The following is a 104,434-nucleotide window of genomic DNA, read 5'->3' on the forward strand; positions in this document are numbered from 1 at the left end:
CAAAAGAGAGAGAGAGGGGGAACAGAGAAAATGGTTTGATAACCAGGCACAGACCTGTGCAAATTCCTGTTAACAAAATGAAGCATTGTGGGAACCATTTCATTCTGTTAACTCATCCCCCTTGCTGTAATCAGCCGATACATGACCTCTGGGGAGTTGGAATTACAATATTTCTAAATAAATTTGAGTAAATGTTATATTTGACAACTTAGGTATCTAAAAATGTGTGATCTATGACATTTGCGCAGACTATGTGGAAATGCATTGACTCCCTATGGTAAAATTCCCAGAGGAGTCATGCCTCTCACTGTAATTCACCCACAGAAGAAATGGGTGTGTGAGACAGTCAGTTATTAAGCCAGGCAGCAATTAGGCCTACACGAGAGAAGGCAATGTGGACAGCTTGTCGATCCTTTGGTCTCTGACCAAGGGGAAGTCAAGATAATAACATAATGCGTTCCCAGCCATGAGACGAAATCAAGCCAACTGTAGAAAGTCATTTTGGTTTCTTTAGTTCCAATTACAATTTTAAAGGACATTTTGGTAAAACTGCAATAAAATCCATCTTGGTCATCAATTAAAATGCTTGTGTGTCATACATGACATTTCAAATTGCTTAGTGGTTACTGTAAGTTACTGTACATTTCAAAGTAGCACCCTGCTATGCACAAACATGAAAAAACTATATGATGGCCGCACAAGCTAAAACACTTGCAAACATCCCAACAAGCAAAAATGTGAGTCAGATCTCCACCTCCTCATACTAAAACAGTCATGAAATACTGTAGGTATATATATATATATATATATATATATATATTTACACACACACACATTATTCATACATATTTATATACCATCTTTCTTAAAAAAGTTACAAACTGCTTCACAATGTGAAAAAAAGAGAAAGTCTCCCTCGAGCGCACACTGCAGCAGGTTGTCATTATCACACACTTAATCTTCAACTACCATCCTCTTAAAACCTGCAGAACATTTGGTTTAATTCAAATAGTGAGGCCAATCAGTTCACACCAGCATCTCAAAGAGAAACCACTCGTTATTTGTGATGATCAAAAGGCTCTTTTACTGACTGGGTTGAAACAAAACACATATTCTTTGCCACTGGCAAAACGCGTAGACCAGTGCAGAAAAGCCTCCATGACTGGAAGACGAGTCAGCATGAAATGTGGAGTGGAGATTTTTAACTGTGTAGTGCATGGGTGCAATATATGTGGCTGTTATGGTATAGCTATACGTAAGCAATGACATCTCTGAGGGCAACAGATGTATGATTGCACTTAACACTGTATCGTTTATGGATATTCAACATCTGGATAGTGGTCATGTATGATGACTACTGTGGTCTTCTTGCGATACTAGAAGATAAAGACTGTGCTTGGACTTACTACTGTATATATGGGTATATACAGTACACAAAGAGAAGAGGCTTACACATTCAGTTCAAAGTCATCAGGCAGGAAGGCACACTGCTGGTTTTGTATTTCCCTGAAATATATTCCCTCAGTTTCAAACAGCCTGCCCACTGCTTTACTTCCTTATGTGTACCACCCCCAGCAGAAACAACGGTACTGCCCACTGTGAGCGAAAGCAGCAACGGGTAATGGAGTCTGACACAAGTGGCTCAATAAAACCAATTGCATATTTGAGTTTGAAAACACATGTGTATAAAAGTTGTTTATTGCTCTACTGCTCATAAGTCAGTGCAATTTAACGGAATCACAAAATGTGGTTGATTCACAGTGTAATACACAAAAACGGAAGCAGACACCAGTTGTCCCAGTATGTTTTAAGGGTGAGTTAAGTGTCAGCATTACTCAATATGGAGTATGTGATGAGAGGATTCAGCAAAATAAATTTGTCATCTTCAGTTTTCAAACAGCACTTGTGTCAGGCCAAGTTGTTTCAGACATTACAGTGTAAGGCGGTGAGCAGTGAGAGCACAGCACAGCCCAACAACTGACAAAGACCACTCTGTCTCACTGCAGCGCTGTGCAGCGGGAAAGCAGGAAGGCTCCTGTCATTTCCCTGGATGATGGGAATCCTACAGGTGCACGTAAGTGAATGACGATGATAAGCGAATGACTAAATGTTTAATTTCGGGCCGGCACAGCCATCATCGCTCTCTCACAAACAGTGTTGACCCTTTCTGCTGCATGAGCTGGTGTATAGAGCCTATTGATCTAAGACTGCCCTTGCCAGAAGGCCATGAGGTTGTCACTTCATGGTTTTATTCCAAAATGCTTCCAAATGCGAAGCTGTGGTCGATACACTGGGTTTATGGATGAATTTTCCTTTAGTTATGGTGTTTACCACTGTCGCTTCAACATTTCCTTGTTGCTGTAAATCCATGCAGGTTAGTGCTCTGAAATCTAATGCTCTCAAATTATAAAGACATATTCCAGATACAGCAGTCCACGTGTACCACGTTGCCAGGTATCATATTTCAATTTTCTCAAATAGCTCATGCAATATCATCCAGGCGTTGTTTTCTTGACAAACAGGTTTACCTTTATCTTCTTTGCTGTCAGTAAACTAATTCATAGTATGAAAAGCTTCAAATATTACATTCTCAATAGAAAGGCTGGCTGGCAACTTCATCTCAATATTTAAGTTTTTACACTGTCATTTACAAAACGTCCTCCTGGTGTTGATTTACAAACTCAAATATGTGCAATTCAACAATTTGCTATAAAATCCTTCTGTACCTCCCATTGATGTCTTGCACTGACCCTGCAACACAGAAACATGTCAAATGTAAAATCAACAGCCCATCACAGCTTTCAGGTAAATTTATCTGATTAACCTAATTTGCAGAAAGACAGTCCTCATCGCTGTTAAGTTGTTTGCATCTTGGACAGTGAAATATGATTTAGAAAATGCCAGGAGGCAAAAACATTGTAATTTAAAATGTTTATTTAAGTCAGGCTGACAATAAGATGCCTTATCTCCACAGAGATTTGAAAAATATTTACAATATTTCACACAAAATATTACCATCTCAAACATGTATTTTTACATACATACATTTCCAGGAAACATTTGTTATATTTAAAATCAAATGAAAAATATTTATTCTTGCAACAACATGTTGAAAACATTTACAATGTCTTTAAAATAGACAAAAGCAATCTTCAGGGTTTATTCAAAATAAGGAAACAACATCCATTTCCTTATTTTAATGTTGTATTTTAGAATAATCTGCATTAACATGCTATCAGGATTATTTTCTGAATGAAACTATTGACTGAAATATTCAGCGTAGTCTCCAGATCACGTTGTCATGCACTCATCTGTAAATTATCCCCAATACCCGATATGGACTTCCCTGTATAAAAAGCCTTATTGACGGGTTGTGCAGAGGAGAGAGTGTGACATTCCTGTGGGGATTACTAAACCAGCAAGCGCGTGTTGTGGGATTATCCTGGCTGCCACCCGTGGTCTTCAGCAGACAATATAGGTATCATCCAAATTATAAAAGACGGCAGGAGGGTCCAGAAGTCAAAGGTAGAATGGTCAGATAAAGAGTAGATCTCCCTAGCTTCATTACTGTCAGTGTGAAGACACACTGTGATGACCTCAGGACCTAAAGCTGGTAGCAGAGGTAAAGGAAGAGGTGAGGAGGTGAAGACAACATAACCCTATTAACCCTCTGCATAACACCCCTCAGGTAGTTTGGGCCACAGAACATCTCCAGAATAAAAGAGGAGATGTAAACAAGAAAAAACGGGGAGGTCAAATTATCTTTGGGAAAATGCTAGTTTAGAAAGTGGAAATGAAAGAGATGGTGTATAGTTTATTTTCATAATGAAAAGAAGGAGGAAAACATCAGCGAGACATGATGAATAAGCAGCTACAAAGCAGCTTCGGTTCCTTAGTGGAGACACCCTGTTTTCTGGGTGTAGCCTGTTGTCCCTCAGTAGTCGTTACTCTTTCAGTCTCACACGGAGCCAAGGCCGAGGGGCTTGGCAGCCAAAATCGAGCTCAGGGCGAAGTCAAGCTCTTGAGAAATTACTTCCATACTGGTCCACATTATCTGCCATACTCTCCGCGTCATTAGCAACAATGCCATCAGTTCCTGAGGAAACACCGGAGGGCGTTAAGTGCTTGCTATCACATGACCACTAACGCATCTTTACAGCAGCGCCGAGCGGAGAACAGAATGGGGTAAAGATGGCGTCATTAATTCTTCATCTTCTGATTTACTGAAAATGAGAGACAAGCAGCGAGCGTCCCATGAGAGCTGTGGCAGGTAATTGTCACAGTTAAAGCAAACCAGATGGCAGCAACATGCTCCTGCTTTGGGAAAATTGCTTTAACAATCTGGGACTTAATCTGGCATCAAATCTGGGGACACCTCCAGGACACTGTTGCCTGGTTGTCATTGTTTTTGGTTGTGTTCATCAGGGTACGGGTTGACTAGCTTGCCACATAGCTGGACAGGGATCAAGAAAACCTGTTCATCACAAAAGCCTTAGATTTAGGGCTGTAATCATGTTGATGAGTCCTGGATATCATCTGGTCATTGAAGAGGGTGTTGGAGACAAGATGGGGAGAAAGAGAGGCAAAGACAGAAGGGAATAGAGAGTAAACAGAGGGAAAAAGTTAGAGGTAATATGTAATTTGCTCTGATAAAACAAACATCACATTTTAAATTTAATATTTTTTCCTTCATAAAAAAAAATGGGAAACACAGTTCAATATATTGATATAAGCTAAGAGTGAATTACATTATCACGCATTCTGTCCAAGAAGCTCATGTTGGAAAAAAAAGAAAAATGTGGGTAACAAATGAAATCTGATAGAAAATACAAAGGCGAGGGTGCAAATGAGCGAAGAAGTGCATGTTTTCACTGGAACTCAAAAGCTGTTGCTGTCATTGCTTAGCTGGACCGAGCGACACAACACACTGCAGTAATTTCCAGTGTTGTTTATTTGCCAGCCAACACCCAAATGTAAGCTGTGGGAGGATGTTATGAGGTTGTCGGATTTAAGATTTTTAAGAAGTGTCAGTGCGACAAATGTAGAAGAGGTTATCAAACTCATATGTACCACGGTGACAACATCATAGCAAAGCGAAAGCTGCTATTACTATTCCAACACAGCACACATCACCACCACATCTGGAGATGTAAATTTGTGTTGTGATGGAAATACTTATTTGTTGCTTTTCAGACTTATTTATTTATTTTATTTATTAAAATAAGATGCAATGTTAGTCTGAGCTCCTTTGTGGCCCTAAAAGGCAACAGTCCAAGAACCTCTGGTCATTCTATTGCAGTGTGTCAGTATGAGAAAACATGCAGCTGTTGAATAAGGAAAAGACCTCACAACACTGTATGTTTGAGCCGGATATTCAGGAGACACCTCTGTAAATCCAAACATTACCAGAAGCTGATTAATCTCTGGGACTTTGTCAGACCCACCAGTGAGTCCATCTTTATAAAGTCATGTGGTTCATACACATACACACATAGAAATGTATTATAAATTGTACTCAAATGAAAATTTGTAGAGTTTAAGAAGTTAAATGCCATAGGTAGAATATGAAAAGTCACCGTTTGTTGTTTTGTTTTTGTTTTTTTTCCGAAGTGCCTTTTAAAAAAACAAAAGAACAAATATGTCTTTCACATTTAACCAATCCTATTTATTAGGAGGAAACTGCGAATATTCTTTAGCACCAGCTCCACGTCTAAGGACAGTGCTGTGGTCAGAGAGAAGCAGTTCTATATGAACCCCAATAAGCAATGCAATCCATACTGTAAGATGTAAGATGAAGAAAACCTGTGAAATAATTATGCAAGAACACGCCTGTGCCTAAGCTGACTTTGTTCGATGCTGGGAAAGCGCGCATGTTTGGGTTTTGTCTGTAACACCAATGATGACGACAAAACAATGATTCAGCCTTCTTTAATGGGAGATGTGGAAGGAATGGGGGACAAAGATTCAGTAGGGCACCACACATCTGTTACTGTGATGATTTTTCAGAGGTTTGTGTGAGTGCCCAAACTGAAAAAAAAAACGTCATGAATGAAATTTGAGGGAAAAGAATGTCTCATAGACCCATAAAAGTCAAAGCTTGGAATAATTTTCTTGCATCGTTGTTAAACTCTGGTTTGAGGCCACATGGAAAAGCTTATTCTTTAACTAAAAGAAGACTTGAGAGATTGTGTGTCATGTTGACACTATCTTAATATGAGCTACTTGAAAATCTGCAACATATAATCTCCATTTTCCCATCTAAACTCCCCCAGAGATGTGCTTTGTTTTTGTAATGCTACTGTATGTGAGGAGAGGCTCCACAAAATGACAAAATGGAAGTAAAAAATGTAAGTAATCTAGGGGAAGCAGTGATAAGAACAACTATGATACCAAATATGGTGATACACTGGATGCATCAGCACTATGACTAACCTGTGATTTTATTCCTGCTCACAAGGTTCTGGGCTCAGAGTGTGAAGCAGCCTGCGCTTCCGCCTCGGTTGTTCGTCTTCATCGTCAGAAAACGTCTGGTCCACAGAGATGCCATGGCACTCAAGATTACGACCTGCATACAATATATGCGGTACACACATCAGAGGCATACACAAACAAACATCATTACTTTGCTGTTGCTACTTTGAGCAAGCGCATCTTTAATCAATGATGTCATTAAGACACCTGAACCTTCAGGGCAGTTCATTTGAAAAATCAATCCTGTCTGCAGTAAATCAAAAGGTAGTACATGCTAACAACATTTCTTCACAATGACTTCTGGTGTGCAAGTTCCTCGGATGCCTCTAAAAGCCTGCATGCCAAATTTTTGGGATTACTTGAGTGGTTTCATCACTGAAGCCCAAACTCTCCATCTTCATCGCTTAAAGTGATTCTCCATCAGTGTCATTTGTGGCGTATTGCCTCAGTTAACCTATGTTAACCCTGGAAATCTCCACACCTGAAGTCCTGTGACCTTTATCGGGAATAGAGATCTGGCATTCCACACAAGCCCAGTCACACTCGGATAAAATCATTTATATACAGACATTCAAACACACCTGTTTGCCCTTTAACACTGCTGCTAGCCTGTTAGGATGCAAAGATCGACAGATTGAGCAGTTGTGTGAGATAAAAAGAAAAACTTTGAAGACGTGAGCTGAACTGATTCAGAGATAAAAACTAATATGTATAAAATAATAGTACTAAATAATAGTACTGTAGATATTCACAGTAAATGAATGAAGAGTGTATTGAGTCTGGTGGTACTACTGACTGAACTCTTGACTTTATCCCTTCAGCAAAGACTGCCTCTCTCCTCTCCTTTCATTCTCCTTCCTCCATCTCTGTCTCTTTTATCTTTAGTCACTCCACTGTGAGTGATCTGCTTCCTATGTTGTCACTATCAGATGCTAAACCTGGAGGGAGCAGGTCAGAGAGAGAGTTTTTTTTTTTCTCTCTTTTGTCTCCAAGTCTACTCTGTCATTACTCTCTCTTATCAGGCCTCAGCAATATGAAAACACAGCCCGAGGCACGAGGGTTAACTGGGGCCACACATGTCAAAGGGGTGATGTGTAGCCCACTATGTTGGTAAAGTTTGGGTAGATTTCTAAATGCAAAGAAAACATCAATCTGCTTTTGTGCAAACAGTTTCTGATCTGGGTCAAACTCTGCGAGAGCCAAATGGGTGGGGAATCAAAACGCAACAAAGGTCAGTGAGGTCTCAGATTCACCAAAGTTTACTTCATTTACTTACGTGTTTACTTCATTTTTAAACAAAAGGTTGCTGCAGCTCATAATTTATGTTTCATGCCCTCAGATTATTCTGAATGTAGCTGTGAATTAATTGGTTGCTGAGGTTACCAGACAGAGGCTGCACAATATAAACAAGGACTAACAACGCATTAGGCCCCCATTAGCATATTTGTACAGCCATTGACATGAATATATGGCTTATTTCCACCACAGTGCTTATGGCCAAGAGAGCAACGCCTAGAGACTGATTTGTTGGACAGCTGAATAAGTATAAATACTGCAACACACACATACTCACACACACAAGCTGGGACACACACCCATAACATTTTAAAAAGTAGAGGATATCAGAATGCTTGGACAAATTCGACTGGGCACTGAGATGAGAGTGAAGTGCCGGGTGATTTTCGCGGACAAGCTGAAAACACAAGAAAGCATTGTAAATGTTTCTGGACTGCAAACAACAAAGTGTGTGAGCCAAGACCCATACTGCGCAATCTACAACCTCCATCCATCTTCACCGAAAGCCAGGATCGGAGCGAAGGGCATGGAGGGGAGAGTGTGTGTACGCGCGCATGTGTGTGTGTGTGTGTGTACGCATGTGTGTTTGTGTGAGTGAGACAAAGTGCAGAGAATGAGTGCCAAGCCACGAGAACCTGCTGAAGTCACTACAACATCCATGTGTTTTGCAAAACTATTATCCTCTTGGGGTGGCTTGACTTTGGCTGTGAGCACAAACACGGCCATTGAGAGAGCGATCGGCGGGTTATCCCAGCAGACTGCAGCACTGTGGCAGAGGGGGGTATGACTCAGTAGATGTGACATCACAGCTTCTCTGTATGATGCAGGACGGGGAAGACCACCTCACAGTCCGCCGTGTTGAAGCAATCAAGGCAGACTCCGCTGGCTGACTCACTGACAAGTGTTTCCCAGAACCCAGCTACCCGAGGGTATATTCGCTGCTTGTGTGTGCTTTTAAGTTAACATTCAAGCCCCCTGTCTACATGATCAATTACATTCAACTGTCAAGTTTATTGGACAGTAAAATCAGTTCGAGGAAAGCCAAAACTTGAGAGTTTACCTTTGAGTCTGCATCATTACTGAGTCATATATGTGACCTATGACATCACGGGGAGGACTGGGAATGGGTAAAAAATTGCCATGTTAAATACTCACACACCCTGTTCCATCAAGACATGGTGCATGCGTAAGTAAAAAGCGCCCTATGAGTCCAAAATGAGTTAAATCAATTTTTTTTTTTTTTTTTTAAAGGAGCTCTTTGTAAGTTTTGCTGTTGCTACATAGCCAACATAAGCATTAACTGGTTTACCTACCATTCTTACAGATAGCTTCAGCCACCGTTGCATTTACAGTACAAGAGGTTATAATACGTGAACAAAAGGCAATCGCAATCCAGACTGTTCTCGTCTGTGGTTCCCCGATGGTGGAACAAGCTACCAAATGCTATCAGAGCAGGGGCATCCCTCTCTATCTTCAAGAATCTCTTGAGGACTCATCTCTTCCGAAAGCACCTCTTCTCTTAACACCTAGAACACCCTAACATGCCGAACTAGCGCTTACATTGAAAAACAAGTAGGCTGGTTTCCATCACTGGAGACAGCTCTTGGCAAGTAAAGGAATGAAGTTTAATGCTGAACAGTAAAACTTACAAATAACTCCTTTAAATTATGTTTAAATGATGCTCTGAAACATAACACAGTGTTCAGCATTTATCTGATTCAGCCCCCCTACCTGAATGATACATGCATTATGCATCTGGTAGCTTTGTGTTTACCCTTTAATATACAGCATTACAATTATAACACTGTCACCTAAACCCTGATTATATTTTGATCAAACTCACCCTTTGTGCACATTAACTCACAAACATGTATCTAACGGCCAGGTTTTATTTTGTTGTATGCTGCATTGTTAAGGTCATTGTTACCCCCTGAAAGCCTTGTTATTTTGCTCTGATTAATTAGAGGGCGAGGAGATGTTTGAATCTGGTTATTATCATGAGTATTAGTGTTGCAATATATGACGCAGACAAAGTTGAAAAGACTCTCACTTTTAGTACCCGATTATTCATCCTGAATTGGCATATAATGGTTTATTTATTATGGTTCAAGGGCCTTAGGGGCAGATTTTCTTGTGGTGACATTCACCACACACACACACACACACACACACACACACACACACACACACACACACACACACACACACACACACACACACACACACACACACGCACACGCGCACACACACACACACACACACACACACACACACACACACACACACACACACACACACACACACACACACACACATATACAGACAGACACATACCTGTGATGAGAATAGTTGACTCCTGAGACGGATGGATGCTCTGAACTGTCTCCTCTCTTCTGTCCTGACTGCCATCTTCACCCTGAGTTGCTTCAGTGTCACTGGAGAAAATTACACAAGTTTGACAGGAGTGTTTAATGTAGATATATCAGTGTGAGGGACAGTGTGGAAAACTAAAGACAAAAATTGAGTTACATGGGTGACTATGCTTTAGAAAATACAGCATCTCATTTTACTGTGTTGGCAAATGCTTTGGGTAATCATCTGTCAATATTTAATATTACTGACCGCAAGGGATAGTGGCAAAGCCAAACATATGAGCTGCAATTATGAGTAAAATCTTCCATCCAAACTCTGTGGCAATGACGGAAGGTATAACACAGGCTTGTAAAAAACAAAAAAACAAAAAAAAAAAAAAAAAACAAATTAGCCATTGTCAGTGTTCTGCAGAAGCCAGAGGTGTAGCAAACCAGATCTGACAGCACTGTGCTGACCTGCTTGGAAACAAAACTTGGGACTAAAGCACTGACTTGTCAATATGATCATTTATTCTACATTAAACGCTAAATTAACTGTCACACAATAAAGTGCATCTCATGAAATGTTAATCCCTCAGTTTCACCCACTGGTGCTGTGACGCATGAAGCCTGTGAAAGTCAAATACCATTTTTAACTGTTACTGTGCAACAAGTAGTCTAACATGTACCTAAGGCTAAAGATGCAGCAATAAGTTGGTCAACAGAAAGTTAATCAGCAGCTATTCTGATCAATCCTTTACATCAGTTTTCAAACAAAAATAGCAAACACTGGATCATTCCAGCTGCTGACATGTGAGAATTTGCAGATTTTCCTTGTCTGAATGTTTTTGGGTTTTAGGCTACAGGTCCGATGAAAAGAAGACATCTGATGACACCACCTTAGGCTCTATGAATGTATAATAGGCATTTTCACAGTCCTGATGTTCTATAGACCAACTAAAAACCCCATTAACTGCAAAAATATTCATCTGTTATAATATATAATGTATCATGTTATATATTATACTATATAATGTTCAGATTAATTGATGGTGATAATAACAGAAGAAAATTGTTCTCTGAGATGCCTCAAAAATCAAAAATCATGTAGGTTGAAACATAAATTAGTCAAATACACTCATACATCAGTACTGTATGTTAATACATCATAGTATCAACTGGTCACTGCCATTTCATCACACAGAATTTTTTTTTTTTTTTCTTTTTTAATGACCACATACATTAATAGGTAAACCCTGTGTATATTTCACTGGGTCCTGTATTTTAAAGTAGCAAAGCTAGCCAGGTTTGCCAGAGCATCAGAGGAAGCCATGTAACACCAGTCTGCTGACCTCTGTCTCCTCTCCTCATCTCTCTGCCGGTCAGCGGTCTCTTGGAGCTGGCGGACAGCGTCCTGCAGGCCTCTGATCTTTGCCTTCTTCTCGTTCAGCACCATGCCAAAACGTGAGTAAAGCTTCCTCTCCAACATCTCCTTATCCTGAACCTGCTGCTCCAGCCTGGTGAGAAAACACACAGACACTGATGTATGTGCAAAAAGTTAACATACATGCAGAGACTGACTGACAGACCGACATGTTTTAAAAGCTGAGAATTAGTGTTTGTCTGCCTCCTGAGAGCAATTTGCAAAGAAGAATGATGCTGATGCCTCCACCCTGTGCACACATAACTCACCCTGAACCTCCATCTCTGGCAACGATTCATTCATTGGCCAATGACTGATCAAGGAGATAAACAATCACACCAAAAATATTATTTGAAAAGAAGTCAAGTGCCAGGGATATATGACATGAAAGACATACCGTATATTTCATCATTAGAATCATTTGAAGTTAGTTCCCAGAAATCATAAGCCCAGTTCACTGGGTGTAACCCTCAATACTCCTACATGGGCGAATGGTGATGATGTCACGGATGATTGTTGTGGATATAAACAGCTGGCAGCGTGACTTAAAAAGCAAAGGGAGTTTGCATGCAAACAACACAATCAACAAAGAAATACCAGCAGCTAAAATCTAAAGAAAATAATTAGATTCTGTCGGGATGTTTTCCATTTGAACTTGCCATTTGCTGTCCATCACACATTTTTTTCATGAACATTTTAATCCACCACCAGAGCTTCTTTCCTCTTTATTCTTACTCTGTGAGTATTCGCTGGTGCTGCTGTTTCAGTCTATGGTTCTCCTCCAGCAGCTGGTAGTTTTCTGACTCCAGATCTGTGCTGCGCTTTAGGGACTGGCCAATCATCTCCCGGTTCAGCTCTAGAGAGTCTGGAGCTGGCTGGAGCTCCACAGAGCCCAAGTGCACCTGAAGGACGGAGGGAAAGAAGAGTAGAAAAGAAAAGATAAATAAAGTTCTGTCTTCAGGTTGGCTGGCTTCATCATTCATCAACAGTTGAGGAGCTCAGCAATGTGGGAGGACCTCACTGCACTGACAGGTGACAGTTAAGGTAGTTCATGGCACATGGTAACCTCTGGGTGCTTCCCTTTGAGCATGCCAGACTGGGAGGAGACAGCACCAAAGATTTAAGGCTACATCTCCCAGCTGCCCCGGGACTACCTGGGGATCCTCTAGGAAACGCTGGAGGAAGGTACCCCTGGAAAAAGCACATCTAGCACCGTAATCCTGACATGAGCAACAGGCCAGATGTAAGGCAAGAACCTAACGGTCTCATCTAAAGCAGCTTCCAAAATCTACGTACAGTGAAAAATGAGCAGGCACTTGCACCTCACTGTTATCCCAAGAAGCTGTGCAATATAGAAGTGCAACAAACCATTACATCACATTTTCTTTGAAGTGGGAGACTTTTTAAGATGATGATGTGTTTGCTTCTGTCTGTGAGAAATACAGGATGAATTGACTAGTCAGCAGTAAACTATCCAAGTGAGCACACAGTTTCCTCTCTGTTGATTTTTGTCAGTGGCTCTTTGGAATCACAGGCAGGCTTCAGAAGTAATAAAACATTCCTCATTTGGTTTGTATTTTGGCGCTCAGTCACAAAGCAGGGCCGGGGAATTTCAGCATTTTCTAACATTTAGTTGATGCGTAAAATTTTCTAAATTATCGACAAAATAGGAATCAATTTATAGCAAATGGCAATAATCAAATACGGAAAACCAGAAGCAGTGTTCAACCCGGAGGGAGTTTGCTCATAAAGCTGCCTCACGAAACATTTATTTTTCAAATAGCAGCACAATCTTTGTTTGCTTGTTGCCTTGGAGATTCTCACATTCGCAAACACACACGCATACACACTGATGCACACACAGACGGAAAGGTACTGCTCGTGATGTACTGGGAAACCAGAAGGTGATGAGGTGCTAAATCTTCACTGGGCTGCGTCGAGGTTGCAGACCCACTATAATAAAGCCTCCATCTTCAAAAGCTCTCATAAAATACTTGTCATTTTTGTCCCAGGTTGATGCTGTCCTGGCAGGTCACACAGCTGTTTTCCCCTCCGCTGGTGAACCTGAACATGTTTCAGTGAGCGGACATTCGCTTCATGCCGCTCCCACAGCTTCACAGCCTTAGCGTACCTGTCTGTCTCTGTTAATCTTCTGTTCTGTGGCAGTCTCTTTCTCTTAATGCCAAATTCTGTTCTCTCTCGTCCTCCTCCTATGTTTTCTCCCCCTCCCTCTCGCTCTAAAATTAATACAGACTCACAGTTAATTCTGAAAAAAAAAATATATATATTTGCACAAGTTTTCTAAAAAATCCCAGCTCTTTTGCAACTGCAAAGGCTATTCGGTGCAAATGCTGTCAATACCTACCCTGATCACAACAATGAAATCAGCGATTTAACAAAACTCATCTTGGAGGATGGGGACACAGTGGAGACCACCTAGGATCTTAAGGAGGATGATGTTCCCAGGAAGTCATAAAAATGTAGGGCAACATTAGGATGTCACAGTGATCCAGTGCAGGCTCCTCTCTGGGATTAAGAGGGAGTTTGTATGACACTCAGCTTTCTTTGTAAGTCATCCACATGTCGACATGTCTGTGATTCAGTGTTTGCGCCAGATGGTCCACCATCAATATGAAACGCTGAGACTAGTGTAGGTAGAGGCTCAGTAAGAATGGGTGATGTTTGGCTGTTTGAATAGTGTGCAAGTGATCATGTCGCACATTACTATCTGTATGCTCACAATGCAATGAGCAATAAATCAGCCATGTGAGAGGGGATAATGTTAAGGCTTTGGACACTGACATGGTGACTACACTAATATTTCCAAACTTTAAAGAATGCCATAATGTCCTACATTTACTCTGCGAGTCTCACTCCATAATAATGACTGGGACTTTGTCAAACTTTGTCATCAAAGTTTTACACACTGACACAGTTAAAGACCATAAATCTTTCTGACCTGCATGTTAACAAAGTATTACCAGTTTAAGACACCAGATACAGAGATCTAAACTGCAGGAATCACAACCCTCATTTACTGAATTAACACTGAAAATAACACTCAGCTGCTGTTTATTTCGTCTTCTCCTTCCTTTAAATACCAAAAGGTTGTGTGTTTCACTGTCTTTACTTTCAGGGTTTCTCAGAACTACTGCAGTAAACATGCAAATTCCACATCACCAGAAGTTTACCTTAAGCTTACTGCATTGCATGGAAAGAGGAAGGATGCACTAAACAAGATGTAAATCTGAAAATGTAGGCACGCAGCATACTAATTTCTACATATCAGATAAGCAGTGATGAATGCTTGTTTTTATTGGTTAAAGTTCCTTGTTGAAAGACAGAAAAAGCCTAAAAAGCTCTCTTTATTTTCTTGAGCTTTAGTTTCTCTCCTGAGAGACAGAGATAAAGTTAAAGGTCAGTCTGCACACTGCTGCCAACTTCTGCCAAGGTGTGGGAGGTCAGACTGTTCGTCTGTGATGCACAACCCACTGCCACATTTTTCTACTGTGTTTTCTCAACTGAAATAACACGAAAATACGCAAATAGTTCTTTGAGGTTGTTTCAGCCTCTAGCAGCAAAAGACTTTATGAATCTTAAGACACACGGTGGGCTAGTTTTTGACCATCAAAGACATTGAGGCCAAGTTCTTGACCTTGCATACCCTGAAAAATCCACTGTATATAACATTGTCGACACCCACATTCAGGAAAATATGTGGATATAAAATCCTCTTCTCAGGATGAATTTGTCCTACATTATAATGTGGTCAAGTGTGTGTGTGTGTGTGTGTGTATGTGTGTGTGTGTGTGTGTGTGTGTGTGTGGTCCACTGTTTGTTTGCGTGTGCGTCTCCAGACAGCTAGCCAGACCATAAGGTCAAACCCGTAGAGAAGGGGGGATGTAGGTGTGAAAGACAAAGCCAAAAGAACACAATCCCAGTGAAAACGATAGCATAACACACTGTGGGCACAGTGGACACAAAGCTTTCTCTATCACACCGTCCAACACACAGCTGGAGACCTAACCCACCCTTTATTCCCAAGGATCAGAGTACAATAACCCCCTTTAATCAATAATCAGTAATCAATGAAACTGATATAATTGTATCAAAGAATGAAAAAAGCCAGATACATTTAGCTCATTTGCCAACAAAAACTCCAGCTCTTTTTAAATTGCACAATATCATATAAGACCAGCAATGCCCGTATGCCTTATAATTTGAAACATCATAGTGAACTTGTCATTGATCAAACCCCTTTTTTCTTTCCGTCTATCTATCTGAAAATAGTTATTAGGGAACAGGGAAGTGAGTGGGTGAGCACTGTGTGTATGGTGACAAAGAGACAGTGTTCAAGGGTGGGCACGGGTGCTCAGTATGGGAAGAGTGGGCATCGAGCAGAGATCAGCCTGTCCCATCAACTCCCTCATCCGCCGTGCAGAGGCGTCAGGCCAGATAAAGAGCAGGAAGTGGGGGGCGACAGCAGTCCATCACTGATAACACAAATATTCTCATAAACAACGGCCATGGAGAGCAGAGAGTGGGGGAAAATACTTAAAATGCTTCATTTCACTTAGATATCGGCCTAGAATATTGGGTTCAGAGATGTTTGTATGATGCAGGAACACATTGTCAAGGTTAGATAAACTACAAGTCCGTGAAAAATAGTGCGAGGTGGAACTTGCTGGTGGAAACAGCAGGAGAGATGCATCGGTGGATCAGACTCTTCAATGTGGTCAGTATTTAAATCCGGGTTCAACAATTTCCCAGACACTAAAAGCAAAACATGTATCCAATGTGTCCTCATTTTTGCCCTCGGTGTTTGGAGGATTGCTGATTTTAGTTTTTTTCTGAAACCACTATAAAAGCATTTTGCCCACTTCAAGGAATTGAAAATTTGCATCATCAACAATGAATTTGGTGGGTATTCCTGTTCTGATCCATCCAAATTGTTAACAGTATCTAATGTCATTAAAAAGGCCAGTCTCCACATGTAGGCAGACGGTGCTCTTTGGTTTAAGTAAACAGATGACACAGTGAAAAATGACATGTTATATCGGGTTTGTTAAGACTATGAGTCATGCTAGTAGGACTGAAACCATTAGTGCATTAATAAATTAGTTGACTGAAAAAAAATGTTTTATCTACAACTATTTGATAATTGAGGCTGATTAAGTAATTTCTCAAGCCAAAAAAGCCAGCTTCATATTTTTTTTTTTTTTTTTATCATTGTAAAATGATTATGTATATTTTGGTTTTGGATTGGACAAAGAAAATTGGAACATATAACTTTGAGTTATCGGAAATTACTTATCTTTCACTGTTTCATGACATTTTATACATTTAATAATCCATCCAAAAAATGAGTCACAGATTAATAATAAAAACGTGCATGCAGGACACAAAACTAAAGACAGGAAAATTCAAATACAACGAGATCAGCCACCAAGCACAGAGCCACCAAGACACAAAACAGATAAGGAACATTAACAAATAATAACTCAAACTAAGAAAAAAATCTGCTCACATGAAGAAAGGAAGACAAAAGCAAGCCAAAGAGACACCAAAGTAGTTCGGTGGCTCGTAAAGAAATAGGTCACCTAGTAATGTATTGTCCCTTTATCTGTAAAGTTTTCACTTTTGGACCATTAGTTATATTCATATATTAGTTCCAGTTATACTCATGATCTGGTCTAATTGAATTTCATTTGCATTCCCAAACACTCTACAGATTGGAAATGATCACGCACATGGTTTATATTTGTAAATAATGTTGACAAACTCAGGCTGAGAGTGTACAAACACACTCGTAAATACATATCATTTCACACTTCAGATTTTAGGATGATTGAACCAGAATGAGAAAACATTGCCTTCTCCAGTCAAATTTCTGGCTGGCTCACACTGCACAGCTGGAATCCCCAGTGAACAATAACACAGGATCTATTTGACAAACATAAAACATGGAAAAATCAGTGTCACATTTCATCCACACAGACTCATCCAGAATCCCGGGGCTTCGATTACCACAGCTGTCAGAATCCCAATCTCTCCGGATCAAATCTGGTCTGAAGTAAGAACTAAGCTGTAAGTGACACTCGAACACAGAGTGATAAAATTTAATAAAATGACGGGACGCCCCTGAATAACCGATCAAATTGCTGCTCGTCACAGCACTACATCATGCATTTCAAAAGATTCTGTACTTTTTTATCAAACAAAACCAGATGCAATAACTGACTGATGTAAAATAAAGTAAGCCATGTTAAAGAGTTAAGTACCGTAGCGCCTACAAAAAAACACTAAACTAAAAGGAAAAAAAAGTTTTTTGGTCTCATATTTGGGAGCCAAATCGGGGTAATTTTAACCAGATGTACAGGATCTGTTAGTTCCACTTACTTGCTCCAAAATCTTTAATCCGCAAGAATATTAAGTTTCTGTGTTGCCAAGTGTCAGTACGTGATTTTTTTTTTTTCCACCAGTGACAGATTGGTACTTAAACAGACATTAAGGAGGAGATAATGTCTGACTTAGCCATCCAAAACACCTGCTTAGTAGTAGTTTAACAGCAAACACCCAAATTACATTCATCATTACAACTTCTGGGGTCATATTCATAAAATATTAATGTCAGGTTAAGTTCACCACCTGGTTTGCGTCTGCCCTCCTTTCTTCTATTCCCAAAGGAAACTTGCCTCATTTTTGGTCATTTCTGCACCCTCAAATTATCTGGCTGGGAAAATATGTTCCACTTTTTAACCTCTGACGTGTTCAAAAAAGAAAAAAAAGGCAAACGAGGGAGAGAAAGAAAAAAAAAAAAGAAAAGAAGCAGGTGTTAGACAAGAGTGGTAGTTTGCACTTAATGCAAATAGTCCCCCAGGATTCTTAGATTTGTGTCTACCACACACATACCACACACAGTGATGATTACTGTCAGCAACAATGTGAGCATGGATTCGATTTTTAAAAAAGCACACTTGGGGCTGGACACATTTGTCAATCATTTTGTGTGGTCTAGTTGCTCCTTTTGGCAACAACTTTTGACTGAGCAAAAAACACAAAAAACACAAAACACACCACACCTACACAGATAAGAGAGCTCATTTATGTCATGTCAAAACCAGTGGAATTGTTAAATTAGGGAATACAAATCTTGAATTATTTGTTTGTCTCTCTGTAACAAAGCCATCAACCAAATCATCCAGGCATCAGAAATGCATTGTGAATTATTGTCAATATCAATAATATATTATTCCATTTTTTAAAAAAGCCTTGAATAATTAATAGTAGCATTAAGGTTGTCCCAGTAGTATCCCGAGTCGTGGGGATTCAAGAGTCTCAAAGAGCCAACATCCACAAAAACAAAACATAATTTCTTGATATCTTGTATATATATGTAAATAAATATGGGATGTACTAGTTACACGAGATACAGTCACATACAACTGATTAGTCAAGTATGACACTGAAAGGCTGATATCCTGGCAGCCGAATCTAAAACCTACAGAATGTCTGCACATGTCTGGACATGGACACATTCACACATAGGCACACTTGTATACGCGGCCCACACTCATAGAGACAAAGAAAGACAGGGGAGGTTGGAGAAAGAAAAGAAAAAGGCTCTAATCAACCGTTGTTTAACATTGTCAGATGGGGACAGCCCCTGTCCATAAATCAGGGTTTTACGGTCTCAACAGTGATGCTAACCCCCCTGGCCTTCTCCCTCTGGTCTCCTCTGCCTTCACAGCAGTCCCAGGACCCCAAGTGAAATGTTCCCTGGAGGCAACAGCATCCTCTCACAGTTTGGAAGAATAACACTTCAAATCCACTGAAAGCATCATGACCTGTACTCCATCAAACCTGTCAGTCTCTGTGGAAGAACCACCTTAGCACAGTATACAATACAGGACTCTGAACATTTTCAGTTTCTGTCAGTGCATAAAGTTAACAAGAGATGTGCTTTCATGTGGGGAAGTGATTGTTTACATTGAAGCAAGCCAACTCCACCTGACCATTTAACCATTTTCAATCAACAAACCTTTTTCTCTTAACATTTACAAACTGAAGCCACCCACCTCATTCTGTTGCTATCGGATGACTGTGAACAAACTGAATGATTCCTATCTGTGGCTTTTTCCCCAAGGGCCCTGAAGGCAACCAAGCCTTTCTAATTCTCCTATAATGTTGGAAGACTATAAACCTTATCTTTTTTTACAGCCCCCTGTAAAAAATAAGACTTCCTTTCTATTTTGTTGTATGTCGTTAGATGCATTTATCCCCGGGGAACAGTAACAAAAGGTAAGTACACGATGTTGTGGAATTCAAGGGTGAACCACACAGATTCCTCAACACTTGGCTTTCAAACTACCCACTTCATCTAATGGGTCTGCTCTACATCTGTTAGAGGGTTTATCACTTGATGTATGATGTGCCCCTGAATAAAAGCACTCTGTGCCAGTGAAGAAAAGCATCCAAAACCAGTTCCAGCAGATATCATCCAACTGCAGAGCCACAGTGCCAACAGCTTTAGCTCCAGTCCAGCTTTATGTTGGCGAGAGGTAAGCTGTTTAAAACTGCAGACGTATCGATGTGCTCCATCTACAGGCAAGGTAAGTACTAACTGCTGCAATTTTGACACTTGTGCCACCTACAGTCAATGTTAGTGGTGTTGGTGGAGGCATGCTGTTTCAGGTACTGGCAAGACAATAAAATATTACATTCTGAGAAATAAATTCATGAGTCTGAAGGTTTGTTACCAAAACGTTATCACACTGACATTACATGTATCTTTTATCACAGCGATCATTAGGTAAACAGTAGAAAATACAGCATTAATATTGTAAAGTTATCTGCAAGACATGTGCACTTGCATGTATTTGATTGGACAACATGCCAGGTGATGTCACATTGTGTTGTGATGCAGCCAAAGCTGAGCCAGGATCAACTTTTTTTTAACACAACCCTGAATTTTGAATGCCCTCTGCGTTGGCATTGTTGCCGTGCCAATGCAGCAGTCCCTGTGAAATAAATGAAGGGGCTGCATTTTTTTTATGCAGTGCCATTGTCTGTCTGATCACAGTCTTAAAGCTACTGCTTGTGCCACTTAGTTTAAAGTTTATTACATGAACTTTAACACCTAAAAATGTAAAGGTTTTGTTCGCTAGACAACTCTGTCTGTCCTTCTTAATACTGGTAACAAAAAAAGATTTCACAACAGTCACTGATAATAAAAATCTACTCAAAGCTTTTGCTCACCGAGACGTCATTAGAGATCTTCTGATATGAGAGATGACAGTGATCTGGAGTAAGGTGGAAAGAATACACCTCCTTGTTGCCTCCTCCTCCTCCTTCCTCACTTCTTGTTAGTGCTTGAAGAAGATCCTCAACATATCTTTCCCTTGTGACTCCCAATTCAATGGCTTCCTTTGTCATTTCATCTTCTGAAACTGAACACAAAAGGTTTTGATTAAACATTTTTCTAATTTATGCGTCATGTTAAAGTCATGCAACTGAGAGTAACCGGACAGAGGGCAAAGCAAAACTATAAACATAAATTACGTAGTAATGCATGGATGCATGTGAAAGCCGATTTGAAGAGAGGCATGCAGAGAAACTGAGGGGAATGTCATCAGCTGTTGCACAGCTGCTCACACGGGGTTGAGGGTCCCAATTAACACATCAAACACAGAAACGCTGACGACCCAGAACCCCGCACATAGCTGTCACAACCCCATCTCTGCCTGTCAACTCCGCAGATGGACAGCAATAGAAAACTAGGGAGCAGTTATGTTCCAGGTGTCCTTCCACAGCATACGTACTCATGTGCATATGTAACCACAGACACACACACACACACACAAACACACACAGAGACACACACACACACACACACACACACACACTGAACACTGGCTTGCACATACAAAGACAAGCCTTGTAGAGTTTAATCTATTTTATACACCTGTAAGCTGCAGAACAGGAGTGAAGAGGGATGATGAAACAAGGTCATTGCTGTCACTCTGGTTAAAGGATTAACAATTACAATATTATGAGATGGGGTTCAGCCAGGTGCCTACACGGTTAGGACAGCCAGATGAATGGTAGACCTGGTGACAACCCAGTCCAGTCAATGTTCAGAATATGCAAGTCTCTGTAGTACATGTTAGCTCAAATTTGTGGCTAAAATCACGACAAACGAGGCATAAAAATGTTGTGTTTTAAATACTTTGACTGGTCCTCAATTCTTGATGCGTTTCTGAAATGTACCTTCTCCGATCCACGCTGAGCTGCCATCAGTGAGAGCTAGTGTGAACCCGGCACCCAGGTCTACTGCCCAGTCCACTCGCAGGAAGTAGGGGGTACCTGGATCAGTAACTACTGTGATCTGGCGGACTGTACCAATCATGTCTCTCGTGTGGCCTTCAGACCTGCAGAAAATCAAAGATAGGCATTTAGAAACTCTTGATAAGATACCATTATGATTCTTTTCTTGTTGTTTTTTGTAGTCAGGAGATTTCATGAGCTTAATCTTCAATGACTCCATTTTGGTGTTGTAACGTGTTTATCCTCCAGCTGCATCAATGCATCTCATTGTTTCACTGCTTGGATGTGGCAATAAAAGTCTCCATGTGTGTCTTCAATGGGGGTCTCTCTGAGTCATTGGAACCACATGGAGATTAACAGGTTTTGGAAGGTTTGCATGTGGTATGTGGAAAGCCTAATTAAGCTCTCAAAACTAGCAACATTACTTACTAATGCCATTAAAACTACTTCACATTTAGATTACTTTGCAGTACACATCAGATAAAAACTACAATTTCTTTATTTTTCACCTCATATTTCCAGAAGAGCTATCATTTTAGAAAATAGGAAGCAAAGACCGAATCACATGCAAGGGATTTCACTGATGTGAGTGAAGGAGAGAGCTGTCAATCATCTGTTGCAACAACCTAACACATCTCAAGCTAATTTTCCATGGCAACACCAGACCGCAATGAGCAAAGCAAAACCTGTGGGATCCACACTCTCAGAATTACTGTACAAGAGGAAACAAAATCAATATTTGCCAATACCACTCTGTTTAATGTGTATATACTGAGCAAACCTGTTTGGTAATGTAACCTTACCCTGAGGCTCATGTCTTGACAAACTGACTGACAAACAGCAGTTACATTTCTGCCAGAAACAGCCTACGTTCAGCAGAAGATCTAAGGATTACAGTATGATCCCTGTGACTGCTCTTGGCCTTTTGGTTCACTATACATCGTTTTTCTTCTTCTCAAAAGGCTTGAGAAACTTTTACTTGATTGCTGGTGGATGTCCAGCCCAGAACATGTGATTACTGCTTCCACGTGAAGTGAGAGGTGAGTTGGACATCTTTCCTGCTTAAATACAGGGCAAAGTGTGTGGAGATGGAGGGAAAAGGACAGCTAAATTGGCAGTTAGCCAAGCTGGACATGTTTGAAAAAATGAAAATGAGCGCCTTCTGACACTGTGCTATAAGTTATGATGTGACAGCCCTTTTTTTTTGTATTCTTTCTTTATATCCCCCATCATGCAGCTGACAGAGCAGTTGGTCAAGGTTATTCAAAATGAGACACACACATGTGCCCACTCTACACACATACACACACACACACACAACACTGCATGTATATGTGCACATACACACAGAACCGTGCAACAGATTAAAGTTGACCCTTTGTGCTTCAAGAAGGGGTGTGGCTGGATGGAGGGGCTGAACAAGATGAGGGGGCTGAAGGGTTCAACTTTAACCCCATGAAGTGAGCTCAGCTACTCATTAGTTACTGTAACATCTGTTTTGCAGGAACGATGACCCTGTGGTAATGACAGAAGGACACTTCAATTAAATAAACAGCGCTGTCTGTTAGGAATGGAGAGCCGCGCAAAGCCTTCAAAGTCAATCCTGAAGTCTTCCTGTTAGCATCTGTTCAGTCACTTGATCAGCAGACACAATCACTGAAATGCTTAAATCATCAACCAAAGCTGCCCTGCATTTTTGACACAGCCTTCATCCTCTTTTCTTACAGCCTCTCTGTAATTTTTTTTCCTCAACCTTTTCATTGTCATTTCTTCTGCACTGCTGCGTATGAAAACTGCAAGACATAACTCTGTGTGCAGGAAGTAGTAGGCAAATGAGTCACAAAGACAGCCTCTAATTATGCATCTTGTGTCTTAAATGAGGGATTCTGTCGAGCAGAAAAAAAGCCTGGCCAGTTAACTGTCTCTTTAATGGGTCCTGACGATCAGGCCAGTCCTCTCGCTTTCCTTTCACTGGACTTTCACCTCATGCTTTCTCCAATTTCTAGTCCTAGTCCTGTTATCATTGTCAGTCAGGGATTAAAGCAGTGCTGCTCTAACCAGCAGCAGGCTGTGCCATAGCCTTTTAGTTTCTATTCTCTCCAGCTATTGGCTATCTAAAGCCACTTGACGAATACAAACATAATTAGCAAATACAACATGCACTACAATAAAGCAAGGCCTAAGGGCTACAACATGTATCTAAAAATGTGACTGACCTGATTCATACCATGATCATGTCAGAGGCAGAAATAGGGATGTGTCACTATAGCATGACTGATGAATGCTTAAACATAAAAAACAGGTTTGAAAAACTAAACTGTAATTTAACAGTGGACATTTTGAGTAGCTACTTATATTCTTAGTGCCAGAGGAGACGTAGTGATGTAGTGGTGATGGGTCAGGGTCATACTCTCGTGATGTATGACAAGAAGTGCCTTCTCTTGTATGCAGAAACTACATTTTATGAACTCTTAGCAAAAGCATTTGAGAATGTGACAAGTTTCAGAACTACAGTGTATCTAGTATCAGTGGAAAAGTGTAATCTTGGTGGATTGTGTGGTCACTGCAGTATGCACAGCCTGCCACAATCTATTTTTTTTTCTTGCAACTGCTTGGAGTGAACATGCTCCCTTGACATCATCTGGAATAATAATTGTAACTCTACTGCAAGCTGCATTAATACTTTTAAAATACTGGGTGAAAAATAAAAGCGAGAATGGAAGCTGAAAAACCTAAGCACAACTGCTGTCTGCATAATTTCGCTGAAGATGTTATACAGTCTTGCAAGCTGCCCTCCTCTAATGAAGTCCTTGATCACAAAAAATGTATGCTAGATAGTGTAGGGCGATAATAATGCATTTCCATTATTTTAATTCCACTGAAATCACACAAGGTATAAATATTACTTCAGTCAATAATATATTTCACAATAGAAACTGTAGCACTTATTGAATGCAAAGGAAAGGTAATCTGCAGCCTACTGGGGCAAACAGGAGTGAGCAAAAGCCAAATAGCTATCACAACACATCACATGATTTGAATCATTGGATAAATTCATCCAGAGGGCAATAGTTTTAGACAAACAGCTGCACAATGACAGCTCATTGTCATATCTCCAATATTCACACAGAAATGAGTTACCGTTGTGAAAACCTAAGCCTTGCTCAGTCACAAATGTATGGCAATTCTCAGTTAAGATTATGGCTGTGTTAATGTGTAAAGACAATACAGCCTGTGAACGCACAACATTGTTTGTTTAATTAGCCTAACTTCCATTAGCATCACGCTCTGCAGCTTGCAGGAGTCATTTGTTTGAGGGTCATAACTGCATACAAAACATGTGACCATTATCACTGCAGTCACCTCCAGTATCACTTTCTCGAAAATCAAAACTCTACATGAATATTTACCACTACTTGAATAAGGTTTTAAACTGACAAATGTTATAATATAGAGTTTGACCGGATATCCTCTCTCATACCAACAGCTAAAGATTGCACATAACCCAGCATACATGTGCTGTACTGAAGCCAAAATTGATCAGTGCACTGCAAACTTACACTTGATCACATTAAGAGGAATGTGATTCTGTTTAAAGTTTACACTTGTTCCTTTGCTCTTAGAAACCAGACACTCCTTTTGACGACAATTTAGTCTCCTTTTTTCACCAAGTTTTCATCCAAATTCCTCTAGTAAAATATGCAAAACATCATTTATGTGTGGTTTAGAATCTGACAGATTTCTTACATGAAGAGCTCTCTAGGAGTGTCTCCATATAAGTGTCTAGGCGGGGAATACAAAACATGTTTTAAATGCAATCAAGATGTGTGGCTGGTTGAAGGAAAGGGACTTCATTGTGAAAACTTTGAGAGAAAAGTGGATCACAAACGTGTCAAAAGTCTTGCATCATCAAGAAAGAATAGAATTTGTTAGGCTATCAACCAGCCGAAATTTACTTTAAGATTACGTAACAATAATTTCAAATTTATAGTAATATAACTTTGAAGTCTACAAAATGTCGAAAATAAAGAGAAATTCCATCTAAAGTCACTGATGTTTACATTAAACCTTAACCCTCAACAATTCGTTTCCTGGTGATTGAGATTTCAAGTAGTCTTTGAGCACCACATGACACAAATGTTCACTTGCCTCTCTTTCCCATAATACCTCATATTTTATTATTATTGACATCCTAATATAATATCATAACAACTTCCTTGGTACTGCTAGTGTCTAACTAGGCATACCTTCACCAGAGCACTGTTTAATCATCGGTGCAGGTGATACTCCTTTAATGACAGGGCGCGGACATTTAACGTGCCGCTTGAACAGTACAGTAGTTTTCGATAAGTCGGGCTAAATTCATTAAATTTTTACGTGGGATAAAACCTTTCCCTATTAATTTTTCTCATTAGACTTACGGTGTTGTGTTGCTAACTACTGCGATGTCCAAACGAAGTCATTTTTGTGTGAAACTGAAGTCACTGCTGCAGGCTCCGTTGAGAGTTTATGATAGAAGTTTCAACTTTCAACTTGTTTTCTCAGCCAATCGGCAAACGCGGTTTTGCGGCGTAGTGCGTAATTACGTTACGTAAACTTCTTTGGTTACGCTACGTATTTTCCAGAGATCAGGAAGTGTGATGTGGCTTTGACTCCCAGCAAAAATGGTAAGTTTGTTTTTATTAAACGACTGCTTTTCCACTTTCGCAGATTCCTTTAAGCATCGCCTATCACATACATTCAACGTCTAAACTGTGTCGGCAATACACTGTGACAACAACTAATGCATCCTTTCGATGGAAAGCAGGAGGACGTATAGGGAATGCTAAACTACCTAGCTAGCGGCTAACAGTTTAGCCAATCTAGCAATTCCATTATGTTTCTGTTCTTAAATATCATTACATTTGAGATGTATTTCACCACATAAGCTGTGGTCATGTGTCAACGCGAGTTGTTTGATAAGAAAGGCTAACAGTATCACAAATGAATGATTACAATGCATGCGAGCGTCGTAATGTTTTGAAGTGTTTGCCACGTAGCTACCCACAGTTCAAGGAGCATGCATACAGTATGTGCGTGCGTGTGTGTTGTTGATTGTTACTACGGGGTTGGTCATAGGCATGCAATAACGCAAATATTTGAAACAAAAGCTTATTAGAAAGTAGCGTAATTATTCCCTAAAGACCGTGTTAAACTGAGATCTTAAGGACAAGTAGACAATTTATCGATAGATTAATTTCCATCTTCAACAAAACATGCAGCATCAACAAACACACACAGGTAATGGTCAATGACATAAATCCCAATGTGCTCAATAATTATACAAAAGTACGTACATTTAAATTAATCATGGATATGATGTATTGATTTCGCCAACAATAAGCTCATGGAAACATTTATAGTGCTGATTTTTCGTGGCAGGAGTGTAATTATTGCCATGTTGGAACAAAACTAAAAAAATGACAATACTTTTTTTTTTTTTTTTTTTAAGCATGATAATGTCAAAGTAATGCAGACGGAAGGTGCGGCAGTGATCAAATATTTCAAAGGAAAATTTGGGATTTTAATAGCCAGGGGCACATATGAGATCATTCAATGATACAACATGCATGGAGACTCTGTCTCTTTATACTGATGCACATTTACCTGTAGACAGAAACAGATGGTTCCAGAAGGAGTTGCATTAAAACACCTTGATGCAAAGACACAAACCTCCCAATCAGTTTGGTGTGTTATGAAAAATTGTCTGTGATGAAGTGGGGTCCCACAGTTTTTTATAGGTTATAAATAAGCTACATAACGTAAAGGCAGAGCAGTCTTGGGTCTCTATTTCAGTCAGTATGTGCTATGGATTCTTTTTTTTTTAAGCCACAATACTTTTCAGGCATGTGGTCGATCTTATAAATTGGCAGACATAATAATTTATACTCACATACACACACTGTAAGAGGATAATTCTGAGTGGCAGTCTATGCTGTCTGGCAGTGAGTCTTTGACAGTCACGTTACTCTAACTGGGTCGATAAAACCAGCCCACTTATTTGTCACACTGCCAGAATGAACAGCTGGTACAACAACATTCCTCGCTACAATTAGCATAACATCAGTGTTAAAGAAGATAAACTACAGTCAATTCAGAGGTTCTAACTTTTATGACTTATTGCTGGTAAACTGCACTGGATCATGTCTGCGCTAAATGTATCATTCTCTTTCAACTTGCAGTCAGCCATTTTCAACTTCCAGTCGCTGCTAACAGTGATTCTCCTCCTCATCTGTACCTGTGCCTACATCAGAGCGATGGCTCCCAGCTTGCTAGACAAGAACAAGACCGGGTATGTTCAGATACTACATGAGACAAAATGCGTAACAATGAACCTGTGCATATTCTCATTTGTCCAGGTCATAGTATCCTAAAGGAGTTTTAAATCGAAAAAACAACTGGACAAATAATCAAGTCCAGTTGTTTTTTCGATTTAAAACTCCTTTAGGCGTAACAATGAAGCTTCCATTGTCATATTTGTTTATATAATGTATGTAAAGTGTATTATTGTTATTTGATGTACAGTTTTCTTGAATGAATGAATGAGCAAAGGCAGGGTTTAACAGTGTGTTTTGGCATTTAGTTTAATGTTACCACTTCCACTATAGAATGAAGAAACAAAATCCTGATATACACAGAAGTAGTTAAAATGAATGTACAGCCTTTGAATAAAGCACTAAGTCTAAGACATTGAAAAAAGGTCATGTTCTAATGTCATACCCTCAGTGCTTGCCACTTTGTCATGGTACAGCAATCACTAACAATGCAAAGGGAATTACAATTCTGTCCCATCCCTCAGGAGTCTGTCACCATTAACTTTTTCAATTTTAACAGTTGATTCTAAGTAGTTCACTTATTTCAACTGAAATTAGAGCAGTTTGTTTTCTGTCTGTGGTTGACAGCCTCATAATTACCAACAAAAAATAGTCTGTGATAAAGCTGACTCTTCTCCATGTAATAGTAGTGTATATGCATTTAATTCCTACATTTTAAAATTATTCTTCCATCTCTGTAACTCATTGTCGCTATGAAGGACACTTCTTTATTTTTTCAACTAATAAGTAAGCTCCTCTTTGAGGCGAGTAAAGTAGCAGAAAGCCTTAATTTTTCATCATTACTGGATCATTATTATTCCTGGACATACAAACTCTATGATTCACCTCTAATGAGTCTGGCACAGACCAGGAAACAGCCACACACACACACACACACACACACACACACACACACACACACACACACACACACACACACACCATTGAAGCAGGGAGGGACATCGTCTCCAGACAAACACACAAAACCAAGAGTGGCAGATGGGATGATTTAATAGTTTTGCCTCTTGATTGATTTGTTGACTAAGGCATGAGCCATTATTTGTATTGATTTGGTGCCACACATTATGGCCTAAAATCTGGCGGGAATAATATCTCCAGGCAAATTTTAAGGATTTGTGTTTTGCACAGAAAAACATGTAAATTATAAAAAAAGAAAAAGCCTAGTCGAAAGTAGAAAATGTAACATTTACACCAGATCTGTTCCAAGTCAGTTAAAGAAAATTTTACAATGGGATGCTGACACCGTCTGGTCATTATGGAAGTAATGAAAGTTGGCCTTTAAACACGCACAGAGAGAGACACACACGCGATGTGGAATGCCACATTTGCCTCAGCTGTCACTAGAGATAAAAAAGACTTGCCTGCTGTCCCGTTCTCTTCCACTGTGCACACTCCTTACATGGAAATGGACATTTGATGGTTGCCTGGGTTTTGTAGGAAGGCAAGCACAGTCCTCTTGTAAAGGCTTAGGTGTGAGGTCTGTCTAGCAGTTCCTCCATCTACTACCTTTATATCAACTCGGCACCTAGCCTCTTTTTTTTTAGCTTTTGATATCACAACAATCATTTCTGCCTTCATGTGAATTAATTAATTCATTATGGTAATTAAGATAGACACACCAGTAAAATAAAATAAATGGAGGCCAAAAACATTCCTGCTTATAGTTTTTGTTATTTTATCTTTTAGGCTTCTAGGAATTTTCTGGAAGTGTGCCAGAATAGGTAAGCCTGTGATTGCCCTATATTTTCTTTTACATAAAGTCATATTTCTTCTCTTAATATCAATGAAATACTGCCTAATGATGTAGCCTTGAACTTAAAATTATTTCTTTTCTCCAGGTGAGCGGAAGAGCCCCTGGGTGGCCTGTTGCTGTGTCATCATGGCTTTTAGTATACTGTTTCTACAGTAGCAGTCCAAAGAAAACCACAAATGGAAACATTGGGGAGATGAACAGACAGACAGACAGAAGACATGGACAATACGATCCTAGAAGCACAACAGGACCTCCAGTGGTTGTCACTTAGATAATGTAAAAACGGAGACCCGTCACCACTCACCGTAGCCACGCAGAGAGAAAATATGTCTGTGTAGGAGGAAGGGTGAGCTGATAGCCCCAGAGTGTGTCTTGATCCCTCCAGACTTCCAGGTCTGTCCTTGTGTTTGCTTATGTGGAACATTTTCTCTGGATGTGCGCACGCGCTCGTGTGTGTGTGTGTGTGTGTGTGTGTGTGTGTGTGTGTTGGGGCGGCAGTGCTTTCTCTTACCTGCCATTTAGCGTAAAGGAAAAAAAAAACAATGTGCGACCAAATGATGCATTGTTTGTCCTAACATTTCAAACAGATTTTTTTTTTTTGCTTCGGGTTTGACACAATTGCATCAACCTGTTTGAAATTAACCGCAATACTCTCCCTACATAAATGTTCATAACTGTTAAGCGATTCACAAGGAAACTTTTGTTTGTTGTATCTAAACATGGAGATCATATTCCACAACAAACAAAATGATATTATTGCTCTCCAGATGTCAAATTGTCCTACATATTTGTCACAGAGAGCTACTGATGTTTTTAAAGTCAGTCAGTTTGTCGCTATTTATTAAAGAACCTTTTTGGAAATCTGGTTTGAGAAGGCTGATTTTTTTTTTTTTGGTGATTTAAATTCAACCACTTTGATGCGTGTTTGCTGTTGACATCTGCTTATGTCTTGTAACAATGCCACACTGTAAGGTGAGGTATCATTTAATGACTGCAAACATGTGAAAATATACATGTTGATGTCAACCTGTAAATCTTTTGTCAATCTTCTCTCTGTAAGAACTCAGATTACACATACTGTACATGTCAGAATGAAGCAGCTGAATAGTTAGTTTATTGAGTAGTTTTTGTGTTGGGAACTATGACTTAGAATTGCTGCATTAGAGCAGTGATGTGAAGTGCATCTGAAGTCTAGCGCTCGGGATTCTGCTCGGAGTGAGATGGACAGTGAAGAGTTTGCGATAACCTCTTCTGTAACCTTGCAGTCAACACTCATCTCCACAGGGTTTACTGCAAAGAGTTGTCATCTGATTGTACCACACAACATGACATTGCCAGATATCTGTCTAGTATTTGCTTCCAGATATTGGGCACTGAGCTGAATTAGAATAGAAAGCAGAGTTTCATCAAGAAAACCTTAAAAGTACAGCCTTGATCCAGAATGTTTTTGGAAAAGCTACGACAATGTGTAACTGCTCATTTAGATGACAAATCCTCTTAATTTCATCTTTGAAGTGCAGACAGCTTTGGCCGCACAAAAGCATAACATAATATCACAATATTATTCCAGATACTGTGTGTGACAAGCTTAAATTATATGATTCCTATAAAAGAGTTGTGGCAAGTTATTGCTTCAGAACATGGCGCCTGACTTAATTTATACTGTCAGCCCTAAAATGTGACCTATTTATCAAACCCTCAAATTGTTTTTAATCGCATCATGGCTTTTTTCATGAAAATTTAAAAGAAAGGGATAAATCAAAATCATTGAGGTAAACACTAAGTTTAGTGAATAAAACCAATCCCACACACATTTCTTCTCTCCTGTGTGGCACAGAGGATTAAAATAAAGGAGGAGACTTGTTGACACACTCACCTTTGATAGTCTGATCACTGATGAGTGTCTGGATCCCAACACCCCCACAAACAGTCCCTTGTTAGGGAACATGGATACCCATATTGGTGCGCATCCGTTTTGGCACTTCCCAGTTGAGATAAAGCATCAAGTGAAGCCTGCCGGTAAAGTCGTGATTATCAGCCGGTGACGCAGATACAGGAGCCACAGAGGAGCAGGAAGCTCTCAGTCATCTGCTTCTATCTTGGGGAGCAGAGATACGGGTGGGCTGGAGAGACATCACTGGGTCAATGAGCCAAGCTAATGTCTTAGGTGATGATGAAAGGAAAATGATATGGAAGACCTGAAGTCACTTAACTCTACTATCAAAGGTCCCATTACATGCAGAGAGACTGATTGTTACGCAGGATACACAGAATATTGTGACAGTAAACAAACGGTTGCAGCCTGCCTTCGGGGGCATTTAGGGATAAAAATCAAACGTAAAAGTATTTGTTTTTCACTTTTTGGGTCAAAGTGATTACTGTTAAACTCCTCTAAATGGTGGGCACAGTTTCTAAACAATAACAGTGAAGAATATCTGGCAGCAACTCAGTGACTGGATGCCTAAAACAACATTTGGACAGTTCCTGCTGTTTCTAAAGGGGCTTAATGCATGTCCTGATTTGTGTGTTTGAGTTGGCTAATCAAAATTTACTCAAGTGGATGCCATATGGCTAAGGGCACAAGAAAATAGACCTTTTTTTTTCCTCATCAGTGTGTCAGAATTCGTTTTTACATGTCATCTGTTGAGCATCACTCCTGCAACCCCAGGGGCAAGGCTGCCTACAAAACCGCCTGAAATCCACAGGCTGTTGGTTTGTCTTCATGGAGAAGTAAAGTAATAAAAAGGAAAGTATTTGACACTTGATGTTACTGCAGCCAACACCGTCCTTAAAGAGGGCTACGATCGCCCAAACAATTGAACTGCAATGCATTGCTTCATCACGTCAAGTACTGATTTCCCCCAGCAATTGATATATTAGCACGTACAGACCCCATAGGTTTTGAAATGTTCTTTTTAAATGAAAAACCAGGGCAAATTAATTCAAAGTGTGATGTATACTTGGATGTCAAGTATGTCTTTATTCTTGCTATTGTTTAATTTGTGAATATTTTGTGTTCTACAATTAAAACAGGACACTTTTTGATATTCCATAGGCTATATGAATCTCTTTTTTCTTTTACTTAATATATTTACATTTGACTACTTTCACACCAACACATCAGTATCCACCCACCAGTTTTAATCCTTTAAAACAGCATTTAGATCTCCATTTAGGAAAATAAAATTGGAATTTACAGAAAGGCATAATTAAACAGTTAATGGAATAAATAAAATATGAAAAGTGATTTTATCTTTTTGGCTTTTGTTTAAAAAATTCTGGACACATGGCCCTGTCATTTTCTTATCCATATCCTATGCATAATTTTACAATTTTTGATAAATGAGGCCCATTTGACTCTGATCAGAGTGAACCCTCTTACCCTTTGTTTCATAGGGATTAGAGGAGCAGCCAATAATGTGACAGCATGAGGCGGCATGAAATTTAGACATCTAATCCAAAACACCACATGTAATACAGTGTGGTGTTTCATGCATCATTAATTTACATGGATAGCTATAGCAAATGTCAGCTGTGTCATTATAAACCAGAGTCATTCCCTTTCTGCAAAGAGGTGCATATAATTGATGCTGATAGGAGCCATGTCGACCTCACTGATTGGAACAACACTGCGCTCATTCAGTTTATTTCTAGATCATTATTATTATTATTTTTAACTTTATTTTTTTCCCCCAGTGGTTGTGGAAATTATTCTCAGATGAGCAATGAGGACATTTATATTGAGGCTAAATCAAACACCCCTGAATATTTCATTGCATTCGCTTGATTTTCCTCAGCAGATAAGTGGAAGATTTGTAATGTTCCCGGTGCAACTCTACACTGTTAGATATGATAATATCCACAGTAACTCCAAAACCTTAATACATCATCATCCATAAAGCTCCAGCAGAAAAATATTCAAACCATATTACTCTAATTTCCTTGTCTCTTTACTCCTTTGATCATATAGGAGAGTTTCTCGCTGTCATTTTGAGGACTTCAAAGGCAATCAGGCTAATAAAGTCTCTTCCATCTCCTGCTGAGTGAACCAGAAGTGTCCAAACAGACCCTGACCCTTTAAATTTTCTGTGGAGCCTGTTTGAATCACTGCACTGACTCTGCTTGTGGAGAGAACGAAAGATGAACAGAAAGGAAAGAACACCGCAAAAGAGAAGCCTGGATAGTGAGAAGGTAAGAGAGATAATGACAGGGACACGTAGATGTAGAAGAGGAGGGAAGCATGTACATGAGTAGATTAGTCCTTATTATACCACTGATGTATCTCAGTGATCAACCTCCCAATGACCCCATATTTTCCTTTCTGGTTAGTTATTAATTTGAAAGCTCGTGGCGTCTTGGTTTACTGATACCTGGGAGGGCAAGTTCTCTCTTGTGGCTGCCTGCGGTTTCAGCCACAAACCCAAACTCCTCTTTATACGTAGAGGATTACAAAGGCTTCAGTATGATAGATTAAAAATGCTTGAAATTACACTCATACTGTAAAGCCTTTGTTCTGTCCTCACTTCCTCATTAGGAACGTGCAACCTTTGTTTTCTGCCCCTGAAGGAGCAAACGACAAGAATAATGTTGCCAGCTGAAAGACACCAATATCCTCCATGTAGGGCGAGTCTGGGTCGGTGGCAAGCTTGATGACATTGTGTGTGAATGACCCATTAATGGACACTGGATAGCACTGTACATTGGCTTGTGTCGTATCATCCCCGGACCCAGGCCTTTTAGGTCACTCTAACTTCTTCCACATGTAATCTTTTACCAGAAATTTTACGATAACAAGAGAAAATTTTAAACTCAGTCCTGTTAGACAGCTCCCTGTGGCCACAGAAACTGGGGCGCTGCATGTCTCCTTTGAAGGTGGCATTCGCAGTGTGTTCAGAGGACATCCCACTCCGTGCTCATTAGCCCGAGGCAGGAGTTGTCTCCGCGTAACAAGGCAGTTCCACAAAGCTGGAGAGCCCGGGGTCAGCGCCAGTGAAGATTTGTCAGTGGTAGAAAAAGATTTGTAGTTAATAATGACACTGAGTAAGAATGTAGACACTGAAATTTGACTTCATAATTAAACAAATGAGACAATGAGGAGGTCAAAGCTGTATAGTCCTGATGTCACAAGTTGTGTCCACATTTTCTGATGAAAGTGCTCAGACTGCAGTTATCAGTAGAGACGTGCAGGTCGGTCACTAAATAGAAACAGACTCAGAGCCAGGGGCCCTGATATTGTGCATGCTGCCTCATTTCCATGATTTACTGACTGATCATTGATATATTGTGGTATTTGTTCTTCTGTTCTTACTATGACTGAAATGCTGCAGAGCGCTGTAGGTGTCTTTTCAAGGCAACGATTGAGAACATGTCAGTTCAGGGTAGAGTTAATACCTTGTAATTTTCTTTTTATTTATTCATTATCCCAGTGAAATAATTTGGTGTAAGAAGACAGGTAAGAAAACATACACACCAGAAGTTACAAATGTATTTGTGTATTTTGTCTTTCTATGAAGCTTTAACCTTTTTTTATACACAACTCTCAAAATATAAAACAATACACCAGCATGCCTGATGTATGTAGACCATCAATAAAATGCAAAATCCAACTGTGTCTCTAGCGTTTAGAAAAACACTTCCTCATTTGTCATTCCAGCCTCAAAAATAGACTCTCGAATCCTCTGGGAAAATTCCCATACGATATAAAAGCTGTTATGGCCCTCAGGGTTTAGACTTGTTCTGCCTATTAAATGCTATCAGTAATTATTGCCTTTAAAATTGCATTGAGTTTGTACAGGTTTTGTACTTGTCTTTGAACACACCTGAATTTGGCACAGTAACCCATGTGAAAGCAGCAACCTAAGAAAGGTTTAGTCATTGTCATCTTAACAAATGATGATGATGTGTATGATTTCACAATGACATAATGACGTGTATTCAAAACCTCAAAACCGGTTTTGGCTATTGAGCCACACAGGTATCAAAGCTACCTGTTTTTTATGGTTTCCAGTCATCTCACTCTCACTCTACCTGACCTATATTCAGGCTTACTGAAAGTGGAAGACAGAACACATGACACCGCATATAACACAGGAATGTCCTTATACTATGTGTTCAGACGGAAAGCAAAGCTGTTTGTGTCTGCAGCAGCTGCAAATGTTTACGCTTGAGTGAAAAATTTGCATAATACCAAGATTTATGGACACACAGAGAAAATGAATATGATGCTAGCTAGCTACATCTAATGTCTGTCATGTCAGTGTTTCTGGAGAACAAACAAAGACTGCCTGTTGGTGAGGAATGAACACAGATTGCAAAAGCACTCCAGTGGTAAAATTTGTGTGAATAAATCAAGATAAAAATCGTTTTTTATTTCAATCTGAACACTCCTTAATGTGACTCAAAAACTCAGAGAGATGATTCACAAAACTATTCTAAATTTTTTTCCATGTAAGGATTCTACATTTCAGTCCATTTAGTGTGGCGTGTATCTGACTACCAGAGTGTTAAGGTCCTCTATCACTTCCAGGAAGACCAAGGACTGTTTCCATTTTGGCAGTTGAGATGCTCACCCGAGTCCAGCAGGCAGGTTTCCAGACATGAACTGGGACATGTGCTCCTCTACTTCATCTCTCAGAGCTGCTATAGGAACCGTGCAGTTGATGGAACAACACACGTACTGTAACAGCTCGCGATCGTACAGCTGAGTGAAGCCTGCTGATGAAGAACAGTAATATCAGACATCAGCAGTGCGGAAACAGGCACTGGACAAATGTTGGAGCTCTTACACGATTCACACACACACTGCATGTTCTCATGTACAGGTATGTGGCCAACATATACATCCAGACTCCCATTTACAAACCCACACAAGCAAACATGCACACAGATTGGTTCGTTATGCCCACAGTCTGGGTTTTCACCTCAGGGAAACCAACAATCCTCCTTTTTCCAAAGCACAAATGGAGACTACACCTTCTTTATAAGGTGAAATCATATAAGCCACCATTCTCTTTCAGATATTAATAGGGAGAGGTCTGTTTTGAAAAGCAAAGGCTCATTCAGGGGATGTGATGTGAGCCTGTCAAACGTTAACTGGTCAAGTAACAATGGAGTCTTAAACACCCTATTATTTTTGCTGGCTTTCTCCCCCCGGTTTTGGCTAAAGAATGTTTTTTCAAACAATTTTTTTCTTATTTACAGGATTTTGCCATGTCACAGTCCTGTTATATAATTTGTCCACATTAAGCAGCTTCTGTTAATCACTATTAAATTGCTTTACATTCATATTCTAACAGCTGTATAACATCGAGTAGCAATCCAGGCCTGTGTTAAGTGGAAATTTGATTATGATCATTTAATAATCACCATTTTCAAGACACTTAATAAATCCTGGCCCGTGCATCACAGAAATCCTCAACCATCACGAAATGGACTCTATTCTCACAGTCAGTAAGTATTAAAGATTAGGGATTGCACAATGCAATGTGGAAGGCAATTAGCCTTTCCCTTGTTCCACAAAAAGACTTAGTAAACATCTTTGATTTATCATGACTCTCCCACATATCAATGACTGACTTTATTGGTTTCTAATCCTCTTCTCAGGTTCACATTTCTCTCAGTCTACTACTGATTTTGAGTGACTTGTAGAGTTTCATCTATTTTACCGGTCACCATAAAAACAGAGGTAGCATAAGCATATTGTAGTTGGTGCTTGACTGCTGTTCTATACTAACACTGGAGTAAAGCATAGCGCAGTTGTAGACTGATCACATCAGGCGCATCCTGGCACAGTAACACACATGATGGCAGTACTACTCACAGAGCTGTGGTGAGGCACATCTGTCCAATGTCAACATGCCAACTAGCTTGAAATCCTTAGTTTGAAAAATTCTGTCAGATGCCCATCTCAGTCACACTCATTGGTGTAACCTCAAATTGAGAAATAATGAGATGAATAATGTCTTATACCAGAGACTGTACACAATGCAGTGGGTCTGTGAGGATTTAGAGCATAAACTTAAACAGAAAAGAAATGTTTTCAATTAGTCTACAAGTGTATCATTTGTTTTTATTCATTGTCCCGCAACACTAGTTCAATTTACAGTAAATGTTCTCCGGCTGAATGATGTAAACTGGAGCAATGCAACAACACAGTGACGTTGTACTGGGCCACAAACATCACCATTTTCACACTCAGCTGACCACAGGATTTGGTGCTGTGCAATGAAAATAACACTCCTCTCTGTTGGGAAACAGCCGTCGTGCTTTGTGGAGGCTGTTTGTTTTCTGTAGAAGAATTGTGTAATAAGGTTTCAGTAACAAGCAGTGGATGATAGAGGATACTATCTCCATACTCAATACTTGGTGGCCCCCCTCAATGGCTCCTGTGATCTCACCCATGTCCAGGGTGTTGCTCAAACATGACTCTGGGTTTTGATAGCTCCACCAATACTCGCTCCTCTTGAAGGCAATAATGGAGAGATAATGAAGCCGTGGTCCCTCTAACCTCCATCACATCTGCGAGGTGCAAGAGTCGACATTGTAGCAGAATAAGGCAGCTTTCTAAAACCCCTCTCTTCACCTGGGCTGCAATGCTGCAGAAGCAGAAACAGTTCAACTGAGGAGAATAAATGACGAAGGTTAGGTCGGGGGAGGCAGGCGATGAGTCGACTCACTGACTCTCACCGCTTGCGAGTCATTGGCTGGGCCTGCGAGGAGATGAAAATGAAACGTTGCAAGCTGTCAAAATTGTGTTTCTCTGCCCAGATTAACATGTTTCATGAATTAGTGAAATGAAAGGAGAGCTCCAGGTTCAAGTAATTCAATTATGTGGCAAAAACCGCGGGAGTATTGTGTCACATTGGTGATGAAGTGCTGCGAATAACACAGAGCACAGATTCTGCTGTCACTTATTGGCTGTGATTTTCTTTCTTTTTTTTTTTTGACACATGAAATATTCCAGAAAAGAAAAGGCAGTGTGCCACATGGACACCGCTTGTCTGCCTTCATCTTTTCTTTGCTCTCATTGTCTCAGAATTAAAATGAGTTACTCTTAAATATTGTTGTCTCAAAACTTTTGATCCTACAATTGTTAAAAACTATATATCTATGTACAATGATTCTTCAATGGCAAGAATCTGTCACATTTTGGGAATCATGGTAATCTATCATTAATATAGAAATATATAGCTTTTAACCTCCTACTCACAATGTAACTGAGCATCATTCCTAGTCAGAACATTACAATACTGCATATCTATAAGTAAACGTTCAATATACACAATACACTAGGAAATCTAGTGTTGGGATTCCATGCACAGAAAGAAGCTTCCAAATATCACTGACACCCTGACAGCTTTAGTTCCTCACAATGTTTATCTACACAGAAAAAAATTACCCACTGAATGATTCTCCTCCACGGGACCTTTCAACATGCGGCAGTCAGATCACACAAGCAAGAGGATGAGTAATCCTCTTGTAAATGTAAACTGTATTTGTTTTTTATTTATTTATTTTCTCAACATAATCGTCCGGCACATACCATGCAGACTGACCTCTCTTCACACTGAAACGTGTTCATACGGTGGAAAAGCTGCAGGGAGAAAACTGAGGTGATATACACAGAAGATATTGGCGTGTCCTATGTATTCAGAGGCAGTTAATAGTGTTAAAGCCATACAATATCTTTTGAGGCGTAAGAATAAGAATGATGAATAAATAAGGATTACTCAGGATGATAGGCCTGTTTGTACATTACTCATCCGGGAACTGATACTTTCACTACAAATTAAAAGAGACTGAGTGATGTGCGCGGGTCACAGGTCAGACTGTGTGTTTCATCATCTTAAGCAACACTAACAGTGAACAGTTTGTGTGGGAAATATTATAATGACTCCCTCTTATGTTATGATCCAACACATCTTCAGTCCCTCTGATGGTGTACTTGGTCTAAATTATTCAGTTCCACATTGTTAACAACATTGTTTTTGTCTTTTATTCCGGTTGCTCCGTCGAATTTCCCAACCGCCACTATGTTTTTCTCTGTCCATGGGTGCGACGGGTATGTGATGTAATGACAAAAAAAAAAAAAAGAGGTTCAAATTGCTGAGTGAGGAGGAAAATCATCAGCAAAACAACTAATCACAACATGTCACAGCTGTCTTTCAGATATATGTTGTTTGACTCTACAAGTTGAAAACTCACATATTCTCAGTGTTTTGTCATTTTTAAATTCTTAATTTTGTCGGTGGACAGACGACCCTTCACTGTTTTTGTCTATGAGTATCATTCGGCTAAAACTGCACATGCTTCAAGTGAAGAGACAAAATATTCCTACCCAGATGAGACAAGACTTTTAGATGTGGGAACTGAGAGTGCTACAAAGGCTCCTCTGTCCCTTCCTAGTCTTTCAGACATGACTCAGGCTGAGAGAGGGCGATGATGTCTTGTAGTAACAGGCCTCCCTGCTCTTGGCTTTGACTCCGCAGCAGCAACAGTAAGAGAAAAAATATCTGTATATACATTGAAAGAGTAGCAATGCCTCTCATCTGATTGGGTCTTGTTGTAGTTACCAATTACAGCAAGAGGTGAGCCTCTTCCGCTCTTTGAAGTCATGTTGTAGAAAAATATACTCACAAACTCACACTTTCTAGAGGTGGACCTGAAAAGCCAAGGTTGAGAAGCGAAATGAAATACACGCCATATTGTCATTTGTCTCTTATGGAAGTGTTGCTTGACAGTTTGAAACAAACACATGTCACATGCAGATGTATTATTCACTCTCTTAACTGCTCCCACTCCCACTGATAACTGCTGAAAATAATCAGCTATGGCTTACAGAGAGCTCGGGGAATAGTTTGTGTTCAGTCCAAACACTTGCAGAGAGATGTTAGTTTTCCTCACTTTGGAATACTTTCCTTTTTTCTTTCTTTTTTTTTTCCTTTTGTTCGCTGAAGTCATGAGAATGTTTAGGCTCAGATTAAAAAATCTGTTCATTAGTCATTTCCTTTTAAGAAAGTGGTCTTTATCTTAAGGCACCTCTTTTTAAAAGAGTGGCTGAATACAGACATGTTTCTTTCAAGTCACTGTGTGTCTCTCACAGTCTACCCTTCCATCCAGTGTAGGCTGCATGAACAACACTAGTATAAAACAATTTAAAAAAAAGATTAATACAAATGGATCTTTTTTTGTGAACATCAAATATAACAGCTGTGGCCACATTAGGTACTTACCAATAGGAAGTACCAATTACAGTGGTAAGTACCTAGAGATATGACTTCAGAGGAGAGGTAGTGGTTGTGCACCAGGATTACAGACATTTGTAGCGTGTCCCTCTCTCACACACACATGCATCACCCCACACACTCCCTTGTTCTGTGACCTGAAGTGTGCATCAAGGGACAGTAACAAGATCCATATGTGGTCACTTCCTTCCTTTACTTCACCTAACGTGAGGGGGTAGTATTAACAGGACTGCAGAATCTATTGATTTACTCTGCAGAGGAAGAAGAAAGACACAAAGAGAGCAAAAGAGACTTACAATCCTCCTTGAGTAATAACTTTCTTTGACATCAGGATGTGCATGAAGCAGCAGTTCTGGGAGCGTTTTACTTCCCATCACAGATCAACTGGTCATTGGCATTTGGTGAGGCCGATCTCAAATTAAGTCTGTAAATCTTACAGAGCAAAGCAAAGATACCCAGTGCTGATGCAGCTGTGATTGTAATGGTTTTCAAGAGAAAGGACAATTAGACAATGTGATAACAGAAAGAAAGAAAAAAAAACCCTGCTTTAGGATCCCCTGACTTTTTCAAAATGTTGAATTTATAGTCATTTGCATAATGGATCATCTCCCTTGTGACAGTACGTGCTTGTTGCCGAATGATATCTGAGTGCAGTCAAGCCCCAACAAGTCAGACTTTGGCTGCAGGTAGCATTTCAAATATCAAATTAATGAATACTTCTTACAAAAGAATCGAACCAAAGGCTCACAAAGGATATTGATTGTGTCATGTGGGCCGTTGGCAAAAAAATGAATTTGTCATCAGGATTAATGTGCTGCTTTTGAAGTTCAAGGGAAATTCGTTTTCCCAAATGACTCAGATTTCGTTTTATCAGTAAGATTCAAATGATTACTCACTGGTACTGCATCTGTCTATACATGATGCTTATAAAAGAAACAGAAAAACCTTAACCTTTGGAGTTTAGGCGTGAGAAAAATACTCTTACAATGACCCTTTAAAGAAACAGGCAGTTGCCATTACCAGACACTTGTGCTATAGTCTTGACTTTGTGCTGTTGGTTAATAACTGCTGTGAATGATCCTTGGATGGCAAGTTGGTACAAAACACTGTGGATCTTCCATGTGAGACAGTCATCTGCCAGTGAAATGAAATGCATTGTTTTTTACATCATTTATTTAACTGATAAATGATTGTGTACCAACACCCAAAACGCATTTGTTGATATTTTTCCCAACCAGGCCATTTGGATCCAATTAAAAGCAACATGTAAACAGTTCCTGTAATCTAGCAGACTCCGATGCAAACAGATGATTTATTGTTAATAATAAAATCACAGCAGAATATTGAAATGGAGGGGATACCACAATGATCAACACTATGCACCAACTCTCACCCATGCAGAGCATTAATTACATTTCAAACCAAAAGCAATGCTCAGTTTCCCATGGACAAATACAAATTACTGACATATGTTAGAGGATTAGTGACACATTCTTCAAAACAATTGTTGTGTTTGTTTATTCCTGTCTGGAAAAAAAAAAGGGGTTCCGGTCCTTCTCTGTGTGTAACAGACAAATCACTCCTGCAAAATCCCCAAATGTGCCATATTTTGTGGTCTTTGATGCGTCATTGTGGGAATTTGTCGTTCAGTGTTGTGTCACATGACAACAAAAACAACATTCATCTTCTTTGCCAGAGGTAGATCGCAAAGTGGGGTTCCTCAAATATGACAGCACTGCATGTTTCCTGCATGGGGGGACATTTCACAACGGACAGTAATTCAAACCAATAATTATCCGCTGGAGAGGTCAATTTGAACAATTTCCCTCACTGGGGTCTGAAGACTCCTAATTTTCTGTCCAATTGATAAGTAGCCTATGTGTCGTAGAACAGTGATTATTATATATCCACGTTAATACTACTAGTCTTTGAGGACAAAGACAAACATAAAAACTGTCTTTTTTTCTATCAAAATACCACCCTGCAAATCAGTTCAGTAACAGAAAGCAACATCAATTAATGCAAACTTGTGAGTATGAGCAGTTTAAACAATATCTGTGAACAAAAATAATGAGTGGACATCTAAACTTGTAGACCTACTGTGAGTGTAGGAAAGAAACAACCTGGAGCCACAAGAGTTTGAATGCTTTTCTGCTTCTCTTAAGCACCTAAAATCTGTCTCATTCATTGTCTCTCTCTCAGCAGCAGCTGTTCGTGGTTTCATTTTTCTGCAGGGGATATAAAAAGGATGAGTGGTTTCCTCCAAGGTGGTCTATAGCCATCTGAATCCAACAGAGGTGTGCTAACACATAATGATAATAGCAATTTAATTGTACATCCATCCAGGGGTGGACTCACAAAACAAATTTTAGGCATGGTGACAAAGAACAGATTGTGCCGAAACAAGCAGAAACTGGGTTTCATATTCAACAGAGATATATTCAACTTTCTTGTATACTTGCATTTTTCACAATAATGAACTCACCTAACCTAACTCACTTTTTCCTAGAACAGACAATTTCCACTTAGTGCCTTAAAATGGCAGCCAATATAACCTTATAATGAATAGAAAAAGATTTGTGATGTTCAGGAAACGTCACATATTGAATTTGGCTTTGAATAGGACCAGCAGAGGCCCCGAGAAAGAGCCAAGACCAGAGCCAAAGCCTCACTGACCAGGTCTGTTAGTCCTGGTCCAGCACAACAGGCGTAATGAGGAACACATGGTCTGACAACCCAGAGCCAAGTCAGATCTTGGGTCTGTATGTGAGACACAGCGACACAGAAATATACTCTAATTAAAACTTTTAAATGCACTGCTCTGGTAACAGAACTTTGTACACACTCAAAGCATAAGCATCGGTATAATTGAGACTCTTGCCTCTGTATTCTGTCTTCTACTGCCATCTAGTGGTTACCTTTAAATAAAGATTTATTTGCTCTGTAGCATAACCTGTTGACCATCACAAAGTATATCTTCACCTGTCATACAGAGAGTAGATAGCTTTTGTTATATATGTTTGTGTGTGTATGTGTGTATGATTTAATAAATGTTGATTGTCATTATGTTTCATTCTGAGCTATTTGTATATTCAGCATTGGCAAACAAGAACACTGGTGAGTTGATTCTTGGCTTCTGTGTATAGGCTACTAGATATTTACAACATGTATTTTACAGCAAAATATGGCACCTCTGCTTAATGGCATAGATGATCTCAACCATGTTACCAAAGGATATACTAGGGTATAAGGCTTATCATCTGATAATGAATATGAAACACACATAACGAAACACTATCCTTACACTAACTTCTCTCCAGCTACCACCAGAGGGCAGTGTACCCCTGTTGCCTAAAAGGAGGGGGCAACCAGGTGAGTGTTTCTCAAGGTCAGTATTACACATCACACACATAATAGGGTTGTCGAGATGTACAGCAAGATGGAGTAGAAGGCAACACTTCAGCAGAGGAGATGACAGAGAGGTTATGGAAAAGTCTGAAGAGGTGTGATACTGCAGTTCAAGAACGAGAAGAATGCATGCTAGTTTACTTCAAGTCGGTTTTACCAACTGTGTGAAGGACTGTGATTTCTCTTCTGTTTTAAGTGAGTTACTCACTAACACATCCACCATACTGCTTACTTATAATTTGCCTTCCCAATTCCAATCACATCAGCTGAGACTGAGGATGCCGTTGGCGGTGGAAGAAAACATCACTATTAATAAGCCCCTCACCAGGCACACACACACACTCACACACACACATACTCTCTCACACACACACACAGCATACACTGTGTCAGGGAATGACAGAGAGAAGGGTTGGTCTGTCTTTAGCAGAGGCTGCAGTGGTTGCACCATTTGCTCACATGCTGGCAGATACACGCACACACACACACACAGAGAGAGAGAGAGAGAAACCATCTCTGAACTCATCCACGAGAGAAGGATCTGAGCTGTGGAGGAGCTGAGTTAGCCGCACAGACACACATACACAGATAACCACACACACACACTGAACGCCTGAGCCCCCATTGGTCGGCGTCTCTCCACCCCACCGCGGGAGTCTCTGAGGGGTCTGCTGCAGTACTCTGCTCCAGGGGCCTGGAAACGCTGGAGTGAGCCATTTTTTTCCTTACTTCTATTTTTGGGCTGGATATTGGAGGTCCACAGCCTCCCTCATTTTCCACTGTTTCTTAACATACTGGTTCCCAGTGTAGGCTGTTTGCACAGCTTCAGTTCCTTCTCTGCAGACAGAAACAGCAGTAAGGCCTGTAGCTCAGACAGGCAATATGATACCACTGAGAATCTGTGCAATAAGCTAGTGAGGAAGGACGCATAAATCGTGCCTCCGCTGCAGGGCCCAGGGGCAGCAACCCAGTGCTCAGCCAGCCATGTAGACTCAGGCCACAGCTAAAAGAATTTGGAAAGGACCCTTCCTGCAGCCCATCCCCCCATACAAGAAGACATGATTTTACTAGTCTCCTCCCAAGCCAGCAAGGAATCCATGAGCACAGTTTTGTTGTTTTTAAGTCAAACACAATGGTCTTGTTTTACATTTCCTGCCTTTTGCTGTAGTGAAACTGATAGAAAGTGCTAATGTGTTGTCAATAACACTGTATCAAACAACAGATACAATTTTATTTGCATTACAGTGATGGTGAGAAAATGTAAAAAAAAAAAAAAAAAATCCTGGATTTTGACTCAGTATTTTAAGAGGACAATCCACTGAAATTTGTCTCACATCACACATCACAAAGGCTATTTAGAGCTCCCTCTGCACATCACAGGGGTGTTACACCTGAGGGATAAAACTGCAAAATAAGGCAGGGGATGTTGTGGGTTGTTTATTCTTCCATTAATTATTAAACACAGGTATGACTGCAGGTCATAAGCAGAGCTAAACAATGACATTGAAATGCGCATGGTGGAGTTGATGATGATAAACACAGCTACAGTAGTAGTACAGATTTTACAGGATTGGTGCTTGAAGGTACCTGGCAATGGCATGCACTTTTCAGTTAGGCCTAATATTTAGACAGACCATCAAAATTAAAAACAGGCTGTAATACAGAAAAGGGGAGCATGTTGTAGGTATGCAGGCAGTACCTGCAGCGGATCAATCAATCTCATCAGGGAGAGCTCTTCAACCCCAGTTCTGGAGTAAAACACAAGAGTATCTGCCCACATTCATAAAATAGAGGGAGGTCCCTAATTCCACAATAGCCTATAGGGCTTCAGATTCATGTAGGAACCTGTCAGAGGGAAGTAGCATGTTTATGAATGAACAAGCTGCTTCTCTGCCCGAGTTCAGTGTGTAGTCTGTTTAGCAAACGGGTGAATAGGGATTCCTGTGTGATGTGGAAACAGCCATCATTGCATTTTAATCACACTGTGTGCGTTTTTACGCATTTCCCACTTTTTTTTTTTTAAGGTGCATTTATAAAAGTCTTAATAAACTTTAAAACAAAAGGTACTTCTGTGTAAGGAGGGCATTTACAGTTTGTGAGCTGTGTACAATGGCTATAAGAAAGTTTTCGTATTCCTCAACTATTAGGTGACACCGTTGATTGACAGTATATGGTTTTTGATGTTTGGATTTTACGCAGTGGTTTCTGTATCTCCGCGGCCTCAGAGATGGGTATCCGGCATATTGATAGTGGTGAATGCCAGCGGGCATTAGAACAGCAAGCGGCCATCTGCCAGCCTAGCGAACTAGCAACCCCACCAGCTGCAGTCGCAAAACGCCCTACAAAGCAGGACATGCATGCAGCTTCTGACGTCTGCGGCCACACTGCGCTACAAAGCCCAGAAAAACCAGGAGCGGAAACAATGAGAATCAAGCTTATAGACGCCGCATAGGTCCACGACCAGCAAGTTTTTGAGAAGAGGCTGCCGTTAAGTGCACATCAGTTCATTTCGGATGACCGGTTTGTGCGATTATTTTTCCACAGTGAAAAAATATACATAAAAAGACTCATGCAGGGGCACTTTAATACCCCGACATGGCGACGGCAAGAAAAGGGAGAGAGCTTTTTACTATTTTGGAAACTAGCGCGGACACAGAAAGTAGCACCGTGTGCGACAGTCAAGACTCTCCGCTTAATCTTTCAGCCGATGTGAAGTGGTTTGAAATACCGTACAGAAAGCCAGACTCGGACGAGGAAGACGAAGTGCGGGAGGAGGAGGAGGAGGACGGCGAGGGCGAGAATGGATTCACGAGCACAGCAGCAGCCGCGGCGGAGACTGCAGACGCGGCCAGCTTCATCGCAGGAGGAGGCTGCAACATAATTTTGGTCACTGGTAGTAATGGGATCAAGCACGACGAGGAGGAGTACGCAGAGGACTGTTATTATTCTACCTCCACTCACTGCTCTGATACCACCTCAAACGATTCGGATATTGATTTCTCCGATTTGGAGGAGGAGGAGCGCAGGAGTTTTTTCAGCTTTGAAGATGACTTGGACGAGGACTGCACTTCTCCAGACTTCTGGGGTGAACCTGACCAGGTAATTTCAATCGAACCATTCTCCGCTGTCAGCGGCCCGCAGCACTCGCTGGGGGATGATGCTGACACCCGTGACTATTTCCGGATACTCTTCCCAGATTCTCTTTTTGAACACATGGTAGAACAAACAAACAATTACGCCCTCTATCGGCAAAGGAGGAGTGGAAAATCAGACCCCCACTGGCACCCCACTGATGTCAGAGAGATGAAAGCTTATGTAGGTCTGAACATTCTTATGGGCATCAATCAGCTTCCAGACACCGGCATGTACTGGGCAAGTGACATTTTCATAGGCAATGCAGGCTTTAAAAAAACAATGACAGCCAGGCGCTTTGAAAAACTCACCCAGTATCTCCAGCTGTGTGACCGTGAGTCTGAGCCCGTGCGGGGGGAGCGTGGATACGATGGTCTCTTCAAAATCAGGCCTCTACTTGATGTGGTGGAGAACACCATGTGGGATGCATACATGCCCAACCGCTGTTTGACCATAGACAAGTGTGCCATTGTCATGAAAGGACGTTTCTCCCCCACCCAGTACATGCCCTCCAAGCCCCTGAGGAAGGGGCTGACAGTGTGGATGCTGTGTGACTCACGCTCAGGCTACTGCCACCGGGCCAAGATCTGCGTAGGCAAGCCCAGTGAAGACGAGGCAGTGGCCTCCCTGGGCTACAGGGTGGTGACCTCCCTGGTGCGTGGCCTGGAGGGTCAGTACCACCATCTCTTCATGGACAGCCTCTTCACCTCAGTGTCCCTCCTCCAGAGGCTGCTGAGGGATGGACTGTACGCCTGCGGGCCCACGCAGCCGGGGCGCAAAGGTTACCCAGAGGTCCTCCGCCCCCGAAACGTTGGAAAGCTGTCCCAGGGTGAATTCTACCAGTGTCAGCGTGGCAACCTGGTTGCTACAGTGACACGGGATGTCAAAATGGTTAGCTGCCTCTCTACCAATTCTGCTCCAGGGATTGTGGGTATCAATCCAGGCCGGCAGCAGCGTGAGACAGATGGAGAGGGGGAGAGCGACAGCATGGACAGCTCAGGTTTGTCTTTCGGTGTACCCCGACCTCTGCCCCTGCTGTTGTACCAGGAGAACATGAGGGGAGTGAACCTGTGTGACCAGCTGAGGGAGTGCTACCAGGTTGGCAGGCCGTGTAAGAAGTGGTGGCGCTACTTCCTGTGGTTCTACGTGAATCTGTGCATCGTCAACGCCTACATCATCCTGAGGGAGAGCCGAGGGGGCACCCCGCCGGCGGGCTTCAACGGCAAGCAGTTCACCCAGCGCCACTTCCGCGTGCGACTGGCACAGCAGCTGATCGGAGACTACCAAGGGGCAAGGGGCATGGAGAGGGCAGCGCGCAAGAGACACGCCGATTCACCCATAGAGTACGGACACCGCCTGGAGCGCATGTCAGAACGCTCTCGTCGCTGCAGGAACTGCACCAACAAGGGACTGCGACACGAAAGTGTGTTCGGCTGCAAGATATGCAATGTCCACCTATGCAGAGGAGGTTGCTTCTCTGAGTTTCATAAATAAAATTTAAGTGTTTTTTTTGTTTGTTTGTTTGTTTTTATATCCTTTGTGTAATCAAACAACTTGTGTCAAGGGATTTTTACAGTAAAACAATTTGTAATTCCAAAGGTTACCACTACAAGTGCACAATATAGTCACACACTTTATGTAGAGCTAGTTTTAGGATAGAAGTATTACTGCACGTACATTAGAGAAAATAAACTGAGAAACTGTAGATTATTTGAATAAGTATAGAATGTTTTGGCAACTTGCCTTCTGTAACACTGACGGAACTGCCTTGTGTCACTTTTTTATACGTTTAAAATATGTTAAGGATTTTATATGAAAAAGAAGAAATCAAACTTTTCTGCACTTACAATAGATCAGAAAATGTTTACTATGGGAAGTTTATCTCTCTCCTTTTCCAAAATAAAAACTTCATTATGATGAACTTAACCGAATCACCTCTTTCTTTTTATGTGGTATTAAAACAACATCAACATGGTTAATATTTAACAGGAAAAACAACGTTAACGCATTAACTGAATTTACACTGGTTTAAAGTAGGTTCAGCTTTGGTTTCTCCTTTTCCTCCACACACATGAAAATCTGTGTTTCTGGGCCTTCAAAGGGACACAGCTTGGAGCAATTAGAGAGTAGAAAAAGCCCCTCAGTACTCTCCAGCCAACGGACCCAGTGATGCCATTTCTTTCTCCAACCGCACTACAGACACAGAGCCATCTGTGGCCCTATTACACAGAGTCCAAACCTAAAAAGTGGTACTTGTCACTGACATGATTGGAAAATGGAAGGAAGATGACAGAAACACACTTTTTGGTAGAAGAATCTTTGTGACTGATGGGTTAGAGTAAGCTCAAAGGGTGAGGATGTTTATTTGAGGGTGTGCTGATCCTGCTATCCCAAGAGAGGAGGACAATTTGAATGAAGAAATATTTGTGACTATTGTGAAACATACTGTTCCCATCAAAGCTTTTCTGTCCACTCTGCTTTCAGACTGGCAAGCTAAAGTCTGTATGTGGGCAGAGATAGGCGGCTTCAGCAGGTCAGACTAGCCGTCTCCTGTGTCTCCTTCTGAGGTCTCTCGCCTTCCTCTCTCTCCCTCTCTTTTAGCATACTGTCTGTCTATCTCCCTCTCTCCCTCTCTCCCTCTCTCTCTCTCCTCAGGCTCTGCTGTGCCATCCTACACATTCACACACACACACAGACACACACACACACACACACACACGCACCCTCCCTTCCCCTTCACTCCACTCCCTCACTCTCCCTCAGCCGTTCCCCAGCTGGGAGAGGGTTAGTCAACTGGACGCCCATCCCGCTGATCTGCGGGAGCCCCGTGGGGAGTTACCATGGCAACCGTGGCCGATGAAGACAGGGAGTCGCCAGCAGGCCCGCATGGTTGTCATGGTACTGGCTCTGGCTATGGAGGTGGGGGGTGCCAGAGGCCACACCTCCCTACTCCAAAACCAGGCAAGGCTGTGGTGTGTGTGTGTGTGTAGGGAGCTGGCTGGCTGACAGCCTGCACACTGTACACGGAGCCAGACTGGTTACCAGGCAGGCTCTGCTACGGCACAGCCAAGGCCATGACAGCAGCCAAGAATGAACCAAACTGCTGCTCTGGAGACGTCTTCATGCAGGTGTAGGATTCAGGGATTAAAGGAATCTGTCACACCGTGTTCTGCATCATACCAAACCACACTCAACATTTCTATTCTGTTCTATTAAAGACATGAGACACACTGCTGCTTTGCAGATATCTTCATGCAGATGTAGAGGCATGGATTAGCTAAATCTGTACTGGGTACTGCGCTACATAAAACCACACTGCAAATTTATTTTCCGTTCTGTTCAATCACATAACATTCAGACAAGTATTTTCCATGTGTCCAACATTTTCTGAGTTGTGTCAGGAGCTGTCAGTCCTCTTTTACCCAAACAGTGATCATACTGCCAAAGTTATTGCAGTTACTTACAGTAATTTATATATTAAAAGCTGTTCAAGTCATTTTTGACATGTTATTTCAATTACATTTGATGTTTCCACTTAAATATTGATACATTCTCTAATAGACTTAAATGATACATGATGACAAGTCAATTGTGAGCTGAAATATGACTTTAATTTTCAATTCCCAGAATATCAGTGCAGGGGCCTTGTACAGCAGGCCAGTGGAATCTGAAGCCTTTGTTGGTCACTCTTGTGCTTTTGTATTATTAATGGTGAGAGTAGAACATTGCTGGTTTTCTTCTCTGTTTTGTGGGATGAACATGAAATCATCAGGATCTGTTTGTGCTGAGTCAGAACCAAACACTGTTCTCTCTCTCTCTCTCTCTCTCTTTCTCTCTCTCTCTCTCTCTCTCTGGATAGGTGGGTGTGCTGTATGTGGTGTCACAATAGCCAAATCTAATGTTTCCAGGATGGATCCTGACCATAAAATGCTCAGCTCTCAACATGTTTCCCCTCCTGGGCAGGGAAAGATCTCTGAGTCTGTCAAGAACATGGGCCTGGTTTCACTTAGGAACCGCTGGTTGGGCAACACATGTACTGTTCGAACCATGAATGTGCCTTTGTTCAATACTTTTCTCTGTTGCAAAATGAGTCCATGGACAAGGACGTTTCCGTAACGCTTAATTCTCAGCTCTCGCTGATTCATTGTTTGTCTCTCGGCTGTAGTGTGTGAATGTTCATTCTCGACAGTCATGATTGTGAGGAGACAATGAATGACTTCTCAAATGTTAACTGTTCATACCTGTTCACATCAACTATTGTCTCATAGAGAAGCAACCTTCCCTCACCTTAACAAGTTTATCTTATATTCATTTTATACAGCTTTTTATGGAGAGTAAATTTACTCAAATAACCAGTTTCCCAGTTTATGCTAGTTTGTTCACAACAGTTCACAAGGAAATATTGTGCTTTTACTCCACTACATTTGTCAGGTGTAGTTACTAAGTTTCAGATAAAGATTTTACATACAAACATAAAACATATTGTAAACTTATAAAAGAGAATTCATGGTCAAAGACTAACTAGCTTTTTGGATTGTGAACCTTTTCCAGAAAAACACACAAAAGCAACGTTGAGATGGGGCCTCTTGTCACGTTTAGATGACAGAAAGTTGTAAGCAGTTCCACAAAAGAGACATTTCCCCATGAAACTTCTCACATGGTTTCGTTTAAATAAGAGCCTTAGGCTCAAGGGTCTAAAATTTTCCAATATCTTACTAAAGAAGCAAAGATTAGAGAATATTCCAGAAAATTAAAACAGATTTGTGTTGCAGAACTTTGTTTTTTTCTTCTTTCCCACATCATTAATCATCTCATGAGTCTTTGGAGGACTAAACTACCTAACTGTATATAAAGAACTTAAAACAAGCTCCCCCTCAAGATGCAACAGTAAAATGTATGCATTGATGCATAAGTATTAACAATCTAATGATGTAATATATATGATGATATGTCAATAACAGTATGTCAATAACAATATTTTCAGGAATTTGTACCTCTACTTGTGATACTTTAATTACCCTGTACTTTGATTTTAAAGGCAGGACTTTTACTTGTAATGGAGTAGTTTTACATTGTAGTATTAGTACTTTTACTTAAGTAAAGAATCTGAGTACTTGGATTTAAGTCCTTTCAAATGAACCTGACAGGCAACTAAGTGACATACATCTCCATCTAGTGGACACGAGAACAAACAGTGAGCAAATTCTCAAGAGCTTCAGTCAGTTTGAACTTCCCCAAGAAAACATCTGCTTAGTTAAATGCAGCTACACTGAACGGACGGATTTACTCTGAGTTGTTATTTTGAGTGCTGTCATACAGCATGTGCATCGCTGTCTCTTGGTCTAATGCATCCTTTTATCCAGGGAGCTTTCTAAACCAGATGGATCTCTTTGGTTTTTGCTGATGTGGTTTTGGTGAGCCCAACAGAATGACGAGAGGAAGTTTGATCTCTGAGTCTCTTGCCAGCGGGACATCAAGGGTGACCTGTAAACAAAAAAACAAAGCTTTTAATACTGTTTTTAGCTTATGCATGCCAAATACAGGGGAAATATGCAAATATACTTAACTTTATATAAATTCCATAATAATTCAGTAAAAAATCATACAAATACTTCATTTTTAAATGAAAGAAAATCTCATTGAAATCAAAAGTTTAATTACTTTTGATTTCTGTCCCTCAGTCACTACACCAGTGTTTACTGAAAGCATTGATTTTGAGCTGGTGGCAGTTATAGTAATATGACACTTTTCACTAAATGTCTCCACATAAAGTGTGTGGACAAGCCATAACGACTCTCCTCCTCCCTCTCTGTCTCCCTCTGTCTCACTGCGTCATACAGCCAGTGTGTGGTGCTATTGTCACAAAAAGTCTTCCACAGAAATGTTTTGTAACACACTCTATCCCCAAGCCAAGTGTATTTTTCATGGCATCAATGACATCTTAGAAAAAGGATTTTCTCTTTTGGCATCAATACTCATTGGTAGAACACTAAAATCAGGGGGTGCTACCATTTGCATTGTCTCACACAGTATTTAATCAAGATATGATTAAATAATGGAGTCGGGTGTGGACAAAACTGTGATAATAATCCCATTATACTGTATATGTGATCACAGCATTAGTACCTTGAGTCTGTACTCCAGCTTCATCATGCAGCAGTTGAAGAAGGTAGGGGGGGTCTGTGGAGGGATACTCATCACTTTGGTTATCGTTTGACTGGTCCCAGCTGGAACAGAGTCTCCCGTTCCAAACAGGATGTCATTTGAGTGCACTGTCCTCTTTGACTGAGCAACAAAGGTCTGCTTCTCACACAGGTAGAATCTGGGTGTTAATGTGCGCGTCGAGTCATTGAGAACTTCTACAGAGACTCCTATTGCCTCACCTGTTTTTAGGAGGAAAATAACATTCACGTTTCAGATAAGGCCACTTCACAGATATCAGTTCATTCTTTTTGAAAGCTGTTTACCTTGCTTCACTCCCATTCTTTCTGAGGTAACATTCATAGTCACTTTTCCAGAGCCAAAAAATGAAATCCTGGTCGCACATTGTTGCTCCTAAAGATATAATCTGTCAGTAAGCCAAGTCTCTGTACACCAGTTTGAACTGGCATCAGGTGGATAGTTGATTATTACAGTATTCTATTACAGTATTTTATAGCTCGTCATTAAAGTGCCATTACAAATTTAACTGGACACAAGTGGAAAACAGAAAGTAAAAGAAAAAACTCATTCAAGTTTAACAGAAGATCACTTCCGTACCTTAAGTCCAATTATTATCATTTCTGATTTGGAGGCAAAGGGGAACTCAGCCTTGGTCAGGAAAGGGAACTCAGTCTTGGTTTTGTGGACAAGCCAGATTGACTGAGTCAACTGTGCTCGCAAACTGTATGTAATCTTGCCCCATTTCCCCTCATAAGATGAGGGCATAACTCTGTAAGGAAATGATCCAAATAAATAAGAGAAATTATTTCAGTTCAGCAGCTGGTAAGGAGGTGTTTATGTTCAATATAAATTTCCTATATAGGGTGAGGTTATTAGCACACGCACATATTGGGAATCTTAAAGGTGAATGGATACACATTTCTCCCAGGGCCGATGATTTCTGAACCTTTGAAAAAGAAACTTTTGTGTTAGTACATTTGTCATCATATCAGAAGCTTTGAGCCATTTTTTGGCACAAGAGAGAGAGACCATACTAACCATCTCCTTTGTTTTTATCCTGAAGAATAATATGTTCAAAATAAAAGTATTCCTTCTTGTCGCTGTGAACCACTGTGGTTAGTCCTTCTTGTTCATGCCATGTCACCTCGGCTTTTCCTTTGGCTCTGACCAGAAAACACTGCACTTTGGTTTCCTTGTTGGTCACCGCTATCACTCTCCCAGTGATAATATCCCCAGGTGAGAAGGTGCCTCGTTCATTGACCTTGTTGTACTCCACCGAGAGATGCTTTACAGTCATGATAAGATTTACATCAAATAACCTTCCCAAAGCTTGTGGAGTGACAGCCGCCTTTAGTGCAAAAAATTAACTGGAAGCCATTTTTAATGGATCCACAGTGGGACCTTAAGTTGATGAACAAGGATGCTGGCAAGGCTTGCCTATGCACTGTAGCAGAACCTGTATCTGTGTCACACATGATCACGTGATTAAGAGCTGCAGGTGTCACTTTCACACAGGTAACTCTAGCCAGCAGCCTTGTAGGCTTAACTAGGCTAAATAAATTGAGATTGACAATGTGCACTGACTGGCCTATATGTGTGAAAATTAATTGGTATTCCTCAGTGAAGACAATTGAAAACTGTCAAAACCACAGTAGCCTACAGCACTGCATAATCAACATATCAATGACATTATATTTACAAAATCATAGCATTCCTTCTATCTTTGTCCACAGACAGTATTATATGTCGGTTACACAACATGCATTATAAAACAGAGTAGAAACATGAGATTTCTTCTGACTCAGATACTGTACAGTTAAAGAGGCTTTTGTAAGTTTTCACTACTGCCAGAGCATATGGTGGTGACTGTCAACAAGAGCCTCAGCCATCATTGTCTTGATAATACCAGAGGTTATAATACATCCTCTGAGCAGCGCTGTGCCTTCAGTGGATATTGGAGGCCGCAGTGAGTCACTATCGGAAAGTGACGTGATTCTCGGGGGGTTAGCTGGTCAGCTTGCTAACTTAAGTAAAAGAAAAGATGTAATACAGACAAGAGTTAACATTATTGTTGCTTTCAACCCCTTAAGACAGCTCTTGGTGAGTAAAGGAATGAAGTTTGATGCTAAACTCACAACATTTGTTCTAGACAGGTGAGTAAACAGCTGTTAATGCTAATGCTTAATGCTAACGCTGGCTATGTAGCAATAGCAAAACTTACAAGACGTTCCTTTAAAGTAAATTAGGAGAATGATATAGAACTTTCAAGTGGCAGGAATACAGTATTGATGATTCAGGCAAGCATCGAGCATCCTTGATGAGTAAACATTAAAGACACATACAGAAGCATTCAGAGCAAGTTTCCTTCCAGTACTGCTGTCCTGCACTATAGAGAATGCATTAAAGAATCACATCAGCTAGTTTTACTTCAGGAGTGGCAACTTCAAGAAAAGATGAAAGTCCAATGAATTACATTTTTCTTTAAGGGTGGCCTAGTGCTTAACAGACTCCGGGTCAGTACCCATTCCACAACCTTTTTGACCAGCCTTCTCAGATTTACTCAAATACATTATTAGTGCCAAAATAGAGATTACATAATGACAAATTAGATACATAAGAAGACAGTTTTGTCATATAGCACACTTCATTACAATCATTACAAACACATTACTGTAGTTTTCATTCAAATGGATACAAGCACATGTGACACATATAGTTTTTTTCATGTGTGAGATGGGATTAGAGTTATCTGAGTTAATTTAAATTGAAAATTTCAGTCGATTCTATGTGGGCTTAATGTCAAGCTATCTTATCTTGCCTTTTGGAGGTTTGTTGTTACGTCTGTGGATATTTTAACTTTTGAATTCACGAGAGTCAAAAAAAATCCCATAATTTGTCTGCACAAGCAGCTTATTATGACCCATAGTTACATTTCATTGTGAAGTGACCTCTAGTGGTTGTAGTAATGATGATGGGAGCAAAGGAGAAAGTTAGGGGATGAGGAGGGGAGGGGTGAACTTTAACACACAGGAGACCACTGTCCTTTCTCTTGTGAAACTTTGTCTCTTTTATCCATGACCATTCCACAACCTTAACCATGTGCTTATCTGTCATGGTATGCCATGGCAGACATTTTATGTTTGATTTTGTTTTGGATTTTGTCGCTTCCTGTTTTATATTGTAGTTGGTTTCCTTGTGTGTCTCAATGTTTTTACTTCCTGTCTTGGTCCTGTTTCTGTTTGGTGATTGTCTGCCCCGCCCTAATGTGTTTCACTTGTGTTCAATCACCCTTACCTCCGTTGTGTCTATATAGTCTCTGTGCTCCCCTTTGTCTGTGTCGGTTTGTCTGTTCATGTCTGGTTTGTCCTTGGTCTGTTCATGTTGGCTGTTATGTTTCCTGTGAGTTACCCGTTAAGTCCTTGTGATCCCCTGTGGTTCATCAGTTTTGTAAGTTCTCCTGTTAATAAAGATTTTTTGCACTTCATTCCCATGTGTTGGCTCCATTTGGGTCCAGCCTTACCCGCACTGTGACACTTACTGTTACCATGGTCTGGTTTGCCTGCCTCCAGTGCGCTTCTATGGGTAATATCCAAGGATTAGAAACAAGCGACCTCTATTGTCGTTCATGTTGGAGAATAATGTGTTGAATACATATATGACAAATGTTTTGCATTATTACTGTTTCCCTTCAGTGTGTTCTATTCCCTATGCAATGAAATGAAGTAAGCAAGGGTGTTTACAGTCAGGATGTGAAGGAGCAGCTGACTGACATGTGCTCAAGTTCATCTCAGAGACATTTGCTAAGAACATCCTACAAAAACATCCATCAAGGTTATGGACATTACAATAAAGAGCCCCTTGTCCTCTGAGCATCTGACATAATTCTTAGACCACAGCATGAAGCATATCGTGAAGTTTCCTTAGCCAGGACGTCACCGTGAAGAGCCCCATGTCCTTGGAGCATCTCACTGAGCATTGGTGTCACTGAGAACAACATCCAGAGAAATTTGGAAGGCTCCATCAGTTTGGCTCTCGGGTAATGTTATTGGACACAACTGGAAGGATTTTGCCTGAATTCATTGAAGCCATATCAAGAGAAGTCATTAATGACCACCTCCAACACTGTTCTGGAAGCAGGCCTGCGTCCACTCTGTGTAGTCAACCATCTTCAGCAAAGGATACCAGACGACCCCAGAAACATTATCCCATCTGTTTCAACCTGCCTCTGAGAGTCACAGGAGCAGTCTGGATTTTATGTGCTTAAATTTTGACCTTGTAAATTGTTCATGTGGAAATTTGAATTAATGAAACCACATTAAAAGGGTACAAGACTAGATAAGACCAGATCTAATAAGTAAGTTGTCCGATGTTCAGTTGCATAGAATAGACAGTTACAGACACTATGAAGGCTTCATAATACATCGTCTTCGTCAGAAGTCAAAGGCAGCTGGACTTGTTTAATCTTTAAGACGTTTCATCACCCTTCGAGGAAGGAGCATGAGAATCCCTGTATTTCCAATGTTGTGCTTCATGAGTTGTGAGGTGAAGAAGCCTCTTCTGGATCAAACAAGTCATAGCTGTCCTTGATTTTAAGAGGTCACCTGATGCCAGTGAACTGTAGACTTTTATAATGACATCTGTGCTTTTTTTTTTTTTTAAACTCCAAAAAGGATAAAGAGGGAGGAGAAGAGGGCTTGAGCTGAGGAATGGACCAAGCACCATCCTCTGTGGATACAGCTGTTACGCTGCAACTGTTGCCTTGACAACTAAAGATCGGGACCAGCTCCAGCAGCTGGCCTAGTAAAATCTCTCTCTCCTCTCTTCCCTTTCTTTAACCTCACACCCCACTTTCTTTCCCCCCTCTGCCCACCAACCCGCAACCCTTTTTTTTTCTCCCAGTCGCTTTTATTTCTCTGTGCTTGAACTGAATATTTGAATATTATATGGTTCTAATGGTTTTGTTGGACACCTACATGATGAGCATGAACTGGACTTTTCTCGGAAAATGTTATAGTATTACAGTATTTATTTTTTTATTTTACAATTTGATTCATTTATATATTTTACACAATTTATCATTTGCAATTCATTTTTCTAATTATCTCTCAACACTTTGTGCTCCATAAGGAGTGCATACAGTATCCAACTACTATAACTACAATATACTTTATGTACTATTTTTCATTGACATTTAAAAAATACAATACTAATACAAAGGTTTGAATTCTAAGTAGTTAAGCTCAGCCTTGCAGGATGAAGCTGTGATGTAGTGCCAGGTGTACAATGCTAATTTGGGGACATACTCTTAAGGCAGGTATTTACCATGCAGTGTTATTTTTTTCAGAATCAGTAAAGGAGGGATACAGTGCATGTGCTCCATAGGGAGGTGGGAGATCCACAGGTTGGGCTCCTGCTTGCTGTGGCATGGTGCTCCAGGTCGGTTGGTTTGGGTTCCCAAATGCTTCAAATGCAAAGCCAGCAGGAGCAGGTAGTTGTTTCAAAACAGGAACCTCAGGCAGGACAACTATAGGGAGTTTGATCTGAGGGTCAATAGCACATTTGATATCCAGCTGGATCTGTGAAAAAGAATGGTGTTAAAGTTTTTATTTATTTTTTAAAAAATCTTCCCCCCTCTGGTTTACTGTAGCATTCCTTTTTCATGAGCTTGTTGAGTTTATTACTGCTTGCAGTTTCCTCGAGAAGAGTCTGGCTGCTGCCTGTAGCACCTTTAGCCACACCCACCTCATGGAACACCCTGACCCTGACCCAGCGGCCAACACAGCCTCTTTGGATAAGGGGCCATTCTATGTAGTGGGTGTTCCATGAGGGGCTACAGGCCGAAGCTAGACCTTATTAGGGTTTCCTTTGGTGATTCTGTTGATGTATGATCTGCATTTTTATAAGTTATTTTAATTTCTTTGACTATTAGCCCAGTCATTGTATGAACTCACAAAAAGGAAAATCTTTACTTTGCCCTTTTCAATATGTTACCATTATTATGGTATAGCAAAAGTACTAAGGATATCCCTAAAAGGGATTTGTTTATATCCGTTTTTTAGTTTTATATCATTGCTAACTGAAAAAGGAGGAAGACTGAACAGGAAGACATACAAAATGATAAGCATGAACAGAGTGGCCCAGAATGAGGAACTGCAGGATTACCTCCCACAGTCTAATGACCATAATGCAGTTTACCTTCAGCCTGTACTCCAGCTTGATGATGGAGCAGTTCAAGATGGAGGGAGCTAGTTCTCTGGGGATGGAGATCACCTTGGTCACAGTCTCTTTGCTAGAGGATGCAACAGCCTCAATCTTCTCCTTAAGGATCTCGTTTGTGCAAACTCTCCTGCGACCCTGGGCAAAGAAACTCCTTTTCTCATACAGCATGAACTTGGGCTTCACTGTACGGCTTGAGCGATTGCTGATTTCAACTATGACTTGAAATACCTCACCTGTAATATGAAGAAAGGAAAGTTAGTCATTTTCTGAATCATAGAATCACGTCTTGATAGTTGTTACTATTCTGTATTAGGTTTTTTCATTTAACAGGGGAGCTTTACCAGTGATCCCGTAAACCTAAAATGTGACTTGTGATAGTCAATACAGGCACAATCCCTCACTGCTGTTACACACAGTGTGGCGTGAGTTCCTTTAAGGTCCAGCTTAATCAACATTAGCTGTGCCTTCAAGTTCCCAGCAAGTCCAGTGTACACTGATAATTTGTTGGCAGGCTGGGCAGATGAATGCACCCACTCAGGGTGCTACTAATCATTCACATCATGACTTCAATCACTATCAGTTTCAAACAGGTTTGACCAGGTCTGGCATCTCTGAACAGATTTCTGACACGTCCTGCTGGTTGCCTCTATTTGCCTTAAGTACTCAGGGCCTCTATGACAGGAACTAAAGAGAAAGATTTCAGCAGCTGGAGGGACAACGGTTGTTACAATGTCATCTTCTTATCATGACTTACATACAGCTCATTCATTAATCAGCAGTGTTAAGATGGAGATGAGGAAAGACCACAGGAAAAATTTGCATCTTTCTTGAAGTATGAAGCTTCTGCACTAACAAAGAACAAGGTTCTCTTCTATGAGCATCAAATCATTCTCATGACGCAGTCCAGAGAGTGGTCTCTGGTAGAGCAGAAGCATTTCCACATGGCCCTCAGTGGATTAGTTACACAGGTTTCCTGTCCTTATGTAGGTTAGATAGCAGTGACGTGTAAGGGAGAAGAAGTGTTACTAAAGAAGAGCTTGCAATTGATGTGTCACAGTTCTGCATCTCAGGTCACCTGCATCACTTCAGCATTCCCTTTTATCCAGCTCCCATTCAGTAATTTTCCTTTCACCCTGTTCTCCCGAACCTCCCTGCATTAGCCACTGCCATCTCGTCAAGCCAACTCCATTCACTTGGTCACACAGCTGTTCCTGTTGTACCAGGAAGATTTCTACGTTTTTTTTGTTTTTTTTCTCGATTAACCTGCCTGCTCCAGTTTCTGCCTTGGTAAATAAAAGGTGTCTACAAACTGCTTTTGTTGTACTGTGTGCTGCATTTGTGTCCTACACACGCCCATTAGTGTCTTTGATGGAACATGTATGTAGTAGTAATAGTAAACACTGTTCACTCAGCCAAACTTAATATACCTGCTCTTCAAAATAAGTGAGACAGATCTGTCCAGTAACTGAACAAGGAAAGACAGTGAATCAAAATCCTCCAGGTGAAGTATTGCCTCTACAGACTAGATTATTACCTTGCTTGTATCCCATCCGCTTGGTGTGAACATCCATTGAAACATTTCCTGAGCCAAAAAGTTTGACAGATTTGTCCTTGCTGCCATACTGAGGCTCCTGAAACAACAGATCCCCACACTAGGTTAATGCAGGTAGATAATTGTCTCCTCTGCTTAGACAACATTTATTATATGAAAAAAATGGTTGTATTTTGAAAGTTAAATGATTTCTTACCATAAGCCCAGGAATATCCATATCTGCTTTGGAGACAAATGTGAAGTGGACTTTGGCTGTTTTTGTCAGCTTCATTGATTGTTTAAGCTCTGCCCTCAACTTGTGAACAATTTTGCCTATGGAGGCTTTGAAGGATGATGGGATTTTTCTGTAAAGTATAATAATAGAAAATGTAAATGACCCAAATACAAATAAGACATCAATTTAAAAGAAAGATTAAGTTAAGAGTAGGCACCTGTCAGGAATCTTGAAGGAAAAGGGAAATACGTGTCTTCCTTTACCAATGACTTCAGTGCCTGGAAAAGAATAACTTACTATAAGTTTTGGTATAAGTTTTAAACAGTGTGGGCATAATGGCTTATCTAAAAGTCATTACATTTGGTACACTGTATCGTACATGAATTATTGTATTAATTTAATACGTTACCATCTTGTCTCGCTTCCCTCAAGATATGATGTTTGACTTCATAATATTTCTCATCAGACCAGTAAACATGATGTTGATGTTGTCCGTAATGTTCATGCCAGCAAACCCGAGCTTTTCCTTTTGCCACAAAAATAAGTGATTGGATTTTAGTTTCTTTAGAAACCTCCACAATGATTCTTCCATTGATGGTATCTCCATTTGTGAAGGTGTTCTCGCTGTTGATGGCATCGTATTCAATTAAGAGGTTTTTCATCCTCCAAAGAGAAATACACCGTGGAAAATAAAATTCTCCTGTAAAACCAAGAAGAAAACCAAGCCTACTAAAACCCTGGATGGTGCTGCTCGACACTGTTTATATGTGGTCTCAAGCATGCAACTCTTGCTAAACCTGTTTTTCTTGTAGCATTCCTGCTCCAACAGACACACAGCCACACACGGTTACAGGAAGAAGCATTCATCGCTACACACCGCTGTTACTCAAAGACATGAAATGCAGTAGCTTGGATGCAACTGGATGGTAACAATCAAAGTAATGCACACACTGTTGTCAAGAATGAGTATGCTGTCCTGACAACCACCCCAGTGGGCGGAGGGTAACACCTGTCTTTAATCTAGGTTTGCGACTGTCACATGCTGTGGCTTACTCAGTGCATCATGTGACATATTTTCCGATCATGACGTCAAGTAAATTTCCATTTACTGCACATACTGTATGACATAATGGGATTTTAGTCCAGAGAAAGTTACAGTAGAATTAAACTTTGCAATTGTGACAGCTAAGAATATTCACAGTATGGAAATAATATAGAAGAAAGGTTTCACTAGGTGATTTGTTTCATGACTCAACTGTACATAAACAATGTTACTCTGGATGATCCGCAGGCTTCAATGTAAACTTTATTCATTCTGAATTTTTGTGTAAATAAAAATACTATAATGGTCCGTGGTGTCCATTATTTAACACACCCATGAAATTTCTGGAAAGACAATGCTGCCGTTTTGTTCAAAAATATTTAATATTTTGAGCACCACAAATTAAATTCCATCACTCATATTTTGGTGGCAACATATAGACATGTGACAAATTAAAAGAAAAAAACAAAATGTATATAGGTTGCTATAGACCATATTAGCAGATAATGCTGGTGTCTAACAAACAGTTTCACTCTGATCAGAAAGTTTTGAAAGAAAAATACAATTTTAGGAAACAAACTCAAACAAGATAGTGATGAAATGTAACTTTTCTATCCTTTTAATTCATTTCTCTGAAATGTTGCCAAAATCTGTCAAAGGAGGATACAGCCCATGAGCTTCATAGGGAGGAGGGGGGTCAAAAGGCTGGGGTGCTGCTGGTGGGTTTGTCTTCCCGAATGGTTCCAATCCAGAGTCAGAAGAGGCGGCAGCAGCAGCAGCGGCGGCAGTAGTAGCAGCAGGTGGTGGTACCACAGCAGGAACCTGAGAGGCTGGCATGATGATTATGGGAAATTTGATCTCTGGGTCTAAAGCATATTTGACATCAAGGTAGACCTGTGGAAAACACAGCTGATGTAACATTGTTGGATTTTATTTGTTCTGCCTTATATCTCCAAAAAAAAAAAAACACATACAGTATTTTATACATGCATCATGTGTCTGCGAACACACAATGCTTGATTTGATATCTTTTCAGTTTCCCTGACGACTGACCAATTTATATTTCCAGCATCAGGTTATGCTGTATATTGACTGAGGATGTCATCTAACCAAACAATTATCACATGTCCTAGATTTATCACTAATGTCAGTCTTAGGCTTTGTGTTCACATTATGTTTTAATTAAGTGGTTTAATAACTCTTGGTAAATGTGATGTCTTTGCTCTACAAGATTAAATTATGAATTCACATGTTTTGCTATTGTCACAATTATTTGCATGCTGTGTGCACAACTGACCCCAAACACACTTCAAAAGGATCCGGCAGCTGAAGGATTTTAGTGTGTAAAGGCACAACACAGGCACTGCATTCAATACTGTGCTGTTAAGCATGCCTTTCAGAAAGCAGAAAGTTAGGAAACACCCATCTCCATAAAACATAACAGGAGCCAATATCCCTTCGGTTTTTATTTCCAATTTTGCTGCTACATAATTCAGAGATTAAATGCTTCACACACAATTCTATTAGGAGCTCAGATACCTAAAATTGTCAATAATTTTTCAGGAGACATTTTTTGTGCACAGTCACGTAAGACAGGCACACACACCTGTGTTGCCAGTTTCCTGGTCACAGAGCTGCTTACCCTGAGTCTGTACTCTACTTTGATGATGTTGCAGTTGAGGATGGAGGGCTCCATATCATGGGGGATGGTGATGACCCTTGTGACCTTTTTCGAAGCAGAAGGAGTGATGGCTGTTCCCACCTCTTTCAAGATATCTTTAGTTTCAAGTCTTCTTTCCCCATTTGCGAAGAAGCTGTGCTTTCTGTACACACAGTACTTGGGCTTGATTTCACGAGAGGACTTGTTGATAATGCGGACAACAACCTTTAATCCTTCTCCTGAGAGAGAAAAAGACCGGAAATGTCAAAACAATCCTTGACATGAGACTGGTAAGTGTCAATATCACTGAGGACTCTCACCTTGAAAGAATACTGTTTTTTCAATGTCTGCAGTCATGGTTACTGCGCCTGAGGTGAAAAGGTTAAATTTCTTCTCCATAATTTTGTGCTGATGTGTCTGAAAGACAAAATTGATTAATGCAATACTGACAGAGAGAAAACACTTTAGCCTTTAGTCTGGTGCCTAAAATCTCTATATATCCAGCACATGCTGGAGTCAATTCAACAGGTCTAGTGTTAGAATAAAATAACCATTAGATAATCACTAACAAGTACACATAACAAACATTTCAACTTCATTGTATGGCCAAAGTGATTTTGCCAGTAAGACTGAGCATGTTGTGTGCATTTTTAAAGGTTGGGTTTGCTGAATGCCAATATTCAGTCCTGAGGCCTGACCTACAAAGCACGATTCTTTTGGTTAGCAAGATAACTTTAGGTTCAGTTCTATGACGGTGGTTCACTTCTTACCAGGTAAGTTACCCTGGTAACTGATGCTAAACTCCTGTCCTACTCTGACACCAGTTAACTTCAGAGGATCAAATGAAAACCTGTGACTACTTGCAACCTAGATGGTTGCTATTTATTGTACTATGAGTTTCCACAGATCTGGACAGCCTTGGACATGGAATAATTTGTAGAAAGATGAACTTATATCCATTGACAACTTTAGGGGTATCATAAAGTAGTTAATGAGACATATACATCAAGCTCAAACTCTCGTGTCGTAATTGTGGTATTTTATGTTTTATTTTAAGATGTGGTATGTTTGCATGGCCACTATCCTGGCCAGATCTCTCAAAGGTTTTTTTTTTTTTTTTTTTTTTAAATCGCAATGGGACTTCCTGGTAAAAGAAAATGGGAAAAAAATAAATAAATAAATAAATAAAGAGCAGCAGACAAAACAATCGGTTTGCTGTTCCAGACCTTGCATGTGCCCGTATGGTTTTAAAAGCTTAACAGCCTCTAACAAATGCAGGAGGAGGTTCACACTAAATAAATTAATAACTATTATAGCTTCGTTTTACCTGAACAAAGATTCTTTAAACCTGACAGGTTTTCTGACAGTGTTAACACTTTTACTCTCTTCATCACTGCAGCTCAGAGTAAATTGAGGAAACTGACCGTAACTGGAAATAAAAACTAAAGACTGATGTCTTTTATTAGAAAAATTATCCACACACACTTAAATATTTCTCATGATTAGAAATGAACATTTCAGTCATATTGGCCTTATCAGACATGAACTACTTCTTGTTCTGGCATCAAACAGTCTGACATTGACTTTTTTTCCACCTGCATCATATGTTCATAACCAGCTTCTTAGTACAGGTTATCAGGATGGCCAATGTCAAGTTAAATTAAGAGATTACAAAAAGTTATCCAGCTGAACTTACTTCATAGTATAGATTGCTCAACACACCTCCATGCAGGTAGTAAACCAGGGCTGGCCATCACCAACCCTAGCAGATTTTTTTGTCTGTTTTGGAATGACAGGAATGAAGATGTAATTAAGCACATACCTTTATCCCAGGGACACTGACATGGTCCGCTTTGGACACAAAGTTGATCTTAGTCGAATCTTTACTGGTAAACCATGTTGATCTGCTCACCTTGGCTTCCAGCAAGTACACAATCTAACCATTGGAACCAGTGAAGGAGCAGGGCACATCCCTAATACACAAGAGAAGCAGGCCAGAGGAACATGGGAAATTGACTGCAATCAATCAAATGAATATAGGCTACAGGAAGTCTATGATATAATTGTGGGTTTTTAAAATCATTCAATCAAATCTACCAAAAATAAACTACAGCTGCAAAGAGGTTACACCATTAAGATGTTTTTCAGAAGATAATATGCAAGTACCGTATTTTCATGTCTGGAGAGGATAAGGGCCTGTCTGCTCTAATTCATCATGGAACCATTAAAAAAAAAAAAGATAACTTACTGTAAAGGGATCTGAAATTTGAATGGGTAGACATGGCGTCCTGGGACAAAACCACAGCTGTCTGAAAAAGGAAAGGCAAAAGAAGATAATGTGCTGACATGTTTGGGGTTGGGGGCACGATGCACTTGTCACGGTGCGAGTAAGGCTGGACCCAAATGCAGCCAACAAATGGGGATGAAGTGCAAAATTGTTTATTAATGGAAGACTTACGAAACTGGGCAACCAACAGAACAGGGGCCAGTGGACAGGAGGGAAAGCAACCGGGAAAGAGACTGGGACAACAGGGGCAGAGCAGAGCATCCACCGATGCTAAGGGGCAAAACAGGGCGACCCAGGGAGACAAGGGGGGAAAAATGTCTACCAAAGATAAAAAACAAACTTTCAAAAATCCTCGGCAAAGTAGCCAACCCATGCCAAACTCTTTAACACATAAAATCACATTTAAACTCTATACATTACAGCTTCCATTCAAATATGAAATCCCTCCTACCTGTGAGAGTTTTATCTCGGATGAAGTAATGTTTCAGGCTGAAGTACTTCTGCTTGGAGTGGTAAACAACAGTACCATAGCCTTGCCTCTCTGTCCAGTTCATCTCAGCTTTCCCTTTGAACTTTATGAACAGGTGGTTTATCTGGCAGTCTTTGGCCACCTCCAGAGTGACCTGACCAGTAACCCAGTCGCCATTGGTAAAAATGTCTTTCCCATTAATGGAGTTATAGGTGACTTTGAAGTTCTTCACAGTAAACACAGCACATGGCACTAAGAAATATTGAAAGAATTGAAGATCGACCACCTCTGACTTCCTCGACAGGTGTGTATGAAATTTAAGGGGGAATCAGGTTTATTTCCATGATATTGCCTCCTCCCCTCATTATTCATTCATTCAGCAATCTGCATAAAATCAGCATGTCTGCTGCGTATTACTAAAACAAAACCTGAACATTATCAGCTTCATAACAATAGTAGTATTGTGGAATCCAGTGGGTGTGGCTGAAACTGGCCACAACCATGATTATCAAAATCCCTGATAATAGTGTATAGAGGTTTAAATCATTGATATTTTCAAAAGGTAAAGGATGTTTTTATACTTTAGAGAAACTACATTACAGGTTACAGCAGTAAATTAAGTCACACCATAAGTACTGATATTTGCAAAGGGAGTAATTTGTTTAACAAGTAAACATAATGCCTGAGCTGCTAGTCAGACTGATATGACTGACTGAAATAGATATGGAACAAATGGAAAATACATGTCTCTGTGTGGTACTATGTGATCTTTAGAATAAGAGATTTGATTATAGAGCTATATATAATGCTTATTCATATTTATTGCATAACCAAACATATACATTTCATGACAAGATTTCAGTATTCCTCATTAAGCACAACCTGTTCACCCTGTTCTCCTGCACCTCCCTGCATTAGCCACTGCCATCTCGTCAAGCCAACTCCATTCACCTGGTCACACAGCTGCTCCTGATTACACTCACCCACTATACAAACCCCAGACTTACAGTTATTCTTTGCCAGATTGTTCTTCACTTTTCTCCATGCAAGACTCGCCAGCATTTCTTGGAATTGAGCTGATTCCCCATTGTTGAACCTGTTCGTCCCTGACTAGCCTTTCTTGTATGAACCACGATAAACACTTCAACTTCCTGGGGGCGCCCTGGTGGTTCACCTGGTAGAGAGCGAACCACGAAGGCTTGGTCCTAACCGCAGCAGCAATTTGTAGCACGTCACCCCCCCTCTCCTTTCACCTTCTGTCTCTCATTGCAACTGTTGGATTAAAGGCAGAAAATATTTTTTTAAAAAACAATACAATCTCCTGTGTCTGACCACAAGAACTGCTTTTGTGACTTTGGACTTAGTCTGCATGTTCCTGTGTTTAGGAAGATTTAAGTTGTTTTGGATTAACCTGCCTGCTCCAGTTTCTGCCTTGGTAAATAAAAGGTCTCTACAAACTGCTTTTGTTGTACTGTGTGCTGCATTTGTGTCCTACACACGCCCGTTAGTGTCTTTGATGGAACATGTATGTAGTAGTAATAGTAAACACTGTTCACTCAGCCACACTTAATATACCTGCTCTTCAAAATAAGTGAGACAGATCTGTCCAGTAACTGAACAAGGAAAGACAGTGAATCAAAATCCTCCAGGTGAAGTATTGCCTCTATAGACTAGATTATTACCTTACTCGTATCCCATCCGCTTGATGTGAACATCCATTGAAACATTTCCTGAGACAAAAAGTTTAACAGATTTGTTTTTGCTGCCATACCGAGGCTCCTGAAACAACAGATCTCCACCCTAGATTAATGTAGGTATGTCTCCTCTGCTTAGACAATTATATGATTACATGAAAACCCAACAACAATCTCAAGCCTTGTAAAAACCCTGCACAGTGCTGCTCAACACTGTTTATATCTGATTTCAAGCATGCAAATGTTGTTAAACCTGTTTTTGTTGCATCATACCTGCGCAGACAGACACACAGCCACACACGGTGTGAAAGTGTTCACCGCTACACAACACTTTAACTTAAATAAATGAATTGCAGTAGCTTAAAATGCAACTGGATAGTAACAGTCAAAGTAATGCACACTGTTGGTAAGAATGAGCATGCCGTCCTGACAACCACCCCAGTGGGCGGAGAGTAACACCTGTCTTTAGTGCACACATTGTATTTGCTGTTTGACATAATGGGATTTTAGTCCAAAGGAAGTTACAGCTGAATTATTATTACTATCTGCATGGCCAGATTTTTCTTACAGACCCTTCAAACTATTTGTTTTTGTTGTTTTGTTGTTGTGTTTTTGATTGTCTGATAAAATTAGTGATTTCCAACTTCAAAACCAAATAACAGTCTGCAAGTTTATTTCCAAAGTATTTAATTGCTTTTAGTACCTGCTGTTTACAATCTTGAAATATGCAGAATTCATATATAACAACTGTGAAAAGATATTATATAAATGACTATGTGAGGACATTTTCATGCAACTTAATTCACAATGTTTAATAAATTCCTTTCCAGTAACAGATCAAACAGAAAAAACACAACAGGAGAGCTATTAGATTCTAAGTTTATTAAATATATCTATCAGTTTTCCAACAATCTTAACAGTCCAGAGTTCATTCATGGAGAGCCTCATAGACTCTTAGAGAGGATAAAACCTGAGGTATATGAAACTGTAGAAGGACCACTTTTCTTTTCTACTATTTGTTTTACAGGTTATTTAGGAAATAATGCAACACATTTTATCACTACTGCATAATACACATAATACCTAACAGTTTCACTCTTATCAGAAAATCTTTTTATAGAAAACAAACACCTTCAACCACAAGATAATGATGAAATGTAACTTTTTATCAATTTATTTAATTTCTTTGAAATGTCCAAGTATCGTCACAGTCTTCACAGTTACTGATATTTGTTGCCAAAATCTGTCAAAGGAGGATACATCCCATGTGCTGCATAGGGAGGAGGGGGGTCAAAAGGCTGGGGTGCCGCTGGTGGTTGTGGTGGAGCAATGCCCCAGGCTGGTGGGTTTGTGTTCCCGAACGGTTCAAATCCAAAGTCAGAAAAGGCAGCAGCAGCAGGTGGTGGCGCCACAGCAGGAACCTGAGAGGCCGGCAGGATGATTATGGGAAATTTGATCTCTGGGTCTGAAGCATATTTGACATCGAGGTAGACCTGTGGAAAACACAGCTGATGTTACGTTGTTGGATTTTATTTGTTTTGTTTCATATCGACAGAAAATTTGGGACACACAGTGTCATCATGTGTCTGAGAACACACAGCTAATTCTTGATTTGATTTTTTCAGTTCTCTTATGACAGATCAACTTATCTTTCCAGCATCAAAATACTTTTTCAGGAGACATGATATTTTTTGTGCACAGTCACGTTATAGAACAGGCACACACACCTGTGTTGCCAGTCTCGTGGTCACAGAGCTGCTTACCCTGAGTCTGTACTCTACTTTGATGATGTTGCAGTTGAGGATGGAGGGCTCCATATCATGGGGGATGGTGATGACCCTTGTGACATTTGTGTTGGCAGAAGGAGGGATGGGTTCTCCCACCTCTTTAAGGAGGTCTTTAGTGTATACTTTTCTCCTCCCTCTTGCAAAGAAGCTGTGCTTTCTGTACACGCAGTATTTGGGCTTGATTTCACGAGAGGAATTGTTCTGAATGCAGGCAAGAACCTTCAATCCTTCTCCTGACAAAAAAGACAAGATTGTCAAAACAATCCTTGGCATGAGACTGGTTAGTGTCAGTATTGCTATGAGGGCTCTCACCTTGGAAGAATCCTGTTTTTTCAATGTCTACATCCATGGATACTGCTCCTGAGGTGAAAATTTTCAATTTCTTATCCTTGGACTCGTGCTGTGGTGTCTGCAAGACCAGATTCATTAAAACAATACTTTTAAAAAACAGAGAGAAAAAACTTGTGCTTCAAATCTCTCTATATGTCCAGCAAATGCCTGAGTAAATTCAACAGGTCTACTGTTAAAATAAAATAACCATTAGATAATATCTCTGACACGTACACAATAATAATAATAAAAAAAAAATAAAAAAAAAACACTTAAATTTCACTATATGGCCAAAGAGTGTAGTTTTGCCAGTGAGACTGAGCACGCTGTGTGAATTTGTAAACCACGTGTTTACAGGTTGGGTTTGCTGAATGCAAATACTCAGCAAATAACCCTGTCCTGATTTAACATTGCTCAACTCACCTCCATGCAGGTAGTAAACACGGCTGGATTTTAGTTACTCAACTGCCATCACCAACCCCAGCAAATTTTATTTTCCTTTTTGGAATGACAGCAATGTGACTAAGCACATACCAATATCCCAGGGACACTGGCGGGGTCTGCATTTGACATAAAGTTGATCTTAGTCGAATCTGTAGTGGCAATCCTCATTGATCTGCTCAGCTTGGCTTCCAGCAAGTACACAATCTTACCGACGCAACCAGTGAAGGAGCAGGGCATATCCCTAAAGCAGAGGAACATGAGAAATTGATTGCAAGCAAAGGAATATACAGTAGGTCTATAAAATAAAAGTACCTTTTTGAAATAACTTTATCAAATCTATTCTATCAAAATAAACTACAGCTGCAAAACCTGGGGTTACTCCATTAAGGTGTTGTTGGGACTCAGTCATTCAATAGACCAAATGTTTCTTTGCTCCACTGGACAAAGGAATTCACACCCCACAGTTCCTCACGGTTCACACCTGGGGATGACCCTTCCCCCCCATGGACCCCACTGGCCAGCCAGTGTGGGCCAGCGTGTGACATGTGACCCCCTAAGGTGTCACAAACAAAACCAGTCTTCTAGACCCCTTCTCTCTCTCTTCCCTTCTTGGCTTGCTCTGGAGAGCAGCTCCAGCCCTCTCCTCTCGGTTCTTCAAAGGGCAACAAGGCCCCAGCCCAGGTCAGCTCTGCTACCTGAGAAACTAGCTCTCTCGCCGGCCTGCAACCAGCAGCCTGCAAACACTCTTCTCCTCCACAACAGCGACCTGCTTCGGATTAACTGTGAGTGAACCAAATCCTCTTCAGAATCAGCGGCTACAACACAAGGCCAGCTGATTTTCCAAGCAACAGGAGTCGTAGCAGAGTTAGCATGGAACAGCTAACTCTGTGAGGAGAACAAAGGAGATACCAGCAAGCAACACAGCCAGACAGGACTTTATTCCACCAGGAAACCCCCCAAACTCACTGGACTTTACAAGACACTGGAAAGGACCTCTTTGCTTGTTCCAAGGATTGGGTAACGTTAACGGACTGGGCCTTACCTCTCCCAGCACAGCATAGCACAGCATAGCTAATCAGCAGAAGCCTTAACTTGTTAATGTACTTGTTGATTGATGTCTTGTTGTTGTAATGTTTGCTTAGGTTGTGGTCAGTCATACAGTTAATCGAGTACTCGTATGTTCACACACATAGCAGTACGTCTCAGTCCTAGAACCTGCATGAAGCTAACCTTCCCCCTCTAACCTGGTACCTTTAGATTACATGAGCTAGGCTAACAAAGAAACTCACACCCTCCCTCTCACACACACTAGGTGGTCTCAGCGGCCATTTTAGTAGTTTCTTTGTTTACCGCCATCTTTGTAGTCTACTTTGTTCAGGTCATGTGGTCACAGTGACCACTTTGAGTCGGCCATCTTGCCTTTGTCTGTGTCCCCACAGACACACACACACATACACACACACACACACACACACACACACACACACACACACACATACACACACACACACACACACACCTGTATATGCTAGATTAGACATTGTACTTTACTCTGCTCCATTGTAAATAAATGCCTTTTTAAGTATAACTACTGGTGTGTTTAATGTTGCACAAGCGTGAATATTGCCAACCTCTACTCGGTAGAATTCCAATCCTTCAACTGTAACTTACTATTGATTTGGTAATTTGGTAATAGTTAGTAAGCTAATGGTTAATCAAAGTTCCAGATTAATGGTAATAAATTGAGACTAAAACCATATTGGCTATTTTGCCTATTAGTTTAGGCTGGTGCCCCGTGAACTTTAATTCATTTTAAAGATATTATTTAATATTAATATTTTTAATATTAATATTTCCTTAATTTGTGATAGCCAATAAATTGATAAACAACCGAAATCTAACACATTTGGTGTCCAGCTCATGAGGTAGAGTACTGTTAACATAATGGTGCCGCCCGTGTGAGGCCGAGTACTAATGATTTCCAGTTACTAATAGAGCTCAGACCCAACATAATGGTGCCCCGTGTGAGGCCGAGTAATATTGGCAAATATTCATAATTGTGCAATATTAAATTCATAATTTGGCCAAAACCGCAAAGGTTGAAAAAATTTTTTTAGTCCACCACAGGAGTAAACGTCCAGGTGTACTTACAAACAAGTGCACTGTGGTGAGAATTGGTTTACTAATTTTACCTTAAGTAATATTAGACGTCCTCCAGTTATTAATAGCTAACACTTAAGCCTTAGTATCAAGAGCCTGCTATTGTTGCTAACAATTCCAGTTGAGTTTAGTCTGTAGGAAATGTAAGAACCTCAGTCCAGCATTTGAATACCACGTGTTCAATGCTATCTAGTAAAGCTGTAAGAATTGCTGCTCCCTTTAACATTAAACACTGTGTGCCGACAGCCCTGTGTAACACAGAGAGCTTATACCTGGCTGTTACTGCCAAGCATTTCAGCCTGAGTAAGAAATAGAGCCTGAGATAGAGCCACAGCGTGCTACCAGCCCTGTGAAACCCAAGTTCTGCACCTAGCTGTTACTGCCTTGCATTACAGCCTGAGTCAACTTGAAGAGATAATCTTTGGACTGTTACTGCCTTGCATCTCAGTCATTGCTTTTTGAAACATTTCTTAAGCAGACAGTAAACCTGCACTTGCCTTTACTGTCCTTAATCTTTATGCCCACTAGTGTAGCTGCCCCTCCTCCGCAGGAAGCTACCCCCCATAGTGTAGGCCACTGCATTGTTTAGTTAGGCTAGTGTACTACCAAACTACACTACAAGGTGTCTGCCAGCGCAACACCGCAGCCAACTATATTGCCTTCTTGTTTTGTGAAAAACTTGTTTAACCTCCCTCTTTCCCAGACACAACAATGGAGAACTCCTGTGTAGAGCAGTTTATTTCTTCCCTAGCACAGAGCCTGAAGCCTGGCTACCTAGAATTTATCAGCAAGTTAAATTCCAGTGAGTGCAGTAAAGAAATAGACTTGCTACTCAGTGACAAAGGTGATGCTCAGACTGCATCCAAAGGCCCATTGTTAAGATGTGTACTGTTGAACTTCCACAGGCAGACCAGCATTTCCCTTCAGAGCCAAGCAGCCCTAGAGGAGGAGGTAAAATCGCTTAGAGCTCAAAATGCTTTTCTCCTCCAAGAAGTTAAGGAAGCTAACAAGAAAGCCATGCGCTACTTAGGAGACCTGCATGCAGCAGAGTTAGATCTCTGTTCACACAAGGAAGAATTGTTAAGGGTTAAATCAGAATGCTTTGCTCCACCACGATCGGTCAGTGCTTGTGATTCTGGTTTCTCTGCTTCACACTCTTCCCTTAATGACAGGTTAACTCCGCCTCCACTCAGAGGATGGGACAAATTCCCAACTGACCCTAAGTCCTGGGAAATGAAGTCAGCTCCTCAACCTCCACTGAGAGACAGAGGTTACACCCACCTGACTTCCCATCTTCCTGAAATTGACACTGAAGAGACAGGTAGTTTATCCGGTAGAGGATATTCATGTTCCCATCAGCCACTGATGCATAACAGTTTCACCTGTGCTCACCCCTCCAACAGAAGGACCAAAACTTTTCCGGACTGGTCAGCCTCCTCTCTGCACCTCCATGAGAGTGATGACCGCTGTTCAGCTCCTTCCTCTAGTCCAGCTAGCATAGTCTCGCCTTCATCAGTAGGGACCTCACAGTGCCCCCGCCTCGAAGCGCTTGAGTTATTAGCAAAGGACATTGAACATTTTGATCCAGACAGCTCTGATCAACATATTGAAAACTACTTTAGGGAGTTAGATCACAACCTAATTGATTTGCCCCATGCAACCCAAAGGGAGAAAACTAAACTTGTGTGGAAGACCAGCTCAAAAGCAGTCCACAAGTTTATGCAATCACTGCCTCCCAGTGTCAGAGATGACTACAAAGAGCTCTGTCAAGCACTGACAGAAGAATTCTCTCCTGCTGCGGATGAGATAGAATCTTTGGTTGCAGCCTCACAAATCAAACACTCCCGCCATGAACATCCCAATGACTTTTACCAACGTTTGAGGCATGCATATTTTCAGGGTAGGAACACACCAGGCTTAGAGGAGAACTCCACCTTCAAGTCTTTGTTCCTACGAAACCTCCATCCCTGTGTACGCACTCATGTTACACTGATGATGCATCAAGGTAAGCCCACCATGCAGGAAATAAAGAAAATGACAAAAATGGCTTGGGAAACCATGGTCAATTCCAAGGCAAGGGGGAAAACAACTGAGCCTAGCAACTCAAACACCTTAGCGTCACACAGACATGTAACCTCAAAAGATCACCCTCAGAACAGATCGAAGGGGGGTGATAAAAGGCCACATATGGGTGCTGAGCGTAACCGCCACGCCCACCAAGTGCGTAGAGATAGGCACTCCCACAATAGGAGCAGGAGACGGCCTTACGCAGAAATTCTGGCTCAGACACAGGACCAGTCAACACATGGATCAGACAATGACCACGTCATCTCTGACCACGTTAATTCAGACAGTGACAATGCCTCTGGATGTTCTTCCTTCAGCTACTCAAAGTGCTACAGCTTTGTGCCACAGGTTAAAGAAAACTTAAAGCTCCGGCGCTCCAGAGTTCGTCGCACTGAGTACTGACAGTAAGTAGGCTCAGGGTACCCTACACTCTTCCAGATGGACACAATGGGTTTGTCAGCAGCAGCAGCAGCAAACTAAATTCTGAATCAAATCAGATACAAGTTTAGGACACTGCATATACATGGCACACTCACCCAGACACTCCAAATCTTGTCATTCTAGGTGCCACCCTCTATATCTCACCTTAACAAACTAACATCACTGACTTTCCTGTCCTCACTAACACCATGAGTAACTAGGAAACATGTTAGTTGTTTTACACTATTTGATCATTGTGGTTATTTTCTGAAGTGTGCTTTGTAACCTGATTGTTCTTGCTTAGCCAAGATAGATAGTGTTGACAAATGCCCGGATGTTACCCGTTGAATGAACTGACAAATGGACTATACATTGTGCTCTCAGGATGACACGTCAGGTGGCATCCTGACAACAAAGGGGGGACTGTTGGGACTCAGTCATTCAATAGACCAAATGTTTCTTTGCTCCACTGGACAAAGGAATTCACACCCCACAGTTCCTCACGGTTCACACCTGGGGATGACCCTTCCCCCCCATGGACCCCACTGGCCAGCCAGTGTGGGCCAGCGTGTGACATGTGACCCCCTAAGGTGTCACAAACAAAACCAGTCTTCTAGACCCCTTCTCTCTCTCTTCCCTTCTTGGCTTGCTCTGGAGAGCAGCTCCAGCCCTCTCCTCTCGGTTCTTCAAAGGGCAACAAGGCCCCAGCCCAGGTCAGCTCTGCTACCTGAGAAACTAGCTCTCTCGCCGGCCTGCAACCAGCAGCCTGCAAACACTCTTCTCCTCCACAACAGCGACCTGCTTCGGATTAACTGTGAGTGAACCAAATCCTCTTCAGAATCAGCGGCTACAACACAAGGCCAGCTGATTTTCCAAGCAACAGGAGTCGTAGCAGAGTTAGCATGGAACAGCTAACTCTGTGAGGAGAACAAAGGAGATACCAGCAAGCAACACAGCCAGACAGGACTTTATTCCACCAGGAAACCCCCCAAACTCACTGGACTTTACAAGACACTGGAAAGGACCTCTTTGCTTGTTCCAAGGATTGGGTAACGTTAACGGACTGGGCCTTACCTCTCCCAGCACAGCATAGCACAGCATAGCTAATCAGCAGAAGCCTTAACTTGTTAATGTACTTGTTGATTGATGTCTTGTTGTTGTAATGTTTGCTTAGGTTGTGGTCAGTCATACAGTTAATCGAGTACTCGTATGTTCACACACATAGCAGTACGTCTCAGTCCTAGAACCTGCATGAAGCTAACCTTCCCCCTCTAACCTGGTACCTTTAGATTACATGAGCTAGGCTAACAAAGAAACTCACACCCTCCCTCTCACACACACTAGGTGGTCTCAGCGGCCATTTTAGTAGTTTCTTTGTTTACCGCCATCTTTGTAGTCTACTTTGTTCAGGTCATGTGGTCACAGTGACCACTTTGAGTCGGCCATCTTGCCTTTGTCTGTGTCCCCACAGACACACACACACATACACACACACACACACACACACACACACACACACACACACACACATACACACACACACACACACACACCTGTATATGCTAGATTAGACATTGTACTTTACTCTGCTCCATTGTAAATAAATGCCTTTTTAAGTATAACTACTGGTGTGTTTAATGTTGCACAAGCGTGAATATTGCCAACCTCTACTCGGTAGAATTCCAATCCTTCAACTGTAACTTACTATTGATTTGGTAATTTGGTAATAGTTAGTAAGCTAATGGTTAATCAAAGTTCCAGATTAATGGTAATAAATTGAGACTAAAACCATATTGGCTATTTTGCCTATTAGTTTAGGCTGGTGCCCCGTGAACTTTAATTCATTTTAAAGATATTATTTAATATTAATATTTTTAATATTAATATTTCCTTAATTTGTGATAGCCAATAAATTGATAAACAACCGAAATCTAACACATTTGGTGTCCAGCTCATGAGGTAGAGTACTGTTAACATAATGGTGCCGCCCGTGTGAGGCCGAGTACTAATGATTTCCAGTTACTAATAGAGCTCAGACCCAACAGTGTTTTTCAGAAGATAATACGCAAGTACCGTATTTTCATGTCTGGAGAGGATTAGGATTTGACCGCTCTAATTCATTAAGGAACCATTAAAAAATGATAACTTACTGGAAAGGGATCTGAAAGTTGAATGGGTAGACATGGCATCCTGGGGCAACAACACTGCTGTCTGAAAAAGTAAAAAGAAATTGGTAACAAAGATGATGTTCTGACATGTTTATTTTACAACCCTTATAAATTTTCAACTGTTTGCTAGCCTTTTGGATGTAGCGGGATTTGGGGCTGTGGGCACGATGATCTGATCAGAGCTGTTACTCGATGACCACCTCCGCAGCAAAGGCTCCTTAATTGACAGCAGAGAATAAACTTACACTTGTGGCACACTGTTAATGGCTTTTGGGTTTGTGATAGTACAACAGGGTGAATGGTCAACACAGTATTGGCCCCTTAGCTCACTGGAGCTGTTAATATGCACCAGAAACCTGTCTCAAGCCACTCTTAACTGAATTAAAACCACAACATGGTATCTTTTTGCGTAATAAAAACACAACTGAACCACACCAAAGGCAAAGATATAACTGTGAAATACTTACATGTGTCTCCATGCTGGGTTGTCATAAGTGTTTCGTTGTCATTTCCTGAAGAAAAAGCAGTACACTGAGTTAACCGCAATTAACATTTGACGCTTAAAAATTATTGTCATTAATGGCTTTTTTTAAATGACCAAAGTGCAGATTATTTTCTTACTTAATCTACTAAGAGTTGACTGACAAATGACTTTACAGAGAATCGATTAATTTACTTAAAACTGCATTATTGCATATACACATTATAGTTTAAAAGTTTAAAATGTCACAGAATTGAAAACGTCTTTGAACGTCGTTTGAATTTAAATTTCAATGGCTTAGTGTTTGATAATTAGTGAGGCAAAAATGCCCAAAGCAAATTAAGATATCTGGAAAAAGAACAACTGAAGTGTAAGTAACAGCTGAGCACAGCTAATAAGAAAGTTCTGTAATCAATCCAAACATGTATCTTCTTTTAAATTAATGGAGAGGATATTTATTATTGAATGCCCCCTTCCCCTTTCCCTGAGTGCCTCAAGAGCAGAGTTATTACTGCATATGGGTTAATGAGACATGAACATAATTTATACAGTAAATAAGCCACAGCTTGTTCAACTGGTTTGTTTGTTTGCCAGACATAATTTTATTCTGAAAATCCTCTTAGCAGCAGCCAGAGCAACAGGGACAGGTGAGCTGCAGGCTCTCAGGTGAGCTCTGATGTCCTAGTGAACCATCTTGCCATAAATTCAGGAGCTAATTAAAGAATAATACAAGAATACGTTTTTTTTATTTAATCATAGATGAGTTTGAGCAATGATGTGGTGCTGCAGAATCTCAGGTGAGATTTGTATGGATCTCACAGCACAGCTGGTTCAGAGCAGCACACCACCTGCATGGTTTTATAGATTCATTTTCTTGTAACAACTTGAAAATCTATCATGTCAAGATTTATATATTATTTAACAATGTAAAGTAGAGTTAGAGTTAGAGTAAACTTTATTGTCACCAAAGGGAAATTTGTCTTGGGCAAAGTGCTACAATCCGTTGCTTAAAATAGGATAACAACATCACAGAAACAAAAACAATTTGACAAAAGCTAGATCATGGCTTCACAGAAAACATCCCAAAAACATGAGGAAACATCTAGCTATACATTTCACACTGACAACACAAAACCACAACACAATGACATACAAAACAAATAAAACAAATAAAAATGCAAAAAAAAAAAGAAAAAAGTGTGAAGTGCCCTTTTTGTGTGTGCAGACGTGTGCGTGGGACAATAGAGACGCAGAAAATGTGTGCATCTTATTTAGGCTATCTGATGAAAAAAAAAAATAGAGAGAAAAAAACCAAGCCTACGCCCTTATTTTGAAAATTCTTGAAATTCTTTAAAAGTTCTGTAAAATAGCCAACCCGCGCAAAATGCTTTAACATAGAACATCACAAGCACAGAGGCCAGGGTTACACGGTTTAGTATAATACGTTACAGCCTCCGTTCAAATATGAAATGCCTCCTACCTGTGAGATTTTTACCTCGGATGAAGTAATGTTTCAGGCTGAAGTATTTGTCCTTGGAGTGATAAACAACTGTCGTTTTACCGTGCCTCTCGGTCCACAACACCTCGGCTTTCCCTTTGAACTTTATGAACAGGGAGTCTATCTGGCAGTCTTTGGACACCTCCAGAGTGACCTGACCAGTAACCCAGTCGCCATTGGTAAAAGTTTCTTTCCCATTAACGGGATTATATGTAACTTTTAAACTCTTCACGGTGGTCGACATGACCCGCGGTGACGCTAACGAAAAAAACAAACAGACGATGGCGATCTGCCTTCTCTGGCTTCCTCGATAGGCGTGTCCTAACTTTGAGGAAGAATCGGGTTTGTTTCAGCGATATTGCCTCCTCCCTTCATTATTCATATATTCACGCATTCATGTATCTATTCATTTTTAAAGCACGCTTGTTTCCCTGTCTGTCTTGTTGTTAGACAACCGATCTCAAAGAGCATGAGTATGATACACGTGATACAGAGGACAGCTGAGCATGTGTATCCCTCTATTTTAGTATTACTCTCCGTAATACTATAGCTTACTACTGCACTGAATGCTTTCTATAGCAAGTGCTGTCATGAGCTATAAGTTTGATATCTTGAGTAAGACGTTATTGTGATGTATTTTTAAATGTATTTACATCATACCTAAATCATCTAATCTACTTGATTTGGTTCTACAGCAGATGATATTAGGACCTGGTCATTTTCATTTTCAAGGGAAGACTGATAATACTGGTGATATTTCATCTGCTCCAATAGATATCAATGAGCATGTGCAGCATTTAGAAGCTGAGAAATTTAGAAGCTGAGAAATCGAGGAGCTGTCAAAAATTACCATAACATTTCTGTGTTCACTGTCAACAAAACCTGAACATGATCAGCTTCATAACGGTAGGGTGTAGTGTGGAATCCAGTGGGTGTGACCGTCACTTGAACACGATGATAATCTTTCACTGTGAATGGGGAGAGATGCTTGTCCTCACTTAATGACTGTTTTTATGAGATATCATAGTTTATAGAAAATGTGTATCATTATATGTGTTATAATTATGAAAAAGCATCAGTTGTATGTAACAATAGAAACTTATTGTTACTATACAGCCTTACCCACCAACTATCTTACTAATGCAGTATGGATCAATAGATTTACATTGTTGATATTTTCAAAAGGTGAAGGATGTTTTTATACTTTAGAGAAACTACTTTACAAGTTACTGCAGTATAGTTAATGTCACACAATAAGTACTGATGATGGCAAAGTGAGTAATGTGTTTAACAAGTAAACATAATGCCTCAGCTCCTTTGTTGCTCCTTTTGAACTGGGTTGAAATGGGTTGGGGAAAAAAACAAAGCCTCCCGCACGCTTTTGAACATTAAGGTGAGTGAAACTTGTAATTAGCTCACTGTCTTATGAAATATGATCACAAACGGCACGTGACTCATTTTCCATTGGTAAAAAAATATTTTGTGACAGAAGGTTTATCTCTAGGTTTGAGTTGTTTAAACTGTAATGAACCATTATTAAAAATATTTCATAACAATTATAAGAGTAATTTATGGCTTCACAGAGATGCTTGACACAACGTGAAGTTTATTTGTTATTATTTGATTGTCACGCAAATCTATACGTAATGTCATATCATAGTTTTCAAATGACACATTGGTCGTTGTTCTCCTGTTGTCAGCCTGATATGATGATTGAAATAGATATGGAACGAATGGAAAATACATTTTCCCTGTGTGGTACTATGTGATCTCTGGAATAAGAGATTTGATTATGGATTCATAGATAATGCTTATTCATATTTATTGATATTTGAAAAAAGCAAACATAAGCAAACATGTATAGTTTATGACATACTTTCACATTCAAGATTTCAGTATTCCTCATTAAGCACAACACCATGAACCTAAGTGAACAAAGTCATCATTGGTAATCACATCCTCTCAGTGATACAGGAGCTGATCAGTGATACAAGGGTCACTATACAGAGTAAAGGTTGAGACTGGACTAACAACCTTCAACTTAACGTCAGAGACCCAGTCCTATAAACATCACTGTAACACTGTTAAGTAATGCAAAACTATTATACCAATAATATCATATTTTTTACGTACAGTTTTCTACTTTTTAGCCCCTAAAACAATCAACTATCTTCATTCCTACTCTTCAAGTCTTTCCAATGGCATCAGTCTTGCCCTTTATCTGAATAAAAGGGTTTAAGCAAAGACTTGTTAAGTATTTAATAGTGGTAGTCCCAAACATAAAGTCATGTGTTGTACTGTTAATTAAAAAAAGTGCACTCAAAACCATATTTGAGCTTCTAGGATTTCCCATCAAAACCAGTCAAGGAGGGGTACATCCCATATGTGCTATAGGGTGGAGGTGGAGCAGAAGGGCCTGAGGCTGCTGGGTTTTGTAGGAAGCTGGTGCCTCCTGCCATGCCTGAGTTAACAAACGCTCCAAATCCAAAGTCAGAATATACAGGTGGCTGCTCTTCATCAGGTTCCTGTGAAGCGTGCAGGACGACTATGGGGAACTTGATCTCAGGGTCTGAAGCATACTTAACATCCAGATAGACCTGTGGTGGAGAAAGAGTCAGCACCTCTCATACCCATCCTGGAGCCCTGTTACCATAAAGACATGTACTGATATGTTTTGGAGAGGGAAATACGCACCCTGAGCCTGTACTCTGTTTTGATGATTCTGCAGTTTAAGATGGACACACAGGTGGTGGGGGGGACGGTGATGGTCCTGGTGACAGTCTGACCTGCAGAAGGTGGGATGGCTTCGCCCACTTCTTTCAGGATGTCTTTGGTTTCGACCCTCCTCTTCCCCTTCGCAAAGTAGCTGATCTTCTTATACAAACAGTACTTGGGCTTAATGTCACGAGATGATTTGTTCTGAATGGAGGCCACAACCTTTATGCCTTCCCCTGGAGAGCAGAGCAACACTTAATACACAATGGTCTTACTCTCTGGGTGACACCTACACACAAGTGATAGCAGTAATCTCTTACTGCATACAATATATTTTACATTTTTAAGGTGTGCATATCAATATTACATAAGTCTGCTGTTTACACCTGCATAACTTGTAGAGATATGACAAATTAAAGTCACTTTATTGTTTAACTTTTCGGCATGAGGGTCTTATTCTGTTACAGTATCTCAAATTCGAAAGAATTTTATAAGTTATATCCAAAATTTCAGCTCAGTAAAAATCCCTTAAAGATAGTTTGTGTAGTTTTTGCTAAACAGTTGCCTCTTTGGCTTCAAGTAGAAATTATGGAAAAGTGACAAATGTATTAATGTAGCCCAACAGTAGCACAAGTAGAAAGGGGTTACAAAGTCCACATCCTGACTAAGTCATATCTGTTATACAAATATATCTACTTTAACTTTGATAACATCTGCTTATATTACCACCATAAACTACTTTGAATAGAAAGAAAAAGTGGCATTATAGAAGCAAAACCCCTGAGTGAGTAAAGGTGCATGCTAATATTTAGGAATTCAACTTTTAATTTGAATGAGAATGAATGTGCCACTACTTTCTTCTTTCAAAATTAATTGATTATTAATTTAACATTTCTAACATTGCTTAGTGTGATTGGAAAGAGCAATCCCTCTAAGCTAGAGAACATATTTGAACTATCTCTCTGCCGCTTTTATTCCTACATCTCATTTGTTGTTGTCTTATCTTTAGACCATAAAAAAAGTTCCATTGACAGAGGAAAGAGACTTTGAACTAAACATGGTTCAACTGCGAAGAGTCATTGTTAGATAATCTGTGGAGGTATAATTCAATACCTTGGTGGAAGCCTGTTCGTGCAATATTTACATCCATGCCCACTGTTCCTGATGTGAAGAGCTTCATTTTCTTATCAATGATATCTTGTTGTGGAGCCTGAAATGACAATTTAGTCAAAGATAGTGTTAGTTGTCATTACTGCACCAGTGTCAAATGCAAACAGCATTTGTGATCTTGTGTGTGTGTGTGTTTGCTGTAAGATGGGTACCATCAACGATGGATCACTGTTTAGGTTTCCTTTGTGGACGAGGGTGAACTTCGCCTTAGCTTTGCTGTCTAATTTCATGGGCCTGCTCAGGTTTGCTTCCAGTGAGTACATGATCTTTCCATGGGAGCCCTTGAAGGAGGATGGCAGCTCCCTGCAAGACATGACAACACCATGTACAAAACAGACCCAGACAACAATAATGCTCATTTATATTCTTTGTTTTATAGCAATTGTTGATTTTTTTTTTTTTTTTTTATGAGAACGTACTGTGCTGGAATCTGAAAGGTGAATGGGTAAACATGACAGCCCGGGCCAACAGCAATATTGCCTGAAATACAATAAAGCAAAGTGACTTAATGTGGCTTCCATCACTGATCATAGCATGGTTTGTAAAACTAACTATAAATGATTACAAAATACATTATTAAGAACAAACTGTTCCTTCTATAACCATGTACAGCTTTCTATCAGTGAGAATGGGTCAAAATCAATCTCATTAATAATCTCATTAAAGTCGAATCTTATGTCAGTCAGGGTCTGGATTTTTCTAAATCCCTCTGTATGAATATTTGTTTAAACACAGACAGTGGGATTTATTTAACCACTAGTATTTGCTTAAAATTACCAAAAAAGATACCATCCTGTGTATTTTGTATGTAAAAATACACCTAATATAGGTTAAAAACAATTAGAAAAGAAACTATTTTAGTTGAACAATTCTAAAAATGAGATGAGACAGAAACAGATAAAAATGAAAGGTGATATTTAAAACAAAAATGGTGAAACCCTCCATAGCAAAGCAATCAATTCTTTAATAAAGAGAGCCATGTGAACACAATACACTATGAATAAAATAAATGTGATTACAGCAGGTTATTTTTACATTGAATGACATAAGTAGTGCACTTACCGTGGCCCTCCTGAATGAGAAACTGCTTGATACTGAAGTACTTCTCTTTGTTATGGTATGTTACAATTGTTTTTCCATAATTCTCAGTCCATTTGACTTCTGCTTTTCCCTTCAGCTTTACACTGAGTGAATCTATTTTGCTGACGCTTGCCAGCTCTAAAGTAATCTGTCCTGTAAGGCGATCACCACTGGTGAAAATGTCGCTTTTGTTTATGGGATTATATCCCACTGAAAAACTCTTAACACTGTTTGACATGATATACTGTGTGACCGCAAAGCAAAACTGTAGGTACAAGACAAGAGTGTCAGGTGAGAAAGTGAAGACACAGACTTTATATCTTGTGAGGTGCGTCTCTGCATGCGGATAGACACTTTGGTTTTGGTAATAATTAAACCATTGGACTTCAATAAATCTCGCTTACTAGCCTGATCCAGACTGGTAAACAAAGAAATACTAGCTGTCAGAATACAAAATGTTGCTCTGGGGACAGAAAATATCATATGCATGTTTCTTGCATAAATCAACACAGCGGTTAAACAATGCCATTTACAATGCATAAGTGCTGACAAGCTTTAATGGTAACATATGCTACTAGAAGCTACTGCTGGCCCTCATTATGTGGGTGTGTCCACTATGTTTCAAACACATTATGCAAAGATCATATGTTGCTGGAAATAATGAGCCAATAGAATCCAGGGGAGGAGCTTCAGTCCACCTGGTGTGTGTGTAAAGGTGTGGGAATAAGCATGTTTCAGAGCCCTATAATGTGAGCGAAAATATATATTTTAACAGAAATGTGTGTAGGAATCCACAATCATCTTTAAATATTCTGTTTAGCATTTCTTAGTAAGTAAAATTTTATGTATACATTTCTTAAAAACCAGGTTTACAAAGGTTTTTTGCCTTATTGTGTCAGTGCCCTGTGCACTAAAACATGACACGATTTATTATATTAATGTTGAGTACATTACCTGTTTACCTACATGTGGGTTGGTGGTAATACATTTTTAGTTTTACGGTTTTAATTTGACATGTTTATGGCATGGACGTGGGGGTGGGGAGGTGACATGTTACAAAGAGCAAGCAAGAAAGACAGAGGGAGAGAAGCCTGACGAGCCAGACCTCTACATGTTTATACATGTTTTTTCTTCTTTCTGTCTTTCTTTCTATCTATCTATCTTCCAGTTTTTCTTTCCTCCTTTCTCATGATGTAATTTTTATTTTTTACGTTGAGGTGAGGTTTAACATAAGTCCTTGATGGGTTTCTTACCTCACCTGCACATTCTCTCATATACATATACAGTACTATATACAGTGTATTTGTAATGTAATATGTTTGCGAATAAAAAAATCAAAAATGAAAAAACATGAACTCAGCTCCTCACAATGTAACCCTGCGTGCTGCTGTCCCCTACAGGAAAACAGATGGAATGCACCATAATTGCAACCAAAAAAACAGTTATAAAAGGGCACAAGCACTAAGAAAATTAAAAAATTAAAAAACAAAACATACTAACATCAAAATGTAATTCCACTTCATTAAAAAAAACAAAAAAAAAAACCTCATGCTACTGCAATAGTATGAGAAATTTGAAGAATACCTGAAAGTCAATCTCACAGAAAAAAAACCCAAAACATTATGACACTTAAGATTTTGGTGTGTGACATCAGAGAGAATTCAGCAAGAGAGATGAGAACAAGATAAGTGGCTGAGACTTGACCAAAACAAGAGGCACTGAGGTTCAAGTCAAGCAACATCTAAAGCGAGACATTATGCTCACCAACTATAGCTGTCAAGGTGTTAACTCGCTCTGGGTGGGAGCTAAATTCCAACTCTGTAAATTTGTTTCATATGTGAAACAACCGCATTAAAATTTCAATTTTCACACAGCGGCAGTACGAAAGGAGCAGCATGAGATGATGTGAACACACATTTGAATCAAATAATAAAACTTTAAACAAAAGTCTGTACTAGAGTTAGTTGTGCGGAGCTGCTCTCAACCAGACATCTGAAGTTAGTGAACATTAACACACTGGCTCACTGGGAGTGAGTGCCGGCTGAATAACAAAAAGGAGACGGCTTTCCTCCAGGAAATTAAGCTGATCGTGTTTGCATTGATACATAATTAGGCTAAAAAGATTGAATTCAGCAGTGTTTTCTGTGCTGAAGGGAGAAAAAAGTAATTTGGTGCATGGTATTGAATCAGTTCAGCCAAGCATTCAACTGTTTGCATGACAGGTCTTTGTCGTCGTCGTCTTCGTCATCATCATCATCATCATCATTTAGAGCACATTTACCCATACTGCGCCCAAACTTTTATTTTTGTCAGCTTATAGAGTAAAATACTTCTCTATACAGTTTACATGCAATACAGTTTGTACATGACAATGGTGTATATGTAACAAGACATGATGGAAGTTGAGATGATAAATAATAATAAAAACATACAAAACACATACTTACAATAATATAGTTAAAATCACTTTGCTCATTACAGTTAAGAGTCAATGCATGATCATGATACTATTTTTTTATGGCATTAAGTGGTAATATTTTATATGAGATGATTTTCCCCTAGGGGATAAATACAGTATCTTTCTATCTTTCTATCTATCTATCTATCATTCAAACTGTAACACCTTTCCCCTGATGCTTCAATGTACTTAGACATGTGGTGAAACTGGACGAATGTCCTTTAAACATCTGCAATAATCCAAAACTTACATTACATAGATTAAACACAGACACATACTGAAAACTGTTTGACGGCAGTATGATGCTTTAAGGCACTTTCCATAAAGCAAACTTTGTGCCTTTGGCTTGTAACTAATATACTGAAGAGTCACTTGCTGTATAAACAAAGCACTACGGTGTATATCCAAACTGACATTACATTTTTAACATTATATTCTTATGCTGCCATAGATGAAATCTACTTTTCGCTGACAACATGTATCAAAAAGCTGACAAAACCAAGTGAAAACATGGGGGAACCACGTTTAAAAGGTTGCAAGGTTGTTGAGAAGACCCGTCAATAGTGGCGCTTGGATAGCGCACCAGGAGAAGAAGAAGGAGCAGTGTACCCTTCCGTCACCGATAGACCATGTGAGGAAACATCATATCCATTCAGACATTGGCAAGAAAAAAAGTGAATCACACAAAGTGGCTTCACTTTCTTACATATAGCACCTTTAAAAAGAATGACAATTTGCAGTTGCAGTATACATACAGAGACATTCAATTTTGGCATTGAAAATCAAATTTTACATTGAAGCCGGAAACCCAAACTGAAAAACAATAGCACTGAAAAATAAGTCTGCTTCTCTTTGCTTCTGCTGTGTCAAAGTTAACTTTTAACGTACATGATTCTCTTTTGGCAGAGGTCCGCCGGAACAAGCGCTAACGTGAGTGTGCCAGTGTAAGCCCTTGCCAAGGTATGCGGTCGAGTCAGGCTTCTGAATGTAAATAAATCACGTGCTCCTTGCTCTTCCCCTAAATACAATTTTTTTCAAATGCAAGTTTTTCAATGCCATTGTTTCCCTTTTCAGTTCAGGTTCTGTTTTCAATGCCAAAGTCAATGTCACTATGCTAGCCCCATAAATTAGCATCTTATGTTTGTCAAAATTAAAAAAAGAGACATCTCTAATGGATGGGTATGTACTTTATTTTATTTATCCCCTAGGGGAAATTCGTGAATGTAATTAAGCATTAAAAAAAACATCACAAAAGTTATTTTTCAAAACATATATTGACCTGTAAAAACGTAATGCTTAGTGGAAGAGGCCATCCCTGGTCAGGTGAGCCTGATACAAAAACCCTGAGAAATACTGTAAAGCTCTCCCAGAAACATAATTCCAAATTAACTGAAGTCGCGATTACACAACATGGAGTGCTCTTAATTTGAAACAACGGGTAAAGGAAGTGGACTTACATGGTGACACCCGGCCCAGACAAGAGGGAGAGAGCAAGGAGGAAATCAATCCCAGTGAGCCCTCACCCATATGTACTCACAAACAAGGTGGCGGAGGACTGCCTACAGGGGTATCACACAGGATGATGGGAAACAGAACTGTGAGTTCAGGGAAAGCCCATCCAGTGAGGTTCACCTGCAGGAGACACAGGAAAAGAAGATGAACACACTTGGAATTCAAACTGTCAGTAATCCAAATTTGCTTCCAAATGAGTTGTTTGCACCTTAAAGCCCACAGTCAAACTGTTTAACAAACAAATGAATCGTTTCTTCCAGCATCAAGTCTTTCATTAGTACCAACCTCAATTAAATAATCAACCACCAGGATGCTGCAGTTAGAGATGGTGGGCGACGCAGATGAGGGAATAGTGAGCGTAATCTCAGTGTGCACGTCAGAGGCGTGACTGCAGATGGGCTCTCCAGCCACCGACACCAAGTTCTTGCAATACTCCCTCTTGTTGACCTTGTTTTTGGTGTAGTAGACCTGCTTCTGCTGCAGCCTCACCTTCGGAGTAGCTGTTCGAGATGAGCCATTGCTAAACTCGCAAATTATTTTCACTGTTTCACCTGGAGGAAAAACAGACACAGGGTTGGGACGACAAATTTTCCAGAACTTCATTATCATCCGTATTTCATTTGAAAAATGGATGGATGGATGGAAACAGTACCAGGAATGTAGCCTTTCTTCTCCATACTGGCTGTCATTGTGATAGGACGGGAGGCACACCATAGACAGCACACTGTCATTTTGTTGGAGCCTGAGAGAGGACTCTGCAAAAAAAACAAAAAAAAAACAAAAAAAAACAGCATAGTGACACAGTGACAGAAGTGCAGCAGAAATCAACATATTTTACTCACTATGCTAACAAACAAGTGATACAATACATGCGCCAATGGACATTAATCAAACTGCAACTTTTAAATGCCACTACGTAGTAAGTTTGTAATGTTGTCTCACGACCATTTCGGTTCATTTTTGCAGCTTTTATAGCTCCATCATTTCCATTGTGGATCGCATTGTGGTGCAACAGTGTAAATTGTCAACACATTGAAAGTTTTTTTTTTTGTTTTTTTTTTAAATTTCGTCTCTTTTTCCATTGTGAACTGACTACACGCTCCAAACCTGCGTATATGTACTGTGTATACAGTTACGACTCAGCCTGTGTTTCTACTGGTTTGTGGTCATTTCATTGAGAAAATGTTTGAGGATATTGAAGTAGAGCATTAACTGACACAAGGGGCCTCGTGTCAAAATCTAGTTTTCATACATCAGTTCAGTTTTATGGTCACGTGTGTGAAAGTGCTGATTTTTAGACATGTCAAAGCAGGTACTTAATTGCAGAGAAAGCCGTTGTTAATGATAGTGGTTCCACCCATACTTTTCTTGCTGTGAAAGGTCACAATGTCTGCTGTGAATGAAGCTCTATTCCAGTACAGAAAACCTGAACACACACCCGCAGCTCCTTTTAATTTGCACTGAGGATCCCTGGTAGGTTAGTCTGGTCATGCATCACTTACCTGCAGCGCTGGCTGGTTGGCATTAATGCTGTTTACAAAGTTCAGCTCTGTTGTGAAGTCCTTAGACATATGCCATGGTCTGTTGATGCCCAATGTCAAGTTGTACGCTATTTTTCCATGAAGTCCATGGAAGGAGGATGGGAAGTCTCTGAATTGATGCAAAACAATCAAAAAGGAAGGTGGAAATAATGAGATGATGATGATGATGATGATGATGATGATGATGATGATGATGGGAAAAAAGCCCACTATAATTCTTATGCAAAAGTTAAAATTAAGATGCATCTAGCTCAGATATTAGAGAAAACTATTTAAAAGCATCTTGGTTTAGTTGTCTAAACACATTTTTTTTACTCCTTAAAGTTTCCTTAAAGTGCATATGTGTGTCGTTACCCCATATACCACGTGACCCCGTAGCAAAAACAAGAATGGAGGCAGCTCATACACACCCCTGTGGCAGCTGACATGTAAACGGATACATATGTGTGCCAGGCTGAAGTTTTACTGCCTCGTCAGTAGCTGCAAGAGAAAGACAAGACTGCACTGAACAATGACTGATTGTTTATGTTGCAACAGTGCACTGAAACAAACTGTGTGTGTGTGCATACCGCCGTTCCTTTGCATGATGACGGCTTTCAAGTTAAAAAACTCCAGTTTGGCCGCGAAGTTTCTGCGTCTTCTCTTCTTCCCTCCCCCTCCTCCGCTAGACCAATGGACATTCGCTTTTCCTTCCAGTACCGCCGTTATTGAAGTGATTTTCGTCTCCTTAGTAAGGTCGAAGGAGAAGTGTCCAGTTACTGGTTCGCCACTGGAGAAAGTATTCCTCTCGTTCAACACGTTTAAGTTGATGTTGAAATTCTTGAAGGTCTGCTCGAACATCGTTGAAACTGGAGTTAAGGTAAATATACATAAAAACCGTATCTAGTTTGTAATAAACGTTTCTGTGTGGTAAGATAGCCCGGATAAATGTAACTGTAATTGAATGGCAAAAACGCTGAGCCTCTTCACCAACACAATAGTGAGGTTAGCGGGCCGCGCAGGCGCACAACGTGCCGGAGGACCAGCCCAGATTTCAGGCGGGGCCAGGGTGCCCATGTCCTGTGTCTTGCAAGACTCAGTGCTCTGCGGAGTGCTGTGGAAGTCACGAACAGTAAAACGGGAATGGACTGTGGAATATGAGAAGAATGCAGAACATCTGTTGTCTGTAACCTCTCTGCACATTGGACAATCATTCCTGTCAGATCCCAAACTAAAATCACTTAAAATCTCCTCAGGTTATCTGCTTTTCAACATAGTTTAATCACTACAAGGCCTACTTAATGGTGTAACATCAACATTTTTATATTTATCATATGGATTTATAAGACTCTAAACAAGAACAACAACCAAGATGATTAAGTAGGCTAATGCTGTAATTAAACTTTTCTAATTTAAAATTAAGATTACTGTGTCTTGCTCTGATATGTAGGTGCTTTTTCTCAAAACCACTTGTGATATTTGGACTATGACCTTGATCAAATGTTAAACTTGAGAAGTTGTGATTACATTTGTCAATGTAGTTGGCATTTATTTTATTTTAATTTTATATTTTTAAAATTTGTTTTACCTTTATTTATTGAGGTGAATCCCATTGAGATAGAAATCTAATTTTCAAGAGTGGCCTGAATGTACACAAAAAAGCATAAAAAAACAAAACAATAAATGAACAGATAGTTCAAAAAAGAATTTACAATTCAATTTAAATGACAAACAATAAAAATGATAATACTGTAATAAAAATAACACACAAGCTTCTGTAAGCCTGATCAGAGGTTTTAGATGTAAACGGACAAATCCCTAACTCAGACATGGTTCACGTTACATTGAATAGAATTGCAAAGAAATATATGTTTTGACAGAAAAGCATTCAGCTCCCAGTATGTATGACAAAGCTTAAGGGGATTTGCAGATTTGCACAAGGTAGGTCATGACTGTACATGATTTGTTTCTTGCTGCCTCTCTACATCTGTGATTAAAAAATATATCCTGATGTCCTGACCTGAGGGTATAGTGCCCAGTTATCTTTCTTCTTTTTGGAATTATTTTATCTCAGCATGAAGATATTTTTTTCTTTGGTGGTTTTGAAAGAATCCATTGCATGGGATTTCTTTTTTTTTTCACTTAATAAAAATGTCTAAAACATGATCTGCTGATATAATATTTACCAAGAGAAGACAGATTGTATCCCACAACAGAACATTTGTAAAACATAACATCAGCATCAAAGCTGTTGAAAAACCTTGGCTGCATGTTTTCAGTGAACTCCCAAAGCAGCTCATGCTGGAGGCTTTCTGAGACAGATGTTTATGCTGTAAAAGCAACAGGAATCTGTGTATCCAGTGTTGCTTAATGGCTTTAAGCACAAATTAGTTTGCATTGTGTTTTTGTGGTTTGAGAAAGTTTTTTTTAAAAGGCTAAAACTCATTTTCCTACCTCTAGACTTGCCTCTATAGCTGTGTTTTGCACTTTTTGTTTTGTTTTGAACAGATTTTTTGATATTCAAATCTCAGATTTGGAAAGAGAAGAAGCAAAAAAAAAAAAAAAAAAAAAGAATAAAGCAAAAACTATCTGTAAGCCATGGTGCATGTAGGATTAAGTGAGAAAATATGTTTAGTTTTGTCAAAGTGGCTCTTTAACAATCTGAAATTGTCTAACCACTAGATGGCACTAAACACTTTACTGTGATGCTCACTGTGCATTGTACAGTATAAACCATGACTATACAGAACTTACTGACAACATAACATGTCATTACAAACCCACATGTCATATTTCCTCAAGATGCAAGTCAATCATTTCAGAACTGCTCTTGGAATAAGCTGCAGAGTGGCATTTTAAACATAATGTGTTATGTTTTAATAACAAGTGGTTTAACTGCCCTTTGATGGGGTTATGGTACACAATACAGCCATAAAATGCATATAAAGACCCATTAAAACTGACAGCACAAGGCATATAAAAACTCCTGGCACAAGTTAACTCGACCACAGATCTTTTCATACCTGCTGTCTTGTTCTGCTTGAGAACGGGATAGACCCGTCAGCAGTCTCCTCTAAAGCATCAGATTTTCTTTGGTGTGTAGTGAGGCACAACATTTTGGACAAATGACTTGTCAGAGATTGTGTCTGGGCTGATATAGATGTATGGAAGCCATGCATTGCTTACTATACTAGATTTGCCCTTTGGCGGCTGTCACAGGATGGGATATTGGTAATCACTTAAAACACACAGACAATTGCCAACATATGCACTGTCAATAGATTAACAGTCTTGTCATGCACTTATTGCAGGAATTGTGCTTAAATAATTCAGGAAACCAAAAGTTTGTTAAACTCCCATCCCTTGTTTAATGGTTAATTTTCTATTTGCCAAGTGTTTATGTGTGGGCCTTTTATCAAATAAAATGTTTGACAAGACAGTTGGTGATATTTAGATCAGAATCTCGATGTAGTGTCCCAACCGCAGTTTGAAACAGGAAGAGCTGAAAAGCAGAAATCGCTTCGATCAACAAACTTTAATCATCTCTGCTATTAAGACTAACCGTCCATTAGCTGCTCTAAGACTTAACATTGTGCCGTATAAACAGTGGAAAGAATTTATTGTTGCAATGGTGCTGGAGGCCCAGACAGCAACTCGTGCAGAGTGGCATTCACATGAAATCAGGACCCCAGCTGTTTTGCATCAGGACCGCTCTGATGTTTTTAAGGATTACTCGTAACACTCTTGGAAAGTTTAGCTAATGGATATGAGCTATCACATCAAGCGCAGTTACTCCTTTCTTCTGTAGCCTTCATTCACTTTTGTACATCAAAAAGGGCCAAAGTACGGAATAAGATCATTGTGTGACAATAATGCTTTTGCCTTTTTACCTCTTTACCTGCGCTGCTGCCAAATGAGAGATCTTTGACTCAAAATCCTGAGCTTAATGTTATAGTGGGACATGATTTCAACAAGTCCTGTAGAGAATCTTTTTTCTTTTTCTTTTCTTTTTTGTGCTGAGGGAACATTAACTTCTGCGACATAAGATGTTCTCGGTTTTGTGAAAGGCGGCTGGTTGTTGTGAATGTGCAAAATTGATGCAGATGAGAACTTGGCATGTTCTGCTTCCAAGTTAAAGAGTCTTAGCAACCTGATCTTTTGTTGCGGATCTACATGTTGGTCATGAATGTGTGTGTGTGTGTGTGTGTGTGTGTGTGTGTGTGTGTGTGTGCGTGTGTGTGTTAAGGTGAGTGTACTCACACACACCACTGTTTATAATAGGCTTTGACTTTAGCTGTCTCTGATAAGGGCACCTATCAGGTTTAGTTGAGCTCACAGTGACTTGACTTCGCCTGCCAACTCGGTAAACCAACCACACACAGTATGACGGCCGCACGCATACACACATACACACATCTATCCCTCCATCCATCTCTTGATCTCAGAGATATCACATCACACTGTTAATTGGATAGCTATGTCCAGTACTGGTGAAGTTACTGGATCTATGACAGCTTTATTTTTGTTGGTCTTGGCTCATTTCTTTCTCCAGCTTTAAGTCACTTGACTTTATCTCAAATACACCTTTACAGATTTGGAAACATGATACTTCCTCTGACGTTGTCCTCTCTGAATCTCTATAACAGCCCTCATCAGCTACCCATAATCACACAGCTGCTGTGTGCAACGTGTTTCCCTCATCATCGAAGTTTCTTGTCCATTTCTCATGTGAGCTCAAACAGTGTAATTACTTGGAATTGCTCTGTTTTTTTCTGGCATAATTTCACCCCTCTAATCACTCTTCAATCTTTGCGTAATGATTTTTTATTTTGACTGTTTTTTTTTTTTTTTTACCACATTATAAATCTTATTGTTTGTTGTGCAGGAATAGAGTAGACAGTGGCAGTTCAGTCAGATCTAAATCCAAAGTGAAGTAAAAGAACCCAGAGGATAAGCCGTGTTATTGATCTGTAGTTTCTACACACCGCCTCTCTCCTCTAGTTAATCCACAGGGTCAGCTCTAATGACATTGAGGAGCTCCTCTGGCAGTCGGCGCTGCTGCCATTTGCAATTTAGATGGAGGGAAAGGAGAAGAGCAGGAGGTACGGGAGGGTGAAAACGAGGAGGGAGAGTGAAGGAGGGCTGAAAAGAGTGACAGGGAAAGATGATGGATAAAAGGAAAAGACAAGCAAGGGGGTAGACAGCAGGAGGATGAGTGTACTGCAGGAAAAAGGTTGTGGGAAGAGAGAGAAAAATAGAAAAATAGTGTAGGTGTATTTGAATGACAGAAAATGAGAATTTTAGCAAGAGGTTAGACTGTTGGTTGAATTGATACAATATGTGAAGTCGCACAAAATAAATACTATTTTGTAACTTTTTCTAAATGCTTTACATTTAAAGAAATAGGATTTATGTTATACGCTTATTTGCTTTCTTGCAGACAGTTAGATGAGATGATGGATACCACTCTCACATCTGTATGGTAAATATGAAGCTTCAGCCAGCAGCTGGTTATCTCAGCTTAACACAAAAACTGGAAAACTGAAAACAAAACCAAAAGTGCAAAAACCAAAGTGTTTTTATAAATAAAAGAAAAAAAACATGGGGGTTTTATGGGGGAGTTATGCGCTGGACTATTTCATGGGCAGGTGCACCACAGCAAGATATGGCATATCAGGTTGTGAGCTTTAGAAGTGTTTACATTCAGACGGAGCCAGGCTACCTGTTTCCCCCTGTTTACAGTCTTTAAGCTAAGCTAAGCTAACCGGCCAGCAGCTTCATACACAAGAGTGGTATTGACCTTCTGAGCTCTCAACAAGAAAGCAGATAGGCTAAAGTGTATTTCTTAAAATATTGAACTATTCCTTTAACCAACATGTGCAGGTACCTTCATGTCTCTCCGTGTGCTACAAAGTTTCAGAATGAAACACCTCTTGTTTGCTACCCAAACTAAAATACCTTTAAAGCTTGTGTTTAAATATTTGAGACTTCCAATGAGAATAAATTGAGAGGAAGGGGTTAACTATGTCACATTTGTGCAGTTATGTACTTTTTTTTTTTTTTTGCACCCGCCAAAAGAATTCCTGCGGCAAAACAGGAAGCCACAGAGGGAACAGTTGGCAACCCTAATCTTGTGTAGATCCTCTGATAGCTTTCTTCTCCACAAACAATGCCGGTCAGGGCTGAGGAGGCTCTAGAGGGGTGTTGAAAGACCCGGTAACCAGGCAGAGCCAAGCTCTTTGTCAGCGTCTGACTGATCAGACATGTTCGTGTAGTTCCAGGAAAAGATCTTGTTTAGTCACTTCACAATTGTCGTGCATCCCAATGTTTTACAACCTCCATTGTTAGTAAAATCTTTTATCAAGTTCTTCTTTTCAAAGCATGGGAGTAGAGGCTCAATGTCCAGTGTCTTATAAGAACTCTAATTACCATGTGTTGTGTGTGAGAGAGAACCAGTCTGACTGTATGTCTTAGTCCATGTCTGTCTGTTAATTCAGTAAGAGTTTGTCCATCCAATAACTTTTATTTATGAGTCAAACAATGGACCTGTTTGGGGTTTCCTGAAAAGTTTACCACACAATGAAGTCAGAGCGAAAGAATCCTATTTTAAAAGGGCATCGCAGTTTGCTCGCTCTGCGGTCAGACTTTAAAAGCTAATACTGCCACCATGATGTCATTACCACAGGGCCAATACTACAGCTAATGAGTCAGGAACAGTGTGGAGTCTCGTAATGTAGCCTACAAATCATCCTCCGTCTGTCTCTCCCTGTGGTTAACGCACAGACACCCCGACACACTAACATAAGATGGAACCGCCAACCCACATGCTATATTCATGTCTAAAGTTCACGTCTGAAGTAGTGCTCCATCTCCGAGTATAAGAGTTACCTCAGTAAAACAAAAGAGGTGCTTTGTTCCAGGCTAAATCCTCCCTCAGCAATTACCGTTCACCTTCCAAAGACCTCGGCGAGGAACAGAGCAACACTCTTTCTTTTAAAGCAGGCAGTGGAGCATGAAGACACAGGTGCTCGACAGGCAAAGCCCGACCGCACTTCTTATTCACCTGGCTATTCTGTAGGCCTTGAAGAAACTATTATGATTCGGCACTTCTGTTGGTGTCTGCAGCAGGTATTTTGTCCATGTAGGATCATACGTCACAGTCAGATTTTTATTTTTATTTTTGTGGAGAATAATTGATGTTGTGAGACAGGTCTGGATGTGATAATGGCTGATAAACATTTATGAAATGAAGTTAAAAGTAATGAATTGTATAACTTGAAAGCAGAGAGAGAGAGAGAGATCGATGCACAGAGCGACATGCTGGAGTGTTTTGTTTTTTTTTCCATCAGAAAAATATTTCAAATTCCATGCTTTATGTGTAACTCTCAGCTGTCACTTTCAATTATGCATCTTCTCCCCAAATATTCTAATTGCCCCATTTTATCCCACTTTAGCATAGATGTACGTAGAAGTGTGATTCTGTATACGATGCCCATGAGAGATGGGCCTTTCAAGTAAATGTCATGTGAGCCATTAGAACATTTATTAAAATTCAGATTTCTTTTTTCCTTATGAATTTGTGGATCTCACAGTGGAGAGGATCTAATTATTTTTTGCATTAACATGACATTCTTTTCCCCTGCCAGCAAAACTTCTGGATTGCACTTGCTCCTCCTGGCTGCATGAATCTGCATGTATGTGAGATGCCTGCACACAACATGTCTAAGACTCTGTGGCCACATTAGCAGCACTGTGAGGCCGTAGTTAGGCAAAACAGTGTTTTGAGCTAAATGCCATTGTCAATTCAGTTGCCAGCAAAACTTCCCAGACTGCAATGACTGGCTACATAAAACTTTACATGTGTGTATTCCCCTTCATACGCAAACACAAATGTGCTAGAAATATGCACATCATGCTGAAAATCACGTAACTGTCACTGAAAGCATCGTGACTTACAGAATTACAGAGTTGTCTGTCAAAGCGTGGTCCAATATTTTCCTTGAGCTGTCTTGCTGTTTCAAAACAAATCTTCCAGTCTAAAGCGCAGATCCTTGAAATAAAATCCAGTTGATCTCCCCCCTAACCTCCATTTTATGACTCAGTGAAGAAAGAGACGCCATCACTTGAACCCGCTATAGTCCTGACTCAACTTGTTCTCATTTCCTGCAGCTTGATCACATTATGCGGCACTAAAATACCATAAAAGATAGGTTGTAATAAGAAATGAAAATGCCTTTTTTTCCCCAGGAAACTGCCTGTAAATATATATTTTGTCCACTTGATGTATGTTTGGGACCCCTCCTGTCTCTCACCACACAGCCACTGTTGTTGCATTTGTTTACATCAGGGCCAGTGGGAGGCTTCCAGACGCAAAGGGTCTGACAGTCTATCAGTAGAAGAGGGTAGTTAATATGGGCACACAACCTCTGTCTTGACCTTGATGCAGGACCATCCATCATCTAGGCTCAGAGAAGGGAAGAGGCTGAGAGGTAGTATATCCAGATGGAGGACACTTTAACCCATGTTAGAGCCTCTCCATCCCAGTCAGTGTACAGCCTCTGTCCTGAGAGGTTGGAGGAGTGAGAGCGTTGTCAGGAAAAGGCACACTACTGCTGCTATTGTTATAATCACATTATGCATATAAACACATTAATGTAAAATGTAAAATACACTCAAAGTGTTCTCTTTTTTATGATCTTTTTGATGTTTATGGTAATTATGACAGGTTTGCATGCATATGAGGAATGCATAGAATTAAAGCGACAGTATCAGCTTTGTCAAACTGCTTTGTCTCGGATGTAAAATCAACTTGGAGACAAAATGGAAAAAATGGTAACACATATTCTGCAAAAATGAACCAGACAAAAAATATCCATGCAAACAAAGCTGCAGTTTTTACTTTCACAGTTTCATATTAAAGGCCCTGTTTGTAGGGTTTGAAAATGTTTGATTTTAGCATCCCCCAGTGGTGATATGCAAAAAGACACCGTGGCAGACAGAAATACATGCAATGCAAAGCAATGTTTATTTTTTATTTTTTTTTTTTTTACAGGAATGCCATTTTTCATTACTTGAAATGTGCAATAATCACCTAAAAATCTACACACCGGCCAATCAGACAGTGTGAGAGCTGTCTCAGTGTCAGACCACATTCTGCCTCCCTGGTTTCCACATTTTACTCTTCAAAATAAACTTCTCTTATCATTATCTTATTTTTGATACACCATGACCTGTCACATGACCTGTCACTGTCAAGCCAACCAACAAACTAAAGCAGCTCTCCCCAACTGACATTACATGTAGTATTTTAAACCAATTTTTTGACCATTTTGGGCAGTGCAGCAGTTCGTAAACACAACACTGACATATCCTTATCTCATAAAGATGCGGTGGCTAACATGTTCTCGAATAGTTTCCTATTTACATATTGACACTCAACTGTACATTGGTCGTTTAACATACAGGTGGTTTTTGGGGGCTTTTTAAAATTATATGCTGACGAAAGCGGTGAGAGTGAACCAAAATGATAAAGTTGCAGGCCAGAAAGACATTACATTACATGCAAACCCACAGTGATTTAAAAACATAACAGGACATCTCAAGTAATTGTGAAACTGGCCCTTTAAGTGTAAATGCAGCCGATAATACTGTGTGTGTGTGTGTGTGTGTGTGTGTGTGTGTGTGTGTGTGTGTGTGTGTGTGTGTGTGTGTGTGTGTGTGTGTGTGTGTGTGTGTGTGTGTGTGTGTGTGTGTGTACCACCTGAAGAATACCCACAGTACTGTCAGTACTGTCTGTCTGTCTGTTCTTTCACTGAAGCATGTTGTTCTCTTTGGAGAAGTCTTGCTTGGGGTCATCTCAGTATTGCAGATCTGAGAGTGTGTTTTTGGCTGGCAGTACAAGAGGTGTTGTTTCTTTTTCACACGCATGCACGCGCACACACACACACACACACACACACATACACACACACACACACACAGATGCACACAGACAGGCACACACACACACGCTCATCCAATCCCCGCTCTCCCATTTTGTTTTTTGGGTCGCAGCGCACTCATCTGCAGCCTTATTACCCAGAGTCCTCTGCGACAGCCCAAAAGGCGCTCTGCTGCTGGAGTGTTCTGTTAGTCACATCAGCACCCAGTGCACGCTCAGCCCAGCTCAGATCATCAGGAATTTCACCGATGGAAAACCTGCTCAGAATTCAGAAAAAGGCTGTGCATATATCTAATTGTGATGGAGTTTTCAAGCCCCAGCTCAACCACACTTTTTCTCTGCTTAGTCCCAGAACGAAATGCTGTTTCATCTAACCTGTGTAATTAAGTGAAGAAATGAAATCTACAATACATAAGAAAAGTCTATTTTTCATTACCAAATCAGGATGGTAGGATTCTCTGCCCCCTTAGGTATCCTCCAATCATCATGACAAATTGTGACTATTTGAGTCTTCAGTACAATAATTTAGCAATGATTATATTGGATTTAGGGTTTATATTTACATCCTTATCATAACCGTAAACATCATATCTCATTTAATGTATAGTGGCCATCATTGCATACAACTCATCAAAATAAAGTGATATCATCTGTACAATTTCAGAACATCTGTTGTGTAAAAATGCCAGAGGCTATTTTAGTAATAAACCATTTAACAGCTGCCTAATTGCTGTATGAATCAGCATCATTGTGTGTAAAATGGTCTAACAAATACACGGTATGCGCTTTTCTCCTGTGCAGAAATTAAATATCTCTGTCTCTGTTTCTGTCTCTCTTTTTCTAGGTCTGAAAAGCTGCATCTTTCTGCAAAAATCAGAAATAAATGTGATTGTATCAGAGCCACATGCAAAGAATATATCTTTGGATGTTTTTGCTGAATGCCAACAAATGTCTCTCCTGCTATTTTAACTTTCATCACACCACTCAGGACACTATTACTATGATAGTGGGTTTTTTTTTTTTTTTTTTTTATTAAATATTTGTTTATTGTCAAAAAACCTTTGCAGCAGTGATCAATAGGCTGGAATTTGATAACCACTGAAAAAACACATACAGTACACCCCGTTGAATCTGTAATAAACGCCTTCTGGAATCACAGTTCAAGTTAAACACATACTGGTTGGTTGATTCCCTGCAACGAACTGACAGGCTATTTTGCAAACACGCATTAATCCTTTCAGTCAACTAGCATCAGGACAGAAGAGTAGGCACAGCAGGGCCCATATTTTCAGGACCGCTTAACTTTAGATGTCTGTTAAATCAGCGAGACGTAGAGTGTTTTGTAGACATGCTTATTAGGATGTTTTCAGCTCTTGCTTCCCTGTTGCATCAACTGTTGAAAGCAAACATTTTTTACTTGAATGCCAAGTTTATTTCGCTTTCCAGCCTGGATGATCTTATGGCTGCAGTATATCCATGTTGATTTCTATTAGATAAACTGTGAAACCAGTTTGTTAAGTTGCCTCTGTTTACATTGCTGATCAAATTATGCCCAGAGGCAATTTGTTTGTTTGTTTGGCCATACTGGGAGTTTCATTGTGCTTATGAAAGCAATTTCTAAGTTTTTCAGCCAGTTGTAGGGTGGGATTCGTAACTTTTTCCGCCGTTAACAAAGCCCTCAGCTGGGACACCCTCTTCATCAGCGGGGAGGAGGAGGAGGAGGGAACAGCAAATGTTGTTTGGAGCAGGCAATTTCGAGACACCCCTGGACCAGAGCAGTCTGAGACACAAAGATTTATATTTCTTTTCTCCCATGCACTGTATTTGTGTGTGTTTGTGTTCACACGTCTCAGCCCGCATGCACACATTTGTACTGTAGATGCGATTCCTCCTCGACTATCCGTGCTGCGTGAGCATGTGATGTAGCTGTGTTTGTGATGTGTGTGTGTGTGTGTGTGTGTGCGTGTGTGTGTGTTTCCATGTTTACAGTGTGTGTCTGACACTTGAAAGGCTGACAAGACTGTAAAGCAGCTTCTTCCGGTGTTTTTCAAGGGAGGGCATTTTCCGCAGGGTAACAAACATGGTTCATTTCACCGAAGATACTGTAGTTACATATGCTGTGTGAACCAGAATAACATTTACACTCAGAGGAGTGTTTCCCATATTTTACACTACATGCAGCTCAAAGGCAACAGCTGTTAGTGGTTTGATTTTATTTACGCTGAACAGAAAACGAAGTACATGGCATTGTCACCACACTGGCACCATACATACCACTCTAGTGTCCACCTTAAAGAACCAGTGTTGAACAGTGATCTATCCTTCGTCTCGACACTAGCAATTATTTATCAGAAAACAAAAACACAATGTGACAAGGTGTACTATTGTTCATGCTAAATTATTTACTGAGCCACAAGCTTTTCTAAACTTCAGCGTCAATTAATCTCAAGAACCTCTTTTGTGTGAGAGCTTAATCGTTTGCTAATTAGCGTCCTTGCTTACAGACACTCTCTGTGGAAATATACGATTACATAGCCCATCGACAGGCTCAGTAAACAAAGGCTGTTTGCCAAAATGCCAAAGCAGTTGTTGTAAAGCTGTAGAGGGGCAAATCTATCATTTGTTTGTGTGTGTGTGTGTTTGTGTGTGTGTTTGTGTGTGTTTGTGTGCAGCCGACTGTATGTGAATGTGTGGGACTGAAGTGACAAAGAAAGTGAGATAAAGAGGAAAAACAAAGAAAAAGTGTGATTGTTGGGCGCATTTAGATTTTCACTCTGTTGTTCACAGCGATTGCATGTTAACTGTAAGTGAACATGTTGGCTTGTTTTTAAGTGACAGTCCTGAGAGTCCATTGGCTAGACAGCCTGGAATAGATGACCTCAGACAGATGGCTAAGTGCTGCAAAACAGAGAGGAAGGACGTGGTGGGTGGAAAGAAAGAAAGAAAGAAAGAAAGAAAGAAAGAAATGGAAGAAAAGAGAGGAAAGGGGCCAAGCAACAGGACCGATGTTATCTGACCGTATTCGACAGATGTCATTACGTTGTTTTTATCACCAGTGGCTGAAAGTAACTGAGTATATTTACTCAAGTAGCTACTGTATTTAAATACATGGTAAAGACATGGTACTTCTTACTCTATAGATTTATTTAATAGCTGTAGCCACTACTTATTTTAAGGAGATGGGATTTTTACATTTGGATTACTGCAGAAAATAAGCTCTGAGACAAAGAAACGTTTATGATACTTACCCTTTTTCCAACTTGTAATTTGATTTAGCGTGCTTACCTCTTCTACAAAGGTCTTTCCTCTCACAGCGTTTATAATAGTTTGCAAAAGCGTGAGTATAAACAAAACAAGGCTGTCAAAGTGCACTGGTGAGTCCATTGATTTTTGTGTTCACTGTGATGACATTTAATGTCCCCGACAATCTCTGTATAGTCTCATTTAGCCACTTGTTAGCAACCGGCACTTTTTAAGAGACGTAAAAGCTTAAAGAAACCGCAACGTATTTTTACGTCATATAATAATATGTCAATAAATAATAATAATAATAACCAAAAACCCATTCAAAAAAACCCAGTGACTAATTTCCAGGTTTTAAGACTTAT

General features: G+C 40.2%; 8 protein-coding genes across 13 annotated transcripts; 1 reads left to right on the top strand and 7 right to left on the bottom strand.

Moving 5' to 3' along the window:
* Window positions 1-2,916: 2,916 nt before the first annotated feature.
* On the bottom strand, window positions 2,917-26,403 carry LOC130169611 (DNA repair protein XRCC4-like). 3 transcript variants are annotated; one of them, XM_056376500.1, is made up of 8 exons: window positions 26,289-26,403; window positions 21,811-21,971; window positions 20,800-20,990; window positions 12,277-12,443; window positions 11,471-11,635; window positions 10,102-10,202; window positions 6,433-6,565; window positions 2,917-3,610 (listed from the first exon to the last, which is right to left on the bottom strand). In XM_056376500.1, the coding sequence occupies exons 2-7, from the start codon at window positions 21,947-21,949 to the stop codon at window positions 6,441-6,443; spliced, it is 888 nt and encodes a 295-aa protein (XP_056232475.1). In that variant the 5' UTR covers window positions 21,950-21,971; window positions 26,289-26,403; the 3' UTR covers window positions 2,917-3,610; window positions 6,433-6,440. The 3 variants fall into 3 exon arrangements, with proteins under 3 accessions (XP_056232475.1, XP_056232474.1, XP_056232476.1); XM_056376499.1 differs by having other exon boundaries at window positions 2,917-4,536; XM_056376501.1 differs by lacking the exon at window positions 2,917-3,610 and adding an exon at window positions 5,630-6,027.
* Window positions 26,404-26,452: 49 nt separating this feature from the next.
* tmem167a (transmembrane protein 167A) lies at window positions 26,453-33,044 on the top strand. Its single transcript, XM_056376502.1, has 4 exons — window positions 26,453-26,534; window positions 28,089-28,198; window positions 29,928-29,962; window positions 30,080-33,044. Exons 1-4 carry the CDS (start codon window positions 26,532-26,534, stop codon window positions 30,148-30,150), a joined length of 219 nt encoding a protein of 72 aa, XP_056232477.1. The 5' UTR covers window positions 26,453-26,531; the 3' UTR covers window positions 30,151-33,044.
* Window positions 33,045-51,099: 18,055 nt separating this feature from the next.
* Window positions 51,100-55,350, bottom strand: LOC130169853 (arrestin domain-containing protein 3-like). Its single transcript, XM_056376885.1, has 6 exons — window positions 54,978-55,350; window positions 54,825-54,885; window positions 54,537-54,708; window positions 54,245-54,332; window positions 53,904-54,160; window positions 51,100-53,261 (listed from the first exon to the last, which is right to left on the bottom strand). Exons 1-6 carry the CDS (start codon window positions 55,234-55,236, stop codon window positions 53,133-53,135), a joined length of 966 nt encoding a protein of 321 aa, XP_056232860.1. The 5' UTR covers window positions 55,237-55,350; the 3' UTR covers window positions 51,100-53,132.
* Window positions 55,351-58,947: 3,597 nt separating this feature from the next.
* On the bottom strand, window positions 58,948-62,739 carry LOC130169732 (arrestin domain-containing protein 3-like). Its single transcript, XM_056376682.1, has 6 exons — window positions 62,334-62,739; window positions 62,142-62,202; window positions 61,907-62,054; window positions 61,693-61,789; window positions 60,135-60,391; window positions 58,948-59,515 (listed from the first exon to the last, which is right to left on the bottom strand). The coding sequence occupies exons 1-6, from the start codon at window positions 62,584-62,586 to the stop codon at window positions 59,258-59,260; spliced, it is 1,074 nt and encodes a 357-aa protein (XP_056232657.1). The 5' UTR covers window positions 62,587-62,739; the 3' UTR covers window positions 58,948-59,257.
* Window positions 62,740-63,279: 540 nt separating this feature from the next.
* LOC130169239 (arrestin domain-containing protein 3-like) lies at window positions 63,280-68,444 on the bottom strand. Its single transcript, XM_056375794.1, has 9 exons — window positions 68,390-68,444; window positions 67,365-67,634; window positions 67,085-67,231; window positions 66,875-66,935; window positions 66,568-66,599; window positions 66,449-66,477; window positions 64,947-65,043; window positions 64,609-64,865; window positions 63,280-63,860 (listed from the first exon to the last, which is right to left on the bottom strand). The coding sequence occupies exons 1-9, from the start codon at window positions 68,442-68,444 to the stop codon at window positions 63,591-63,593; spliced, it is 1,218 nt and encodes a 405-aa protein (XP_056231769.1). The 3' UTR covers window positions 63,280-63,590.
* A 1,494-nt stretch (window positions 68,445-69,938) lies between these two features.
* LOC130170179 (arrestin domain-containing protein 3-like) lies at window positions 69,939-80,862 on the bottom strand. 4 transcript variants are annotated; one of them, XM_056377350.1, is made up of 8 exons: window positions 80,429-80,502; window positions 78,920-78,964; window positions 78,584-78,669; window positions 78,435-78,495; window positions 71,728-71,878; window positions 71,176-71,272; window positions 70,840-71,096; window positions 69,939-70,569 (listed from the first exon to the last, which is right to left on the bottom strand). In XM_056377350.1, coding segments are annotated over exons 2-8 (927 nt in total). In that variant the 5' UTR covers window positions 78,922-78,964; window positions 80,429-80,502; the 3' UTR covers window positions 69,939-70,296. The 4 variants fall into 4 exon arrangements, with proteins under 4 accessions (XP_056233325.1, XP_056233324.1, XP_056233323.1 ...); XM_056377349.1 differs by having other exon boundaries at window positions 80,414-80,500; XM_056377348.1 differs by lacking the exon at window positions 78,584-78,669 and having other exon boundaries at window positions 80,429-80,862.
* A 1,374-nt stretch (window positions 80,863-82,236) lies between these two features.
* On the bottom strand, window positions 82,237-87,554 carry LOC130168983 (arrestin domain-containing protein 3-like). The gene is made up of 6 exons (XM_056375363.1): window positions 85,379-87,554; window positions 84,736-84,796; window positions 84,469-84,619; window positions 84,260-84,356; window positions 83,126-83,382; window positions 82,237-83,028 (listed from the first exon to the last, which is right to left on the bottom strand). Exons 1-6 carry the CDS (start codon window positions 85,632-85,634, stop codon window positions 82,771-82,773), a joined length of 1,080 nt encoding a protein of 359 aa, XP_056231338.1. The 5' UTR covers window positions 85,635-87,554; the 3' UTR covers window positions 82,237-82,770.
* Window positions 87,555-87,678: 124 nt separating this feature from the next.
* On the bottom strand, window positions 87,679-91,913 carry LOC130168982 (arrestin domain-containing protein 3-like). Its single transcript, XM_056375361.1, has 6 exons — window positions 91,477-91,913; window positions 91,318-91,387; window positions 90,869-91,016; window positions 90,019-90,121; window positions 89,652-89,917; window positions 87,679-89,486 (listed from the first exon to the last, which is right to left on the bottom strand). Exons 1-6 carry the CDS (start codon window positions 91,745-91,747, stop codon window positions 89,388-89,390), a joined length of 957 nt encoding a protein of 318 aa, XP_056231336.1. The 5' UTR covers window positions 91,748-91,913; the 3' UTR covers window positions 87,679-89,387.
* Window positions 91,914-104,434: the final 12,521 nt, after the last annotated feature.

The sequence above is a fragment of the Seriola aureovittata genome, chromosome 5, assembly GCF_021018895.1.
Source record: "Seriola aureovittata isolate HTS-2021-v1 ecotype China chromosome 5, ASM2101889v1, whole genome shotgun sequence".
NCBI classification, from domain to species: Eukaryota; Metazoa; Chordata; class Actinopteri; order Carangiformes; family Carangidae; genus Seriola; species Seriola aureovittata.

Coding starts and splice junctions, on each gene's coding strand:
- LOC130170179 (XM_056377347.1), bottom strand. CDS start 80,675: ATGTCGACCACCGTGAAGAGTTTAAAAGTTACATATAATCCCGTTAAT. Junction 71,273..71,727: donor CCAGTGTCCCTGGGATATTG/GTATGTGCTTAG, acceptor CTGGTCTTGCAG/ACACCACAGCACGAGTCCAA. Junction 70,570..70,839: donor AAGTAGAGTACAGACTCAGG/GTAAGCAGCTCT, acceptor TGTTTTCCACAG/GTCTACCTCGATGTCAAATA.
- tmem167a (XM_056376502.1), top strand. Junction 28,199..29,927: donor CTAGACAAGAACAAGACCGG/GTATGTTCAGAT, acceptor TTTATCTTTTAG/GCTTCTAGGAATTTTCTGGA. Junction 29,963..30,079: donor CTGGAAGTGTGCCAGAATAG/GTAAGCCTGTGA, acceptor TCTTTTCTCCAG/GTGAGCGGAAGAGCCCCTGG.
- LOC130169853 (XM_056376885.1), bottom strand. CDS start 55,236: ATGACTGTAAAGCATCTCTCGGTGGAGTACAACAAGGTCAATGAACGA. Junction 54,161..54,244: donor AAGAATGGGAGTGAAGCAAG/GTAAACAGCTTT, acceptor TCCTAAAAACAG/GTGAGGCAATAGGAGTCTCT. Junction 53,262..53,903: donor AGCTGGAGTACAGACTCAAG/GTACTAATGCTG, acceptor TTTTGTTTACAG/GTCACCCTTGATGTCCCGCT.
- LOC130168983 (XM_056375363.1), bottom strand. CDS start 85,634: ATGTCAAACAGTGTTAAGAGTTTTTCAGTGGGATATAATCCCATAAAC. Junction 84,797..85,378: donor TCTCATTCAGGAGGGCCACG/GTAAGTGCACTA, acceptor ATTGTATTTCAG/GCAATATTGCTGTTGGCCCG. Junction 83,029..83,125: donor AAACAGAGTACAGGCTCAGG/GTGCGTATTTCC, acceptor TCTCCACCACAG/GTCTATCTGGATGTTAAGTA.
- LOC130169611 (XM_056376500.1), bottom strand. CDS start 21,949: ATGATTGGTACAGTCCGCCAGATCACAGTAGTTACTGATCCAGGTACC. Junction 20,991..21,810: donor CTCAGCGTGGATCGGAGAAG/GTACATTTCAGA, acceptor TTTTGTGTTCAG/TTTCAGAAGATGAAATGACA. Junction 10,203..11,470: donor GATGAGGAGAGGAGACAGAG/GTCAGCAGACTG, acceptor AATTTTCTCCAG/TGACACTGAAGCAACTCAGG.
- LOC130169239 (XM_056375794.1), bottom strand. CDS start 68,444: ATGCTGGCGAGTCTTGCATGGAGAAAAGTGAAGAACAATCTGGCAAAG. Junction 67,232..67,364: donor CCGAGATAAAACTCTCACAG/GTAGGAGGGATT, acceptor TATCTTTGGTAG/ACATTTTTCCCCCCTTGTCT. Junction 65,044..66,448: donor TCAGTGTCCCTGGGATAAAG/GTATGTGCTTAA, acceptor TTTGTCTTTCAG/ACACATCAGCACAAAATTAT.
- LOC130169732 (XM_056376682.1), bottom strand. CDS start 62,586: ATGAAAAACCTCTTAATTGAATACGATGCCATCAACAGCGAGAACACC. Junction 62,055..62,141: donor TCCTTCAAGATTCCTGACAG/GTGCCTACTCTT, acceptor TATACTTTACAG/AAAAATCCCATCATCCTTCA. Junction 59,516..60,134: donor AGCTGGAGTACAGGCTGAAG/GTAAACTGCATT, acceptor TCTTTTTCACAG/ATCCAGCTGGATATCAAATG.
- LOC130168982 (XM_056375361.1), bottom strand. CDS start 91,747: ATGTTCGAGCAGACCTTCAAGAATTTCAACATCAACTTAAACGTGTTG. Junction 89,918..90,018: donor GAAGAAAGGCTACATTCCTG/GTACTGTTTCCA, acceptor TTTTTCCTCCAG/GTGAAACAGTGAAAATAATT. Junction 89,487..89,651: donor TGGTTGATTATTTAATTGAG/GTTGGTACTAAT, acceptor TGTCTCCTGCAG/GTGAACCTCACTGGATGGGC.